General features: G+C 50.0%; 2 protein-coding genes across 2 annotated transcripts; one reads left to right on the top strand and one right to left on the bottom strand.

Moving 5' to 3' along the window:
- Positions 1–15,727: 15,727 nt before the first annotated feature.
- LOC144730279 (cAMP-dependent protein kinase type I-alpha regulatory subunit) lies at positions 15,728–117,920 on the bottom strand. The gene is made up of 11 exons (XM_078610963.1): positions 117,671–117,920; positions 108,245–108,437; positions 106,943–107,113; positions 102,261–102,352; positions 83,151–83,212; positions 82,625–82,671; positions 67,591–67,749; positions 61,540–61,600; positions 43,429–43,550; positions 18,802–18,883; positions 15,728–16,015 (listed from the first exon to the last, which is right to left on the bottom strand). The coding sequence occupies exons 2-11, from the start codon at positions 108,416–108,418 to the stop codon at positions 15,843–15,845; spliced, it is 1,143 nt and encodes a 380-aa protein (XP_078467089.1). The 5' UTR covers positions 108,419–108,437; positions 117,671–117,920; the 3' UTR covers positions 15,728–15,842.
- Positions 117,921–121,019: 3,099 nt separating this feature from the next.
- On the top strand, positions 121,020–128,743 carry B9D1 (B9 domain containing 1). The gene is made up of 7 exons (XM_078610955.1): positions 121,020–121,131; positions 122,212–122,280; positions 123,381–123,492; positions 125,546–125,642; positions 126,416–126,478; positions 126,783–126,850; positions 127,798–128,743. Exons 1-7 carry the CDS (start codon positions 121,072–121,074, stop codon positions 127,929–127,931), a joined length of 603 nt encoding a protein of 200 aa, XP_078467081.1. The 5' UTR covers positions 121,020–121,071; the 3' UTR covers positions 127,932–128,743.
- Positions 128,744–131,716: the final 2,973 nt, after the last annotated feature.

Here is a 131,716-nt window from a genome sequence, read left to right as displayed (position 1 = left end):
CCTTAAATGAGTACCCGGTGCGAGGTACATGTCGCCACTGGGTAGGGGAAGGCGGCCTGGCGTGGTGCTGAACCCCCCCCACCCCATGCCGGCCTTCATAGACGCCGCTCAACCTAATCAGCACTTGCCCCAACAGTATTGTGGCCGTGTCTGGGGGATCTTTGTCTTTGGTGGCGATGTCGGCGGGTGGCGGCGTCGCTGCAGGTGACACCCACGTGTTCGCTCCACTTCGGGATTCGGCGCCACGTGGAGAGGCTCGTGATGCAACAGCGGCGAGGCACGGGTTACACGCGAGCGAGCGTGCGTCTGTTTCATCTCTCCGTTGTTGTCCTGCGCTAGATCGGCCTCACCGAGACCGACTCTGTACGCCCATCTCACCACCACCACCAGCAGCACCACCGGCACCACCGGCACCATCACCACCCCCCTCCGCCTCTCTTCCAAGACGTTGGCGATTGTCTTTGCAGGTGTCCCTACTGATCTGCCGTGTGGCTTCATCTCAATGCCGCTCGCATTCAGCAGCCGCCGCCCGTAATTCAACTCGTGGCCTGATCAAAGGGGCAGGAGAGAAAGCCCCCCCCACCCCCCACGCCCGCCCGCCCGCCCGCGTGTTTCTCCCATCTTTATTAAAACCTTCTTGGCAAAAAAGGAGACTTCAAAAGCACGACGCCGCTGCTTGGCCAAACATCACTGGGAGCCAGCGTAGGGGAGAGAATTACTCAAAGCATGGACTGCGTGAGTTGCGTGCGCACGGTGGGTGAGCGGGGCGGGTGAGCGGGCGGGTGAGCGTGGCGGGTGAGCAGGGTGGGTGAGCGAGGTGGGTGAGCGGGGCGGGTGAGCGGGGTGGGTGAGCGGGGTGGGTGAGCGGGGTGGCTGAGCGGCTGGGTGAGTGGGGTGGCTGAGCGGGGCGGGTGAGCGTGGCGGGTGAGCGGGGCGGGGTGGGTGAGCGGGGTGGGTGAGCGGGGTGGGTGAGCGGGGTGGGTGAGCGGGGCGGGTGAGCGGGGCGGGTGAGCGGGTGGGTGAGCGTGGCGGGTGAGCGGGGTGGGTGAGCGGGGCGGGTGAGCGGGGCGGGTGAGCGGGTGGGTGAGCGGGGCGGCTGAGCGGGGTGGGTGAGCGGGGCGGGTGAGCGGGATGGGTGAGCGGGATGGGTGAGCGAGGGGGGTGAGCGGGGTGGCTGAGCGGGGCGGGTGAGCGGGGCGGGTGAGCTGGGTGGGTGAGCGAGGTGGGTGAGCGGGGTGGGTGAGCGAGGGGGGTGAGCGGGGTGGGTGAGCGAGGTGGGTGAGCGTGGCGGGTGAGCGGGGCGGGTGAGCTGGGTGGGTGAGCGAGGTGGGTGAGCGGGGCGGATGAGCGTGGCGGGTGAGCGGGGTGTGTGAGCGGGGTGGGTGAGCGGGATGGGTGAGCGGGGTGGGTGAGCGGGGCGGGTGAGCGGAGCGGGTGAGCGGGATGGGTGAGCGGGATGGGTGAGCGGGGCGGCTGAGCGAGGTGGGTGAGCGGGGCGGGTGAGCGAGGTGGGTGAGCGGGGTGGGTGAGTGGGGTGGGTGAGCGGGGCGGGTGAGCGAGGTGGGTGAGCGGGGTGGGTGAGCGGGGCGGGTGAGCGGGATGGGTGAGCGGGGTGGGTGAGCGGGGTGAGTGAGTGTGGCGGGTGAGCGGCGTGGGTGAGCGGGGTGAGTGAGCGTGGCGGGTGAGTCAGCGGGCGAGCGAGGGACCTGGGTGAGCGGAGTAACGAGGTAACGGTCGTGTCGGAGACTCTGACGTGGTACCGTCGAGATCCGCCTCGTGTACATCGAAGGACTTCAGGCAATGTCTGTGCCCCCCCCTCCGCCCCCCCCCCCCCCGCCCAAGATGTGAAATTAGCATCTTCCAATTAATGTCATGCCAAAAATCCCAACCCCAACCCCCCCCCCGACCCAAATTCTCCTGCATGAATCGTTGGGTGACGCACAATCACCAAATACCTTCAACGCTACGTGGACACGACTCGCGCGGTCGCCGCTGCGAGAATTCACATCCCGCTGTGATCAATCGGGCGCAGGCCGGCCGGCCGGCCTGGACGCTGTCGAACTGCGCCGCGACTATTCACCACGTGACTGACGCGAGAGACCACACCGGCGATCCGCACCGGCGATCCGAACCGGGCCTCACGCCGTGTTGCGGTGGTGACCTCCAAAAGCACGAGGTTCACCATTTTTCCACGTCCTCCGAGAGCGATCCGCGGCGGACACGACAGGGTTGTCACCTGTGAGCGACATTAAAGGTGTAGCGGGGGGGGAGGCGAGGGGAAGGAAGAGACTGGGAATGGGCGATGGAGAAGAGGCGAGGCTTTAAGAGAGGGACGGAAGGAGGTTAGAGAAAGGGACTGCCTTAATGGACGGGCAGTGCTGAGTCTATGGGCAGTGTTGAGTCTATGGGCAGTGCTGAGTCTATGGGCAGTGCTGAGTCTATGGGCAGTGTTGAGTCTATGGCAGTGTTGAGTCTAATGGGCAGTGTTGAGTCTATGGGCAGTGTTGAGTCTAATGGGCAGTGTTGAGTCTAATGGCAGTGTTGAATCTATGGGCAGGGTTGAGTCTATGGGCAGTGATGAGTCAATGGGCAGTGTTGAGTCAATGGCAGTGTTGAGACTATGGGCAGTGATGAGTCTATGCGTTGAGTCTATGGGCAGTGTTGAGTCTAATGGAAGGGTTGAGTCTATGGGCAGTGTTGAGTCTAATGGCAGGGTTGAGTCTGTGGGCAGTGTTGAGTCTATGGGCAGTGTTGAGTCTATGGGCAGTGTTGAGTCTAATGGCAGGGTTGAGGCTATGGGCAGTGATGAGTCTATGGGCAGTGTTGAGTCTATGGGCAGTGTTGAGTCTAATGGCAGGGTTGAGTCTATGGGCAGTGTTGAGTCTAATGGCAGGGTTGAGTCTATGAGCAGTGTTGAGTCTATGGGCAGTGTTGAGTCTATGGGCAGTGTTGAGTCTAATGGCAGGGTTGAGTCTATGGGCAGTGTTGAGTCTATGGGCAGTGTTGAGTCTATGGGCAGTGTTGAGTCTAATGGCAGGGTTGAGTCTATGGGCAGTGATGAGTCAATGGGCAGCGTTGAGTCTATGGGTTAGTGTGAGTCTATGGCAGTGTTGAGTCTAATGGCAGTGTTGCGTCTATGGTGCAGTGCTGCTCAATGTACAAGGCAAGTTGATTCCAGTGTAGGGGGTGCTAGAGGGGAGAGGGACCGACACAACGGAGACTGGGCACAGAGAGGAGGAACAGAGAGAGCAAGGCAGAGAGGAGAGATTGGGACACGAAGAGGACGAGAGGAGGGGGGACATGGAAGGAGATGAGAGAGGCGAGATGGGGTGGCGTCAAGCCCACGGAGAGTTTCAAAGACTCGAGTCAGGTATTTGAAATGATAGCGGGGAGGCAGAAGCAGCAGCAGCAGCAGTAGAAGCAGCCTGCAGTTGCGACCCCATCTTGTTTCAACAAAGTTTATTTTTTTTCTGCGTTTTGCATTCGTCGCATCGGTGACTCCCACTCAGAGGTCGCAAACGGGTTTTGATTCCTTACCGTACCCGTTCCCGGCCGCACCAGGGTCGCAAACGGGTACCCGTACCCGGCCGTACCCGTACCCTACCCATACCCGGCCGGGTACGGGTAGGGTACGGGTATCGGGTACCTGATTGCGACCTCTGGGATGAAGGCATGTTGCAGGCGCGGGTGGGTTGATTCTAGGAACTTGAATTGTGAGAAGAGACAAGACGTTGGGAAATGAGTGACAAACTGTGACTCACCAGTGACTCACGGCCTACCCGTACCCGTACCCAGCCGGGTACGGGTAGCCGGGTATCGGGTAGGGTACGGGTATCGGGTACCCGATTGCGACCTCTGCTCCCACTGCAGCTTCGTTCCTCGCTAAACGAGACGCACCCCGCTCGCTTGAGTCCTCCCCAACGACACATAAACTTGGGACTCTTTAATCAGCGAGCGCTCGATCTAGTCTCAACACTGTGCGTCAATCTCATTTCTCAACGAGCACGACATTTAGTATCAACATCTGCGGAGCAAGTCTCCCGCAATGCATTTCAAACACGGCTATACACCAGCACCAGATCTCGGTAACCAAATGAAATCCCCGCTAGCCTGAACGCAGATGACGCCAATTCCCAGGGACTTGTCCGGGTCAAAATCCGGACAGGTGGCAACTGGAAAACCCCGGCACGCGGAGCGAAGACGTCCGGTCATCACGCCCCAGCACTCGCACAACGATGGGTGTCGCGTTTCTAAACAGTGCCACGGATGAATCTTCTTGGTTATTTCGGTAAAGTCACGTAGAATGGAAATAATAAAATAATTAAAATAAAACATAATAAAATAATTCTCACGACGTGTCGGCCACAACGCAAGCAGCCGTCCTCAGGTGAAGAACAGGTCTGTCGAGAAGACGGAGTCTGAATGACACACTCCAGGCTTGGAGCGACTATTTAAGCTGGGATGGAGGGGGGAAGGGCGCATTGACAAAATAATTTGCATATCAAGAGGAATTTAGCATATTTATGGGAAATGCAGATATGCGATTAGTACTACTTGTGAAATGCGTAGGAGGTTTGGATACACATGGGACGATCTACCGAGGGCAAAGACCACCCACCCCTCGCCCCACCCCAGTATGGCCTTCGCGTACTTTTTCGTGACAAGGGCACTGGGCCCCCCCCCCTACCCGGCGTGGTGGGTGGAGCGAGTCAGCGGCAGAGTAATTTCACGGCCCATTGCGCACTGCGTTGTCTGCGTGAAGGCATGAAAGTGAAGCTTGCCGCGGGCTCCAGAGCATCGCTCTCTCCCTTGCGGTGAATTTGGGTGTTCAGTAGCTACCGAGGAGGGGAGGGGGCAGGGTGGCTGAATTTTGCTGTGACCCCGAGTCACGAAACAGTTCAGGCACGCTGCGGGCAAATCAACAGCGCAAGGGATAGCGATACGGGGGGGGGGGCAGGGTTGGACAGGGCGTAACGATTGGTTTATGATGAAATGTATCGTCAAATTGGTTTACATTTGGTGCACATACACAGTCCACTGCTGGACGGTGGACGCTGACCTCCGTAAGCTGTGCGGATTGATAGGGGGGGGGGGGGTTTGTTTGACCATACTTCACCGCGCTGGTCAGTGCCAGGTTAGGCGAAGGTGAGAGTCGCGCACGGACACTGGAGCAGAGCGCTGCGGTGTCAATGCATTCTTGCCGTGACTGCCCTCTGCATCATCAACAACAGCAGCAGCGGCAGCAGTAGTGCATAGCGGCCCGTGTCACGCGCGGCGTGCGGCCAATCAAAAGACGCCCATGTCCAGGCGCTCAAGAGACCCCCCGCTTAGCTTTCGATCCGGCCAACCAAACCAATACGATGAGCAACAACGACGATGGTGGGATAATAAAACAATGGACCGTGGGCACGGCGAGTGACACCCATCCCGCGCGCGTGTCCTGTGGCCACACAAAACAATATTCTTAGTTTTTTTCCGGTAAAGTCACGTAGGTAAAAAGTAAAATAAAAAAATAAAAATCACGACGTTTCGGAGGCAACACAAGCTTCCGTCTTCAGGTGGAACAGTTACAGCACAATTGCACAGCACGATAGCTGTGACTGTTCCACCTAAAGACGGAAGCTTGTGTTGCCTCCGAAACGTCGTGATTTTTATTTTTTATTTTACTTTTATTAATTTTAAATTTTTACCTACGTGACTTTACCGGAAAAAAACCTAAGAATATGAATCCTTGCAGTCACGAAAGCTTCAAATCTAGAATCCACACGAAACAAGTTGGGGTGGGGGTGAACCAATCGCGGATCGTCGAGAAAACGAGATCGACGCTGACCACGCAGAGTTGTGTGCGGGCAGCGTGCAGAGCCGCGGTCACGTCAATGGACTGTAGTGATGGCAAGGTTTACTGACTACAAGTTACTGGCCGTGCTACTGCTTAGAGGGGTTTGCGGCAGCGCTGTACAGCTCCCCACGCCCCCCCCCCCCCCCGGGTTTGATTCCGGTATTCAACTTGTATCGGGTTGGTGGTGCGGCGAGGGAGGATGGGGGTGGGGGGCACAGGCTGCAGCATGGATACCGTGCGGGAGAATATATGGAATGCGCGACAAAGCAACGGCAAAACATACACAGCACGAAGCAAATGCCGCGCTAAGACCGCACTGACTGCGCGAGGCGTGGGGAGGCTCGGGGTGGTGGGGGTGGTTGGGATGGTGGAGGGGATTTGGGCCATACCAAAAACGAGAGGTTTTTCAGTTCAATTCCTGGTTAGGGGGGGAAGGGAATGATCCGTCCTGTGAGTTCCCGCTGGGGTCAATAAGATGACTATCACCGTTGTGTGTGTGTGCGGAAGCTGTTGTTGTCGTGAGACAATGGCACTGGCCACTTGGAATGTGGGATGTTTGCTGCAAATGGCACCACCGCTGGATAAGAGCGCGGGTCCGTGGGCCAATTAAGGATTGACAATACTCTTAGTTCTTTCGGTAAAGTCACGTAGGTAAAAAATTAAATTAAAATTAATAAAAAAAATTAAAACAATAAAATCACGACGTTTCGGAGGCAACACAAGCTTCCGTCTTCAGGTGAAACTGTCACAGCAAAAAAATCTGTATCAAGCAGTCACGAAAGCTTCAAATCTAGAAGGATTGACAATTGCCCCCCAGGTGTGGTGAGTGAGCAAGCGGCGAGTGGCTTCAGAGATTACATCCAGAATTGTCACTGGAGTTGAAACCTACAACAACAAAAACCGTACGAAACGAAACTATTTGTAGATTATTACCATCACAAATGATGATAGCTCAACAACGAAGTGGCTCATCGTGTGGACATTTATAGCAGCCAAATACAACTCTGAGCGCGTGATGTTGATTCGAAACGTGGAGGGGGAAAACCGGAGGACCCGGAGAAAAATCCAGAGAGACACTGCAACACTGCAAACTCCAAATATACAGCAGCAGGCGTCAGGGTAGGATTGGATCCACGACCTCCTGTATACCAGGCGAGGTAGTTAACATCTCCTAGCCACCGTGATGATGATGAGAGAGAGACACGCAAACTCCAAATATACAGCAGCAGGCGTCAGGGTAGGATTGGATCCACGACCTCCTGTATACCAGGCGAGGTAGTTAACATCTCCTAGCCACCGTGATGATGATGAGAGAGAGACACGCAAACTCCAAATATACAGCAGCAGGCGTCAGGGTAGGATTGGATCCACGACCTCCTGTATACCAGGCGAGGTAGTTAACATCTCCTAGCCACCGTGATGATGATGAGAGAGAGACACGCAAACTCCAAATATACAGCAGCAGGCGTCAGGGTAGGATTGGATCCACGACCTCCTGTATACCAGGCGAGGTAGTTAACATCTCGCCACCCGTGACAACCTTCGTCGTGATAAAGGCGCAGCCCTGGAAGCGCTCGCTCACGCCACTTGTGGCAGAAGGGAGAGGGTGCTTTGCCTACTCTTCAACGCTGCACGGAAATGTTTATTGCAACAGGTGGCGAGTACCCACGCTTTACCCCACCGCACGCGAGCTGTCGTTCGACTGTGCTGAAGCCATCCGTGGTGCTGGGTGGACAGAGGCGGTGTGAAGGGAGTGGAGGGGGGGGGGTGACGACACGGTGGTGTTGCAGTGGTAACACGTGCGCCTCGCAGCAAGAATGTAGCTGGGTTCGATTCCAGACTCGGGTGCCTTTGAGTTTGTATGTCTCTCCCAATGTTCTGGGTGGGGGGTTTCCTTCCGGGGTCTCAAGTTCTCTCAGATTTGCTCCGATAGCTAAAAAAAACCTCATACATTCTAACCAGAGGGCAAAAATATCCCAATGTAAAAAAATATACGTGAAAATTTACGCAATTGGGATCACCGCAGCAGCAGTAACATCATCCTCTATTGCGAAAACTTGTCAGGACCCTCCTGAGACTTGTTTTTTTTTCTTATGTTGGTAAAACAAAGGGAAAACTAATTTTGAGAATCACCCGCTCATCCGCACACTCACCCACCCGCACACTCACCCACCCGCCTGCTCACCCACCCGCCAGCACACTCACCCACCCGCCCGCTCACCCACTCGCCCGCACACTCACCCACCCGCCCGCTCACCCGCACACTCACCCACTCGCTCGCTCACCCGCCCGCTCATCCGCACACTCACCCACCCGCCCGCTCACCCACACACTCACCCACCCGCCCGCTCACCCACCCGCACACTCCCCCACCCGCCCGCTCACCCGCACAATCACCCACCCGCCCGCTCACCCACCCGCACACTCACCCACCCACCCGCTCACCCGCACACTCAGCCACCCGCCCGCTCACCCACCCGCACACTCACCCACCCGCGCCGTTGTTTTAACTGCCGCGCCGGGAATAAGGAATCGTTCTGGAATTGCGAGTGCAGTGCGAGGCTGCTCAACCGTTCGCACGCTGGCGCTGCTGGCGGTGGTGGTGGTGGCGGCGGCGGTGGTGGTGGCGGTGGCACACGGCGCGGGCTGTTGGTGCAAGCGAGGGGTGACTTCATTAAGCCGCGTAAACCGAACCGCGCAAAAAAAAAACGCGTGTCCGGCTCTTTATGGGAGGAGGCATGTTTGGCAGTTCATTTCTTTAAAAAAAACATAGCGTGTGTATATTAAAAAAATAATTAAATGTACCCACGCTAAGAAACATTTCCCAGACAATCACATCTGCTGTTTAGGCTGCCATACAGGGCTCTGGGGTCCAAATGCTCACCCGGTTACTAAGACGACCATATGTTAGAATAACGTCGGGAAAGGGCGGGGAGGGGGGGGTTGCTTGTTTCATGTCTCGGTTCGATGAACCAGGATTTAGGAGTTTTTTTTGGGGGGGGGGGTAGGGAGAATCGGGGGGGGGGGGCGGGGGGAGGAAAACAAAAAAATCTCGCATTCCGGGAACAGGCGGAATGTGATCCGAAGGGGACAGCTGGAGCGCGTTCACACGGAGAGGGTCGAGTAGAGAGTGAGTGAGTAGAGAGTGAGTCGAGAGAGTGGGAGTCCAGTGAGTGAGTTGAGAGTGAGTCGAGTGAGTGAGTTGAGTTGAGAGTGAGTCGAGTGAGTGGGAGTCCAGTGTGCGAGTTGAGAGTGAGTCGAGTGAGTGAGTTGAGTTGAGAGTGAGTCGAGAGAGTGGGAGTCCAGTGAGTGAGTTGAGAGTGAGTCGAGTGAGTGAGTTGAGTTGAGAGTGAGTCGAGTGAGTGGGAGTCCAGTGTGCGAGTTGAGAGTGAGTCCAGTGAGTGAGTTGAGTTGAGAGTGAGTCGAGAGAGTGGGAGTCCAGTGAGTGAGTTGAGAGTGAGTCGAGTGAGTGAGTTGAGTTGAGAGTGAGTCGAGTGAGTGGGAGTCCAGTGTGCGAGTTGAGAGTGAGTCCAGTGAGTGAGTTGAGTTGAGAGTGAGTCGAGAGAGTGGGAGTCCAGTGAGTGAGTTGAGTTGAGAGTCGAGTGAGCCCAGTGAGTGACAGTCGAGTAAAAGTCGAGTGAGCGAGAGTCGAGTGAGTGAGTCGAGTTGAGAGTGAGTCGAGTGAGTGACAGTCGGGTGTCAGTCGAGTTGGTGAGTCGATCCAATCTCAATCGGGCATAAATCACGCTCACCCCCCCCCCCCACCGCAGACACGAGCAAGGACAGACGTTCCGCTCCCGAGCCTGATTCATAACACCCGAGGTGCTGATGCCTTCCCTGCGCCCCGTATGGTTTTGTCTGTAGTTCGAACGTCTTTTGCACCGTGCGTAGCCATCCATACCAACACGCCAGCGAGTGCATGCGTTGTGGTGTGTCATCAAGTTCACTCGCAAGTCTTTTGTAACCCTTTTATTTTTCTTCGTGGTACGGTTTATATTTGTTTATATATACACAGCGTACACACACACACTCGCTCGCTCGCTCGCGCACAGCGAGCGAGCAAACTCAACCAAGCGCGTTAGACTTTGCGACATCAGCCAGAGTTTCAAAACAGAGGGTCCCAATTATTGACGAGCGGCCAAGGAGGGGCAGGGCAGGAGAAGAATAAGAAAAGCAACGGCGCGCCCCACGGCAATACTTCGTTCTGTGCGGGTAGAGGCTCTGGACTCGCGCGAAAACCGCACAATTTAAAAAAAGAAATATCGCCTGGTCCCCCACGTGTCCTCATGTTTCACCCGAAACCCCCTCCCCCTCCCCTCTGCCCCTCTTCTTGTCATTATATATCGTTAGATTTTCTTAAAAAAATCATCATTAACCACTTACACCGCTCCTTACCACTTACTAGCGCACGCTTACTAGCGTTTTCATCACCCCCACGCCCCCCGCACACATCCGCCAGTAAGCACGATGCACACACGCGCCAGTAAAGCACGATGCACACACGCGATACAAAGAGGACGTCTCGCGAATAGGGGACGAAGGTTCCACCGCCCCCCCCCCATCCACACTTTTACGCCGGATAAACTATCGGGAAGGCAATGGGGGGGGGGGGGGGGGGCGGGCGGTTAACGAGTAGATATCAATTAAAAAGCCAGGCACAGCACTAATGGGTGACGAGGGCTGCATTGCGCGGTTCTATCACGTAGTCGGGCTGCCGCGACCAATATGATTCGCAAGAGGTTCTTTTGGGGAGGATTAGATCGCGTAAGTATAGATGCGTCATTAAACCCGACACCACCACCCGACACTGCCCAATCGGCAAGGTTCGTCACCGTAAGCAAAATGTGCAAATTCGCGACTAGTTCAGCACACAGGTTGGGTGTTGGCTGTCGCCTGATGATGCTGGTTGTTGCGATTACCGGCGAAACGTCACAGTACTCGGACTGTAAATGCTGCAGTGGGTTTAACTCTCCAACACACCGCTGTGCCGAACTAGAAACCGATTGCCACGTTTTGTTTACGCGACAAACCTTACTGGTCGGCTGTGTCGGGTGGTGGCGGCGGCGGGTTCAACGACACGACATTTATATTTACGCGTCCGCGCTCGCGCCGATTTGCACCGGGTAGTCAACTCGTGTTTCAGGCCGAGTTGACCTGAACGAGAGCCAGGCCCAGGGCCAGGTCAGGGCAGGTCAGGTTCCAACTCGTCGATTGCCGCTGGATGTTGCGGGACAGCGCCCGGTCTGTAGCGACACACGTCGCTGCAATCGACACCGCGCACCGTCGCTTGCCATAAAGCACGCACGCACACACGCACGCACGCACACACGCACGCACGCACACACGCACACACACGCACGCACGCGCACGCACGCACGCGCACGCACGCACGCACGCGCGCACACGCACGCACACACACACACACGCACACACGCACGCACGCACGCACGCACGCACACACGCACGCACACACACGCACACACGCACGCACACGCACGCACACACGCACGCACACGCACGCACGCACACGCACGCACACACGCACACATACACGCACACCCACATTGACAAGGATTACGCGTCAATAAACAGGTCATACAAACGCAACGCATTCGTCAATTATAAACACACTACCTCTCGTCGTACAATAAACACGCGCGCACCAGCTCATGGTCATACAGGCACAAAGATCCCCCCCCGTGTATAGCCTTTAACAGACTTTGTGGGGCCACCCCCCACGCCGCCTTTGTCTCCCCAGTGGCGATATTTACACACCGCACCAGGTACTCATTTGAGGCCGAGTCGACCTAGGGGATGCCCATGTCCGGTTCGATATTTGTCACTGGTGTTGGCCGTGAGCCGGGAATCCAACTCGGGCAGCCGGATCCGAAGCGCAGCGCGCTCACTGCAACACTACCGCTCGCCACCGAAGCGCACGCACACACACACACACACAGACGCGCTCACACGCACACACACACGCACACACACGCACGCTCACACACACACACACACGCACGCTCACACACACGCGCGCTCACACACACACACACAGACGCGCTCACACGCACGCTCACACACACACACACGCACGCTCACACACACACACACACGCTCACACACACACACACACACGCGCGTTCACACACGCACGCTCACACACACACACACGCGCTCACGCACACATGCACGCTCACACACACGCACGCTCACACACACGCACGCTCACACACACACGCGCTCACACACACACACGCTCTTACGCACACACACACACAGACGCGCTCTTAAGCACACACACGCACAGGACACTGCATGCACAACCAAAAGGAGAGAGCTCCAAAGGCGCACGGGATGAAGGGATTCGCTCCAAAGGCGGCGAAATCTGCCTTCTTGCCGTGCAAAGGCCAAAAGGGGGAGTTAGTTTAAAACCTTCAGCGCCGGCTCACTTGTGAAACGCGCGCGCGCCCCGCCACACGTGAACCCAGGTGGCACACCCGGGGGGGCCATCAGTTGCGCAACAACGCATCGCCTACGTTGCCACCGTCTGCGCCGACCGGGTTGAACGCGCGGCGAGGGAGGCGCACGCCCCGGGCACGCGGCAAGATCCGCTCGGCTCGTGGCCGCGTGGCCTTGGTCACATTTGGGCCGCCGCCGCCACGATCGGTTGTCACGACCCTGAACGCGCACCGTGCAATTTCCCCTCTGCGCAACTACTACGCGCACGCACGTGGACAAAGCAGTCGCGGTGGGATTGTGACGACGGTAGAGTGAAGCGATTGCGTTGCGCGCGCGATCGATCGGTTGCTCGGGTAGAGGAGGCGATGCGCGCAAAGCGCACGAGAGCGGAGCTTCAATTGGGGGAGGGAGAAATAAGCAGCGACGCTGAATGATTATTATTATTACGTATTATCAATTAGCAACATACTTCGCGTACGAACCCGGACCTTATGGATTAATAGGAACGCAAATAAGTAGAACGCAAAAGCAACTTAAAACGAGCGCAATAAAACCGACGCGCCGGAGTATGTCGCTCGATGCAACGAGCGTCGGGATTCTTATTTTATAGAAGCGGGGGCGGTGGGGGGGGGCTTGGGGGGCGGAGGGGGGGGGGCTGGGAAACCACCACAAGACGCAGAGGAAAACTAAACAAACCGTAGGCTACGCACGTTTCCCGTGATCACGTGCATCTTGAGCGGAAAAAAAAATGAACGTGAGCCGCCAAGGTGGAATCTCACCGTGGGGGGGGGGGGGGGGTAACAGCGGCGTCACAATGGACCACGACGCAAGAAAATAATCGATCGTGCGCGAGAGAGGTTTGCGCGCGTCATTGCTGATAAAACTAATTCTTAGATTACCAGCTAAGGCAATGTGGGTCTTTATTGTTTTTAGAAGCGCCCTGGCTATCACAAATGACAGCTCAACAAAGTGGGTTTCATCATCGGTCGTGCGGGAATTCAAAGCAGTAGCGAAATTACTCTGAAGCGCGTGACGTCCATTTTTAAATGTGGAGGGGAAAAACCGGAGGACCGGGACGCAAAATTCACGCGGACACGGGGAGAGCGACGTGCAAAACTCCCAACACACAACAGGTGCCAGGGTCAGGATCGAACCCACGACCCTCATGCGTACCAGGCGAGGTAGTCGGCACCTGGCCACTGCGAGGCCCAACTAGCGATGTCGACGGCTCTTACGCCTCCTCCTGCCTGGTGTGTGGGGAGCAAAAACACACGCGCTTGCTCATCGACGGCTCGGACCTGTCTTTTATGACTTCATGGGCGAACAACATGCTACACCCCCCACCCGCCGAGAGGTGAGGGTGTTAAAACAAATTTGGGGTAAGAAAATGTCATGTGAGCAAGGTCAATGGGGGCACACGCGCACTCCCGCAGAAGCCTGAGAGTCCCAACAGTGAGCCCCGAGGGAGCTTCGGGTTCCGCGCGCAGGGCGTGCGTGAAGTACGGTACGACGGTGTGCGTGTCGAACGCCCCCCCCCCCCATCTCTCTCTCCACGCGAAGAGATGGGGGGGGGGGAGCGACACGCTAGCGTGCAAGCGGGGAAGCGCTAAACAACAACAAAAAAACTGCCCCAAGACCGGCGAATGGCAACAGACTGCCAAAGTCGGCTTCGCTATCGCGAAGCGTGGTTCAGATTGAGAACACGGATTATTGTGGTAAGGGTTAGCGACCTTAACCCCAGCTTTACCCTTCAGATTACGGCCCAATAATTGCAAAGACACGTTGTGTTCACTTTAAATGCAAGCACGCCCACGCACCCCCCCCCGTTCCTCACCACCCCCGCCCAAAAAATAAATGCCCTTTCCTTCGCTCCGTGTCCTGCGCTCCGTGCTACTAATGGCACGCGCACGCACGTGAAAAATTCTTGGGAACTCTGTCAAAACCCCTTCGCCTGTGAAGCCCGGCCAGCCAGAACTACGAGGAGTGGCAGAGGTGCGGATCGGATCACCGTCAGGTGTGGCCACACTTCACCTCGAGTGACACTCGCCAGAGATGGGTTTTAACCCTGAAGCCATCGGCACCGCAGCTTGCATGCGAAGATGGTCAAGAGCGCAAAGTTGATTTGATAGCCGCGGCCCAATAAAGCCCTTTTATCGCCAGAGCAAGCACAATAGCCCACACGAGGTATGGCAGGGCATGACGCTCCGTGTCAGTAAAAAGCATTGTAAAACTGATTCAGATACCTTTGGTAATGTGCGCAATATCTCTGTGCAGGTGGTTTCTGCTCCGTGAGATTAGATCTCCCAGTGTACCCGGAACTCCGGAGGAGTCATCACGCCAACAGCTGGCATCTTTGCTTAGACAAAAAAAAAAATGCGAGGAACAAGTTCCTATTTTTTTTAAGAATGTAAAAAAAAATTAAGAGATAGATCATATTGGAGAGCGTCATAGGCCCTCGCAATACGTGCGAGCGATGCAGCTGAATGAAATTAAAAAGTTTAGCCAGAGGGTGGGGGGTGAATTTCCAGTGTATGGGTAAATTTCCAGGACGTGGGGAGTGAATTTCCAGAGCGTGTGGGGATGAAACGATGGAGCTGGGATGGTGTGGCGATGAGTCGCGTAGATCGGTGGAGAGTCATCATCCAGTTAACAATCGATTCTCACGCTCAAATTAAAACGCTTTGAACGGCGAGCGGAAGAATCCATTGTTTACCTGCGCAACGAAAACAACCGTCAAATGTTTGACTCTCAGGATAGGGGGAACAAAATGTGAGAAAAAAAAACATCGAAAGCGGACGGCACAAAAACGGAGCCAGCGACAAAGGCGACGGTGCAAGACGGACAGCGCCGACGACACGAGAGAATGAGGCACAGACAGCAGCGGGGGGAGACGACACGTACGACGGGACGAGGCCAGTGGGACAGAAACGCCTGCACCGCGGGGACACGGTTGCAAGCGCGGCGGAGATTACGGACAGCGCAACGTGTCAATCGTAGAAAGGACGCGGGAGGTACGACAAACACAAACGATACAATCCTTGTCGCCGTCGCCCAATTCACGGCAAAATCATCCTGAGACGCCCAACAGAACCGAACACGAGACCAACGGAACAAACGAGAGAAAGGAATCACGAGCCGGGCGGTACAGACGAGACGGATAACACAAACGAGTCACGGGGCGGCGATCGGTGGGGGGGAGGGGAGGGGAGGGGGTGGCGGTCAGCGGTTGACAAATCGCCACGACGCCTAAATCCCCCCGCGCCGCATGCGACTACCGTCGTGCACCAACAGTCGGCGTCCACCCCCCCCCACCCCCCACCCCCGTGCCAACAGCGCCTGTGTCAGCAACTCGTGGGCAAGCTTTGGCGTCGGACGGCTTCCGTTCGATCGCCCCGCCGCCATCGGAAGGGGGGGCCGGGGGGGGGGGGGGGGAGAGGCCAGGGGGGGCAGGGGCAGGAGGTGGCGGCGGCGGGGGGTTGAAAGGAGCAACGGGGTCCACCACCACCAGCAGCGCCGGCGGCGGCGGCAGCAGCAGCTCGACGTCTCAGACGGAGAGCGACACGAAGCTGTTGTACTGCTGGATGTTGCGCTTGAGGATGTCCGAGCAGGGCCCCAGGACGCGCTCGAAGCGCGGCCGGTCCAGCTTGACGCACTTGAGCGGCCCCCGCGAGACCACCGTGGCGGCGCGCGGCCGGTCGAGCAGCAGCGCGATCTCGCCTGCGCCCCCACGGAGACAACGGCACACGGAGAGAGAGACTTTCCTCCCACTCGCCCCGCCATGGCCTCGCACAAGGGACGAGTAATCGTCGATCGGGTTTAAAAAAAAAATAACGTTTAGGGTTTCGACGGACAGTTTACTTTTCAATGTTTTAATTTTCTTATTCTCCTCGGGCGGTTCTCATTTTGCGCCGACGAGTAACAACCGTCGGCACGTCGAACGCCTCGCGCGCGCGAAACGCTGTTGATGGGGAAAGTGGGGAAGTGACGTCGCGTTCGTGACGTCACGTCCAGTGTCTGGATCAATAAAAATACAAAAACGAGGATAATGTTTGGATCATCCCAAATGTCAATGCTTGGCCTAGTTTTCGAATCAATCCGAAAATCTGGAGCAGACTGCTGGTGCGAGTGCTGTTGCCGTACTCTCCGGCAAGATTCACCACAAACCTGTACCCGGTGTTCAATAAAGTGACACAAATCTAGTCACACACACACACACATCCTGTACCACCAACTGACCACACCATAAGGCTACTCGGCAACTCCCAACTGTTGCTTTAAAGGAAAGCGAAGTAAATGTTTTAATATAATACAAATAATAGTGGCGTGGCCAGCACCAGGCCGCCTCTGCCTCCCCTGCCCCGCGATAACGCGAGCAATAGGCCTCGCCACGCGCGCTGTTCTGCTGCTACGCAATATGGGCTCGGAGCTTCGACCCTTCCCCCTACAACTCCTGGGTCTTGTTTCTCCGTCTCGCCGCTCGTACGTAATCCCCACAGCCGCACGGGGAAGTTCGACACCGCTCGCTGCCCCCGGCTTCGAGGCTGCACTGTCTCACCGCCCTCCTCGACACAAAACTCCCCAGCGCACCACCATCGCACGCACGCACGCACGCAACGCAAACACCTCCTCCCGTTTCGATTTAAAGCTTTCGTGACTGCAGGGATTCATCTTCTTGGTTCTTTCGGTAAAGTCACGTAGAAGGGAAATTATAAAATTAGAAAAATAAATATAAAACGTTTAATTATTTCCCTTCTACGTGACTTCACCGAAAGAACCAAGAAGATGACCTCCTCCCCGTTCCCTATTGAGACCCTCCATCTGTTACTTTCATCGCCTGTTGTCTAGGAACACAAGCGACTCGCTCCTCTATGGCCTGCACACATCCCTCTGCCCCCCCCTCACCTCCAAACCCCCTAATGATCCGGAACGAGACCCGTCCATGAGACCGTATCAAGTCCTCGGCTCACCTCCGCCGGTCTCTCCGAGTCCGTTCGCCGAGAGGGACTGCGACGTGAACTTGACGTCACCAACCCCCTGCCATTGCACCCCCCCCCCCCAACCAATCTAATCCCCCTTCATGCGCCCACTACCCGCTCCGCCGAGCGTGCCCCTTCCGTCAACACCCCCGCCGCCGCCGGTTGACCTCTGCTCAATGGGAGGGCCACGGTGCTTTTATTCCCACTGCTCCTCACGTTTGCTGGACCTCCCACCGACTGGACGCGTCTGCACTGTTGACTCCAGCACCGCCCCCCCCCCCCCGCCAATAGCCCCCCCCAACCACCCCACACCTTCCTATTCTTCTTTGTGCGCGTTTCTATCAATCGCTACCTGCCAACGTGACGTTGGGGACTCGACGGCGGCGGCGGCGACGACGACGTGCACGGGAGGGTGCCGTGGTTTAGAGACGACACGACCGCGTGGACGTTTACAAATGCAGGCCGTGACGCTGCGGACGCGTGAATCAACACGCTCGTCCGGCATGCTCTGCCCTTCCCCACCACTACCCCCCCCCCCACCCCACCCCATACATCTCTATTTTCTCAGATTATCAACTTGAACATCATTAGGGAGCATTTGCAGAAGCTCCTGTATAGCTCGCCTGGTATGCAAGAGGTCGTGGGTTCAATCCCGACCCTGACGCCTGCTGCTGTATATTTGGAGTTTGCGTGTCTCTCTCTCTCTCTCCCCGTAGAGATGTTAACTACCTCGCCTGGTATGCAGGAGGTCGTGGGTTCAATCCCGACCCTGACGCCTGCTGCTGTATATTTGGAGTTTGCGTGTCTCTCTCTCTCTCTCCCCGTGGTCGTGTGGATATTTCTGCGGGTCCTCCGGTTTTTTCCCTCCACATTTAAAATCCAACGCACGTTTATAGAGTGTTTGACTGCTATACATTTCCACGTTGACGGTGAGCCAACTTTCCTTGAGCTGTCGTTTATGATGGCCAGGTCGCTTGTGAAAAAGAGCTCAGTGTGCCTTACCTGGGTAGAATAAAAAATAATTGTTTAATAGTTAAGTTTACAATGACCGGACTGCGGCTGTGAAAGTTGTTGGCGTGGCCCGGCGGAAGAGCGTTTGTGCGCTCATTTCATTGTAGAGGTTCGCAGTTCGAATCAGGAAGGCAGACCTGGTTAATACTGCGGGTGAATTAACCCTCAGATACTCTGCGCCGTCCGCATCAAAGGAGGGACACGTTAAAGATCTGGTGACGCCGTTGGAACATAGTAGGCCATTGCGAGCGTCATGGTCCCAAGTATTGCCAGATTTGAACAGTTGCCCACAAAACAGTAAATTCGGAATACACGTAGCAAACTTCGTCCGCCGCTACTTGCCAAACTACCGCAGACCGTGCCTGTGACACGTAGCGCCATCGCGATACAGCCATGCGCGTACCAGAATGGCGCAACACCAAATGTGCGAGTGAAACTCTGAGATCGGTGGACGGGAACTCGGCGATCGGTGGACAGAAACTCGGCGAATCTGCGTGCCAGCGAGTCGCCTCTCACCAAAGTAGTCGGACGGCCCGAGTCTTCCCACCTCGACGAACTCTTCGTTCTCCGAGCGACGCTGCAGCACCGCGGCCGAGCCCTGCGACGTCATGCGCCAAAAGCGGCGACGGGGGGGGCGGGGCGGCAAAGCGGAGGGAGACATGGTCAGCCCGATGGCGCACGCTCCAACGCACTCAACAGCACACACGGCACAGGGAGAGGCGCGACTCACATCGTGGCGGCCTTGCATGGAGGGGGGGAGGGTCACGTGACCGTTAATTAATTATATTGTTCTGCTGCGATAAATGTCCACGTGATACGTCACTTTGTTGAGCTATTATCATTTGTGGCCAGGTCGCTTCTGAAAAAATAAGCTTTAACAGCTCAGCAGGCTTTACTGGTAAGATGAAAATAGCTTGGTTTTCTTTGTAGATTTTAAGTGATTTGTTTACTTTTCCTATACTTGGCACTCGTATTGTGTTTTTGTATTGTATGTCGTTGTGACGTTCTGACCCTGTGCCCCTCCTGAGACATCCGTGAAGAAGAGCTTCATAGCTCATCGGATTCCTCGAGCGTGATTAATAAATACTCTTTGGTTCTTTGGGTAAAGTCACGTAGGTAGAAAAAATAACAGATCACGACGTTTCGATCGCAACAACAAGCGACCGTCTTCAGGCGAGGTAATAAATATTCTGATTCTGACCATCACCACTGCCGCGCACAAAGCCCTCGGCCTTGTCCGATAAGACGTTAAGATACAACCTTGCAGTAAACCAACTCTAACACTCGCTGTAAACGATGACGAACTCACGTGGCAGAAGAAAAGTCATCGCGGGTGTTAAACAAACTAGTACAAACACTGTACAAGTACACAACATGATTTCTGGACAGGAAAAAGGTGCTGCGATTTGCAACTTCCGATAATAGGAAGCCACTGGAGATCCGTGCAATTTTAAATCTGGATCGAAAACTCATTTCTTGAGAACCGCTTTCTGTGTTTAGTTTGTCATCTTTCCCCCGCACCTCCGATTAGCGCGGCTGGCGAACATACGGTGCGCGGAAGAAGTTGAACATACATATACATTTGCATGACATTTCGGGTTGGAACGTACCACGCACTTCACTGGCTTTTAGCTCGGCCATCGAACAAAGACGGTTATACCGCATCGCGTACTTTTGGATGCCCTTCTGCGGCCGTCTAGAACGCTCTTCCTGCCAATGTTAGGAAGCCACTGGAAGCTATGTACTTTTAAATGTAGATTGAAAACTCATTTCTTTAGAACCGCTTTCTGTGCTTAGTTTGTTGTCCTTCCCCCGCACCTCCGATTAGCGCGGCTGGCTAATGTACGGTGCAAAAGAAGTTCAACATACATACATGGCACGCCAGGCATATCGGAATGAACGACCTTGGAACGCCCGTCTTGAATTGCCCAAGAGTGTTCTTGCAGGCGATGAATTTTGGAGTCAGCGGCACTAAGATGCTGGGAGCAAATCTGGAGTTCGGCTGCTCACGATAAAAGTGCATTCTCAAGCAGAGGAGAGAAAACGTGTGCTCTTTAGCCCCGGTTACTGAAGGAGAGCACAACAACCAATTGGCGAGACGTTAGCTACCTTTCCTGGTGCACAAGATGTTGTGGGTTCGATCCCGACCCTGACGCCTGTAAAATCTGTGTGTGTATGTCGCTCTCCCCGTGGTTATGTGGATTTTTCTCCTGGTCCTCCGGTTTTCCCCTCCACATTTAGAATAAATGTGCGTTTAGAGTATTTGGCTGCTATAAATTTCCACAATCCACTTCGTTGAGCAATCATTAGTGGCCAGCTTGCTTCTGAAAAAAAGTTATAAATAGCTCAGTGGGCGTTACCTGGTTAAATAAAATGATTAGTTCATAGTTCATTTGAACTGTGGGGGCTTTGTGGTTTGGTCGCTTTGTGCCGGACTCATTCGTTTCGTGTTGTTGCCGGAAAATATATTTTGTATTATTATTTCGTGCAAAGGATCTCATCACCGCGGCAGCGTTATTATTACTTTGCGCGAGCGTTTCGCAGCCCTTTTTACGAGAAGGTTGTTGCACAAGTCGAATTTGTAAAGCGCGGCCGAGGCAGGCTGCTGCGGCGCATTCCGTCAGCCCCCCGCCACCGCAACGACCACGCACGTCAAAAGAGAACATTTACTTCGAACGCCGCGCTTCCACGTTCGTGCCGTCGCATTCAACAGCGCCGCACGACAACGGGTGTGTAAGGGCCGTCGACAGCACGGTCGGCTACGTACGGTGCGAAAGAGGTTCAACAGACGTACAGAATCTGTCAGAGTGGAGGAGGAATCCAATGAAGCTACGGAGCTCTTTTTCGCCGACGGTCCAGTAGGGGCGCGGGGTCAACGAGTTACATCGACAAAACAATACAACGAAAACGCTACGGGGGCACGATGAAGTACAGAAGTACAAATTGCACGAGTACATGGATTGCTGGCGATGTGCCGTACACCAAATGCAAGCTTGGGGCAAGGCAGCAAAACAACAACAGCAGCAAAAGTCCCTGACCACACCAAGACAACAACTCTGGCTCAATGGTGGCTAAATAAGTTGAAATTCTCTCGCGCCGTATGCAGCCGAACCGTGGGGAGGTGCGGGCGTCGAGAACGCTGCGCTGAATTTTCTTCATTCGACGCAACGTGACACGGCTGGGCATCTCTGCCGGTGGTGTCCACAATAAAAAAAAAACGTCAACGCGCTGGGCCGGAACGAGGAGGCGAGAGACGCACATCGCGTAATCAAATGAGACGTCCGCTAACTGCCTCTGGAAACACTTTAAGCAACCCCCCCCCTCGATTGTCACCGCCCCCCCCCGGCCCCCCCACCCCCAAATCCTCGCTCTACCCCCCCCCCCGGCCCCCAACGCTCGCTCTCCCCAACTCCCACAGAGGCATCAATTCCTTGCCACAACACTTATTGACTTAAAACTGTTTGCCGGGTTAAAACACACACACGCGCACGAGAGAGAGAGAGAGCAGAGGCAGGTGTCAGAATTCGAGCAAATAAGTCGGTCTCTCTCTCTCTCTCCTGCAGATGCAACTGCTGGATGGAGGAGGAGCAGGCAGTTTTGCCGAGGTTTAAACTTTACCACATGAGGCCCACTGAGCTGCACATCTCTTTTGCAGGCGCGACCTGGCCACACATGATAGTTCAACGAAGTGGCTTAGCACGTGGAAAATGATAGCGGCCAAACACTCCAAACGCGCGTTTCTAAATGTGGAGCGGAAAACCCAGAGGACTCGAAGAAAAGTCCACGCGACCACGGGGCGAGAGGCACGCAAACTCCAAATATTTCAGGAGGCATTGTCAGGGTCGGGAACGAACCCACGACCTTCGGTATACCAGGCGGGGCGGTGAACATCTCGCCACCGTGGCGCCGAGGTGACAAAAGCCACTTGCCGGTGCAGCTGCTGCTGTTGCCGATCTACCCAGGCTGCCATCGCATGCAGGTGTTTCCAATGCAAGCGGTGGATTTTATGAATGCATATATAAAAAGGACTCTGCCACATGAACCTGTCAGAGCTTCATCAATCACGGCACATGAAAAGAAGGGGGAGGAGTTGGTCTGAGGACACACGGGGGGGGGGAGGAGGGGAGAGAAAACAAACCGCAATGAAAGAACTCACAAAAAGGGAAAGCGATCCTGTTACTGTAAACTGTTAAAAACACAATAACACGAATGTGCACTTACCTACGTTATTTATCCAACGCGCAAATTTGTTTTATACACGTACGTTCAGCCACGTCCGTCAGCGCCACCTACTTTACTCTCCCGCTACACCGCTGGAGGCTTTATCTCGCCGATACGATCTGGCGAGCGGTGGAAGGCGGCTGCGTGCAGGGCATAAAATCAACAAGAACGAGCCGCAGACGCCGTCATGTCCCACGGCTCACCGGCTCACCTGCGCACCGCCCGGCCCTTTGTTGGCGCACGCTGTCCCGCCGGACGGCCTAGCCTGGCGCGGCGGCGGCGCCTCGCACGGCCGCGCGCGCGACAACCCCGCGCTTGGAAAACCGTGGCCCAATGAGCCGAGCGTTGAAACGTGCGGCCTCACGGGAGTGAAGACGATTTGCTCCTCGCAATCTCCGCAAACCTACGCTTTCCATCGATCGATGGAATAATCGATGGATGGATCGGTCGTGACGAGATTTTGATTCGTTCCAAGAAAATATTTTTTCGCGTCGACCTTGTTTTTGCCGTCGTTTCGGCCTCATGCGAGACGTGAGGCCAAGCATGGAAGAGTAGACCAAAATACCCCCCACAGAAGGATAGTTATTTTGTCAAGCCATTACAGGGCTGCACCTTAACTTCTTGTGCCTCCGCTGTACATTGTGCACAGTTTGTAACCAAATAAGGTACAAATGTAAGGCTTTCCGTCAACTAACTGCTTGATGAAAGCCTTCCACATATTATGTTGGTCATGTGAGTTGTCTGACCGTACTTCACCACGCTGGTCAGTACGGGTTGCTGAAGGGAAGGAAGCCGACCCCGGCCGGCGGTTCAGCTATCACTCGCCATTGATGTCGGATATCAAACACAGGTCACCGGGTTGACAGCAAAGTGCGCTAACCACACGCACCCGCTAACCGCAAACCGCTAACCACTGCGCCGCCTCTCCACCCCCGTCACATTCGTACTCATTGTGTTCTTGGTACTGCCGTCTGTATTGCTCATCTCATTTGTCCGAGGTCTACCGCCTTGTCTTTCCACATTGGGTCTCAGGTGCATTGTCCGACTTGCTCGTGGAGTCTGGCTTGTCCGTTGCGCCCGCCTAAGTTTGCTCTGCCCCGTGTGTTCCCCCACCAATCTATTAACCTCTTGTTTTTGTTTCACCCATCAGCTAAAGGGAGCGATAACGTGGATAAACCAACTCCCTCCACCGCTGTCGCTCCTTCACCACCTTCGTTGCCTCGGTCTTACTCGCACCCTTCGGTTCGATATCATTTCTTCCGACGTAAACTTTCTGAAAATACTCCTAAAACTCGACTAGAAACTAAGCCTTTTATTTGACCAGGTGAGGCCCACTGAGCTATATCGCTCTATTTCAGAAGCGACCTGGCCACGAATGACGATGCGCGCTTGGCGTTGAGAGCGTGCGAGCAACAAGAAAAAAAAAGGACCAACGGAAAAATTAAAAAAATTAAAACCTCCCGAGCCTTGTTGCGTTTATCAGATTAACGAGATAAAACTGTCAGATGTGGCGGACAGAATAAAAAGTGGGAGATTATGTTTCCGCTCGCACCTGCAGCGAAATTGGTGTCACCGCAAGCGGCGTTCGCTCCGACGATTCGGGGGCGCAGCGCGGGGCATTACGCAACGGCGCGCACGCTTGCACGTGGAGAGATGCGGCGCTAAAACGGTGGGTGGGGGTGGGGGGCCGGGCAAGGGGGGGGGGACAGCTCGGGCGCATTCTACAGGAGGCAAGCCCGTGCCAGACATTCATCTGGAAATGCCTAATGCAATACGAGCATTATTAATAAATTATGCCGGTAATGCTCCCGTAAAGCCGGCTCCAGATTTTTGAAGTTGTGTGTAAATATGTGGCCGATTTTATTTCGAAGATGAAGGCGGAATGGGTGCGGGGGAGGGCCAGGGGGGGGGGTGGAATGAACAATCACGCAGCACACTTTTCAAAACACAATGCTTAAGTCTTTGATGTCTAGAAATGGTTATTTCTTTAAAGTGATTACAGCTAAACAGATATGTAGGTTTCGAGTTTCTGGCAGCCAGAATAGTAACAAACAGTGCATTCCAACGGGAAAGTTTAAATGTGTTAATGCCGAGCAATTTTTTTTTTGCCTGTCGCGATCCAGGAAGGTAATAGGTCCGCTTGCAGGATTTGTGAGTGATGAGTGGCGAGCGTCTCCGAATGATAGGCGAAGAGTGAAATCTAAATTCACGATGGAATTACCGCCCATCTCATTGTTGGTTTCTGGGATCCTGATCGCATGAGTAAGGTGTGTCGTGCACCCTCCTCCACCTGATACAGCCAAACAATTAAAGCCGTCACGTGAACCAACTGTGCCACAATTCGTCACTGTGTCGGGACGCGCCAGCATCGTGGAGGAAGAGCGATCCACGCATCTTGAACAATTAGGTACGACAATTCGCTGGCATCTATGACCGGCATCAAATTCAAGTTTCAGCTGCCCGTGCTTATATCAGGTTCTCAAGTGTAGCGAGTTGATGAGCGTGCCAGAGTCACGAATGATTGCCCAAAAATATTAATGTTCATTTAAGATTTTAACGAATGAGCGTGGATAAAAGACCCATTGAAGGTAATTCCAGAAGTAGTTTTACGAAGTCATCACTCAGGGCCCGTACTCCGACAGAGGGTTGTTAGTTACTCGTTGCAAGAGTTCACAACCGATACTTTCACCTCGCGACAACATGACACACCAACGGCGCAATTTTAATTTCGATTTGAAAAAATCTATAGCGGTAGAACGGAAAATTTATTTTATAAGTCTCAAAAGACTTTTGTGTGAGGCTGCATTCAGAACCCAATACAGTCATCGTTCCCGCTGAACGAAGGACTTCCCCCCCAATTCGTCGCCATCCCACACCGACCTCGATGTGACAATCCATCGGACTCCTGGACACGAGCCGATCTCACCACTCCAGTTCTCTGCGGTAAGTCATCCTGGCGGCATGTGGCTCCCGTTCTCGTCACCGGTCTCAACCATCGGCCATCAATCCCCTTCTCGCCAAGACACACCCTGCCCAAAGCTCGCTCACTTTAAAACTAAAACGAAGCAATTTTTATTCAAACTATTCAACTATTTTTGTATTTAACTAGGTAAGGTCCACTGAGCAATGTAGTTCTTTTTCAGACTCGACTTGGCCACAAATGGTAGCCCAATGAAGTGACTCATCGTGTGGAAATTTAGAGCAGCCAAATACTGTAAATGCACGTTTCTGAATGTGGAGAGAAAAACCTAAGGACGTGGAGAAAAATCCACCCCACCACGAGGAAAGAGAACAACGCAAACTCGAAAAGTACAGGCGTCAGGGTCAGGATCGAGCCCCACGACCATCTGTGTACCAGGCAAGGTAGTTAACATCTCGCCACCGTGACGCACGCGCTCAATACGACGTCTCTAATCGGTGTTCGTTTCCTCCGTGCGTGTCTCTCAGTGAGAATTCCCAAGCACGGCATCATCCCTCCAAGGCTTTCTCCGCGTCATTTTTCGCATCCCGTCCAGATCCCTTTAGCGGTGTCCCGCATTTGCGATCCAGGAAATAACGCGCCGACCGCGAACATTATTCTCCTCTCCGCAAATTGGAACGCTTCCATCCACGGGGCGCTCGCTTCCATCCTGCTCTCGTTAGCCGCTTTGATTTCGTCGTTTTGATCCCGATCCACCTTCGCTAATTTGCCCCCGGCTGCGTATGACGTCGACTTTCGGCTTTCCCAGTCCTGTTTTTCAGTCGCGTCTGATGTGTGCCCAGCTAATAAACATCTTCACCTTGCACTGTTTGAGGGTTGGCCAAAACAATTTCAAATAAACAGCCTCAAAAGAACGCGTACAGAGAGAGACGCACAAATGTGTTTTTGCTTTGAGACGTCGCAAGACATGAAAAGCGCTGCTTTTGGAGACCGCTCGTTCGTGGAGGCAACTCGGCAGGACCACCTGCAAGGTCTACGACAGACGCAATATTAAATATTTGTACGCCACAATGTGGCGAGAAGTGAACTGCCTCGCCGAGTAAACACAGGAGGTGGTGGGTTCGATCCCAACCCTGACGCCCGCTGTATATTTGTACTTTGCAAGTTCCTTTCTCTCTCTCTCTCCCCGTGGTCGTGTGGATTTTTCTCCGGGTCCTCCGCTTTTTCCCTCCAGAGTATTCGGCTGCTATAAATTTTCACAAGATAAGCCGCTTCGCTGAGCTATAATTTGTGGCCAGGTCGCTTCTGAAAAAGAGCTTAATGGGCCTTCCCCTGGCAAAATAAGCAAGCGCTGCGTCATATTCGCAACCTCCGATCAGCACGGTTGGTGGCTACGTACGGTGCGAACGAAGTTCAACATACATAAATACACGTGAGATGACCGGAAAAACAGACCACTTACTTGACATGGTACACGTGCAGACCGACAGTGAGGAAGTGTGTCAAAGGTCTCTGATTGGTGCAGGGAGGCCTCAAAGAGGATTGGCTAAGAACAGAACATTTTAATGATTGGGAGAGAAATTCAAACGTAAAATGTGGGAAACGAGGGTTGACTGTCAGGGTAAACGGTTGACAACCGCTGGAGGAGGAGGAGGACGAGGATTGGCCGAGGGAAATAGGGTGAGCGAACCTTCCGGAAAGGGGGGCTTGAGGGATATAAAAGGGGATCAGCACGAGGGGAGGGGACGCTTGGAGAGAAGACGAACATCGAGCCTCAAGAACCGAAGTCCGGGCCTAGGAATCGTGTTGTGTCCGAATAAAGGCTCTTGGTAAAAGAAGAAACCACGTGTGTCGGTCGTTATTACACACGCATACGCACATAGACTCGGGAAAATCATTCACATCCAACGCTTCCTGTGAATCACGAGAAAGCCCATCACAGGAGGGCAATGCGTGCAGGCTGGAAGACAAAGACGGACAACAGCGCACAACCAGGCCAAGATTAAGGTTATGTGGAGGCCTAATAGGAGGGAAGGGCCTAAGTACAGCGATAACTTGACTTTCGTCAACTTGACTTTCGTCAACTTGGCTTTCGTCAACTTGACTTTCGTCAACTTGACTTTCGTCAACTTGACTTTCGTCGCTTGGCTCTTTCGGCCAATTTGCAACAATAACCACATTTCAAATTCCGTCCACGCGGCTTTCCTCCTTGGTCCGATTTCATCCCAAGACTTCTGCGACGTTGGCGCCACGCGCCGTCTTTGAATAGAAGTCGTTCGGTGAGCATCTCTTAAATTTGTGTTTATTCCCACATTATTAATACTGTACTTATCACCAATATATTCATCGTCCACTTACGCAAGAATACAAATGTTTGAAGGTATAAATGTGTTTATTTATTTAGTTTTGTTCATTTATTTCGTTTTGATTATTTATTCTAATGCTGGTTTTTCTTTTATTTCTATTTATTTAGGTTTCACACGCATGTGTTATATAGTTACCGTAGTTATTTACATGTACGTTTTCATATTTACTGTAGTTATTTGCACGTACGTTTTTCGCCGGCCAAAATAAATGTGCAAGCTAAATAAAGCAACTGCTTTGACATTCGTTCATTTTTGACATTCGTTCATGCTCCGGTCCCTAACCAGACGAAAGTGCACGGTATTCCTTTATGTATTTACATTTTGGAAATTTTTTATTAAGTCATCAAGCATATTCATTAATTTACCGATGTCAAAATTAACACATCTATTCGTCTCCAGGTGAATTAATCAAACGCAAATCAATCACTCCCCACACCAATTTCTTCAAACAAACAAAAACCTTTTTTTTGCCAGCTCTAGCCGCTGTGAATGATGTCATCGTAATTCAAAGACGAGAAAAAAACATTCCTATGGACTTACTACCAGTCGCTCAGCTGACTGCAAAACATTCTTCTCCTCTCTGCAAATTGGAACGCCTTCATCCACGAGCACTCACTCCAGCCTGCTCTCGTTAGCCTCTTTGATCTCATCGTTTTGATCCACCGTAAAATAATAAAATAATTTCCCTGGCTGCGTGCGCCTTCGACTTTAGCTTTCCCGGCCTTCGGCGAGGGCCGCGATAATCTGGCCACGCGTACAACAAGGTGTGCTGCTCACAGACACGGCATCAGCCACGGCTCACGTGCTACGTGGTGGTCACGTGACATGCACGCAAAGCATGATGGGAGCCCTTGCCTTCTCGCCGTCGGTGAACACACCTTTCCCCAAGAGAATACTTACTGGGCACACGCAGATTTGACGATTCGTTTGAATAGTTCCGGTTGACGATGTACGGCAAAAGGAAAGGACCGTATTGGACAATGTTAGGCAGAGACTTTAATAAATGTTATATAAGGGCGCCGCGGTGGCGAGATGTTAACTCCCTTGCCTGGAATTCAGGAGGTCGTGGGTTTTAACCTGACCCTGACGTCTGTATATTTGGAGTTTGCATATTCGCCCTGTGGTCGCGTGGAATTTTCACCGGGTCCTCCGGTTTTTCCCTCCACATTTAGAATCAACACGCGTTTAGAGAATTTGGCTGAGATACATTAGCGCGTGATAGCCACTTCGTTGAGCTATTATTTGTGGCCAGGTCACTTCTTAAAAAGAGCTGTGTACAGCTCAGTGGGCCTTACCTGGTTAAATAAAAAATAGTTTCATAGTATAGTTTGTCATTCACTCTGCCTTCTAATAGAGACACGAACAGCAAGCCAACGTTTTACAGGAGGTGGCCCTACTTCAGAGGAGAGAGACGGAATGAGGAATTTAATGCCCTTATAGTTGGAGATCGTACTTCGCACGGCTAATGCCTTAAAAACGTTGGAGACTTACGTGTGAACAGCTAAGAACTGTTTATATATGACCCCCACAGAACGAGCTCTGAATAGGCCCTTTATCCACACGCGAGGCCACCACACCTTTCGCGCCTCCTGGAGAGAGGAGTAAATTGCGTGGCAAACCAACGCAATTTTTTGTCTCACCACTAAATTATGCCAAAGTGGAAACGTTCAAAAGTCCCGTAGATGACGAAAAAAACCATTCACGACATTGGGATCATGCAAACGGCGCTCCCAGAGGCATCGTGGCAGCGGCGTACACTCGTGACTGGACTGTACCCATGGGTTGTGGCCAGAGAATTGGCGGTCTAAAACGCCAAGGCGGGCACATGTTCAGCTCTTTTGAGCTGGTGGTCTGGATTTGGTTTGCGAGAGAGCTTCCGTGCGTGCAACGCTGCCCTCCTTTGCGCGAGGTTTTAAATCTAAAGTGAACAGCGACAAACTTCACGCAATTTTATTTCGTGCGATTATTGGTGACCGTGCTGAGACCATCAGCTTCGTTACGTTTGAGAACCCGGCTTCATCTCAGCCGGTGGCTGGAACCCGGATTCGAACCCAGGCAACTCAGAGGTGCTGACTCGGCATGGCATGAGTTCCTTCCGAGCCACCTGGCTACAACACAAGTACAATAACATTAAAATAGAAAATATATAAGAATGATATATAAAAACAACTGAAAATTACGTAACGCGTTCCAAAGTGCGCTTGTCCTTGAAGTAATCTAATTAACGGTACGGAAGCTGGCGGCTAGCGGCCGGGCCCACACGCGTTAACGGGTGTGCAAATACACTCTCATTTGTGTCTTCCCAAGCGTTAAGCAAGCCTTTGATCGAATTGGCCAGATTCCAATGGGGAAAGTCCCAAAGAGCAACAACGCAACGTCGTCGTGCGAGAGAGTTCCGTTCGCACGAGAGCAATGTTTAGGAATGGTATAAGTCCCACAACCCCCCCCCCCCCCCCCCATTTAGTGTATGTGGCTGCGGTACATTTCCACGTGATAAGCCACTTCGCTGAGCTATCACTTGCGAGCTCAGTGGGCTAAATTTCGATTTAAAGCTTTCGTGACTGCAGGGATTCATCTTCTTGGTTCTTTTGGTAAAGTCACGTAGAAGGGAAGTAATAAAATAATACAAATAAAACATAATAAAATAATTCTCACGACGTTTCGGCCACAACACAAGCAGCCGTCCTCAGGTGAAGAACAGGTCTGTCGGGGAGACAGCGTCTGTCAGGGAGACAGCGTCTGAAATTCAGACGCTGTCGCCTCGACAGACCTGGTCTTCACCTGAGGACGGCTGCTTGTGTTGTGGCCGAAACGTCATGAGAATTATCTTAATATGTTCTAATTTTATTATTTTATTACTTCCCTTCTACGTGACTTTACCAAAAGAACCAAGAAGATGAGCTCAGTGGGCCTTACCTGGTGAGAAAATAATAATAAAAAATTCAACCCATAGTTGGTTACTATTACAGGCTAACCACTTAACCGCAACGATCGCCGGTGAAACCGAACACTGCACAAGTCGGGGGGGGCAGGGGGAGGGATGCCTTCTATCCAGCGCACTCTGCAAAACACGGACACGGCTACGGCAAGACGCACGCCTGCCCGGTGCGCAGAGCGGGGAGAAACGTACGCCCCGGCGGCGATGGGTTCGTTACCGCGCGGGGGTTACTGCGTGGTTCTGGTTAAACTTCAGTTAATAATATTGCGGGGGGCGGGTGGGCGGGCTTATGCCCATAATAAACACCTGTAAAGCGTTAGGGCAGGGCGGCTCTGCCCGACGTTAGCGCTTACGGGGGGCTCTTCCCATCGTTTGCGGGGATGAAGAGCAGCTGTGCATCTTCCCGCGAGATCAAATGGCAGGCCTGCGCTCTCCGTCCATCCGTTGCCGCGCCTCGGGCGAGGGAAGAAGTTTTGAACTGTGGGCACGGTGGGTAAACGTAGCTCGGCTGCACCCCGTATCTAACGGCGGCGGGGGGGGGCGGGGCCTTTGCCGATAAACATCTGGCAGTTCACCAGTGCTGGTTCAAGTAAAGTAAAGCCTCATTAAATTTCGATTTAAAGCTTTCGTGACTGCAGGGATTCATCTTCTTGGTTCTTTCGGTAAAGTCACGTAGAAGGGAAGTAATAAAATAATAAAAATAAAACATATTAAAATACAATTCTCACGACGTTTCGGCCACAACGCAAGCAGCCGTCCACAGGTGAAGAACAGGGCTGTCGGAAAGACGCTGGTCTGTCGGAAAGACGCTGGGGTGCAGCCGAGCTACGTTGACCCACGCTGTCTTTCCGACAGACCTGTTCTTCACCCGAGGACGGCTGCTTGCGTTGTGGCCGAAACGTCGTGAGAATTATTTTATTATGTTTAATTTTTATTATTTTATTATTTCCCTTCTACGTGACTTGACCGAAAGAACCAAGAAGATAAAGCCTCATTCTGGCGATGAGACTCTGAATGTTGAAACCGGTCCCGCGCTTTTCTTCGTGTTGGACCAATGCTGCTGCAAGGATGAGCTCCCTCCAGAAGGCCGTGTGGGCTGGTGAGAGACGTAGAGTAAACAGGAAAGAAATCCTTTGATTTATTGAGTGGAGGGACGGATATGTGAAGGAGGCGTATGGGCCTGCTAAGTTATTTGTATGCTTCTGGTGTCAATTAAGTGAGTGCCACTGTGTGGGAAATCGGCAGTGGATGGCTGATGGAGTGACTGGAATATGGAATTTTAATCGCTGGCCTGTGGCAGTAATCGACGTGAACACTACCCCACATGCTTGTTTGAGCGGGGAAACACATTGACATTTCTTACGACACGAGTACAAACGACACTCCATGGGTTGTCTGTCCATCAGCCTACAAGCCTCGACGCACAGTACCAGAAAAGACACTGCATTTGTTTACCCGATAATACAAATACGAGTGGGCAGCCCTATCGTCGTCGCCGTAGGCATGGGGTGACGTGACACTCGCAATGTCACTCACCAGACCCCCAAGACATTCACCACCGAGCCGATACTCACCACCCCACGTGACCCTCACCACTCACGAGAGTTTACAAGGCACTGAGAAACTCGTCCGAGGCTCAACAGACACACCCTTATGAGGTCCACGATTTTAAAACGTGCTTTGCATTTCGTGCCAAGCCATTGCAAATGGTGCAGCGGATAAAGCAATGCAAAGGCCGAATCTTATGAATTATCGGGATATAGGTATTAAAATTTATTTTAATTTTTACCCGTTAGCATGACCATTACCGGCTTTAAAACGACTCCTAATTCATTGCAATTGGTGCAGAAGTCAAGGCGGAGTTCTGCAGAAGAAACTAAAATGTAGATACAGAGATTGAGCGAGACAGATGAGTCCACCTGTTATATAGATAGACCACCATTAGAACCCAGGGAACCCCCCCCCCCCCAACTCCACCCCCCCCCCCAGATGGAACGGCGGGCACGTGACGCTCGGCCGATGATGCCAATGCACACATGGGTGCAGATAAAGAATCTATCCCCACCCCCATCCCCCCCCCGCCAAATCAATTCCATGCCATCTGATTAGCCGGCGATGCGAGTACCTTGTATAAAGGCCGCCTTATAAATGTAATGCACTGTTATTTTGAGTCGAGTAAAGCAAACAAGCAATATAAGTTACAATGGATATTGATTATCGGTTGGGTGATATGCATAGAGAAATATGCATTGCCCGATGAATAATGATATGCACAGATTAACCCCTGCCCCCCCCTTTCCCCCTCTGGTATTCGCACCCGATTGACTCACAGGTGACGACATCACATTTATCCCTCCGATATTTAAGACCGACACAGCAGGAGGATTGATTCCACATCTCTGGCTGTCGCCTGATGCCGCTGGTTGTTGTAATTACCGGCGAAACTTCACGCTACTCGAATTGTAAATGTCGTCGTGGGTTCATTCTCCAACACACAACCGGTTGTGTTGAACGAGGAAAGAATTTGTTTACGCGACAAACCTTACTGATTCGGCCTTGTCGGGCGGTGGCGGGTTTAACGACACATTTATACATTTACGCGATCTAACCCCAAAAAACCTCTATTACGGATAATATTGGTGTTAAACTGATTCGGTCATACAATACAAAGCCAAAACCTGAATCCACATGTTTCTTACAAAGTTTTGTAAAAATATGCGTTGGCTGAAACTGAAAGGGCTTTTAGGGGGGGGGGGAGGCGGGGGGGGGGCTGCCTCACTCCACTACCTTGGCCTGTGACTACACAGCTGAGCCTGCGTAGGAGGTACATTTGCGATTGCTGAACACATGGCAGCGAGTGGTACTTGCCCCGCCGTGATACATCGTAACGCTCAAGGATGCCGCAATTTTCTCCGGGTTATGGTGTACGGGGAAAAAAGAAAAAAAAGATCCTCCATCGCTCGTTGGCTTCCTCCGGTGTGGATAAATATTCTCATCAAGGGTCCCAATGAGGGCTCGCACAGAGGCGAACGTTTCGTTTCGTGAAAGAAAAGGAGGAGGGAGTTAGGGAGGGAGAGAGGGAGGGGTGGGGGAGGAGGACCCTACCATACCGTGAAATATTCAGCGTGATCCATTTATAGACACCCCACCGAGTTTTCACGACCCCTTCCTCTTTACTCTCTTCTCAACGGGGAGAACTGAACGCCGTGTTGCTAAAGCGATGCCTCCCGTAATCTTACACGGGAGGAGAGAGTTCAAATAACTAGATTTTTTTTCGTATAAGTCTATTGGGATTAGTGGGAAAGGCACACAGGCTTGGTAATAAAAATGGTAGTTTTCCCATACAGCATCTCCCCGTTATTTGAATGAGGTATCTATAAATGGATCACGCAGTGTGTTATTGAAGGACGTCTTTTGCAGATGGCCCACACAGGGTGCTGTGGGATTCGTGTTCGGCTACGTGTCAAAAATCGACCGCGCTATCGCGACGTTGGCTGGTGCGGCAAAACAAAACCCCTGCTCGCGTCAAGTGAAGCAAGTTCATGTTAATTTCAACTCGAGTTCGAAATTCACCATGGGCAATCCCTCACACCTGGCAGCGCCGGTCTTGCGAAATAAGAAAAAGTTGGGGCGACCTGCCCTATTTGGCACGAGCCCGCTCCCGGAACACTCTTACAAACGCTTTGAAATTTGTCGCTCAAAGTTTTAAGACCGATCACCAAGTTATTCGCTCGGCTCCCCCCCCCCACCAACACCCCCCCACCCCTCCTAGCAAAGCACCCGCGGGGGAGAACTCGCGCTTTTTTTCTTTCATATATACCAAATTCAAAAAAGATGCACGGCTGTGACCGGCTGAGGTGTGCGACGGGGAATCTTTAAAGACACGCGTTAAATCACGAGGGGATATTTTTTTTTTAAGTGCCGTGCGCTTTCATGTTATTTATAGCCGCGTGCCAAAAAACATAAACGCAGTCACATGCACGGCACAGCATAGCGCACAAACCTCGAGCACCACCACCACCACCCCCCCCTCTGCCAAACCCGCCAACCCAGGGGTCATAAGGCGTTGTTGCTCATTAACCAAGGGCCGTCGTGATGCCGGCAGCGCAACCTTTTCCTGCCCGGGGAAATTCAATTACGAGTAGACCGCGGCCGTCGCGCGAAGTACGAGAGACTGGCGCTTCACCCGCGGGATTTTCTCAGTGGGAAGCGACGCTGCTTTGCGTCGTTTTTTTCCCCCACGTTAAATCCTTTGCGGGCAAATGATCAAAGTTTCCAAATTGGGACCCAGGACGTCCCGACCCCCCACCACCCCCACCGGCACGCGTGGCCCTGCCCTTGACGTCCACCGTGAAGGAAAAGGGCGCGGATTTATTGGTTAAATCACCCAGGGCATTAACCAGGGTTTCTAGCGAGATTCGAACCGCAAACATCTGTGCGCGTTCTCTCCGAACGAGGACGATAGAAGACGCCTTGTACGCACCCCTCTCGGTACCAAGGGCAGGCGTGTGTGCGTGTGCGCGCGTGTCAGAAGTTGCCCTTTGCCTTCAACCCCACCAGTGTCATTTGAGGATGTGCTGCTTACGTGAGAACTGTGCTATCATGATCAGCCACGGTTAATCCGCTGCTAGACAAAAGCCTAGCCAACGCTCCCGCCAGCTACCACCCTCTCACGATCTAGCGCGAGGTGAATTCCGTCGCTCCGTCTCCGCGGCGGAGGTCCCCGATTCCTCGGCTCCGCACTGCGCCCCATTATTCTTCGACAGCGTCCGCCACCCCCTCTAGCAGTCACGCGTAGCCTGCCGAAGCCCACTCACTGTTCCGAACGTGCTTATATAAGGGTGTGCTTATATCCGGCTTACGCTGTAATACGTCAGGCAGCGTTCACGAGGACCAGCTGCTCCCGAGGTCTGTGATTTGATTGCACCGCGTTAATACCCACAGCAGCGCATTAACCCCCGCACGCAGACACAGCCGGGCGTCACCACGCCGCCGTGGGATTCTTACACGCGTGGCGAAACCAACAGAATTGTTGGCTCACAATCAGAATGTTTAATGATACTGGAGGAGGAATCCGATGAGCTACAGAGCTCGTTCAGTAGGGGCGGGTAAGAATGTTACAACAACAAACTGTACATAAACACGACAGTAGTGCAAAAGACAAGAAAAGTAAGAAATATAATCCAAACTCATACAAATAAAACTAAACCATCTTCATTCTACCAGGCAAGGCCCAGTGGTATTAACCTGTTTTTCAGAAGCGACCTGGCCACAAATGATAGCCCAACAAAGTGGCCCATCATTTGGACATTAAGACCACCACATTCCTCTAAATAATCTCAAGGCATGTCTCTCTAAATGTGGAGGGGGGGGGGTGAAACCGGAGGACCCGGAGAAAAAAATCCACGTGACCACGGGGAGAACATGCAAACTCCAAATATACAGGCGTCAAACAGTTATTTTTATATATATACCGATGTCGTAATAAATAATACGTGGGCCAAGAAGGGGCCCAAAAAAACCAACGAGGAATCGATTCGTGAATTGAACTCTGGGGCCGGAATCGCCCGACGTAGTGTTTAATGTTGTCGCTTCTCTTATCTGTTTTCAAATGAAAGGGTATCTAAGCTGCCTCGATTCTTCCGTGGGTTTGAACAAGTGGAGCGTCACGTCGTCGTCGCGAGGGCACTGATTATATTTGCGTTTGAAGCCAGTCGTGTGATGAATGGCTTTACGAAACCACTCAAGCGAGAACCATTTACTGCGGGTCAAGATTATTGTGGCATTTGTTCCGGCTGTTTGCCTACTTTTAAACAAATATTTTAACTTTTTTTTTCTTGTTGCAAATCTCTTTCCTCCTTTGCATATATGCTTTGCAAGTAGTCGGCGGACCCACGCGGCCATGTGGTCAGCCTACCGAGTTTCAAACACGTGACTGGGTGATGCTGCTGCTGCGTTGGGAGTGGTGCACAAGCGCAAGACAACAAAACTCACACTCGTCAACACCCAGTAACAGTTGACTTATGGCACACGTGCTGTGAAGAAGGGTCATTCCCTGAAACGTCGTCTGTTATATACTCTCAATGCCGTTGGCAAATATACCGAGTTCAGCAATGTAAGTAATGCTGATGACAAAAGCTGTCCTCTTCTAGAGCAGCCCATCATCCCAATGGGGGGGGGGGGGGGTCAATAAAATTCATACAACTTTATCACCATCTCTCAACCTCTCTTTCACCTTTTTCCAGAAACTATCAGTAAACCCGGCCAATATCAGTAACCCTGACTACAGCTAAAACTTTGCTACCAGACCTGGCCAGGTGGCTCATCGTTAGAGCGAGCGGCCCGCGATCTAGAGGTCGAGGGTTCAAATCCTGGTTGGGGGATGACCCAGCCCATCATTCCTCCGGGGTCGATAAAACGGGCAGAATTTTGCTGGGAAGAGTGGTTTTGCCTATGGACAGACTCATCTCCACCAGATGAATGTGGAATTTCCACTGTAAGCAGGAAATGAGCGCCGTCCAATGCTCTTTTGAGCAGAAAATCACTCTTGACTTTTTCAATTCCGTTCAACAAAAAGGTTTCTACTGGACGAAAACGGAAGGGTCCGGAAAGACATCTTCCCCGTTACAATTGTGCTATCGGTATCGTGGGTCGAACCAGATACACGACACGTTGGGAACTCCTGCAGCGGGTAGTATAACATCACCTTGCAGGACAGAATGGTCCCGGAAGATGCTGTCAAAGAACTACTTGAGAAGCCAGTCGTTTGTTTATGATCCACAATAGGGTGGTGGTGCACAGTTTGTTGCATGCACTGCACACAACTGATCCTCGCGCCTGGCAACCAATCTATTATTGTTATACCGAGACCTGGAATCGGCGACGTTAAATGACAAAACCGAGTTTGATTGCCGGCTCCGGCTCACAACAGTGGCGATTGATATCGAAACCGGTTCTGAGGCTCACCACTCACCTCCACCAGCCCGCGAGAGAGACCTTCATTGAGCAGTGGATTGATGATGATGATAATAGAGAAAAAACAACTCAAACAGCATGGGTTTTTGCTGCGAGGCGTTTGGACAAAAGGGCTGCGACTGTCAACTCTGTACCGTCTGAGGATCTGGCTGAACCCCAGACTCAAACCCAGGCTCTTATTGGTACCGGCTCAGTGCACCCCCGACACAGAACTTGCACCCCGAGGCACCTGGCCTCCTCCTAATAATGTGTTTTGTTTAAAATGCCGACACTAGGCAAATCAGATATAAAATACAACTGCCGCTCAATAGCCCTCGTCTTGGGGAATGTTAATAATGAGCCACAGATCTCTCCATAGCCACTTAATGGGAGCCCAGGAATGGCCTAGGTTGGCCAGAGGCTGCTGCTTAACTGGCGGGGGTGGGGGAGGTGAGGGCTATTCACAGCACGCCATATAACTTATGGTGCAGCTATGGTGTTTTGTTTATTATCCCTGCACCTCAGAGGGCATTTGGGTGCAAAAACAATTGCGCCTAACTGCAACCACAGCGATGCCCACGCAGGAGGACGACCCCAGGCTCTGTTCCAGGTCACGGAATTCCGCCAGGGCGAACGCGGTTTTGCCTTGTCGAACAAATCGGGATGGCTTTCGCGATTCCCAAATAAATGTTTTTAATATTTTTTTTTAAACCGAACAACGGCCTTGTCGTTTGCTCGTTTCACAGGCCACGAGGTGCGTCGCGTTTCTCCTCAGGTTTCTCAGGCCACCGGCTAGGTTTGGCTGTGCTCAAACGTGCCGCTTTGTCGAGATAAGCCGCTGATCATCGAACCGAGCATGATCGAACCGGCGCCACTGCTTTGCACCGATTCTCGCTTCCCTTGGTGTAGAATTGCGCCGCTCCCCTGGGTAGAAAACGTGCCGCTGTAATGAAGGTAAAGGGGCGAGCCCTGCAATTCCTTGCTTGCACCGCTGCTGGCGGAACGATCCTTTCTCGACCCGAGAGCCCCTCTTCTACATCGGCCGGACGTCTCGAAAGGAGTGAGAAGTACCCACACTTTACCCCACCACACGCAACCCAAACTAAAAGAAAAGTTATCTTAGCAGTTAAGGACCACTGAGCTATACGGCTATTTTACAGAGGCAACCAGGCCACAAATGACAGCCCAACGAAGTGGCTTATCACGTGGAAATGTACAGCAGTCGAATATTATAAACGCATGTCGATTCTAAATGTGGAATCTGGAGGGAAAGTTTGAAGGGCCCAGAGAGAAATCCACGCGACCACAGAGAGAAACATGCAAACTCGAAATAAACAACAGGCATCAGGGTCGAACCCACAACCTCCTGTATACTAGGCGAGGTAGTTAACATCTCTCCGTCGCGGCGATCGACCGACCGTGACGTACGCACCGCGATAATTTCTTCCTTCGCTGTCACCAGGAAGTGGATTCTTCGCACAGCGCAGTTATTTATTTATCTGTTTCAAAATAAGGAACTTTGATCAGCGCACACATTTTGTAACTTCTGTGTACACACCAGGCGTGTTCGTATTTCGCAAAAGCAAACGTCTGCTGCGCAGGTCCGCGTCGGGTGTCAAATGCACGTTTCCGTGCTTACAGATTGGACCTGGAAACTGCTGATGTCACAAAACCTCTTTTGAATAATAATAATAATAGAGCTGAGACCTTGTACTCTGGCAACTGCGGACGCAACGTTCAAGCTCTTTAATCCAAGCCTCCAAACCCTCCTCCTCACCTTCGCCCCCTCCCCTCCCACCCCCCTCCTGCCCCGTGAAATTGTCCCAATTCTCCATTGAAGGTGTTGGTGCATTACGTGCGGACGACATCCATTGAGCGAAAAACAAACACGCGCAACGTTCACCCCGCCCCGGCGGTTAATGAAAAAATGTAAAAAATATTTTACTAAAAATATTTTTAAAATCCCTCGGTGGCGTCACACGACGGAGCAAGTCCGCATTTTCGTTCGCCAAATGATGAAATGGCGTCGACGCACCACGGGAGGCCACGGTGATCGGGCGGCGTGTGCGAGGGCGCAGTGACGAAACCAACTTGCGAACGTTCTCATTGAGACAAATCGTGGACTCTCACGAAGGCCGCTAACCGACGGCGCTCGTGACGCACGGGCCTGCGCCATGAATTCTACGAATCAACCGGCCAATGAAAGCTGGCGATGAGGAGGTCGGGGTGAGGACGAGTTTGCAATGGCTCGGGGCTTCTACTTGGCAATGAGTACCACGAAGAGGTTGCCCATGGAAACAACGGACACCGACACACGGGTGGATAGGGGAAAGAGGAAGACCTAGGACAGCAGGTTCCAACACATGGGTTCAGCCCAGAGGTCGCAACCGGGTACCCGATACCCGTACCCTACCCGATACCCGGCTACCCTGGTGCGGCCGGGTACGGGTACGGGTAGGCCGTGAGTCACTGGTGAGTAAACGTTTGTCACTCATTTCCCAACGTCTTGTCTCTTCTCACAATTCAAGTTCCTACAATCAACCCACCCGCGCCTGCAATATGGCTTCATCCCTTAGGTCGCAACAAAGGGTACCCGATACCCGTACCCTACCCGATACATGGCCGGGTACGGGTAGCCGTGTATCGGGTAGGGTACGGGTGCCGTTTGCGACCCTGGTGCAGCCGGGTACGGGTAAGGAATCAAAACCCGTTTGCGACCTCTGGTTCAGCCTCTCAGGGAGGGGCACAGGCTGCCCTGGCATGGATACCGTGCAGAAGTTTGGAATGTGCGCGGAGAACTTGAACGCCACACGCTGCGGTGGCAAAAGGCACAGATACACAAGGTGCAGCAAATGCCTTACTAACAAAAGCCACGCTCAATACATAATATTAAACAATTGCCGTACCAACACCAAACCAAGTGAGACGCAAGGTCAAACAAGTGCCTTACTAACACCGTGTTGACGAATTGAGGCACGGTCATGTGATCTCTCTGTATCGTGGCCTGGGTAGCCTTCGTTGTGTTTGTGGGGCTTAGGGAGTTTGGGGAAGGGGGGGGGGGGGCAGCGGTGGGGTGGTGGGGCGCAAGCCACAGGGACCAGTGGTCTTCAACTAGGGGGGGGGAGAGGGTGGTGGGGGGGAAGGAGGGGGGGCATCATAGCAAAAGAAAAAGTTTGAGAACAACTGACCTAGGAGCAGACGGGGAAGAGAGAGCAGACAGGGACTTGGCACAATGGGAATCTAACAATAACAACGGCAGCGACTGCGGCTGGAGATCGGAAGAGGTGGAGGGAGCTCGTGATGACAGCCCGTGCGGAAGCGCATTATAACGCGGCGGGATGATGAATTGAATCAACGACGCTTACAAAAACCCGCCCGCCCGCTAGGATGACGACGACGACAACAACGAGCGGTGGAAAACATCGTTTCGGCGGCGTCGCTCGTCTCGCCACGGGGGCTCCGCAGGTCACACGGCACGGACGTAAAAAAACAAAAAACGCGCCGTCGTTATTTTACAATACATATATATAGCTGACGCAAGGCACCGCTTTCCCGCGGACACAATCGCCGAACGCAAACAATAACGCGAAAAGGTCACATCTATCTCTCTATCAAGATACCCATCTATTTATCTGACGGCCTATCTCGACGCGTATCTCTTTATCTAGGCGAAAAACAAAACTTTGAAAACCTTTGCCCTGAGGACATGCGGGATAGCGTCCCCCTCCCATCGTCACCTGTTGACCTCCGCGCCAACCACCAGCCGCGTAATCAGGTGGTGGGCACACACCTGCAACCGGCCGCCTCCCCTACCCCCCCCCAACCACCGTCGCGCAGTTTGTAAGGCGAAGGGGGTTTTGGTTGACTGCAACGGAGATGGTCGTTGATTGCGCAGAGGCCGCGTGTGTGGCCGGTAGGCGGTGGTGCACCCAGGTGGTTGCTGACGGCTTTTTGAACGCTTTCGCCTACCACCTCGTGGATCAGGAAAGCCTCTGGTGTGTTCCCACAACCTAACACACCGATACCATCGGTGGCCAAGGCCAAGCCATTGCTGGGTGAAGAAGGCCGACCACCCCAAGCCGTCACCACCTCTCACGATCCTGCGATGTAACAATCTCCACCTTATAGCACCTGCACATTATAACTTATTTCATCACTCCACCCTTGGACACCTTCCATTCGTTGGCTGCCGCTCCGTTGATACGGGGACTCCACTACTTACGAATGAGATCGATTCCAGAGGTTTCTGTTTGCAAGTCGATTTGTTCGTAAGTCCAACTTTACTCCTGTCGATTTCAAACATGTTGTACGGCGTGCCCACTAAACATGGGGAATGACTTCAATAGTTGTATAATCTCCTGTAGATGCAGATGTCACTGGTTCTTCATACTCTTTGGGTCTTTCGGTAAAGTCACGTAGATAGAAAAAAATCAAAAAAATCACGACGTTTCGATCGCAACGCAAGCAATCGTCTTCAGGTGAAAAAATACAGCAGGCGGACTGCTCAGACAGGAAGAAATATAGCAAGAGAGCTACTGCAGCCAGAGGTTATATAGGTTGGAGATGGTTCTTCATGTTCTGCAGATGTTCTTCATGTTCTGCAGATGTAGATGCCACCACCGCCATCTATTTGTGCGGCAGTTGAACTTACGACTCTCGGTCCGAACAGGCAACTGGACATAGGGACAGGTTTGTTTGTATCTCTGAAAGTTCACAAGTCGAATGCTCGTAAGTAAGAGAAGCCCCTGTACTCAGCAGTTAACTCCCGTCTAGCGACGTGTCCCGCCCAAGCCCACTCGTATGACGTAACTAATCTACGCAAAAAAGAACCTGGGATGCAGGATGGTTCACGGGACAAGGTTCTTGAGACCCAGGAAGGCCTTCACGGAAACTGCCAACGCAGTCCCGTAAAAGTTTCATGAAAGTACGCAGATCAGAGTGTGAGGAGGTTGTCAGAGTTGACGATGGAATTGTGAGACCACGGAGGAATTTAATGGAGTTTATTTTGACGGAAGTTTGCGAATTCAAATACTAGTTTTGGGGGGGGGGGGGGGGCGAGGGTTGACTCAGCCGATGATCTCTCTCCGGGGTCGATAAAATAGCATTACTTTGTGGGGAATTCAACGGCGATTGTCCTATGGATAAGCTCACCCCCACCATAAGAATGGGGAGTCTCCACCGCTAACTCGATGCTCATCGAGCAGGAAATCGCTTTGGACTTTGACAATGTTCCTGAAAGCAAAACTGCGACTCTGCTTTCTTTTCATATTGAACAGCCTGGGCCCTGGGAGTTGTGGCTGCAGGGGCCCGCTGCAAGTTAATTTCATATATTTGCTTTCATTTGACGTGTCCATTTTTGGCTGTGTCAACACTGCGGCATGTAGACCATATCTGGTAAAAAAAATGTGCCGTGCTTGCAAGTGTGGCTTCGCATGCATTAACGTGAACATTTTTTTTTTAGGCGCAATCGTGAAATTCGGAAAATAAACGGTACTCCATCCACGTGAGAAAACACACTTCCCGTAAAAATAGATTTGGAACCAACGCAAATGTGAGCCACTCCGATATCACGCGCGGCCAGAGCATCGCAAGTGCGGCGTGTATGTCCGCCGGTTGAACTCCTCTGGCACCGCGATAATCGGAGGTGCGGGCTGAAGGACAGCAAACTTTTCCTACGGCCGATCGCGAAACTTTGAGCCATCTTCAAATCTCAAAGCCGCCGACGCACGCCACTGTCGCCTCACCTCGGTGATGATGAAGAAGTCATCTCCCGGCTCTCCTTGCACCACGATCTTTTGGCCGTCCTCAAACTGCACAGGCTCCAGGGAATCGGCCACAGTCAGACGCTCCCATTTGTCCAAAGACTCTGTTGGAGGGCGACATAAAAAAAATATATATATATGAATGTCCGTTCCCACGCTAAGCACAGACACATGGACGTGCGTGTGTGTGTGTATGTGTTTGTGTTTGGGTGTATGTCGGGCGTGGTGCTGGCCACCCAACCCCCTCGTGTGCCGTGCCGGCCTTCAAAGGTGCTCGCTAACAGCACTTGTCTCAACAGTCTGTTAAAGGCTATACGGGGGATCTTTGTCTCTTGTATTTGTATGTATGGGGAGCGGTCGTGTAGCGGTTGGCACGCTGCACTACGAACCCGGCGATCCGAGTTCAATACCGGCTCATAGCAAACACCAGTGACAATTATCTAAACTGGTCCTGGACCTCTCCTCGGTCGACTCAGCCTCAAATGAGTACCTGGTGCGGTGTGTAAACATCGCCACTGCGGAGTCAAAAGCGGCCGGGCGTCGAGCTGGCCACCCACCCCCTTGTACACCGTGCCGGCCTTCATAGGTGCTACTCGCTAACAGCAACCGATACAAGGAATAGCTCAAGGGGACCCAAAATCATGAAAAATAGAAGTGCAAAACAAGTTAATTAACGTGTAGTTAATACAAATTTAATATATTTCAGGTGTGCATCTCTTTCTCTTATTATTCCGTCTTTGCTGGAAACATCTCTTACGTCATCTCAGTCAGGGTCCCCCCCCCCCCTAGTTGGCCAGCACCAACGCTAGGGACAGCAAAGGTCAAGAGGTCATCACGCCCAACGCCACCGATGCCGCCACACACACACACCTCGCCATCGCTTCTTTCTCTCTGCTAGATGCCCCCTCCAGCCGTTGCTCAAATGCGGACCGACCTCCGAGGTCCAATCTCACAGTTCATCGCCAGCATCTGGCTTTGACTTCAAGAGAACCGTAAAAACGTCGTATCAAAAGGGCCGCGGCCGTCAGCAATCTTTGTGACTGAAGTCAAAGCGTCTCTGATGAAACGCGCGCAAAGTGCGTCCCCCGGCACTCCTATCAACGGTGGAAAATGATATTCTAAGGTTTTCGTTAAAATCACGTAGGTAAAAAAAATAAAATTAATAAAAGTAAAATAAAAATATTGTAATTTTTTACCTACGTGACTTTACCGAAAACCTTCGAATATGAATCCTTGCAGTCACGAAAGCTTCAAATCTAGGTGGACAATGACCCCGGCGGTGAGAGCGCCACGTTCCCGCGGCGGAGGCCAGCGGCGGGCGGACCCGCGGGGAGCGGCGATTCTTCTCTGGAATTCAAACTTTTTCGCTCCGTGGATTTGCGTGCTCCGACCACGGCGCCGGGCCGGGAATATTGCAGGTTGCTTAAGAGGCCGGCGGGGGAAAGAGTCACGTAGGCAATGTGAAACGTTTGGATGCAACTGGGGGGGGGGGGGGGGGGCTATCTAATGTAAATTTCTTGACTATATATCAATGAAAATAAATAATAAAAATAATAGAAATAATAATAGAAATAAAATAATAAATCACGACGTTTCGGAGGGAACACAAGTCTCCGTCATCAGGTGGGACCGTCACAGCTCAAATTTACTGTATCACTTGCTACAGTAAAATTTAGCACTTGATACAGTCAATTTTAGCTGTGACGGTCCCACCTGATGACAGAGACTTGTGTTGCCTCCGAAACGTCGTGATTTTTTATTTTATTTCTATAATTTTTATTAATGATTTTTTTTTTTTTTACCTACGTGACTTTACCGAAAAAAAAAAACCTAAGAGTATGAATCCTTGCAGTCACGAAAGCTTCAAATCTAGAAATATATATCAATGAGTTTTAAATCAATATTGACACCTCATTTCTTTGCACGTTTAGTTTGTTGTATTTCCCCGAAACTCGGGTCGCCGGGTTCACAGCGCAGCGCGCTAACCGCTACACTACCGCTCCCCACATACATAAACACATACACAGACAGAGCTGAATGAAAGGAATATCACGCTCGCCGACTTCTTTTGAGAGAGGAGGATGTGGCAACACAGAGAGAGAGAGACAGAGAGCCCCACTGTAAAACTCGACAATCAGAAAGAAAAACAGACAGCACAATGCCAGAAACGCGGCATTGACAGACGGTGCTGGAGCGTCGCCCTCGCCACATCGTCGCCTTCCCGGGCGCAACAGCACGTGCACAACATCAATAACGCGCGCGTACAATGCAACTTTTAAACTCCCGCCCCATTGTTCGTACATTTCCAAAAATATGCACAAGTTGCACGACGATAATAATCACAGTGATAAAAAAAAAATGAAATCCGCTAAGACTCTTGCGAGATTCCGCGTCAAACAAAAAAATCCGTTGTTGAAAATCTCACGCGACGTGAAAGACGAGGAAAGAAACGCGGAGGGGGCTGTTGTGTTTTTGTAGTTTAGCTAGCGGCCGTTCTGTTTCGCCCCCTCTCCCTGCGAAATGAAAAAAGAAACACACACACACACGGCCAAGCGAAAGGGGGCAAAGAAGCAACCCGACCCAACAGAGAAGCGGACCGCGGAGGGCGCCGCTCTGCTTTGAGTCGCTAATTGCAAACACTCTCTCAATAATAGGGAGCGTATTGAATGAATGAACGAAAAAAAAAACCTCCCGCGTTCCCTTCCACAGAATCGGTGCGGTGCGTCGAGAGCGCTTTGTTTTGACACGACCGTGCAGCTTTGGCGGGGGCGGCGGAGGACGTGGAGAGGCGGAGATTACGGCGGCCGTACGAGGGACGTGCATTGCAATCCCCCCCTCCCCCCGCACGTAATTAAGCGCTCTCCGCTAAGCCCCACAGCTGCCATGAGGGCCTTGCTGTAACGGCAGCAGCAGCGGCGGCAGCAGCAGCAGCAGCAACAGCAGCAGTAACAGTAATAGTAGCAGCAGTAACAATAGCAGCAGAACAGCATTAACAGCAGAAACAGCAACAGTAATAGTAGCAGCAGCAACAGCAGCAGTAGCAGCAATAGTAGCAGCAACAGTAGCAACAACAGCAGCAACAGCAGCAGTAACAATAGCAGCAGCAACAGCAGAACAGCAGAAACAGCAGCAGCAACAGTAATACTAGCAGTAGCAGTAACAACAGCAGCAGCAATAGCAGCAGCAACAGCAGCAACAGCAACAGCAGCCCCCCCCCCCCCCCCGGTCAAACACTCAGGCACGAATCATTTTTGAAGTGTGGATGGAGACGGATGCGAGAGAGAGGGGGGGGGGAAGGGAAATGAAGCAAAACGTTTCGTCGAAATTAAAAAGTCAGAGGCGATTTCTTGCTCCAATGAGCATTGATGAGGTGCCCGTGATTCGACAGCAGAGGAGAAAACATTTATTGCACCTGCTACGCGTTGCAGTGGCTGGCCAAGTGACTCAGCCGTAGAGCAAGCGGCTCGCAGGAGGAAGGTTTGCGAGTTCGCATCCTCGTCGGGGGTTTGACTCGGCACATCGTCCCCTCCAGGGTCTGTCCTATGGCTGCCCTATGGAAGTACTCGCCCCCGCCATAGGAACGTGGAATTTCCACCACTGGCTCAAGGCCATGCGCAGAAGATGAGCGCCGCCTGAATGCTCATTTAAGCAGGAAATCACTCTGCCTTTGACTTCTTGATTTAACATTTAGTAGACGGAAGGAAAAACCAAGTGATGGAATAATTTCCAGAGATCGTCACAACCAATGGTGTTAAAAAGTGCCGCGCATAGCCCTCACTTCCTTCCTTGTGCTAGGTTCTTCAGTTTGTGTAAACCTGCCACTTTGCATTCTACATCTGCCCCTCATGGCCTCATGATCGCCACTGTCTGGCTTTTAACTTTTCCCACCTGACCTCTGACCTCACTTGGATGCCTGCGACGGTGAACCACCCTCCCCCCTCTCTCATCCCCGTACACCTGTCCCACCCCCACTGCGACCTCCCCTCCTCTCCCCGATCGCATCGACACCACTTTCTTGGCACGTTACAACTTAATTGCAACTTCAAAGTTCGTGGGAGAGAGAGAGCGAGAGAGCGGGAGAGAGCGAGAGGGAGCGAGAGGGAGCGAGAGGGAGCGAGAGAGAGCGAGCGTTCCGGTCAGATTGCAGTCTCTTCGACCTCCACGCGAGTACATCGACGAAGGAATTAATGAATGATTGCCAAACGAATGAAAGAAGATCATCACCCCTCCTGTGAAGGATCCCTGGCTTGCGTGAGAAATTGGGATTATTCTCTGGGATGCAAATGAGTGGACTCATTGCTGTTGTGACAACGCAAAAAAATATTCATGTATATATACACCTTTTTGCTTTCGTGTCATTTCTTGATAGTTCACTATTGTTTTATTTTCGGAGGGTTTTCATTTCCTTAATAATTTCCGAAAAGTAGTATGTATCCCCTTATATATGAATTGTACAGCACCGTGAAATGCAATTAGCACGACGCTATACGGAATGAAATTTGTTATTATTATTCAGCGAACAGAGATGAAACAAGCGTAGAGAGAAGCTGAAAACAAAGACAGGTAAATAGGGCCTCGATAAAGAGGGCAAATCGAAGTGTCAGGAAGAATGATAAGCAAAAGAGCATTCCGATGAACACACACAGAGACACTTGTAGGCAAGACGGGACAACTCGCAGAGGAATGCGCCACCAAAAAATTCACGTGACCCCCCCCCCGCCCCCCCCGCCCCCCCCCCCCCTGCAGAACGCACGAAAAAAAACAGACCGCTGTTTATTTAGCTGTGACCTTGGCTAAAGAATTTATACTGGGGTGGGAAAAACCACGGCCTTCTTCACCTGTGCAATTTCGCACTAATAACATCAACAGTTATAAAGTGATTTCGAAGGCCCAGGGTGCCGTTCTTTTTTTTGCAGTTTCGCAAGTGAACAACCCACACAAAATTTGCATAGGATGACCGGAAACCAATGCTGACCAGAATCCTAAGTGCGGTTTAATGGTTAGCACGCGTGGACTTTAAATCCAAAAAGGGTGAAGGTTGAATTTGATCTCCCGGCTCGGCAGCCGAGGTGACGGTGCTAAGCTCCCTAAACTCGCGCAGCCAAAGGTCGTCCACCCAGCGGTTTGAATGGGCGACACCACGGTTAGGTCGATCGGCAGCCGCGTGCGGTGGGTTAACTACCGTCTCTTTCAAGAGGCGTCTTGGGACAAGTGTGGAAGAATGGGGCATAATTGCCCCCCCCCCCACTACGTGAGTCTGCAGGTCTGTGCGAGTCTGCAGGTCTGTGCGAGTCTGCAGGTCTGTCCGAGTCTGCAGGTCTGTGTGAGTCTGCGGGTCTGTGTGAGTCTGCAGGTCTGTGTGAGTCTGCGGGTCTGTGTGAGTCTGCGGGTCTGTGTGAGTCTGTGGGTCTGTGTGAGTCTGCGGGTCTGTGTGAGTCTGCGGGTCTGTGTGAGTCTGCAGGTCTGTGTGAGTCTGCAGGTCTGTGTGAGTCTGCAGGTCTGTGTGAGTCTGCAGGTCTGTGTGAGTCTGCGGGTCTGTGTGAGTCTGCAGGTCTGTGTGACTCTGCAGGTCTGTGTGAGTCTGCGGGTCTGTGTGAGTCTGCGGGTCTGTGTGAGTCTGCGGGTCTGTGTGAGTCTGCGGGTCTGTGTGAGTCTGCGGGTCTGTGTGACTCTGCGGGTCTGTGTGAGTCTGCGGGTCTGTGTGAGTCTGCGGGTCTGTGTGAGTCTGCGGGTCTGTGTGAGTCTGCAGGTCTGTGTGAGTCTGCGGGTCTGTGTGAGTCTGCAGGTCTGTGTGAGTCTGCGGGTCTGTGTGAGTCTGCGGGTCTGTGTGAGTCTGCAGGTCTGTGTGAGTCTGCAGGTCTGTGTGAGTCTGCGGGTCTGTGTGAGTCTGCAGGTCTGTGTGAGTCTGCGGGTCTGTGTGAGTCTGCAGGTCTGTGCGAGTCTGCGGGTCTGTGTGAGTCTGCGGGTCTGTGTGAGTCTGCAGGTCTGTGTGAGTCTGCAGGTCTGTGTGAGTCTGCGGGTCTGTGTGAGTCTGCAGGTCTGTGTGAGTCTGCAGGTCTGTGTGAGTCTGCGGGTCTGTGTGAGTCTGCAGGTCTGTGTGAGTCTGCGGGTCTGTGTGAGTCTGCAGGTCTGTGCGAGTCTGCGGGTCTGTGTGAGTCTGCGGGTCTGTGTGAGTCTGCAGGTCTGTGTGAGTCTGCAGGTCTGTGCGAGTCTGCGGGTCTGTGTGAGTCTGCGGGTCTGTGTGAGTCTGCGGGTCTGTGTGAGTCTGCAGGTCTGTGTGAGTCTGCGGGTCTGTGTGAGTCTGCAGGTCTGTGTGAGTCTGCAGGTCTGTGTGAGTCTGCAGGTCTGTGTGAGTCTGTGGGTCTGTGTGAGTCTGCAGGTCTGTGTGAGTCTGCAGGTCTGTGTGAGTCTGCAGGTCTGTGTGAGTCTGCAGGTCTGTGTGAGTCTGCGGGTCTGTGTGAGTCTGCAGGTCTGTGTGAGTCTGCAGGTCTGTGTGAGTCTGCGGGTCTGTGTGAGTCTGCGGGTCTGTGTGAGTCTGCAGGTCTGTATGAGTCTGCAGGTCTGTGTGAGTCTGCAGGTCTGTGTGAGTCTGCGGGTCTGTGTGAGTCTGCGGGTCTGTATGAGTCTGCAGGTCTGTGTGAGTCTGCAGGTCTGTGTGAGTCTGCGGGTCTGTGTGAGTCTGCGGGTCTGTATGAGTCTGCAGGTCTGTGTGAGTCTGCGGGTCTCTGTGTAAGTCTGAAGGTCTGTGTGGGTCTGCAGGTCTGTGCGAGTCTGCTGGTCTGTGTGGTTATGCAGGTCTCTCTGCGCGTCTGTGGGTCTCTCTGTGTGCGTCTGTGGCTCTCCGGTAACTGAAACTTCCTCCTCTCATCTCAACGACTACCCAAACCCTCTTCGAGTTTCGCCTCCACAACCATCTCAAGAGCATCCCTCCAAAGGGACACACCACGAGACGGCCTCACCGCTCACACCATTCCCAGACGCCCGTCTGTTTCGATTTAAAGCTTTCGTGACTGCAGGGATTCATCTTCTTGGTTCTTTCGGTAAAGTCACGCAGAAGGGAAATAATAAAATAAAAGGAATTTTTATCTTATTTTATTATAATAAAATAATAAAAATAAAACATGTTTTTCACCTGAGGACGGCTGCTTGCGTTGTGGCCGAAACGTCGTGAGAATAATTTTATTATGTTTTATTTTTGTTATTTTATCATTTCCCTTCTACGTAACTTTACCGAAAGAACCAAGAAGATGATGCCCGTCTGTTTGTAAACGCGCACGCTTCCGCGTGCATGCGGAAAACGCGCGCGCGGAAGCCCGCCGTTTTAATGCGCGCGCCTACGAGCGGCCGGCAAAAGTTCACGCAATTTAATTTGCAGAGGACAACTAAAGCCCCCCCAGCAGCCTAGCTTAATCCGAAGCTTGACCTCCTGACGGGGTGGTGGAAGGGATTACACGCTGGAAGAAGGGTTCTGCGCTCCATCATTAACGGTACTTTGTGAGGAATTGCTAGGGGATGGCTGTGGGCGACGGTGGTGGTTTTTGGGGGGGGGGGGTGGGCAGGCAGGCAGGCAGGCCGGCGGGCGGGCGGCAGGGGATGGGAGGGGGGGCTATGCAGCGCGGCGAACGAGGGGAGGAGGCGGTGGACGTGCCGTGCCGTGCCGAGAGGGGCTCTGCGCACTACGAGGACCTAGCAAATCGCCGGTTGGCTTAAGCCGTCCCGCGGTTATAGGGCAAGAGGATGGATAATGGCAGCACAAATCCAGCCTCTTGCTTTTACAGAGCCATTCACTCCGGCTGCCGAGGTGCGCAACAAAAATGCTTCGGTTGCTGAAAATAAACGGAAGGTTTGTGGTTGTCGTTGTTGCAACAGTCACGCTCTCCTCCAGGGTGTTTCAGAAATGTATGCAGGGATGTTAAACTTCTTTTGCACCGTACGTAGGTGCTGAGCAAGGACAACAAACGAAATCAAAAAAGCAGTTCTAAAGAAATTCGTGTTCAATCTAGATTTAAATGTGCATGGCTCCAGTGGCTTCCTAATATGGGAAGGAAGATCATTCCAGACGGCCGCAGAAGCGCACCTGAAAACGCGCGATGCGGTGTGACTGCCTTTGTTCGATGGCCAAGCCAAAAGCCGCTGCGAGGATGACCGGAGTTCGCGTGATGATCAGCAAGGTATTGTGGTTAATTTGTCATGTGTAACGAGCGCGAAATGCAACAAGGGTGCCGAGGTGTTGGCCGCACTGGTTGACGGCCACAGCAATCATGGGACCCCACACGTTTAACCTTCGACGGTGCAACTTCAACTCCGACGATGACGATGAGGCTCGGAGAGCAGAAATGGGAGTTCACAAGAAATCGCAATCAAACACCCCGTCCTCCTCGTGAAAGACCCGACGTGCAAAGATCCCCCGTGGGTGCCGCAACCCTCAACCGCATCGGCACACAAACCATGGCAGCAGCCAGATGTGGATACATGACGACGACGATCATGATGCACAAGTGGAAAGTTAAAAAAGTTTCTGCTGAGTGTGCGGCTGTGGTGAGTAATATCATCATTATATAACGTAAACTATGAACAATTTTTCTTATATTTTAGCAGGTAAGGCCCCACTAAGCAATGTAGCTCTTTCTCAGAAGCGACCGAGCTATCACAAATGATAGCTCAACGAAGCGGCTTTTCAACACGTGGACATTTACAGCGGACAAATACTCGAGACGTACGTTTCCTGAAGAAGCTCCCGGCACGAGGAGCAAAACGTCGGACATTGTGCCCAAAATAGCACGCGCCACGCTGCAGCGCGACCGCTCACAACCTACATCCCCCTCTCTGGTGGCCCCCCGAGCCAGAAAAGGACATTCCACATTCCTATGACGGGGGCTCTCTCAAAACCATCGGACAACCACTCTCGATCATAATGAGCCGGAGATGGGTCGCGTTTTGTTTCAATGATACGAGAGGTCACAAACGCATTGGGTGTCTCAATAAAGGGGTGCAAAAAAAAAAGTGTGTCAGTGACCTCTCTACTGTCAAACAGCCCAATGAAAATTCCACTTTCCTATGGCCGGGGCCGAGACTATCCAAAGAAAAAAAAATGTTGTTGACTACCCCCCCCCCCCCCCCACAAAGTGGTATTCGTTTTTATCGACCCCGCAGGGATGATGGGGTTAGTCCCCCCCCCACCCCCAAACCAGGAGTTGAGGTTTTTGATTGCGAGCCGCTTGCTCTATCGCTGAGCTACGTGGTCGGGGGGAGGGGGGTGGGGATCTCTCAATCAGTGTGCGGTAACGTGGTTGTCCTCTGCAAACAGGAGGCACACCAAAATGTGTCGCGCAGTAGAGGTCGCCGGACAATTTCATAAGCGATCTATTTTGGATCCAACAATGACCGAACGTGAAATAAACTGTGAGCTCATTTCGTCTTAAAATAGAGCGCTCGCCTAGGAAACGTCAGCCACTAAAAATGACCGTCTTGCATTGGCGCAGCCGGGAGCCACGCGAAACAACTCCAAACACAAAAACCTTACTTTAAATGGACACGACGAAAATGTATTCTCGGTTATTGAGCGGATTTACTGCCAACATACCACAACGGCAACGCAGCGCTGTAAACGCTGAATATCTGCAGTAAGATAATTAACAGAATTTACAGCCTTGCTTGTCAATCCGCTTCTGGATGGCGAAGGCCTCCCCCGACCGCCTCCCCCGACCACCGCCCCCCCGCCCCCCCATGCCGTGTCGGTCGTGAGGTTTGTTTGACCATACTTCACCACTCTGGTCGGTGCGGGTTGGTGAACAACAGGTGGAGGGAGGGAGTCACGGGGGGGGGGGGGGGGAGTGTACGAAGGACCGGTTTAGATCCCACTCGCACACCCATGTTAATCTGCGGCCAGGAATCTAACTCGGGTTGCCGTTACAAATTTTATTTACGAACGAATGAAATGATCTAAAACAGTCGTCTCCTCGTTGCCACCGCTGCTGCCTTAACTCACATGTCTCAAACAAGGCCGCATGGCGATGTCACGTGACATGCAAGGTCTGACGGGAGGCCTGATCCGATGGTCACAATCATGCCTTTGGCCATCTAGAGATCACGTCTTGCATGTACAACGACTGTGGTGTTACACTCGACGTTATATCTTTTCTGCTCATGGCAATGTGGTTCATGAGCTAAAAGCCAATATCGAGGCCTGCTGCTGCTGCTGCCAGCCACGATGAGAGGGCTTCAGGAGAGAATGTCATTTTTGCTGTTGCTCCCGCTCCGTTGAAGGAACGCAAACTACATTGGTTTGCTGCTATACGACCCTAGTTTGGGGTGCATGGCCACCATCACGCATCCGTGGTTCGTATATTCTCCGTATTAACGAGGGGGGGAGAGGAAGAATGCAGTGAACAAACCGCGTCAAACCATCGCTTGTCGAAAGGTGCAATGACTGTGGCCCACTCGGGCCTACACCACGTCTTGCGGTCGAGTAGCCGATGGCTTGGAATACGCGCCAGACCTCGCCGCCTCTATGAAATGCGTGCGCAAGACTGCTGCCGTGTCTGCTGCTGCGTCTGCTGCGGTTAGTTCACACAAGAATTTGAAGACGGTGGTCAGGCTTGCCTGCTGTTTGGAATGCAGCAAGAGATAGACGGGAGGAAAGGGGAGGGAGGGAGGAGGGAGGGAACCAGACCGAACAGCCCAGGTGGGATGCGTGTGGCTTATGAAGTAATGCCGGGTGTCAGTTCACCGAGCTACGCCTAGCAAGGGCTATTGCCGCAGATATTTCGGACAGCGCAGTTCAAAGGCTGGTTGCCACGCTAACAATCTGGTGCCATGGAAAAAAAAACGAAAAAAAACACACAAGGCTCTTCTGAGAAATGCAAGAATGTGAGCTCTTGGGGGGGGGGGGGCGGGAAACACGAAAAAGAATTCAACATCTCCAACTATCACTGAAACAAGGCACAAAATACTGCCATTAAGATGGGAACAACGTTCACATTGAGATGCAGATGTGTATGTATATGCGTGTAGCAAAGCAGCAATGTTTGTTGATATGTAAACTGACACTCTCGGGCTAATGATGCAGGTGACTAAGATACTGAAACTAATAAACTATTTTTTTAACCAGGTAAGACCCATTGAGCTTTATAGCTTCATTTCAGAAGCGACCTGGCCACAAATGATAGATCAATGAAGTGGCTTTATCATCATGTGCCAATGTATTGCCGCCAAATACTCTGAACGCATGTTTCTAAATGCAAATTCCGCATATACAACAGGCCTGAGGGTCAGGATTGAACCCACGACCTCCTGTATACCAGGCGAGGTAGTCAACACCTCGCTACCGTGGTGCCCAATCTCGCCACCACGGCATGTAGTGATTCTCCTACTCACATGCGCATTGAGGAATTGGTAAACATCTCCTGTTTACAGCACTGTGGCAGTGGTGGAGATTCTACAGTCCACTGTTGACTTCGCTGCAAAGTGGCACTCATCTTACAAAACCCTGCATCGATGATGATGGGCTGAATCAACCCCCTAACCACGATTTGAACTCAACCTTATCGCTGCAAGCCGCCAACTCTGCCACCGAGCCGCGTGGCCGGATATTCAGGTGAGATCAAAGTTCACGTGGAGGTATTCACAAATGCACATTCATACTTGAAAAAAAAACAACTGTGTGCGTTAATACATAACTAAAGCTCGCTCGGCCTGCTGATGATGGTTACGCCCATCTATGTCAGGGCGTAAACACAAGACGGTCTGCAACAAACAGGGGTGTAATTGCGATTTAAAGCTTTCGTGACTGCAGGGATTCATCTTCTTGGTTCTTTCGGTAAAGTCACGTAGAAGGGAAATATTTACCGAAAGAACCAAGAAGAGGGGTGTAATTGTCAGTGCACTGAACCGGTAATCCAGAGGTGGTTGGTCCAATTATGCAATTTCACTTAAATACTTTCTTTATTTCTATATATGTTGAGCGACTTACTTACCTTTTCTCGATTTAACTTGCTGACCCGCCCCTAATGGGCATCTGTGAAAAAGAGCTTCCTTCATAGCTCATCGGATTCCTCCAATCTCAGTGAAGATTTCGATTCCGAATTCCTCATTCCGGTGAAGCAGTTGAAACGACGGGTGCAAGCTTCGTGAATCCACTCCCTCACCGCCTCTGTCAACCCAGCGGCATGATGTCTGTACGGATGTCGAACATCTTTCGCACCGTACGTAGCCAACCGTGCTAATTCGGGGGTGCGCAGGTGGGGCGGGCGGGCGGGGGGGGTGAGGACAACAAACTAACATGCAAAAAGCAATTTGAAAGGAAATGAGTGTTCAATTGCAACGGGTTGCACAACAGTGTTCGTGTCGACCGGCGGCTTGCGAGCGGATGGAGGGGCAAAAAGTCTGGCAGGTACAGCACGAGCACTCTCGACGCGGAGGAGCAGACCAAACACAACTCGTGCGGGTTCGAAAGAGGAGGCCATTCCGCCAGCAATTGGCGCGAGAGCGTGCGGGGGCGGGGGGGGGGGCGGCTGCTGCTTTTTTTTTTACGAAACGCGAGTTGCACCGCGAGGGACTTAAAGCGGGACCGCCGGAACTCTGAAGCCCCGGACTTAAAGCGCCGACACCGCACAACAGCGCGCGCGGTGCACGGGCGCTTGTGGCTGCCGTGACGTCGGCGTACGGCCCGTTTCGCTTGCTCGAAAAAATATATGTTCCTCTGTGTAGTGATCCTCCTAACTCACATGCGCATTGAGGAATTGGTAAACATCTCCTGTTTACAGCACTGTGCTAGTGGTGGAGGTTATACATTCCTATGGTGGGGGGGGGGGGTAAGGCTATCTACAAGACAACCACTGTTGACTTCGCTGCAAAGTGGTACTCGTTTTATAGAAGCCAGCATGGATGATGGGCAGAGTCAACCCTCTAACCAGAATTTGAACTCGGCATTATCATTGCAGACCGTCAGCTCTGCTGCCGAGCCGCGTGGTTGGATATTAAGGTGAGATCAAAGTTCACATTCAGGTATTCACCAATTTGGGGGGGGGGGGTGGTGGTGAATTGTGGGTCTGCGAACGCGTTGCAGTGGGAAAAGATGAAACAAGTGAGACGAAATGACGCGCGGGCCAAAAAACCAGCACTGCGTCGTAAACAAGCCATCCGCCCAGCCAAAAAAATCCACACCATTGGGTTAAAGTTAGCAACGTCGAAGCGAACTTTGGAAATGATAGTTACCGATTTGACAAAAAATGAAATTCCGCACGAATTTCTCTCTCGTGCGACCGGACTTTTTTGCGGGTGATGGCAACGAGCCCGAGGTCACAAACATTTCAGTTTCCCCGTAGAATCCTCCTCGCCTTGTGTAGACAGTACATTCTCCTAAGGGTCTCATTTCCACACCCCACCGCCCGTTCGCCCGACCCCCCAAAACACGACGACACACACTGTACAAGTACGCGTCTAAGTTTCTCCAGGGGAATTGCGGATTACATACCATGCAATTCACAAACGGGCACGTCCAAAAAATCTGACCGGCAGACTTCAGATCGTTAAGCGAGCCAACGAACGGAACAAGCTCGCTCTCAAAGTTGACTTTGCTCTAAATAATTAATGTATCGCTGTGCTCGGCTGCATCACGATTAAAAAATGTCTAGCACCCCCCCCCCTCCCGCTCCCACCCTCCACCCCCCTTCTGCGGTACATTCGTCCCGGAAAGCGGAATAATTCCCGGGGTCTGATCTCACACAGACACACACGCCCCCCTCCCCCCCCCACCAAATCTCCTCTCTCCGCCGTTGTTCATCGCTGCTAATGAGACAGCAGCGGAGAGAGAGAGATCGCAAATCCTCGTGGCCGACTTGAGTTTGTTTTGTAACGCCCACTCATTGTGCCAACGGACGGAGTACAGCTCAACTCTCGATTGTAGCAGGCAGGGGTGTCTCGGATAAAACGAAAACGCACACACACACGTAAATAACGCAAAACACAAGTTGATTAGGCTAGCGATTGTTATTGATTACCGACGTATAAGGGGTGGGGGGGGAGGGTGACAATGTAGGATAGGATGTCACCTGTTTTTTTTGTATCTTAAAAGTGATTGGGTTAGGTGCTGACGACATTGCGTCAAGGAATGGCCCCCCGAGAGGGTTAGAGGTCACGTGACTACGATCAGCGAGGACCCTTCAATAGTCAGTTGGGCCAGATCAATTCTGCCAGATCAGTTAGTTGGGCCAGATCAACTGCTTCACGATTCGATGCATTGCTTTGACATCAATCGATTCGTCTGTTTGATAAGGGGGATGTTGGCTATCAACAACAAGGCAACTCCTATGGCTAATTGGGAATGGGACGCAAGCGTAGGATTGATCACCCTGTCGCTGGCCGCCTTTGGGGAGGGTGTATAGTATGAAAGGCCGAAACACCCTAGGAACCAAAGGTTCACTACTGACGATGCGCTCCCCAAATTTCACCAGGCTCACTGTTCTTGAACTCTTGGAAGTGCTTGCACAAAGGATAGTAACATCTCATCCTGTGTTCTTGGAATCGGGCGATTCGATTTTTGTCATCAAACAGCGTTTGTTTTTTGTTTCGATTACGAGCAACGAACGGGAGACAATTTTTAATCATTTTCTCTCGGACCGTTTAACGACGCTATTAATCACAGCTGAGGGACAATACTAAATGAACTCATTGCCCATAAATCCTGCTTGCGAGGACAATAGAACTGACCAAAAAGGTAGCCCTCTGACCTCAATGCATTGTGGGTTGGAACGCTCACACCGTGGATGTCAGGATTCGAGCGACAATGCCGTCGCCACTCGCTGGGCCATTTCCAAGGACTTTAAGAGCCGTAGCGTTTCAAAAACAACAAAAACCTCTTCAACTCTTCACGGCACCTCGTCTAGATCGTGGGGCGCCGCGGAGATGTTAACTCCCTCGCCCGGTACGCAGGAGATGGTCGGGGGTTCGATCCTAAACTCTGACGCTTGCTGCATATTTGGTAGTTTGCATGTTCCGTCTCCCGTGGTCGCCGTGGTCCACCGGTTCCCGCCCCCCCCCCCCACATTTAGAATCAACGTCACACGTTTAGAGTATTTGGCCGCTTCAAATTTCCACACGACGATGAGCCACTTCGTTGAGCTATCAATGCCGTCGCCACTCGCTGGGCCAAATCCAAGGACTTAAAAGAGCCGTAGCGTTTCAAAAACAACAAAAACCTCTTCAACTCTTCACGGCACCTCGTCTAGATCGTGGGGCGCCGCGGAGATGTTAACTCCCTCGCCCGGTACGCAGGAGATGGTCGTGGGTTCGATCCTAAACCCCGACGCCTGCTGCATATTTGGTAGTTTGCATGCTCCGTCTCCTGTGGTCGCCGTGGTCCACCGGTTCCCGCCCCCCCCCCCCACATTTAGAATCAACGTCACACGTTCAGAGTATTTGGCCGCTTCAAATTTCCACACGACGATGAGCCACTTCGTTGAGCTCTCATTTGCGACTGCCAGGTTCGCTTCTGACAAAGAGCTCAGTGGGGCCTTACCCGGTAAAAATAAAAAAACAGTTCAGTTTAGTTGTAGAATATGGCCCGAGCACATGCACCGAATGTTTCTACAATGTTTCGTTTGTACCTTTGTCTTGTGTGCACTGGTCTCGTCTGTCCCGTACAGGTATTTTTTTGCAGTCTTTCACACCGCCCGTTTTTAAGGGGACCGCGCCGATCCGGGTATTAAAATCCAAGCAGCGGCATCGTTACCAAGCGCATTTTTACGCAATTTGCTTATTTAACTTTTTTTGTTTCAATCTCGGCGAAGCAATGATGACGACGTAAGAGATTTGTGGCAGAAAGATGTGGCACCACTTGAGCGTATTGGCACAAGACAGAGAGGAGTGTGGAAACAAATGACGAAATGTGAAGTGGACACCTACGGAGTTGATTTGTGTGTGCCAACAGCGGAGTGACCAAGCTGAGACCATTTAACATGTTACTCATCGGAAGCCAAAAACCCACAGTGTTACAGGGCCACCTCCCACGGAACACTCTTATAACTTTCGATTTCAAGCTTTCGTGACTGCAGGGATTCATATTCTTGGTTCTTTCGGTAAAGTCACGTAGAAGGGAAATCGAAACGTCGTGAGAATTAATTTATTTTATTTTATTATTTCCCTTCTACGTGACTCTTATAACTGTTTACATTGGGAAATCCGACAAGAGAACCACCGTCCAACTTCTATTTGCACAGCCACGATTTGATTCCAGGAATTAATGTCCGAGTCTGTAGGAAAACGTCCGTCTGGGATGGCATTGCAAATTCAGACGATACAGGATGGGAGGAGATGGCGAAGGAGGGAGGAACATGGGAGGGAGGTGGGGTGAAGGAGATGGTGGAACGTGCGGTGGCACGGGAATACCTCCTCCGACCTCACGCGCTCGTGCGATGAAGCGACCGCACAAGAATGGCCGTGTTTCATTAGCGCTCAGCTCGCCGAGGACTGCGTGTGTGTGTGTGTGCGCGTGCGCACGTCTGGGCAAGCCCAACGTTGGGAGTGGTCGCCGAAAAAAGGGAACGCCCAAGAGGACGTTCACCGCGGAGACGGAGTGATGAAACCGTGCGACAGTGCGTGTGGCCGCTAAATGGATTCCTACATCGCAGAACTGTGGGAGATGGTGCCGGCTGAAATATCTTCCTGCTCAAGTACCCGTCACAGTCCTAAGCCAAGTGTAAATTCCACATTCCCATGCTGGGGGTAAAATTTTACGTATAGAAATAATTCGGGAAAAATACATGGCTCCACAGAGTAATGATGATTAACTTCTCACAAAGTCGAACTTTTTATTTTTAACGACTCCCACAAGCATGCCAGACCAAGGTTTCAGGTGCTCTGCCCCCCGCAGCCACGGGAATAAACCCCAATAGGCAAAGAGGCAGCGTGATACATTCTTCATTACTCTGACAAAAGCCAGTTGCTCCCAAGAACATTAAAGTACTAGCCTTTTGCCCGTCCAAGAACGGGTGTATTGCAGTAAATCTGAAGCTTGCGAGCGAAAAGCAGACCACGACGTGATATATTCATTGCATCAATTCGCGTGCAATTTGTAAGGGCGCGGTGACACAGACCCATTTCATTTAAAGGGTTATAATCCCTTGTTCATCATGACGTCCTTTTTACTTTGATGTCTCAGTAGCGTGACGGAGATCGCGTGACGTGAGGGTTCTGCCTTTGTGGTGAGGGTTGTGAGTTGACGCTGGGGAGGGGGGAGGAGGCGCCTCGCCCCCCCCATGTGGAAAGACGTCACCCGCTAATTAATATTAATGGCGGGGGGGGGTGTGCATTTGGAGGACGTCACCTTATAATGATTGTTAATGAGGAGGGCTGTTTGATGTGGAGTGACGTCACTTGCTCATGATTATTAGTGAGGGGCGGGGGGGGGGAGTACTCCATATTGAGTGATGTCACCCGCTCATGAATATTAATGAGGGGGGATGGTCGATGTGGAGTGACGTCACGAGCGTTAAGGACATTCCTGGGTGATCATGGTTGGTATTATTATTTAATCGCACGACTTCTTGCGCAAATCAAGGGGCCGTCACACCACGCGTGTGTGTAGCTCCGCGTCCCAAGTCAGCCCTGGTTAGTTTGCGCGCGCGTCTGGACGCCCGGCGCTGCGAGAGCGGGAGAGCTTCTAAATGTTTAGTCTCGAGCACAAGTCACTTTGGGCTTCACGTCAAAACACATTCGCCGGTCCAAGATGACGCGTGCCAAAAGTGTCACGAGTTGAAATTACACGCGCGGGAGACAAGATTCCTGTTCCGATTCGCCCCGACAGCGGCAGTTGTATTCTTAGCGGCGGCACGGCCCCGGAGTTGGTGTCTCTAACGCGGCTCGGCACATGCCTTGAGCCGCTCGGCCGTGGCGTGCTGCCCAAGGCTCAGCTCGCGAGAAATCCTGAGCGCAGCTCGGTACAACGCCCTGAGCCGGCTCCAGTTAAGCGAGCGACTTTTTGAGCCGGCTCGTTTGAAACAGAACCGAGGCCAAGCCCGGTGTTGAATTAGTGACGCCAGACGTGACAAACGGCGGCCGCCGAGAGGGGGGGGGGGGTGTTGGTATGAAACTCACCGAGGATGGAGACCTTGCTGAGGAACTCTTCGTACATCTTCCTCTTCCTCAGCGTGCTGCCCTGTGGGCCGGCAAAGCCAAGCGCGCGGGGGGTTACTCACGGGACACACACACACACACACGAGTCAGCGAGCGTGCTTGTTCGAGACGCAAAAGCAGCAAGTCTGGTGCTTGTGCCCGGTTAGGAGCACCATGAGGCCATGTGAAGTGTCGAAGGCTCGCTGCTCCTCCCAGGTCACGGGACAGATCCAGGTGCCATGTGTTGGCTAAGACGACCAGCAGATGCACCACCTGTGTTCCCCCCAATGTGCCAATTTGCTGCCTTTTCGCTCCTCTGCCCTCCGTTGTTGATGGAGGACAATTGCCCTCAACTGCCCAGTAGCGTTGTTCACGAACCTCCTCCCCCAGAGGACACCACTGGGACCAGCTTTCGGTAAATCCACTTCCACTTCCACAGTCCATCTCTTCACCAGCCCATGCCGCGGCCGTTTTGTCCCCTCTATCCCGCCAAACAAAAGCTGCTTGGGCATGCGGTGGATGGGCATGCAGGCTACATGACCCAGTCAACGTAGTCTTGACTGCAAGAGAAGCTCACTGATGGGATTGTATCCAGATCTTTCAAGGATTTGTGAGCTCCTCACTCAATCTAGTCTGGTTAAACCCAGGATGGAGCATAGGTAAGCCAGACACACACACACAGAGGAAGGTATGCACAACAGAAGCCACCAGTGTGAAGACACCTACAGAAGTAGGTGTACAAGCGTTCAGATGCATATGGATACACACTTACACATGCACACGCGTCCACGTATGCATTGACACGCGCAAGTACACACCTCGTAAAAATTTGTCCACAATCTTGCAAATAGATTCCCCGTATCACCCTAACAGACCGTTTGGGCAAGTGCCATTTAGCGAGCAACTATGCAGGCCTGAACGGCACATGAGGGGGGGGGGGTGGGTGGCCAGCACCACGCCCGGTCGCCTTTGTCTCCCCAGTGGCGATATATACACATAGCATCAGGTACTCATTTGAGGCTGAGTCGACCTAGGGGAGGCCCAGGACCGGTTCAAATAATTCGTCACTGGTGTTGGCCGTGAGCGGGAAATGAACTCGGGTCGCCGGGTTCATAGCGTAGCACGCCAACCGCTACACCACCGCTCCCCACAATTGCGCACACGCACACACACGAAGGCACATGTGCATGCACATGTGACACGGGGAAGTACAAGCCACACCAACCACCAACTATGCACATGTACAAAGGTCCCCCGTGTAGCCCAACAGGCTGTTGGGGCAAGTGCTATTTTCGAGAACCAATAAAGGCCGTCACGGCATTTAAAGGTGGCGGTGTGTGACCAGTACCACGTCCAGCCATCTTTATCTCCCCAGTTCGCAGCGCAGCGCGCTCACCAATGTGCCACCACTCACACAACAAAGATCCCCCGTACAGCCTAAACAGACGTTTTGGGGCAAGTGCTGTAAGCGAGCACCTATGAAGGTCTGCCACGGTACACGAGGGGGTGGGTGGCCAAGCAAGACGCCCGGCCACCTTTGTCTACTTAGTGGCGATGTTTACACACCGCAAAAGGTACTCAATTGAGTCTGAATAGACCTAGGGGAGGCCCAGGACCGGTTCAAATATTCGTCACTGGTGTTGACCGTGAGCGGGAAATGAACCCGCAGCATCGCTGGGTTCGTAGTGCAGTACACCAACTGCTATACTACCACTCCCCACACTCGCACAACTCGCACACACACACCACTCGCGCACACACGAAGCGCACACACACAAACACAACAGAGGAGAGAGGAACAAAAGTGACACAGGGATGAACAGACGCACCACACACACACACGTATACGCTATTAGCCACCAATGACCAAACCATTTGTTTTCCCAGGTCCACAGTGCCATGTTTACATACACTGGAGGCCACTAATGGGTTTCCTATACCACAGTGCTGCCAAATTCCACAGCTCGTGCAACCCACGACAGGTTACGGGGCAGGAGTCAAGTCAAATCCCGCAAGAAACTGCAGCCTCAGTCGACGCTTGCTCGGGTTTTTTTTCCTTTCCGGGGGATGAAAAGCAGCTCTCCTGCCCATTATTTATTTTAGTTAAGTGTGTTAGTGTTTGTCATCTAATACCGGTGATTATTCCAAAGAAAACAACGTTTTCTGGTTACATGCAGCAAAGGCGGCCGTTCCGCAAAAAAAAGAAAACGTCCACGGGCTCAGGTTGGCTGGGGTCTGAGCCGGCTGGGATTCCACCAAAGGGGCACCACGGTGGTGAGATGTTAACTACCTCGCCTGGTATACGGCAGGTCGTGCGTTCGATCCCGACCCTGAAGCCTGTTGAATATTTGGAGTTTACGGTGTCTCTCTCCCCGTGGTCGCGTGGATTTTTCTCCGGGTCCTCCGGTTTTTCCCGCCACATTTAGAATCAACGGGCGTTTGGAGTTGGTATAAATTTCGACGTGATAAGCCACTACGTTGAGCTATGATTTGTGGCGAAGTTGCTTCTGAAAAAGAGCTAAAAAAAATTGTTTTAGTGTAAGTAAAAAAAAATAAGTAACTCTCTCTCTGAACCGCCACATCGGGACTGGGCCAACAGGCCAGGCGGCCTCCCGTGTGAAAACCAAAACTTTAGCGAGCGCTCGTTGCGGGAGAAGAGCGCGTACGGTCAGGTTTTCGGTGGCGCTATCCGGTGGGGATAGCGCGTCGCTCTGCGAACCCGGCAACGTGGGTTCCAATCCCACGCCACGGCTAACATCGGTGGCTACCCCTGTAATCGTCCCCGCCATTCTATTCACCACGTGTCTTAGTACTGCGGATGACACCTTCAGAATGCATGTGAACCCTCCTGCCTATGGTGGCTGGGCATGGTCGGTTCGATGCAGGCAGGGTTGGTGGACCACGCAAAGCACGCAAGTCTCACTCATGTGAAGTGAGTGCACCAATGCAAGAGATGCCATGGCAGCACGTGGGGTTCATGGCCTGTCCGGAGATATTTTACTAAACCCTGGAGGAATGGGGGATCGGATAGAAGGGGTGGTCTCTGACAAGCGAGAAAAACGGAGGACGCCAATCCGCGGAGATGGAGCGATGAAATCTGCTCGTCTGCAGGAGGTGCTCGGCGGTTTGTTACATCACAGGAGAAGATGGCGGCGGTGGCTTGGAGAGGCCTTTGACCAGAACCGTTAAGATCAATCGTGGATCTTGATGCTTATTCATGGCTGGTGATTTTGTGGAATGAAGAACGAAACTTGACATGAGCCACAGGAGCTGAATCCACAACCTCACAAAGGTGAGCCCCAATTCGCTAGTAACTGAGCGGTGAGTGAGCCAAGTAAAGTGTGAAGTGTGGCAACGGGATCATGGGATTTATTTACAACGACCAACAATAACCGGCCATAACCGCACCTGCTGTGGGAGACTTTTAAAGCCCTGTTTGTTCGTGGCTTTGCTGGCACTGATTGGAGCCCTGGGATATCCTCGAAAGGCTATAAAGAGTATACAAATGGCTCAGCAGAAATCTGGCCCATGCACTGCAGATAAACCCATAAAGTGGTAACATTCCGATCTATCTGGTGAGCCCTTCTGCCCGATAGGCAGCTTGCTACAGCAGGTGACAGCCAGAGTTTAATAAGTGGACAAATACCATTACAGCTCTAAATCTTCACCGGAGTATGTTTTAGCCGGGCAAATATTTTTCCTGCAATCTGCGAAAAACTGTCAATAGGCAGGAGCAGGGGAGGGGTGGCGGGTGGTGGTGGTGGTGAGATTATGGCCGTGCGTGCGTGTGCATTGCGTACACACACACAGGAGAATGTGTCAAGCAAACTGAGAAAGTTTCGGGCGACTTTTTAATTTTCAGGAAATATCGGATGTACTTCGTAAGCCCCCCGCCGCCCGCCCCCTCTGCTTTAAGCGAACATCGCACTGCCAAACTTCTGCCGATGGACGGCCGTTTGGGCTTGATGGTGGTGGCAGTGGCTTACAAACCAACAGCTCGAGGCGAGATTATGTAACCAGCTCCTTCTGCACAGAGCTCACGGTTTGACGGCTCACGTCTTAATCCTTTTCATTTTTTTTTTCCCCCTCGAAATTTTTCGTCAAATTGCCCTGTCGGTGTTCTGGCACGAGATGAATATTTGTCGAAGCAGATTCTTACACGCCACAAAAAAAACATTCAAAAAATGTTTCATGTGGACAGAGAGATATATAAAGTTGACATTGCCTGCTTATCAATTTTGTTATTTTCTCCACAATGACGCTAATGATTTGTCTTGTCTCGTCTCACAGAGCATGTGGTTATATCCTAGAACTACTTTCGAGATGTCTTCAAGTGATCCGTCACCCTACGCTCGGGGCAGTAGCACTTTCCACAAGCCACACGAGAGACAAAATCAACTCACGTGACAGCAAAACTAACATCTGTGGTTTTGCGTCGCTCCGAAGATTCTTCCAAATTAAAAGCGAAAAAACAAAACCCATTTATCACCGTTGGTGATTAGGCCATCCTCTATCAACTCGCTACACTTGAGAACACAATCTGTGGTCGAAACCCAGAACTGAATCAAGGCGGTGCGGTGGTGGGGGGGACTCAATTGATGTAAACTTGGACCCGCCCCTACTGGACATCTGTGAAAACTAGCTTTACCGATCACGGGATTCCTCCTGCAGTATGAACAAAATATTCCGATTCTTCGGATGCCGACTCTGACCTCCAGGCCACCCGGTCACACACCTTAATCTCATCCTGCGAGCCAATGCAGAACACGGCTCAAGGCATGCGCTGTAGCCGTGAATGCGTTTGCCGCAAGCCCGGCAGGGGAGTGGCGTGATACAGGAGCCCATTATGCAGTTGGGTAACACAAGCAGGCTGTGCGGCGGTGGAAGAAGAGGTCGTAGAAGCGGAGCGGAGGGGGTTTGGGGGGGGTGGGGTGCGTGAGAGGCTGGCTGGCTTACGGAGGCGATGGCCAGGATCATTTATGAAAGGGTTGCGCGTGCGTGCGCACAAGGGGGGCACGCTTCGTCGTGAGAGACGGCCGACGAACGGATGCCACCACCGCCGCCGCCGGTGGCGCAACGCGCACACACGTGCGTTAGCAGCGCACGCAAAAACAGGAAGGGTTTATTTGTTTTGGGAAGGGAGGTGGCGATTTGTGGTGAATGCAAGCTTTCTACCCGCTGACCCCTGCCCCCCCTCCTCCGTCATATATTCAGAAGAGGCATCATCGCGCGGCGTTAATATGAGCACGTACGGCGAGGTGGCGGCTAAGTGGTGCGCGATCCATACGTGCATATGCCAGTGATGCAGAGCTATGGGAAGCGAGACAAAGGTGGCACATCGAGGCAAATGCCGATGATGCAAACCACTCCAGGCCGACGTGAGATGGCGGCACAGCAAGTGGGATTGTGAACCCATCCGTGGGGACCCTCTGAAGCGCCATCTCCTTGTGTGGGGAGCGCGCTTCTCTGGATGATCCCGTTGTCACCCTCACGATGCAAAATGCTCATTAAAATGGAAAGCCTTCAAACATCCCAATGCAGGACTTTCTTGAAAATAGTCTTGAGACTCATCGACACTTTCTTTGGTACTTGCTTAAATACCTCACAATTATTATCGCACCCAATGCAAAGCTGCCCGGCATGAAGGGCGAGGGTGGCGACATGGCAAGGCACTGCCAGGAGTGTAAAAAAAAAACTCAATCCACATGGAGCGTTTTTTACGGGGCGACTGGCACTCATCATTGCCACCTGAATGAACCAGCGGTTCCCTAAGATCGCCGGCCAAAGCTTCTTAGCGAGCCAACCAGAAGCAACGGAGGCAAAAGCGAATCGCGATGTCTTTCCCGCATTGTCCCTTCCAATGATATCACTGTGGCCCTAGTGAATTGGATCATAAGGCTGTGCACAATGGCATCGCCCTCTCACCGGGCCTCTCGCCTGCCCACTCGCCAGGCCTCTCGCCAGGCCACTCAAGGGCCCGATCACCGGCCCTCAAACCAGGCTAATCACCAGGTCTCCCATCAGGCCTCTTACCATGAGGATGCGGCGATAGCTGTCGCGGTCAATGCCCCACAGCTTGAGGTCAGTCTTGGCCTTGACGGTGGCGGCGCGGGGCGTGCCGTAGATGAGCGCCAGCTCGCCGAAGCTGCCGCCCTCGCCGATGCTCGTCACCAGCTCGGCATTCACGTACACCTGTCGGGGAACCGGTGGTGAACGAGAGGGGAGATGAGAGAGAGAGAGAGGGGGGGAGAGAGGCAGTGATAGGATGATGAGAAGATGGAGGATGAGGAGGGGAATGAGGAAGAAAAGGAGGAGGGAGAGGGAAAGGAAGAGAATGAGCAGTAGGAGGGAATGGAGGAAGAGAATGAAAATGAGAAGGGGCAGAGGTAAGGAGTGGCGGAAGATGAATCGAAGGAAGGGACGAAGGGACGAAGAGGAGCAGGATGATGACGAGGAAGAAGAAGCAATGAGCACCACTGATTCACTTCAACCTCAGAAACGCAGACAGTATTTACTGAAATGTATCAGACATAATAACATAATAATGCTCTCTATATTTAAAAAGGTGTGACATCTGGAACTTCCTACACTTTCCGTGAAAAATGGTTTTTATTCCTGGGATACGTACCTTTTTGGTGATACAGAGACATGCCTAACATTCCTACCACTAATTCTCACATTCTCTCCCTAACATGAGTTATGATTCCATCTTTCTGGCCTAGGATAATATTTGTGAAATACCAATCATCCAACCCCCCCATTATGCTACTTTTATGCTTCCATCATCGCTTGTTCTGACATCTTAAACCATCTTTCGTGCTTTGACAATTTCACTTCTCAAAGCTTTTCAAAATCGTCTCACAGCATTCTGTGGATTCTACCTTTTGTGTGACATTCATAGCCGGGCGATGGTGGCGGCGGCTATGCACGTGGCCTGTAATCCAGCACTTGTGGAGGGAGCGAGGGTTGTTGGTTGATCACAGAAACACTCTCAAATTCCCTTCCCGTGGGCATTGAGGGGGTTGCTTGTCCCGTCGTTTGCGTGAGCTTTCACCGGGCACTCCGCTTTCCTCCCACGTGTAAAACACATTCGCATTTATTTGCCGGTCACATCCCCAATGTACAGAGGACCGCGGAGCTTGAGACAATTGCTAGCGCCGGCTCATCGCGTGGCTGCCCCCCCCCTTCCCCCGCTTGCCTGCGGTTCCCCACGCCTCTCGCTTCGAGAGTGAACAAATACTATGCGGCGCGATGCAAGTGGATATTCTGATTCAATATTATTATTTTCATCACTTTCATTATCTCTCCTCTTGATTTAGTTTTTTTTTCATTCACGTAAAAATTCCAGCTCTGAGAATTGACTGCATTAGTCTGACTGCCATGCAGCGAAATATTATCTGTGCAGGGGACGTGGTAAATTACAATGTCCGCTAAAAGGTGGTGAAAACTTCGATTTAAAGCTTTCGTGACTGCAGGGATTCATCTTCTTGGTTCTTTCGGTAAAGTCACGTAGAAGGGAAGTAATAAAATAATAAAAATAAAATAATATATGCATATTATTTTTGTCAAGGCGCCCTTTTCCCCCCTTCCAACCCAGCTTATATATATGCTCCAAGCACGTGTGCTGTTTCATTCAGACGCTGTCGCCCCGACAGACCTGGTCTTCACCTGAGGACGGCTGCTTGCGTTGTGGCCGAAACGTCGTGAGAATTGTTTTATTATGTTTTATTTTCATCATTTTATTACTTTCCTTCTACGTGACTTTACCGAAAGAACCAAGAAGTTGGTGAAAACTTTTCGGATCTCAGACGCAGTTCCGTGACACCACATTCCACGGGACGTTCTCGAACGGGCGACTGCTCCGCTGTTCGAGCGCGAGCTCCAAGCGGGACATGTTTCTTCCCCCGTGACGTTGCGACACCGACGGTGTCGATTTGAGCAACAAAAAACGGAGGGGGGAAAAACGGGACTCCTTAAAAAAGTTGCGTGTGAAGAAAGCACGGGTTGCGCGCCTTCTAATAAATTATTGATTCACACACCTTCACGTTTTTCCTCCGAAGCACGAGCCGTATGGGCCCTATTGACTTAACCTCTGAAGGCACTTATTAACAAGAGTGTGGTCTTTGGAGCTGTATCAGCATTTAAATAAGGGAACTCACCGAGTTGAACGAAAGTACACTTTAAACCGAAAGAAACCGCTGGATCACTCAAGCATGACTTAATTCATTCCACTTGCATTATACTCTATCATCATCACCATCATCTTCAATTTCACTAGCTTTGGTAAATCCACTGCTGGATGAGGGCCTAAACCCAAGCCGCCACAACCTCTCAACAATCCTGCGATGAAACAATCCACACACAGTCTTCAAATGAAATGATGTTGGTGATGCTGCTGCATTGACAAGCACAGCGAACCAAAAAAGAAAACACATTCGTTGATAACACTGTGGCTTGAAAAGGAAAAACATATATCAGAGGTGACGTTCCAGCCAATGGTTCTGTTTTATAGCACCATGAATAAGGGTCGTTGCCCGAAACATCGCCTGTTAAATATTTTTTTCCTTTCAATCCCACGGTGGTATTGACGAATGTGCTGGGTGCACAGTACTCAAGCGATCAGTGGCAAATAAGAGGAAAGAATGCGCCCGCGAGGATGACGACCAAGCCTAGCGGTCGATTGGCGACATCAATCCGTGCGCACGAGGAGCGAGGCGGCTCGCGCCGGCGCAAGGAACGCGAGCGACGGACGTCAGCGTTTGGGAGGCCTTCATCCAGCAGTGGACAAAGTCAGATGACGACGGTGACGATAACGACCAAGTTACTCGCAGAGCGGTGGTGGTGGTGGTGGTGCCCGGCCACATCCGAAAGGCTCGGTGGTGGGGTTGTTGGATGACGGAAAGATGGAGATCATCAATTGCATGCAACACACAGCCGCGTGGCAGTGGAGTAACAAGGTTGTCGAGTGACCTGCCACGAGTATTTTTCCACCGAAATTATATAAAAAAAAATTCCTTTCTCTGGGCACTCAGCTTTCTCTTACACAACACAAAATGAGGACTAAAAAAAACCACGCGCGCACGGATCACGACGTAACGCTTTCTGGCGCGTGTCCTTTCTTCGAAAGGAGTACATTGTGGCGGCGGCGCGGGAGACGATGCCGGCAGCCTTTTGCCCTGTTCTGTGTCTCGAAGAATTTGGAAAAAGTGAGAACATTTGTTCTTACGCACTTTTACCAGTCCAGTCCATCACGAATGTGCATTGATCCCACATTGATCACACACTGATCGCACATTGATCACACATTGATCGCACATTGATCGCACATTGATCCCACATTGATCCCACATTTATCCCACATTTATCCCACATTGATCACACATTGATCCCACATTGATCACACATTGATCACACATTGAAGTAGGCTCTCTGAAACAACGGGCTCAGGCTCAGGGATGGATCCCCAAGCGTAAGCCGGTACCACGCCTTTGTTCAATTCGATTTGGCCGGGTTTTCGAGAGGGAAAGTTCCTCGTTCAGCATGGTAACTTTATACTAAAGTTTTCTTCAAATTGGATTGTCTTTACGAGAGTTAGCGGGGCTTCCACCCCCCGACGATCCTGTCCACCCACCACAAACCCCCTCTCATCGCCACCCCACCCCACTACCAAAAACCGTTAGGGATGGATGGACAGAGTGCTTTCAACTTTGGATTGAAAAACATTAAATACGAGATGGTGGCCACACAAATCCAGACATGGTGGGTGTAATTGAAATTCGTGCGTCGATTATAAAAAATACAAGCTTAAGCACTGTTACACGATATAGCTGCAGGGCATAAGAAGTACTATCTGCACCACTTGGATGGCAATTATAGATGGCATCTGGTATATCCAAAATAATTGAGGGATTACACAGCTTTAAAACGTTTAAGACACACCTGCAGAAACAACACTTGCCCGTAATTATTAACGTGGATCGCAGCAAAAAAAAAAGACGAGAAATAACTGCGGATGACTGAGAAAAGGGACAGGATTAACCTTTCACATAGTTCGTAAAGGATAAAACGAGAGAGTACAAGACTTCCAGTTTGGGGAGGAGAAGGGGGAAGGGGGGGGGGAGAGACAAGGCTGGACCGTTTCAAAGGTTTATGGATAATAATATCTTTAATCCCATAAAAGTTACAACGATCCTCCGAGGCAGCCAAATATGTAAGGATTTCTTGGCTCGGCAAGACGGAGTCACTGCAGGTTCGTTTTATTGCAGGGGGGCTGGGCGCAACAAAAGAGGACGATTTGAAATGTTGATGAAAAAGATTTACGGTTGTTTAAAAAATTCTGTGTGGCCGGACGGCGGCGTTGGCAAGGGGGCGGCACTTGAATTGCAATCGGAAGGTCAAGAATTCAAATCCATCATCCCTTCTGGAGTCGATAATAAAATGAGAACAGTGCGTAACTCTTCATGGGAATTCAACGGTAGCTCGCACCAGAAAGGAGCCAGCCCTTACCATAGGAATGTGGAATTTCCACTGTTGGCTCTCAGGGTTGCCAAACAGGATGCTGGCCACTTCGTAGCTTGTATGAGCACGGAAATACCAACTGTCTTCATGGAAATAATGAGCAGTTGTGGGGGGGGTGGAGGGTGATTTGTTACATAAACTGATATACTGGGGCAACCGCGCCCTTGAATTAGCCTGTACTTTCGAAGCAAAGCCTAAACTTACGCGAAAACCCCCGTTATAAATCGGCGGGATAACTGAACGTCCTGCTAGCGGTGTGAAATGACGAAGGTCAGGCACAGATATGGCAAATGGTGTCGTTCGTTAAAACCCGGCGGGTTTAACAAAACTAGAGAGAGGTCACAGAAGCCCGAATGAAAAAGAGATTTAAAGAGATGTCGGTTTCTCCGTCCGCAAAACTCAGTTCATAACGTGCCCCTAAAAATCCACGTACGAAACCTGGAGCGTGATTAAGGCTCATCCGGTGCACGTTGAAAAACACTCGCGGCAGATGCCATTTTCAACTTAGAAGGTATATTAAACCTAAAGGATAACGCTTATCTGACCGCCGCAAAAATTAATTAGTTGGACAATGAAATGTTAGGACTCCTGAAAAAATCTTTCAGGACGTAAAGAAAGACATCTCCTCTGTTTGCGCGTGTACGCATAAGCAGTGGCGTAGTGGGGAGCGGTAGCGCAGTGATGAGCGTTGAGACTATTTAGATTATTTTGCTGCTATAAATGTCCAAATGATAAGTAACTTTGTTGAGCTGTCATTTGTGGCTAGGTCGCATTTTGAAAAATAAGTTGATACCTCAGTGGGCTTTGTCTGGCAGGATGGGGATGGTTTCGTTTTATTTGTATGTGTGAGTGAGTGATTTGTTTACCTTTCTTGTACTTTACACTCCCTGTGAAAAAGAGCTTCATAGCTCATCGGATTCCTCCTCCAGCATAAATAAATATTCTGATTCTGCACAACAAACCCGATGACCCAAGTTCACTTCCTGCTCACGACCAACATGGGTGACAAATACCTGAATTGGTCCTGGTCCTCCCAACATCGCCACTGGGGAGACAGCCGCGGCCACCCACCCCCTCGTGTGCCATGCTGACCATCATCGGTGCTACTCGCTAACAGCACTTGCTCCAATAGTCAGCTGAGGCTATGGGGGGGGGGAGTAGGGGGCACGGTGCTTGCCGCACAAGAGTGGTACTCCAAGCCATGCACATCATTGGCAATTTGCATCTTCCGATCGTTGTGTACCTCTCCTAGGTCAGCTCAACATTAAAACGAGTACACGGCGTGGTGTGTACAACAGCCCACTGGTGAAGAGAAAGGCAAACGGTGTGTGTGTGGCAGGCCGCACACCTTTGCACAGCGATTAAAGAGTCGGTCACAGAGCTTGTTTCACCTGTCCGTATCTGGCACGGTGGGGGAAAAAAAATCCTTCTTCTTCCGTCGTGGTGGGACTGCTTGAGGCTCTACAGGCGTCGTAAATATCCACGCATACGCGTACGCGCGCGCGAACAACGCGAAAAAAAAACCTTGGCATTTCTTAAAACCCAGCCATTGCCTAGAAGTGTCTATTACTGAATTATGGACCCACACAGCCTCTGGGAAAAACATTGTAAAGCACCCCCAACATGCCGGGCAGACGCAAAGGTGGTCAATTTTACAAGCAGTCGTTTTTAAACATGGGGTTTGTTGGCGGTCACGGGCAGAGTAGGGGGGGGGGGCGGAGGATGAGGAGGGGGGGGGCGGCGGCGGTTAGGAGATAATGACGGAGGGGTCGAACAAAATCCTCCGCAAACTCTACGTCGATAAACGAGGCTGGGAGCAAAGCGACGAGGGAGGCGTCGGCCAGGTGCGCTGCGACGTAGCCTCTCCCTCCCGCTCGCTCGCTCTCACATCTCACATCTCATCCACGGCGAAAATAGACGCTGCGGAGAGACAGGCCTCGCGTCGTGACAAGATAAGTCTAATAATGTCACGATGGATATGTAAGGGTATAAGCCAGCCTGACGGGGCGCGGGGGGGGGGCGGAGGATGGGGCAGGGAGTAAAGAAATCTCACGCAACTTTTGTGGGAAGAAATAACAGCAGGCGTTTAAGCGAGGTGAACGACATTGAAAGAGGATGCTGTTATTTGCGTCGGTTTGACAAACGATTTGTCGTTTCAGTGTCTTATTGTGTAGGGATGAGAAGAGGGGCAAGACGGTTGTGCGTGCGCAGTAAACCAAAGTATATAAAAAGGGGTTAAGTGAAATGAAAAATGTAAGGGGCCGTTACGGCTGAATGCCAATACTGTATCGTGGGGAGTTTTACATTCAGATTAAACGAGGCATTCGCATAGCAATCGGACACAAACACAGATTACGTTACAGCCGGCAGTCCTACTTTGTGTCGGAATGCAGACCAGTTGGTGCGCTTTTAAGGTAGATGAGTTAAAAAAAAGTCTGAGTTTTAAAAAAGAAAACCCACGTGATGTCCAATAAACAGATTCATCAACAAGCCTGCGTCACATAATGTAACGGGACGTGAAAAAACACTCGCCAATGATGACAAATGAGTTTGCACCGCCACCCGGGCAAATTGAACGTGAACGTGAAGATGAACGGCAGTCACGTCGGCGTTACGTAAACACCATTTATTTGTAATCCTCGTTTAATCCGCGGGTCATGTGACAATACCGCTGCTGCTGCTGTTGTTTTATTGCGTTTCCTCTCGGCACGCCGCGCGGAGCCTCTGGTGCCCCAGGAGTTGTGGGGGGGGGGCCTCTTTCATACCGAAGGCCTCGCAAAGGCAAAGGCGCAGCCCTGGAGGACCTCCTCCCCCCCCCCCCCGAAATTCCAGAGAACTCGAGGGCATAATTTGGTCTACTCTTCCGCAGTACGCGTGCGGGAGCGAGAGTTGAGTCGAGAGCAGCACCGGGCCGTGTCGGATGGCAATGGCGTAGGGAGGCCTTCATCCAGCAGTGAGTGGACAATGGCTGTTGATGATGACGATGATGAAATTTAAAAAAACTGCTTACCTGTTACAAACTCAACCGGAATAACATTTCGGTGTGGTACAATTGCGATTGGATGAACGGCCATGGTGCTGGCTCACGATTGCATTCACACCTAAATATGTTTTCATATTTAAGAGAACACAGCGCGCCTTAATTGCTGCGGAGTTTACGACAACAAAACTAGACGGCGTATCAACGAAAATCAGTCGCGCGCTCAATCCAGTGCCGGACGAAGACCTTGCCAAACCGACGCCAACCCCCAAACCAAACGGTCCCGCGACACAACAATCCCGTCCAGGACCCGCCACGAGAACCGATTTTTCCGCTCCGTCTCCCCGCTGGACGAGGCGCCACCTCTCTCGGAGGCGTTTCCACCCCATGGCCGTAACACAAACTCGTCGGCGATATCCGATTCCGGCCGAGGGTAAACGCCGATCCTGCCCCGCGCATCGTCACGTGGCCGGCCGACGACTCGCGCAACATTCTCGCCGAAAACCAACGTTGACGGGAGACGCTCAGAGCTGACATCTGTTGCGTTTCACTCGAGACCGTCCCAACGAAAATACTCTGAAGCGCGCGCGCACACACTTCACATTCAATCGCACGTGTGTCACAGGCTCTTTAAAGTCTTAGGCGCAAGCCGCATCTATATTGCGCAGGTATTTGTACAAAAGCCTCCCTTTAGATACTTTTAAGTCAAGCCACATTCCGGCAAAATGCTTTTGTAGATTTCAACTTAAAAGGGCAGATTTCGTTGGATTTAAGTGGCATTAGTCCAAAGCAGTCACGCATAAAAATTCAGCTGAAAACCAAAAAAAAATGTCGTGGGGAATTTCTTTTTTTAAGGGACCGCCGCTGGCCGTTGTGTACAAGCGCGAATAACGAACAAACTCCCCACCGTTGTTTTCTTTAAACACTTTCTCACGAGGTGGCCGGTGGGGGCGCAGGGATCAGGGGTGCTGAGATCCTGGGATCGAATCCAGGTTTCAGGCTGCCTTTGATTAAACCGGCTTCTTAAGTGCATTCGAGCTGATGGGTCCCTTGGCCCAGAGACCAGGAGGTAAAACTAACAACAACAAAATCACATCTGTTTAGATTCGGCACTAAATTTTGGTGAAATTTCGGGGTCTGAAAAATACAAAACGTCGGTGTGACCGACCGTCGTACGACGATGCTCATAAGAACCGGATCTGGAAATTTTTTATTAAAAAAAAATAACTATAACAATAAATGGACTGCTAAGGCATGGCCTACTTGCAAAAGAGCTTTGACACTCAAGAAAGGCGTGAATGACATTGCTATAATTAAGAGCTGAAACGATTCTATAAGGTGATTAATCAACTACAATTTTAAAATAAATACTTTTTCGTGGTCAATAACTCTGACCCCTTCAAAAATGGTGACCGCCTCCCAACATCCTACCTCTCCAAGGCAAGAAACCCCCCCAGATGATGCCGATGACGTCACCAAAACTTTCCCATCACCTCCCATCCAGCAGCGCACGTGTGCCACCAGGTCAGACTTTTATTTTTTCTCAAACTCATTTCACAACATCTGATCAGTCGGGTAATCGCACCGATAAATTGGTGAAGTCGATCAGTTAAATGATCGGACAGAAAGAGTTTGGGGTGCTACTGATAATTATAATCCACTAAGTGTGTGCGACCACGTTAGTATAGCTTTGTTGATTACAGTTTGGGGTGCGCCTTAAATGTTGTAATCTTAAGAATATGGGAACAGCACTCGCCCCCATCAGTCTATGACGTCGAAGAATGTGCTTCCGATTGTTGTATTAATCCCAAAAGAAAATCTTAAAACTAGGCATAGATATGAAATCTGAATAATGGAAACTTTGCTGTCGTCCGTTTCGAATCGATTGGGGAGAACCGGAATCGGCGTCAGAAACGCGAAATCACTTCACCGCTTTTCCCTCCGAAGATGGGCATCACCGCGGAATTGTGGCGACGTCACCGCGGTTGGCACCGAAGGCAACCGACAGACACCCGTACGGAACACCACCCGATCCGAAAACCGGCAGAGCGCGGCAACGTGAACGACGGGGGGGGGCGGGGGGAGAGCGACCCACGGCGTAAACGAGCACGCAAAGACCAAATCTGTGCATTTTTCCACGGCTCGACGGTAGCAATGGCTCGAGGCTTTAAGAGCCATTCATCGCGCGAAATCCCAAACAACCTCCCCCTCTCGTCGCGACACTTAGACCTGCCAGGCGTGGGGGAAACCGAACCGCGGGCGCCGTGTGATTTCACTCACACGGCGCAGTGACCCAAGGATTCCCAGAAGTCGGTCATAGTTTAAACATTCTTTATGCGCTGTGAAATTACACAGTTCAATTTAAAGAAAGGGGGCAGGGTGGGGGGGGGAAAAAGCCTCTTTCTAATTTTCCCACCACCCACAACCCTCACCCCCCATCACCCCCCCGCGTACCATGAAACGTAAAACAAATCCGGCCAAAAAGTATGGAGACTTCGCAAATGATGTGGGGCGAATGGTTGCGTTTTAGACACATGCCAAACCTATAACATTTCACGGGCCGCACCCGGCTGATGAAACTCAAGGGAAGTCAAAACCGGTCCAAAGCATTCCGCTTAAATAAATGCTACCGTAAAAATAAGGGTGTTTGTGAACACTTACTTTGAGGGTGTTAGTGAAAGAATATTTTATTTTGGTGATGAAGAGACCTTTCCCTGTTTGTGTTGTTATTTATATATTTGCCGATGCATAAAACAAGGCCGAGAAGAGATCCACCGGGTGGGATAAATCAATTACAGCTGTCAATGTGCAGGTGCTAGGTAGGATTAATACGTCGCAAGATCTTGGTCGGTGGTTGCGGAGGCTTGGGTGGGGGGTAGGAGCGGTGAAGGCAAGGCCTTCATCCAGCAGTGGATCAATCATGGCTGATGATTGTATTTACACATTTCTTCCAGAAGACGTTCTTTTGGTGGAACGCATCGTTGCAAAGCATTCGACGATAAACGCTCGGAAGCAACCAATTTCGACCCGAAATAAGTTTTAAAATGGAGCTACCGTAGGGCCAATACAGAGAATCCAAACCAAAAGCAACCGTAACACTCGATTCCTACTTTGTTTCGATTTAAAGCTTTTGTGACTGCAGGGATTCATATTCTTGGTTCTTTCAGTAAAGTCACGTAGAAGGGAAATGAAAAAAGTGGCATTTTTTTCAAAAAAATTCTTGTTGTGGTTTTCACACCTGATGATGATTGCTTGTGTTGCAATCGAAACGTCGTGACCATTTGATTGTCTTATTTTTATTATTTTATTATTTCCCTTCTACGTGACTTTACCGAAAGAACCAAGCATATCCTACTTTGTTGTTTCGCACATCATTCGTCTCGTACAGAAGAGGTTGCTCCACCCTGAGCTGATGCGCACGCAGCAGCAGCAGCAGCAGCCGCAGCAGCAGCAGCCGCAGCAGCAGCAGCCGCAGCAGCAGCAGCAGCCGCAGCAGCAGCAGCAGCCGCAGCAGCAGCAGCCGCAGCAGCAGCAGCAGCCGCAGCAGCCGCAGCAGCAGCAGCAGCCGCCTCCGCCCGCCGCTGCTCCCTGCTCCCGTCACAAACGTTTTCTTGCCAAAGTCCCAAACTCCACAAGTGAGCATCGGGGAGGAATGCGAATTATTTTAATGACAAATTAACCGAGCAGAACTTTTGCAAGCGGAGAGAGACGCTTCGGGGGTGGGGTAGACAGCTAATTAAAATCCTTTTTTCCAGCACGCGGAGAGGGGCCCCACCACAGCCATGTGCGTGCGTGCGCAGTGACAGGTGTGAGCCGGGTTTTGGAGGGAAAAGAAGGGGGGGGTAAGGGATGGGAGGCACGGAGTCGAGCGACCTCCTGTTCGCTGGAGACAAGCGGCGCTGGCCGCCCTCCAAGCTTGGCCTCGTGCCCGAACCTCCGCCGGGGCCGGCTTTACACAATGCGCCCCATCGCCCGAATCGAGCACCGGGGGGAGAGAGGGGCTAGCTGAACAAAGCCACCCTTCCTCCAACACTTGGAAACCCAAAACATCAGGCAAGCCTCTCTCGCTCTCTCCCCTATATAGTATTATTACTGTGATTTTTTTTATCTTCTCCTTTTATCCACACGAAGACAAGGTTTCATTCTGAACTGACAAACATTCGGTGGGAGTGAGTGATTTGACCGCAGCTGTTACGTAGCACGGATTTAAAAGACCCCTGCAGCTCAACGATCGCTGAACTGCGTTAAATCTCAACGTAACGAGCAGGGGGGGATGAGGAGGGAGGATGAGGGAGGAGGGAGGATGAGGGAGGAGGAGGAGAGGAAAAAAAATACCGCTTGAAAGCCCCATTTCTTACATGTCCCTTTGTAGCCACCGCAATTAATAGCAGGTATATAAATGACGGATGTTTACACAGGTGGCACAAATGTCTTTTTTTTTTGGGGGGGCACGCGTGTTCGTCTTGTCGCAGCGACGACGACGTAAAAAAAACCTCCTCGCACGAGTCAACGTAATGAGAGAATTGTATAGATTTCAGCCTACGGCAATGTTTTATTGATATCACGTGTTTACATAAAGCTCGCGAGAGTACAGTCCAGCGTGTGTCCTATTAGTTCTACTGGTATGCCATACCCAGCTGCTGTGAAATCGCCCCCCACCCGCCCCCTCCTTCATGCTATAACCCCCTCCACTCGCCCCTCCCCCCGCACCCCACACTCCATAATAAAGACAAAGTTCCCCCGTATAGCTTTAACAGACTGTTGGGGCAAGTACTCTTCGCAAATGGCTATGAAGGCCGGCACGGCACACGAGGGGGCGGGTGGCCAGCACCACGCCCGGCCGCCTTTGTCTCCGTAGTGGCGATGTTGACACATCGCACCAGGTACTCATTTGAGGCCGAGTCGACCTAGGGGAGGCCCAGGACCGGTTCCAATGTTCGTCACTGGTGTTGGCCGTGCATGGTAATCGAACCCCGCATCGCCGGGTTCGTAGCGCAGTGCGCTAACCTCTGCGCTACCACTCGCCACTCTGCATACCCACAGACCCACACACACCCACGCCCCCTCGCCCCTATAGCCACTACCCCACCTAAAAATATATATATACGAAAATACAAAAACAGCCTTCCCTGCTGCTATGGAAATTAATCTATTGTTCGAGTAGATTAATTTTTTTATCAAGAAACCTTAACCGACAGACGGCTTATTGAGAATGCGCATGTTTTAATCAAGCGTGTTTTCGTGGAATCGGCCATGCGTCGCGAGTGTGGCCAATGCCTTACACTCGCACACACACACACAACTGGGCACTCCAGACTCAACTCCGTGCAAAGCGCCCGCACACATTCACAACGTGAGCGCCAGGTGCAATGTGCTGCGGACACCAGCGCTGGAGAGACAAAGGTGATCAGGCTGTGGTCGAGGTCATACCGCCCGTCTGGCGTGCGGTGGCAGCCTTCATAAGCGCTCGCCTACGACACCTGCCCCCTACGACCGGTGCCGTATTTCAAGATAAAGATGTCATCGCATCGCAACCATAACCGTTTGATGCAAACTACGCCACCCCCTCACCCCCCCTGTCAGATTTGCACAGCTGCTGCACAGAAGACACGCAAGCGGCCTATCCATGATCTGCCCTCTAACAGAATCCCACCACCTGGTCGAAGGGCTTCTTCTTAGTGGAGACCATTCCAAAGCCTCTGTCGGTAGCCGGTCCTCTCCCATGCTGGGCACGTTCTATCCAGCACCACCTTTTTGTTTATTTACCTAATCCTATCTACAACGTATTACCGGCCACGTTCTCTTCCAGACTTTGGAGTTGCTTTTCCTCGTCTTTCCATGAGGTTCATCGGATTCCGTTTCGGATGCCCGTCTTCATACAACACGTGGCACACGAACCAGCAGCATTCCTTGTGTCTGACTCCTTGTCTCTCCGTGTTTGTGTGTCCCTCTCATCTCTCTCCGTGCCTGTCTTTGGGACACATTTTTCACCTGTCTGCAGACAGCCTCACAGTGTTGAGATGACTTAGGTTTTGGTCCTTGGGAGAATCTGTCTGTGTGTGTGTGTGCGTGCAGTGCGCCCGCCACTATACGACCGTTGCCCACTAGACTAAGATTCCTTGCACAGCCTTAACAGACTGTTGAGGCAAGTGATGTTAAGCGAGCACCTACGAAAGCCGACAAGGCACACGAGGGGGTGGGTAGCCGGCACTACGCCCGGCCACCTTCGTCTCCCCACAGTGGCGATGTTTACAAACCGCACCGGATACTCATTTGAGGCTGATTCGAGCTAGTGGAGACCAAGGACCAGTTCAGATAATCATCGCCGGTGTTGGCCGTGAGCAGGAATCGAACTCCGTTCACCGGGTTCGTAGCGCAGCGGCACAAACCGCTGCGCCACGCACACACACGCAAACAGACAAAACAACGCAATGCTGGCAGTACCAATTTCGACCGCAATTAGACACACTCTTAAGATTTGTTTCTTTTCACCTTCGCCACTCAGGATGGATTTCGGATTGGTTTAAACCGTAATTGTGGGCAACGCTCGTTCGGGAGATTAAAGAGAAAATGCCGCACCACCGCTGAGAAGAAGAAGAAGAGCCAACGCTTTCAACTTTCCAGCCCTTTGAACTTCCTTGGGCTTTTTAACAAGGAAGTGGGACATCCCTCTGAAAGGAGATGGACGTTAAGGCGCACAAAGGCGTACCCACGGGCTCGCAGGGGCGCACACCGCACGCGCACACACCCACGGGCAGCGCGATGCCCAGCTGAGAACCCCCCCCCCCCCCCAGAAACCGTAAAGTAAAAAAGGTGCTGGCGTAGTCAAAGCCAGCTTCATTAGCGGAGACAAAAAAAAATACAAGTGAACCACCCCCGCCCCCCACTACCGCCCTCCACTAACCCCCCCGCACACCCCACCATCACGGCAGCCGTGAAGCCGAATGCATAAGTGACTTGGCCATTAAACCATGAAGGAACTTCCAGTGGGGTTCACGGCTGAGTGCCGGGACCGGCAGTCATCTCGCAGTGGGGTCCGGGCAGCAACGAGTGGCGGAGGAAACGTACCCCCCCCCTTCCGCCACCCCCAAACGACCATGCTTTACTGAGAAATGTGGGACTGACATCACCTTAGGAAATATCTGCCCCACTTCCAAGAAAATTAACAGAGCATAAGAAAAAAAAACACACACACTGGGGTAGAGATGAAAGTCTGAATAGTTTGTGGAATTCTTTTTTTTTGGCAAAGGTTTCTTTCAGTCACTGTACCCCAAGTGGGTTGGAGCTTACCAAAACAATCCCGCCTATCCATATCAAACAAATACTTTTTGCAAGAATGATGCCAAATAATAATATAAGAAGAAATGAGGCCACAGGAATCAATGCATCGCAGTGTGTCTTGCTGAATGATTCAAAGGCCACGTAAAAAAAAATATTTACAAAAAATATAAAAGTGGACATTGACGCTCCTTTAAATGTGTTTTGTCTGGTGCTGAAAACTGGCCCGGAACACCGTATGCGCTGACTGCGGAATCAACAGGTGATCTGTGTTGCAAGCTTGGGACTTACGTCAACTTCTCCCTGGTCTATAACGTAGAAGTTATCTCCCTCATCACCTGCGGGAGGGAAGAAAAAAAAACACACCAGGTTCAATTTTAATGCCGCGTCCGCGACGGTGTCAAAACGAACGTCAACAACTCGGTTTGGGTGCGGTTAGCGCACTCGGCCCTTTCTAAGCCGCACGAGCGACGGGGAAATGTCATTAAGCGCATGTACAATGGGGCAAGTGTCTTCCATCCGCTGTGGCGAGCGAGGCCATATTCCTAACCTTTTCTGCGTGCCAAGTAAGCATCGGCCAGTGGAATGGACACAGCGCTGTTCGCAGTTTAAATGCGCGCTGTTATGTTACGGCTTCTGAATCGATGGCGTAAAAAATAAAAAGTCAAATGCCGCAGTAGGTTGCAAACGGAGGACTATTTAAGGTCAAACTCAGCGAACTAAAAATACAGCGCCATCAGGACCGAAGCATTTCCAGCTAAGGGAAAGGGTACGGTTTTTTGGAAAGGCTGACGGTTAATAAAAAAAAAATAATTACCTTGCTGAATGACCGTTTCATCAGCGATGTGGGTGACGGGAAACATCGCGTCGAAGATGTCGCTGAAACGCAAAAAAGAGCAGCAAATTGAGAACACGAACGAAAAACGTCCGTTCACAATGACTGATGGGCAGCGCCACACTGATGCCACTATGCCATCGCTTCCTTCCTTCAGCCAAACATCCACGGCAGTCTGAGGTCAACAAAATCCGCTCTCATCGTCCCGTCGTCGTCATCATCACCATGTGGCTCTCGGTGGCGAGATGTTAACTCCCTCGCCTGGTATACAGGAGATCGTGGGTTTAATCCCGACCCCGACGCCTGTATATCTGGAGTTTGCATGTTTCTCTCGCCACGGTCGCGTAGATTTTTCTCTGGGTCCTCGGGATTTTTCCCTCCACATTTAGAATCAAAGTGCATTTAGAGCATTTGGCTGCAATAAATTTCCACGTGACAAGTCACTTCATTGGGTTGTCATTTGTGGTCAGGTCACTTCTGAAAAAGAGCAACATAGCTCAGTGGGCCTTACTTGGTAAAATAAAAATAGTTTAGTTCATAGTTCCTGCTTGGTTGCCCACCTCGGCATCCGTTTCAGTAACCTGCCCCTCCCTCCATCCCTGCACATGTGCCTCACCCATCGCGCGCAACTTTCTCATTAAGTCCACATTACACGCGAAGTGCTTGCCACAAATTAACCACAATACCTTGCTGATCTCGTTAAGGGGCACAATTATCACGCGAACTGCGGTCATCCTCGCAGCATCGGCAGCTTTTGTCCGACCATCGAACAGAGCGGTGGTCACCGCATCGCGCGGCGCTTTCGGATGCACTTCTTCGGCCGTCTGGAACGCTCTTCCTTCCGATATTAGGAAGCCACTGGAGCTATGCACTTTTAAATCTAGATTGACAACTCATTTCTTTAGAACTGCTTTTTGTGTGTAGTTTGTTGTCTATCCCCCACACCTCTGATTAGCACCATTGGCTACGTACGGTGAAAAAGAGCCTTATGGCTCATTATACATATTCTGGAAAAAAGCATACACATTTGCTCGCCACGGTTGATTCCAAACTGCACTATTCCTTACTCTCCCATTCCACGATATTCCTAGCATCCTGCACATGCATCTTCTGTCTTCAAAGCCAGAAGCTTGTTTTACAGTTGACTGGAGTTAATGTCCAGCTTTCACATCCATGAAATCAAACATTACTCATGCATTAAACGCCTGCTTCAACACCTATTACTAAAAAAATCACAAGAACATGTTCAAGAACGAGATATATAGATTTAACACAGAACTCTATTAACCTACTGGCCTAACGGACCGATGTTTCTCGGCACGATGTGCTGGCATACCCTGCATCTACTTGCCGAGTCTCATCGGCGGGGTGTGGGGCCCATTAAAGAGATGCTGCCGAGTTGATTTGGTGTTAATACCGAAAGCCCTCTGGTAAAACCATGGGCCTGATTCACCACGGTACAACAAAAGTGCGTTTACTTTTGTGTATTGTCTCAGTGGATTGCGGGACAATCAACAAAGGGGTCCCATTCACAACTGAACAATGTAAGTTGTGCCCAGAAGGCCCAACAGTTTGACAGATAAAATATCATCTCATCCACCCATCCACAAAGATGCTCACAATACATTTTGTACGATCTTGTTTTGCGTCATCGTTTTTGTTGTTGTTGTTGTTGTCATTCAATCAGATCTCGCGAGATCAGTGCAACCCTTCATGTTAGAGAATGGCCCACAGAGGCAGATAGCACAGAGCTACCTCTGAGATTCCTTCAAGTGACCTCTTTCCCTTCTACACTCTGCACGAGGGCAATATTCCTCGCACGACAATCGAGCCAATATTTTAATGCTCACAAGATCTAATTCGGCCAAATCAAACGCGCAATCAAATTTCAGATGCTCGGGGTTTTTTTGTTGTTGTTGTGCCGTCATTGATGACCGGGTGGAGACCGTCAACTCGATCAACTCACGGCACTCGAAAACCGAGTTCAATCACAGGTGGCCGCCCAGATGTGGAACCAATGATCTCAGCGGCGGCAGCCTCTCAGCACTCTGACCGTCTGAGCCACAAGGCCACCATCTCATTTTACACGAATCCCAGCGACGACGAAGCCAACCGACCGCTCCACTCTTCCAAAGTCAGTTGTTAGTTCTCAAAACCGCTAACAGCGAGGGGGGTTCCAAAAAAACAGGGCTACAATTTTGAAGGCAAGTTATTTTTTTTTTCAAAGCCCACTTATTGTGGGCACCCCACCACCACCCACCAAAAGAAAAATGTTAGAAAGCGCATTTGAACGTGGTTAGGGAAACATTCTTGCAGAGGAGCCCCGTACTGCGTTCCACGGACAGTGTGCGCCGCTGAATTATGGCACTCCGCACCGCTCCGCATACCTCCACCCATTTAGAACGTGCAAAATCTTGGCACCCACTACAGAGGCCAACACATGAGAGCTTGAAGACTGCGGCGGGCTTTGAAGCGAACATTAAACATCGCCCATTCCGAACACCTGGACAGGCTCCCCCATCACTGCCCCCCCCCCTCCACCAACTCCATCACTCCACGCCCTCTCGTCCCTCTGCTTTGGATAGACTCTGCACTTTCGCTCGCTCGTACAGTGCGGTGCGAGGGTCTTGTCTCTAAGCCCGCAAAAGGGCCTCAATCATTCTCATAGCCCCTCTAAACTGGGATAAACTGTAAATGAGAAACATGTGGGGAGTGGGGGGAGGGGGTAAAGGTTAATTCATAAAGGACCTGTTTTGTCGGCATTAAGATTCCGCGCACCTGCGGCGGCAGATTTATCATAAAATAACGCCAAATCATTCAATCGCGTAAATCGTTCCACGTGTATCGTGTATCTGTTAATATTTACGCCGCATACATTTTTTTTTTCTCGTCTTCGACCTCGCCATGACCCGAGTATCTGAGAAGTGTTCACCGGCTACACTGAACGGGAGGGGGGGAAACTGCTGCAAGTGTAACTCTGTACAAGGGGACTCCTATACTCACAAACATTCGACTTACGGAACTTTCAAGAGACAGGAACAAACCTGTCCGTATGTCCAGTTGTCTGTTCGGACCGAAAGTCGTATTCAACCACTGGCGGTGGTTGTTTGGTGTCATTACCCATAATTCCCAGCATTTATGCCAGGGCCACCGCCATTCTTTGTTGATGTGCTGTCACCGTGCGGTTCACTACGAAGTTCTCTCTGCTTTTCACGAACATCGTCAACCCCCATCGTGTCTCAGAAGCGCAAGAGTGGTGAAAGTGTCGAGGGTGGTAGTAAGAAGAAGCAGTGGCATCTACATCTACATGAGATGGTACAACTTTGAAAGCCATTCCCCGTGTTTTAGCTTACATGCCGAACAACATGTTTGGAATCAACAGGAGTAAAGTTGGACTTATGAACAAATCAACTTACGGACAGACCTCTGCAACCTAACTCGTTCGTAAGTCGAGGTGTCACCAGATCACATTTTGTGATTCTGCCACGAGAGGGTTGGAAGTGTTGCACGCAGCACTGTGACCCGATCGCCGGGATCGCTCCTGGTCTCGTCAGATCTTGCAAGCTGAGCAGGGGGATTGAGGCTGGATAGTGCTCGGATGGGCTAACTAAATGCACAAAAACAGGTGTTTGTAGGCTGATGCGGTGTTACACGGTGGGCAGCAGAGGGCAGCAGCGCAGCAACATGCGTTGTTGTAGTGTACTCTGGTCCCACATCTATGTTTTGATAAAAACAGCTGTACAAAGTCAAAGATCCCCCCGTATAGCCTTAACAGACTGTTGAGGCAAGTGCTGTTAGTGAGCACCGATGAAGGCCGGCAGGGCACGCGAGGGTGTGAGTGGCCAACACCACACCAGTAACTCATTTGAGGCTGAGTGGACCTAAGGGAGGCCCAGGACCGGTTAAAATTATCGTCACTGGTGGTGGCCGTGAGAGTGGGAATCGAACCCGGGTCGCCGGGTTCGTAGCGCAGCGGCGCTAACCGCCACACCACCACTCCCCCATCACACACGCGGGCGCATTGACGAAGGCGGCATTTCTGGCGCGTGCCGTTGCCAACGCGGTCCCGTATTTACGTTTGAGATGACGGGGAAATTGTTTTACGGCATTCGGAGACAAAAAAAAAATCGCACGCCCGCTACGAGCGAGCGGGATCGCGACATGACGTAAGCGTAACAAGTTTAGTTCAACTGCGACGACAAATAAATAAACACGGGGGGGGTGGGGGGAGTGGGAACAGGTGCGGCACCTGATTAATCGCGCAAGAATGCCGGTGCGGCAAAATAAAAGCCGAGCCGCACACGGCACGACGACGGCGTAAGAGAGAGCAGCGACAAGCCGGGCGTAGAAAGTAACAAGCCGGTCGCAGCGGTGACTCATCGCCGTCCCCGGCCACCCCCGCTATGTCTGCGCTCCGCTATCGCGAACGGTCGCCTGGTAGTAGCGCCGTCTCCAAACCGAGCCGGCGGCAGCCGCTGACACCGCCGGCGTCCCACGCGGTCCAGTCTGGGGGGGGGGGGGGGGGTGTGGTGGCCTCCACGGCGAGGCCGAGTAAACCCGGAATGCCCGGGAATGTCTGGGCCCGGCAGGGGCGGTTGTCACCGGCACAAAGGCGGGAGCACGACGAGACTAATTACCGAGCGGGGCGAGGAGCCGGTGGGAACGTCCCTCTCCTCCTGGTGGGGGGGGGGGAGGGGGGCGAGGGGGTGTTCCCGGCCGCGCCAACTCCAAAACTGGCATCATAGCGAAAGCCCACCACAATGGCTCGGGGGCATCAATTAGCCGGCTCCCGGTCACGGCTACTGAACCGCTTAGTGGCTTTCTCACTCGAGACGTGGGGAGGTGAAGGGGGGGGGGGTGTGGCGTGGTGGGCGGAGGAGGGGGGGCAAATCGGTCGCTGAAAAGATCATCGCTATTTGTCTTTTCTCGTGTTTCACCCTTCCGGTCACCTGCCGCCGAGGCTCCGCAGGTGGTCCCGTAAACGTGCCGATGCCACTCGCGCGCCCACCCGCCCGCCCGTGTAAACCTGCGAGCAACCTACGTTCAGAACGTTCCGCTGACGACGACGCCGCCTCGGGCGCGCGCGGCCACGGAAAGCGGCCGTGGGGAAGGACGGCTCCCGTTAGCTTCCGTGGCGCGCAGCCGTCGTTACTTTTTTTTCCTTAATTTCACAGGCGAAGCCCCCACCCCAGGCCAACCACCCCACCTCTCGCCACCCGATCACCCACCCCCGCCCCCCCCCCCCAACAACTGCAAAAGAAAGCTGTGAAAAATTTGTACGCACGTTTATCTAACGCGCGGCGTTAATCTTTCCATTCAGCCCGCATAACATCTCGACCGTCATCAAAACAATGGAAGTCGTGTTTGAGTAAAACGTATATAACGTGCGCACAATAACCTCGAACAAACGTAACACTTCACGTGCGGTGCACAGTCTCGTGCATTGTGTATCCGCACGTCGCGCGGCCTATCAACACAAAGGGGCTGCAGGTACCCGCCTGCTCGATAGGGATCTACGAAGCGCGCCAGATGACGCCGACGACGCGACCGTCACAAAATTCGACCGTGACGGAGAAAATAAAAAAATGGAACTAATGTTTGTCTACAAAGAGAAATGTACGGGGGGGGGGGGGGTTAAAAAAGATTTAAAAACTGGAATTCCGCCAAGCCAAAATAATCTTGTCTTGTCTCTTTGAGCAATGGCGCCACTCGCGCTCCGTGTGCCGTAGCGCGGCTGTGATAACGCCCGCTGGGTGAGCGCGGGGGTTAAAGAGGGCTGCTGCTGTTTCAATGATAAAGGTTTTTTTTTTCTCCTTTGGGGTTAGATCGCGCAGATATAAACGCGTCGTTCAACCCGCCACCACCCGACGCGGCCAATCAATAAGGTTTGTCACGTAAACAAAAACGTACCAATTAGTTACTGCTTCAGCGTACCGATTTGTGTTGGGGAGTAAACCGATGACATGTGGCCAACGGCGCGATGACGCTGGTTGTAATCAGCAGCGAATTGTCGTAATATTGGTCGCGGAAGCCGACGAGTCAAATCGAGGGCCTGCTTATTCATTTTGTTACTCGTATTGTCAAAAACGACGCGAATTACTCCTTTGTGTGGTGCATTGTATAGTTTTGCGTCAAACTAATACCCATATCTAGCAGAGGGAGGGAGGGGCGGGGACAAATCCCTTGCTTGTCAACATCTGGCAGCTCGCCAGGAATCGGTTTGTGTAAACCAGTCCAGAGTTTTGCTGCTGAAATGACGCACTCCCAAAAGGCAGCGATGGCTCACGGGATGTGCAACAAAAATCATTCACGGAGAGAGACAGATAAGCGAAGGAGGCGTACGGCAGTCTGTTCGTGTTTTAATAAGTGACCATCTCTGTGGGTGTCAACTATCAGTGACGTGACGGCATCCCTGCCGTTTTACGAGTCTCTGGTTGCATGACGCATCTTCTGCCTAACTGGGGCTGGTCACATGGCCTCGTCGTGGTGGCACGGTCGCAGCCTGTTGCCGAGGTTCACGGTCAGAATCCAAGCGGCCGCCCTAGTTAATACCGCTGGTGCGTTTATTAACCATAAAAATACTACGTGCCGTCTGCTTCCCTCACGGCGGACGCTTAAAGATCCCGTGACATCGCTCGCAAGGGTAGGCCATCGTGTGACCTGCGTCATAAGTCTAAACTTTCCAAAAGTAAAAAAAAATGTACACCGCTAATTACTCAATTGGGATTATACAGCAGCGATTATCGCACCCCCACCCCACTGAAAAAAGAATTGGCAAGATCCTTATGAAAAAGGCATGACACTCGTTGAGGATTTCTTCGGTAAACAAGAATCATAATAACATAATACTGGTTGGAACCTCCTGGTTACACCAGCCCACAGGGGATTATTGTGTCCGTCCGTCCGTCGTACAGGGAGGGGCTGGGTGGGGAGGGAGGGGCTGGGTGGGTGGGGAGGGTGGGGAGGGGCTGGGTGGGTAGGGTGGGGCTAGGTGGGGAGGGTGGGGAGGGGCTGGGTGGGGAGGGTGGGGCTGGGTGGGGGGTGGGAGGGGTGGGGCTGGGTGGGGAGGGGCTGGTCACCCCGTGGTGCCCTTATAAAACTCAACGTTTAACCTGCTCACGCCGGCTTGTGCCCGCCCTCACAGTCGGGCATATTTGCGGAATACACCACGCCACCGTTGACCCTGGCCATTGACCGAGCAACCCAACGTTCCTACCAGCTCCCTCCGCAGGAATGTGTTAATCATGTATGTATGTTGGACTTCTTTCGCACCGTACGTAATCGGAGGTGTGGGTAGAAGGACAAACGAAACACAAAAATCAGTTTAAAAAAAATTAGTTTTCAATCAAGACACTTTAAAAGTGCACACCTCCAGTGGCTTCCTAATATCGGAAGAAAAAGCGTTCCAGACGGCCGCAGAAGAGCATCTGAGAGCGCGATACAGTCACCATTCAGAGTTATCATAAGAGCTGTTTTTTGCCTGCAAACCTTGTACAACTTGGAATAATGAAAAAAACTAAAACATTTCAGTGACAATTTCAGTGCCTCCTCACTCAAACAAGCTTCGTATGGCGATCATGCCAGTTGGCAGCCTCGGTGGGAATTCCACATTCTTACAGAGTGGTAAAAGCAGAACGTCGCACATCCGACCTACATACCAATTAACCGCCCATGCACACGGTGACGTCATTTTCTACAGGCGTTCACTCTACTTAGCCTTGGACACATTCGCTTACTATTAAATTCCAATGAAGCGTATTTATTCCCATGTTTAAGCCTGTGCTTTAATTAAGTAACTGTGTGCTTACACAACGGTGTACCTGTAATTTTCCATAGACGCTCGCATATCCAACCCTCGGTCCCCAGCAGGTTAGATACGCGACGTTGTAACGCGTTATAAAAAAAAATACTGTGGCAATTCACGAACAAAGGGGAGTTCATCCAAAAGTGGTCACAAATTCCTCCCCATCATCCGCGATTATACAATGGGTGTCCACGTGGATACGATATCCATATTATCCATCGTGGATCTGGGACCCAAGTGGAATTTGAACTTTCAACCTTCTGATTAATCTGGTTATTTTGCCTCACGGAAAGAACTGTGCTGGAAAGTGTCCGGTGCCGTGGCAAAGACTAATTGTAGTGCTTTCTGAAATACTGAATAAACATTTTTGCTGGTAACATGCGTTAAGATAACGGTCCCATTGGCAAGCATAACAAAGGAAAAGATGCATAAACGTCAAGCCATGCAAACACACGGGTCAGTGAAGAAATTAAGTTTGTTTCAAGGATACACTTTACAGCGGCAGGCAGAGGTGGTGCAAGTATGTATGCATGTTGAACTTCTTTCGCGCCGTACGCAGCCAACCGTTTTAATGGGATGTGCAAACCTGGATCGTAGCACTTACAAGCCAAAGGGTGGGTGAATCACGAAGATTTAGGAATTTCAAAATATGCTGGGCTGTGAGGTGCTCAGGAGATGTCCGCACAGAAACAAAGGGTTGCCTGAAACCATCTGTGCGCACCTGTAAGCCTTATCTCCAGATATATAAAAGGCAAAGTTGTGAATATGTGTGTCTGTTAAAAATGCTTAGCGTACTTCCCGACATGCAACAAACTTGAAATGTGCCATGTGGGTACTTTCCAGACTGTACGCCATGCACAAATTATAAAAATAGACTTTTGTATTTTTTTTTGTGGGGGGGAGGGGGGGGCGCAATAATGCATATATTTTGCACGGCAAGTGAGCTGTGATGTCACATCTGTCATGTGACCCGTATGTGGAAGCGTAACGGAGTGTGCCTGCTGATGTTACCCCTCCCCCCAACCCTCCGCGAGTAAAGTGCCATACATATGTGTTGCAGGTCTAAGGCGTTCTTCGTGCAGCATTGCTGCTTTATTATTTGAGTCGTTTACTGCCGTACGTACCCTGAAAGTTGTGTGTGTCTGCAGCAAGCGCGTGTATGTGTACCTATGGACGCGCGCGTGTGTGTGTGTGTGGGGGGGAGCGGTAGTGTAGTGGTTAGCATGCTGCACTACGAACCCGGCGACCCGAGTTCGATTCCCGCTCACGGCCACCACCGGTGACGATTATTTGAACCGGCCCTGGGCCTCCCCTAGGTCGACTCAGCCTCAAACGAGTAACTGTTGCGGTGTGTGAACATTGCCACTGGGGAGACAAAGGCGGCCGGGCGTGGTTACTCCAAGCCCCGGGCGAAGCCAGATAGGAAAGCTAGTCCCTTCATATAGCAATGCCACCGTGATGGAATGGTTAGCAACACTGGACTTGCAACCCACAGGTCACTGGTTTGATTCTATGCCTCAATGCGGAAGTTGAAAATAAGTATAACCCGTAAAAACAAAGTTTATCACGATAAATCCTTTATATGCGTGGCGGCTAGAGTCCTCTCGTCCTCTGGCTTGAGATGGCTGCCACCTATGGGTCAGATGATTGCATTGCACCATTAAGCAATTGGTAATTAAATATAATATTTTTGTCCTAAAAAGTGTAACATTTTGGAAAAAAACATTAATTGTCACGCACAACGAGTCTGTGTGGAAAATGTCAGCTCGATTGGATCACGGGAAGTGGGTTAAAAAACGACCGAAAGATTTGCACGGTCCTAAGCAAGCAAGCGAACTTAATATAAAGGATTTAAAAACAGGCAAATTTTTTTCAATCACCCAGCTCTGTCCGCCCAGCGGTATGAATGGGTACGCCAGTTAATCGGCCAGCGGTTCACATGCGGTGGGGTGAAGTGTGGGCCCTCCAACCTCGACATAGATGTCAGGACGGCGTGGTAGATGAGGCCTAGTACAATGGAGAGAGGCTCTACGGAGCTCTCCCCCTTGAGGAGGCCTTTCTCGTGAGAAGTGACGTGAGCGAGTAATTGCAGGGCTGCGCCTTTAACGTCTACCACTTTACGCCGGTTTCTTCCCGCAAGTAAAAACACTCCTTAAAAAGGAATTGGCCAAAACTCCCAAAGCATGACCCCTCCTCCCTCCCACCCCCCAGCCCCCATTCGTGAAAATGTCTTAAGCTGACAACAGTAAATGAGAACATTAATTGAAACGGCACTTTAAATAACTCTATTCTGGCACAGCCAATGAAACATTAAACATACGAGGAATTTGCGAAAGTTGAACAGAAAGGAAACATTATACTCCAAGTGAGCATGCGCAAATTCTTTGTATTTTTTCCGCCCCTCTCTAACGTTTAAGCTTGCATGCGAAGTCCTGAGGCGCAGGCCGTCCTCATAATTAAGCGGAAAGAAAGTAGTGACAGAAAGTATTCCACAGTAAAACACACAAAAGGTGAGCTGCACGCTGTACAATCCATCACAGCAGGGCTATCTGATCTGCCGATATCTCACACATCTTGACAATCGGCCACCCGCCGTCGCAACAAAGCGGCAACTTTTAAAGTTTAATATTTCAGCGGTCGGGATGGGGTGGAGGGGGGGGGGGCGACGTTATTTGTACACGATACCTCCGTCGCCTAAAGGCTATCTGGCGGCCGCGGCGCTGGAGGCTCCGCGCTTATCCGCTGCGGCGGCGTGGTCGGAGCGCCAAAGTGGCGAGCCACGTGCCGCGTGCCGCGTGCCGCGTGCCGAGCCATGTGCCGCACCAAGTGGACGACGTCCCTGACACGGCTGGGTGGCTCGGGTGGGTGGGCGAGGGGGGGGTCCGGTGGGGTGTGGGGTGCGGGTAAGGTGGAGCACTCAAATCATTGGGCCAAGCGCCACTGAGATTTCAGGTTTGGAATCCAGGCAGCCACTGCTTAGGGTTTTTGTTTTTTTACAAGGGCACCAAGTGGATGATGATCTCAGTGCCGGTCACCATCGAATGCAAACAATACCCACCCCCACACCCCCATCCGTTATTCAACGAAAATCGTTTCCCTTAATTTGCCTAAGAATTCAGCTCTGAGAATTATTCAACGAAAATCTTTCCCTTAATTTGCCTAAGAATCCAGCTCTGAGAATTCATAAAAGACCAAATATGCGTTTGGTTTATACTGCAATGTGCAAAAAAAACATCTCGTATGGCACGTCACGTGGAAAAGTGCAGCGCCCCCTTCTATTGTGGATAGGCAAAACGACTTGGCACGTTCGTTCAACAGCAGTGGCTTAAAAATAAAATAGATAATAGACATTCTAGATTTGAAGCTTTCGTGACTGCAAGGATTCATACTCTTTGTTTTTTTCAGGTAAAGTCACGTAGGTAAAAAATAACATGAAAGAAATGAAAACAACTAAATTAAATCACGACATTTCGGAGGCATACACAAGCTTCCGTCTTCCGGTGGAACCGTTACAGCCAAAGTCGCTGTATCGAAACGTTGTGATTTAATTTAGTTGTTTTCATTTATTTCGTTTAATTTTTTACCTACGTGACTTTACCGAAAAAAACAAAGAGTATAGATAATAGACAGTTACTTATTTAAAACGCGATTGTTTAAAAAGCTCAATTTATATTACTATTATCTGAGGATATGCGAGTTTCGATCGTGTTCAGAATTTCTACCACTTGCAAAAGACCCATGAGGAAATTGGACTAATATCACAATACAGGACCATGTTGCAAACGAGTCATGGGACTCTTCATTGGAATGAAAAGCAGAAGACGATTACTGATTATTGTAAGATCCGATGTAGGTGTATCATAAAAGCAATGGAACTACAGTTTGAGGCTTTTTCATCGTTTAAAAATAAAAAAGTTTGCGCATGGCTTAAAAACTTTGAAACAAACCCAAAGTGCATCGTTCCCCCCTGCTCAGGGACAGATTACACGTTGGCCTCACGCTCCCAGCAGGAGAAGCATATTTACAAGCGCAATTTAATCTGCAAAACTGCAAAAAAGGAGGTTAAAGTCGCATTTTTCTTTCAGGCAGTGATTCGCTTTTTTTATGTTTTCAGCCAGCCAACATAAGCATTGGAATGGCATCCGTCTGAGCTACTCTGGCCAAATAACCAGAATCAAGATAGCAAATGTTTGCCCCCGTAAATAAGAGCTACAAAGTTTGGCTTGCCCCCGGATGACCCCAATTTATTCCCTTCTCAACGATTCGAGATTTGATATTATCAGTGACAATCCATGCCCGCCCACCCGCCCGCACCCCCTCTCCCCACCCCCCCTCCTCCTCCTTGTGTAATTGCCGCACCGCAAACCAAAGATTATTGCGGAGGTTTACAAATAACTGCATCGACTGTGGAGCTGCATGTCTAGACCGGCTGCCCCTAAGAGAGCTGATAGCGAATCAAAATATTTACCACGTGACATTGAAAACTTTGGACGTGAGGGGTGGGGGCCCATTAATCAGGGTTTTGTTGACTCGCTCAACCTCAACGCCACCCTGAACTCTCCATCACCTCCGCTGACCCTTAACTGTGGAATAAAAGTACGACCAGGGGGGTGGACGGGGGACAAGGGGACAATGGGACAATTGTGACTCAAACACCCGATGGCATGAATGTCGCCCACCACCTCCTCCTCCCCTCCCCCCCCCAACGCAGCTTCGGCCCACGCACAAAAATGGGACGAGCAATAAAATATAAAACGCGCTCTCTCTCTCTCTGCCCTCTCTCTGTCTCCGCCAGAGAAGTCTGATTGCGTCCTTTTGTCTCGCGGAGGGAGAAAAAAACCCACTAGGCATTCAGACACGTATTAATTCGCCATCTCAAATGCACACAGTGGTCATGGCGAAGGTCGGCAGGAGGGCCTGCTGGCGACAAAGGCGCGAGTGTTCGTCGGGATATTTCCAGCCTTCATCCCCCCCCCCCATGCCTTCGCATTTTGTGTCGACACAGAAGGGCAATTAAAGGGCTTCAAAGATGTCAATGAGAGGCCTCAAGATCGCGTTGAACAGAGGATTACTTGTGGTACTCCTAATAGCGTCACGCGACTTCCTGTTCAAAGGGGGCATCAGCAACTTGTTCCATCGTCCACTCATCGGTCTACCCTGCGAGTGCGGTGGTGGAATTTCCATGTTTCCATGGCATGGACCAGTTTACCCCCAACAGAACGACCAAACAACACCGGTGGCTAAACAGTCAAAAAGAAGTCAAAAGTTACTTCCCCGCTCAATGAGCGCGGTGGGGGCAGGCAAGCACTTGGATCTCCCATTCACCACCGTGAGCCAGTGGTGACGCTTACAAATGTTCTCGGTGCCGTCCGCGTTTCTGTCGACGCTTTTTCCTGAACATGGCGCGTTATAAATCCTGGACCGACTCTTGACTATGGCGGGGGGCAGGGCTATCCGTAGGACAACCACTGTTCAGTTGCAACAATGTGGTACTCAGTTCGTATGCATGCTGAACTTCTTTCGCACCGTACGTAGTCAACCGTGCTCATGCGGAGGCTGCGGGGCGAAGGACAACAAACTAAACACAAAAAAGCAGTTCTAAATAAATTAGTTTTCAATCTAGTCGATTTAAAAGTATATACCTCCAGGAGCTTCCCAATATCGGAAGGAAGACCATTCATCCAGACGGCCGCAGAAGCGCCACCCGAAAGCGTGCGATGCGGTTTGACCGTCTTTGTTCGGAGTGGCGAATTCCTGCGATGCCTCCTCCTTCGTGTTTGCGAATCGGGGCACCGAGTCGTTTTTACGCCCCACGGTTCCATTCCGGGCGATGACCACGGTCGCGCCGCGCACTGCCGCAGACGGAGTTTTGAATAATTTTTGTCCGTTTGTGCATCGTCAAGTATATAATCAGCGCGGCAGATGCCTGCGCAGCGCGACTCACGACCTCCCCTTGATACCAAGATCCAGGATGGTCATGTCTATGCGCCGCTTCTCGGTGGCAGCCCCAACAGTCTGGAACGCCGTCATCCCTCTGCACATTCGCAGCATCACCTCAATCGCCTCCTTCAAGAGAGACTTAAAAACTCACCTCTATAACCACGCTTTTGAGCGACCCTGAGCTTGGCTCCGCACCTCTGAGTTGCGGCCGTTACGTCCGCAAATTTGCGCGCGTAATAAATTGCATTATTATTATCTGCCGCAATTCTGCGTGTGGATGCGGTTGCGAGTTGTGGGCGCATAAGCGTCGCGGGAGATCGAAGCCACGGAGGGGGGGGGGGGTGGAGGGGTGGAATCCTCCTGCGCCGGGTCGCGTGAAGCGTCCGACGAGACGGGATCGGAGTTGTACTCTGCGGCGATTTAATCACGAGGGCGAAAAAGTGTCGCGCACGACAGGTAGGCGACTTAAATTTAGATTTAAAGCTTTCGTGACTGCAGGGATTCATCTTCTTATTAATGCTACCCCTATCCCCTCCCTTTGATGCTGCTAATCCTGCATAATGCACGGGCATAAGTAGTACTAATCACATAACTGCATTTCCCATAAATATGCTAAATTCCTCTTGATATGCAAATTATTTTGTCAAGGCGCCCTTCCCCCCCTTCCAACCCAGCTTAAATATACGCTCCAAGCGTGGTGGTGTTTCATTCAGACGCTGTCTCCCCGACAGACCTGGTCTTCACCTGAGGACGGCTGCTTGCGTTGTGGCCGAAACGTCGTGAGAAATATCTTATTATGTTTTATTTTATTATTTTATTATTTCCCTTCTACGTGACTTTACCGAAAGAACCAAGAAGAAGGTAGGAGACTGTTCGTTTTTATTCGCGGCTCTTGAATAACAACCGCCGATTATTACGAGTGGTTCAATCCGACGTTTTGTACGCTTAACGGCGAAGGCGAGGTTGCCCATTAGCCGCTCCGTTATGAGGGGAAAAGAAAAAAAAACCCAAACCACACCTAGAAACGGCGCTACTTCTGTGCTAAAACCATGACGTGCCACACGAATCCCGCGCGACTGCTCATCGCAGCGAGAAAAGGGGGAGGGTGGGGCGATGGAAAATCTGAAGCGGCAGCATTAAACTACATTTTTGTCCTGACAAGCTTCCTTGTACAGCGCGCGCACACACACAGTGTTACACAGACCACCTACATCCGAGTCCTGATGGGTCTCAGTATGCTTTTCAGCGTAAGCTGAGAGTGGCCAAGTTTAAGAAATGGTAAAAATTTACAACTTGTAACGGGAGCAGTTTTCGTTCACTATCAGACTGAGAGAGAGAGAGAGAATGATTCAGAGGTTCAGCAAACCACAAACAAGTGGAAGGGTGGCCAGAACCGGCACTAACAATTACCCGACTTCTGTGCTCCTACATTGGGATGCTCGGCCAAATGCAAAGTGGGGTGGAAATTATAATTTTTACGGCGGTTTCTGTAAAAAAAAAAAAGTAAAATTTAATTGCAATGACAACAGATTCAACTGCACAAGTTGTACAAGACTTTGTCAATCCACTGCTGGAAGAAGGGCTCCCCTCATGTTGTGCAGGTCGTGGAGGGTCGTTTGGCAGCTATACTTCACCATGTTAGTCAGTGCGAGTTAGCGAAGGCCAGCAGCCTAAATGTGGGAACGCAGAAGCAGAGTTTTTACAATGGATTTTGCGGCAACTGCCCTCTCTCTCTCTGGCAGTCCCCCACGCAGGTTCCCAGGTCCAGGGGACGATGATCTACAACGACCGTCATGTGAGGAGGTGGCCTAGGATCGACCACGCGTATCTCGCGAGATCCAACGATGAGATCGGGCGCATTCCGGATGATTCGGTCAGAGGCTTGCCATTTAACTATTACATTTAAAAACGTAAAAGCGGTTTCCCCCACTCGAATGGGTGTGCGGGTGGTGCGTTGCTAAAGTTTGCAGCCCAGGGTTGACGGTGGAAAATTCCACATTCCTTTTCGGAAAAGAGAGTTTTGTCCTTGGGACGACCACAACGAATGAAGGGTGAGTAACTCCCCCAACCAGGATTTGAACTCGCAACCTTCCCGATTGCACCTCGGCGTGCTCCGACCACTGGCCAGATAACGAATTAAAACCACCAAAGAAAGAAAATAAAACTTCACCTCGAAAAGTAAATGTCTCGAGCAAAGTGGTGTGGGTTTTTTTTTTTTACCTGCTGCAATAACTGTGGGGGCGTTTGAGACATTTTTCTCTGCTCAAAAACACCGTGTTGGTGACACTGATAACAACAAGCCTGCAATAACCGCGGACAGGCCACGCTTAAAACGATCAGTACTTTCCCTTTCAATCAAGCTTCAGAACTGGACAGGAAAGCTGTATTTTACTGCATCTTCAAAAAAGTTCACTGCGCAGAAATTCCTGCTGTCATTGGCCACGTTCTGAGCGCGGTTAAAGTAGCTCAATGTCTTGAAGAAAGTGGCACTTTCTTGTCTCCGCTAAGGAAGGAGGAGTGCAATAAATAAAAATGTAATGCTTTAAAATGATATCCGAGACTTTGGTCTCTTTTGAAAAGTCAATCAGCGCACCATGACAAATGCAAGGGCTCAAGTCAAATTAGTATGGTACTCGACAGCTGAAAGAGGTTGGGAAAAATCGTAACCGCCATCTGGCGAAAATAGCAATCCACTTTAATTACACTGCAAAGCGTTCGATGCCGAATACTGTTAAATTCTGCAAAGAGCCAATTTCAATTTCGTTTGACCAAATTTGTAATTTCTAGCCCGTAAAAAAATATATTGTTTTAAAACATCCAGTGGAATGTTCATGAAGTGCAACTGTGGCTATAGCACAAGTGCAAAACAACTGTTGGCATTGTTGCCAGACAAAGCGAAACATTGTACAAGCGCTGATTACTCAACGAGTATAAAAGGTACACCGTCACGCTCGGTAATTGCATCCACGCGGGCGCTGGAGTTGACAAATTTTATGGCCGCGTGATGCTCTCCCAAAACGGCACGGCCTCGCGAAAACAAAAGGAGGAGCGCGCGGGCCAGAGGGTTGGAAGGGCGGGGGGGGGCTGCGAGTGTTAGCCTTCACTCAGTGGCGGCCACTCAAGTCAATGATAAGGCAGTTAAAATCCACTATTTGCCCACTTCCTGATTCATTGTAACAAACACGAGGCTGGGGAAAAAGTCTGGCAGCGGAGGACAAGCAGCACAATAAAGCTGTGACAGGTGCAGGAGGGATGAGGCGAGCAGAGCAAACAGACCGACACAAAGCCGAGCCTTCTCTTTCTCCCTGCCGCCCCTCGGCAGCGTGGTCCCCCTCGCCCGCCCCCTGCCAAAAGAGCTCACCACCTCTCCCAGCCCATTCCAAAAACACCTACGACCTTCCTACCAAGGGTCACGGAGATAATCAATCCAACGACTCTCGTCAGATTTAAATAGCGGGGAGCGGCGGCGTGCTCGCGACAGGAGCTCCATTTCGATTTAAAGCTTTCGTGACTGCAGGGATTCAATATGATAATATGACTTTGAAACCCCCCCCCACCTCCTACGCATTCCACAAGTAGTGACTAATCCCATATCTGCATTTCCCATAAATATGCTAAATTCCTCTTGATATGCAAATTCCTTTGTCAAGGCGCCCCTTCCCCCCTCCAACCCAGCTTAAATATACGCTGCCAAGCCTGGTGGTGCCCATTCAGACGCTGTCTTTCCGACAGACCTGTTCTTCACCTGAGGACGGCTGCTTGCGTTGTGGCCGAAACGTCGTGAGAATTATTTTATCGTTTTATTTTTATTATTTTATTATTTCCCTTCTACGTGACTTTACCGAAAGAACCAAGAAGAGGAGCTCCATTGTTGCACGGGAAACGTGTGGGATTAACGGAAAGGTTTTTACGACTGTCCCCGTCAAAAAGAGATTTATTCTTTTTCTGATGCTAAAATCAAAGGCGAGACACTGACGCAAACGAGCCAGGAAAAATGTAAAATCGTGCATACGGACGGATCGTGTAACGCTTCCCAACACGCGTTTGTCTTTGGAAGCGTTTAATCACGCAGAGCGTCAGCTGCAATGGTGAAACGCGTTTGTACATTTGCAAATGGTTATTTTTTTTTTTTGGTCTGTAAGTGTTGTGTAATGCTTAGATCAATTCAACCGGCTTTCTCCAGGGTTAAGTCCCAAATAGCAGCAGAACTTTGAACTAAAGTTTTGTCCAAATTGGATTGCGTTTCTAAGAGTTATATAAGAGTTAAAGTGACCCCTCCCCCATAAGTGGATGGACAGACAGAGCTTACGCATAAACATTTTTGACCCGAGTTGTGGAGCATAAAAATATACTGATGGCTGATATTAAATTTTCTTAAGAAATACAACATAAATTAATTGGAGCGTGGTAGTTCCTTTAAATGCTCTGCTGCAAACACCAAATCAACGATTTACATCTGAAACCCAATTTAATCACCTGATTGCTTGTGTTGCAGTCGAAACGTCGTGAGAATTGTATTATTTAATATTTTTTATTTAATTATTTCCCTTCTACGTGACTTTACCGAAAGAACCAAGAATATGTATTTATGCTTTGATTTGCGTCGTTCGTTAATTGAAAAAGAGGCAACTTAGAGACGAACCATAGCAAATAAAAAGTTAAATGGTACCCATATCAGATGGCTGGGACGTGTTATAAGAAGGAAGAAAAACCGCATTGAACGAAAGGCAAACACCAAGGCAGGAACTGAGAGGTAGGCCTAGAAAGAGGTGGTTCCTAAGTGAAAAGATCAGAACGTCCACGAGCATGTAGTGGACATGGGGAGATGACAGCCAAGGAAAGGAAATGGATGGGGGAAAAAGAGGACATGAGTGAGATACATGCCAGGGAGTAGAAGAAGAAGCAAAACTGTGAGCTTATTCGTCGCCAGGTGGTGATGGCTACGCACCGCCTGCAATCAAGCGCAATCCTGGCTTGAAATTACTATTATTTTTATTAAACTAAATTAAACTTTTTCTTTTACCAGGTAAGGCTCACTCGTTTTTATAAGTGACCTGGCCACAAATGATAGCTCAACAAAGTGACTCATTACATGGACATTCACAGCAGCTAAATACTCTAAAAGCACGTTTCTAAATGCGGAGGGAAAAACCGGAGGACCCGGAGAAAAATCCACACGACCACGGGCAGAACATGCAAACGTCACAAATACAGGCGTCAGGGTCGGGATCAAACCTACGACCTCCTGCATACCAGGGGAGGTAGTTAACATCTCGCCACCATCATCGTTAGTCACATATCACGAGTAATTGGAAGCAACAAGAATTTTGGTCATGAAGCTAACTCACCTGCGCTCATTATCGTCCAGGTGGGAGAACAGCACGTTTCTTTGGATGGCTTTGGAGAGTGCAGCCATGGTCTTGTAATCTTTCGGTATCACCTGTGTGCAACGGAGAACAATGAACACGCGCACACACACGCGCGCACTCTTACCGAACACATGGCAATTCACACGCATCAAATTCACTATGGCCTGGGACATGGCAAGCTCTTAACTAAACCGACACACGACACCACAAAGTATTTCTATCTTTGAACAAAACGGTACTCAGCGGTTCAACACCTAGTAGGCTTCCGCGATCAATATTATCCACCAGAAGCATAAATATAAATGTGTCATTAAACCCACCACCACCCGACATGGCCAATTAGTAAGAATTTGTCACGCAAACAAAATGTGTCAATTGGTTCCTCTTTGAACACACCGCTGTGTTGGAGAGTAAGACGATAACGTTTACAATTTGAGTACGACGTTTAGCCGATAATTACAACCAGCCTCATCAGGCGACAGCCACAATTGTGGAGAAATCCCCCTATTTCGGTCGTAAAAACAGTGCTGCATAATCTGGTACATTTCAATCGTTCAACATGAAAACGGGAACCCCCTTCAGATCACGCGAGATAACTGTGTCAACACGTTTACGCACCTCCAGAAGTGGTGGCGCACACCTGTAATCCTGCACACTTTGGAAGCAACGACTGATGGATCATACAGATTTGCGCAAATCTCTGAAAACTCAATGGGCTGTGCCCCACAGATGGCAGTAAATGAAATGGATTGTTGAATCCCTTCGTGCTACATTCCCCTGGCACGTGTTGATTTTCTCCGAGTACGCTAGTCTCCTCTGACACGAAAACACGAAATAAAGAAGGAATTGGCCAATCATCCTAGGAAAGGACCTCTTGAAATTTGCAATAATAATAAAAGAGCTTTTATGTCGCAGCATCCTTAACGTGACTGCATCACACAACCGTGTACAATCCGCAAAACACGGATGCGCAAATATGTTGGGATGTGTTCGGCCAATTGATTGTTCATACATGTGGGAGGAAACCCACGCGTACGAGGGGGCAACGCTCTATCCCATATAGCAAGGACAAATCACGTGTCCACATTTGCCTGACCGGATCCTCCTGCCGAGCCCAGGCATGGGACCTCGATGCCACCTGCTGGTGGATCGGTGTCACAATTCAACTTGGTGAACACCTTTCGGAGCCGAAGGAATGTTGCAACTCGAAATGCCGTGATTCAGAGTCATCACTAGAATCAGTAACCCATTCTTTAGCCCACGTTCAATTGTTCACGCACATAAGGTAATCCTACAGGGGTCATTTCCCTGGATACCTGCATGGGAAAATAACTTCCCCGGGGTCCAACTCTACAGGAAGCAACCAAGCCAACCTTCCCCCGACAAGCTTAGCAATAATAAGAAAAAATATTTTAAAATACTCTTTTTAAAAACACGCTTTAATGAAATGTACTGTCCGAGCTGCCCCTCCCCCTGCCCCCTACCCCATCGCCCCTCCTTCCACACCTCCCGCCCAGGGAGCGTGGCTCTCCGAGGCTTGCCGTGACGTAAGGGACCACGTGGTGATTTACAGGCAACGTGAGTTGAGCGTCGACAATTAGAGCCGTAAACGTGGACAATTAGAGCCGAAAAAAAGATTGTTTAAAAATATATATTTTAAATTTTCAATGATAGAATATAGTATTGTCATCAGTATGAAACACCTATACCAAGTTTGCAGTCGATATGACATTGGGAAGCCGGTTGAAATTGAGTTACAAGATTTTAGGATACGACAACACACAGAGTAAGAGAAATAAAAGCATGTAAAATGTAAAAAAATATATGTTTTGTATTTTTTTATGATAGAATATAGTATTGTCATCAGTATGACATAGGTATTTCAAGTTTGCAGTCGATAGCACATTGGGAAGTGGGTAAAAATTGAGTTACAAGATTTGTTTTTTGAGGATACAACAGTTAAATAAAAGCGTGAAAGAACAGCGAACAAGGAAAGACATCAAAGTTCGCTGCGTATTTGCGCTTCCGTGTGTGAAAGGCATCCAGTAGAGGGGTAGCGCTATCTTTACGCTCGTTTTCTCACGTTGTACGTCGCCGGGAGGCAAACGAGGCAAGCTTCTCAAGCAACGCGGCAAACCTAATCTGTCCTCGACTGCATCTAATACGGGGAGGCGGCGTTGCGTTGTTAAGCAAAACGCTCTTTCAACGGCGTCACTAACGCACACCGACGACAAATTCTGACCGCTCAAAGTCATTTTCGTTGGCGGGCATGCGTGCAGAGCAGAGGTCGCAAACGGGTTTTGATTCCTTACCCGTACCCGGCCGCACCAGGGTCGCAAACGGGTACCCGTACCCGTACCCGGCTGCACCAGGGTCGCAAACGGGTACCCGTACCCGGCCGGGTACGGGTAGCCGGGTATCGGGTAGGGTACGGGTATCGGGTACCCGGTTGGGACCTCTGGCGCAGACGCACGGCACGCGGTGCTGCGTTGACATCTACCGGGCAGCTACATCAATTACATGAGACAAGGATACGGACGGGGCCCGTGCTACCACGTGGAGGACAGCAGGGGGCAGTGCAGCAAAGTCCATTGCGCTGCCGTTCTATCATCATCACAACCCATGGGAAAGATAGTCGAGACCAGAGGTGTCCCCCCCCCACCGCACATGATTCCGTCTCATGCAAATGTGGTCAAATAGTGCCACGTCTTATTCTCTCGGCAACGATCTCTCGTGTCGTCGTCAAGACATTCCCTGTGAGGTCTTCCTCTCTTTTCTGCTCCGAACAACGCACTTTTTCCCAACGCGCTTTTAATTTTCCTGTTGCTGTATATCCTACACGTGTGTCCAAATAGTGGAAGTTTCTATGCGCACGCGAATAAACGCGAATAATGGCGAATCTTTAATGATGGCGACGGTGCTCTCGTGGCGATCGTGTACAATAAGTACCGTGATTATGATTATGATCGTCATTATGTACACGCGCATTGATTATGACGTCATTATGTACACATACATTATGACGTCATTATGTACACATACATTATGACGTCATTATGTACACATACATTATGACGTCATTATGTACACACACATTGATTATGACGGCATTATGTACACACATTGATTATGACGTCATTATATACACATACATTATGATCGTCATTATGTACACGCGTATTGATTATGACGGCATTATGTACACATACATTGATTATGACGTCATTATGTACACACACACTGATTATGACGTCATTATGTACACATACATTATGACGTCATTATGTACACACACATTGATTATGATCGTCATTATGTACACACACATTGATTATGATCGCCATTATCGTACACACACATTGATTATGACGTCATTATGTACACACACATTTATTACTTTCAAACAACAATAATTGAATACATTGGGCAAAGATGTTGCGTTTTAGAGCACAGGGCAATCGCGAAGTTGGATCTACTCTTCCAGTAGGGGGGGGGGGGGGGCGACGCTGCTGCGTGGGTTTGACCCATAGAAGTAAGGATAATTACAACTATTTGGCCTTGTTGCGCAAGCGATAAGTCAAGCAACATATCAAGTTTGTGCTCTCCGGTTGACTGGGTGAAAAAGTTGGGGCCGTGCCCTTTGCCCAATCCTCGCCGGCTAGCTCAAAAAAACTCAACAAATAAAATTTGAACCGTGACGGAGGCGCGCATGGCCCACCCTTTTTCGAATAACAATACGGGATCTTTAACGGCCAGTGTGCGTACATTTTGGTCCAATACAATGGCAGTATTGATGCGCGAGGTGGAGACGCGAAGAGAGGCGCCTTGAATCATCCGAGGCTACTTAAGCAAGGCCTGATAAACGCAGAAATTAGAATCGGAATATTAACACTGGAAAAATCCGATGGACTTTTAAGCTCTTTTTCACAGATGTCCAGTGGGGGCGAGTAAGAATGTTACAACAACAAACAGTATAAAAACACGATGGTAATGATGATGGCAATGATGATGGGGTGCTACGGTGGTGGGTTCGATCCAAACCCTGACGATGCGTTGCATATTTGGAGTTTGGATATTCTCCGAGTGGTCGCGTGGATTTTTCCGGTTTTTCCCTCCACATTTTAAGAATCAACGTGCGCTCAGGAGTATTTGGCTGCTATAACTTTCCACGTGACGATAAGCCACTATCGTTGAGCTATAATTCGTGGCAGCCAGGGTCGCTTCCGAAAAAGAGCTCAATTGGGCCTTACCCGGTAAAATAAAAAGTTTCGTCGTTCAGTTTTGAATATCTTCTTGGTTCTTTCGGTAAAGTCACGTAGAATGGAAATAATAAAATATTTTTAAAAAACATAATAAAATAATTCTTACGACGTTTCGGCCACAACGCAAGCAGCCGTCCTCAGGTGAAGAACAGGTGAAGAACAGGTCTGTTCTTCACCTGTTCTTCACCTGAGGACGGCTGCTTGAGTTGTGGCCGAAACGTCGTGAGAATTATTTTATAATGTTTTATTGTATTATTTTATTATTTCCATTCTACGTGACTTTACCGAAAGAACCAAGAAGATGAATCCCTGCAGTCACGAAAGCTTTAAATCGAAATTCAGTTTTGAATAGTTCACGGAGTGACGCTCTCCGCCCCGCGTGAGCGAGCAGGCACCCACCTTGCGCACGTAGGACGCGGCGTCCTCCTCCGTGTACACCTCGGCGCTGAACGCCATGCGGCGGCTGCGCCCCTTCACCACGGGGTTCGGCGGCGGCGGGGAGATTTCCTCCTCCCACGAGTCGGACAGCGAGTTGGACATGCGCCGCGACAGGAACTGCTTCGCCTCCTCCTGGCGAGGGCGGCACGGGCGACGCACGGCGAGCGCGATCGTCATAACGTCCGCGTATTAATGGGGCGCCACGATGCGCGAGATGTTAACAACCTCGCCTGATATGCAGGAGCTTATTCACGAAAGATTACAAGGCCATGGCTGCAGTCTTCAAAGCCAAAGAAACGTGCTGTTCTCCCACCTGGATGAGAATGAGCGGAGGTGAGTTACCTTCGCAAGCAATATTCTTGTCACGTGCAATTACTCATTGTATGCGACTAATGATGATGGTGGCGAGATGTTAACTAGCTCGCCTGGTACTCAGGAGGTAGTGGGTTCGATCCCAAATATTGATGCATGTTGCTTATTTTTGGGTTTGCATGTTTCTCTCCCCGTGGTCACGTGGATTTTTCTCCGGGTCCTCCGGTTTTTCCCTCCACAATTAGAATCAACATGCGTTTAGAGCATTTGGCTGCTATGAATTTCCACACGATAAGCCACTTCGTTCAGCTATCATTTGTGATAGCGCGGTCGCTTCTGAAAAAGAGCCGTATGTAAAAATGTGACCAACAAATAATGCTATTTGAATGTAAATTACATTATTCTCCTACAGTTAATACACCTTGACAGTAATAACCAGGGCGACCTGCCAGATTCGAACTGCGAACAAGATGGCCAACGCTCACCCCGGCCTGCCGTCGTCACGGCCCCACAGCTACGCGGCACAGCGACAGAAGAGGGGGAATAACAAAATAAACCCGTAAAAACTAAGTTTTTCACTATAAATCCTTTATATGCGTGGCGGCTAGAGTCCTCTCGTCCTCTGGCTTGAGATGGCTGCCACCTATGGGTCAGATGATCGCATGCCACCATTAAGCAATTGGTAATTAAATATAATATTTTTGTCCTAAACAGTGTAAAATTTTGGAAAAAAAATTTTCACGAAAATTAATTGTCACGCACAACGAGTCTGTGTGCAAAATGTCAGCTCGATTGGATCACGGGAAGTGGTTTAAAAAACGACCGAAAGATTTGCACGGTCGTAAGCGCGCAAGCAAAGCAAGCAAGTGAACTTAATATAAAGGATTTAAAAACAACCAACCCCTACAAAGCAGTAGGAAGCAGACGTAGACTTGCAAAAAGAAACCTCACCTTTTCGAGGCGCTCAAAGTGCTCCCGCAGGAACTGCATCGGTCGCTCGGGGCGTGCGATGCACAGCTGCACGATGCACTGCTTGAGCACGGCCTGGATGCCGTGCAGCTGCACGTACTGCTCGCACTCGCGCAGGCTGCGCTCCTCTTGCTCCATGTTGCCGCTCGACGCCATGGTCGGACTGCCCCGGCGTCTGTCCGCGAGCGGGCGACAAGACCACGGTGGCGAGATGTTAACTAGCTCGCCTGGTGTACAGGAGGTCGTGGGTTCGTTCGATCCCGACCGTGATGTCTGCTCTATGTTTGGAGTTTGCGTGTCTCTCTCTCTCCCCGTGGTCGCGTTCATTTTTCTCCGGGTCCTCTGGTTTTTCCATCCGCATATAGAATCAACACGCATTTAGAGTATTTGGCTGCTATACATTTCCACGTGATAAGCCACTTCCGTTGAGCTATCATTTGCGATAGCCAGGTTGCTTCTCATAAAAGAGCAATATAGCTCAGTGTGACTTGCCTGGGAATTTTTTTTTAAATATCTTCGTTTTAGTTTAGTAATTCGGGGTCACGCTGGGGTCTGGCCGCTGGGCGAGCAATGACGATTGAGGTTTCAAGTTCAATTCGTTCAGCCACAAACTAACACGAGGACCAGGATAGTCTAATCTTTAAGAGTGACCCGCGATCACCAAACATTGTAAAAAGTCAAAGAAATCAAATAAAGTAGAGCAATGAAGCAAATCGAAAAATCTGAGCAAAAACAGCCGTGTCAAATGAGAGATGGAAAACTACACAAAAGTGCGGTGGTTGAACACAGTGTGGGTGAGACTAAACTGTCCGTCTGATAGACCGATCCTCTCAACATGGGTGAAGGAATCATCTTGGGAACATCAACCATGGTAGTCGCAGCAGTGGCAGTAGTTATAGAAGAGTGATAAGGAGGCGATTGACTGCAGGTGACAAGAGGCAGGCGAATTCAACCCGGGGACAAAACGGATAACGGGAGGGTCACTGGGCAAGTGATGATGATGATGATTCACAATTCAACGAACTGGGATAATTTGGGAGGTAACGATTAGATTGAGTTTAATGAACCAGCCCCCTTTGTCATTCCACTCCTCTGGGGAAGGACAACCCCCCACACACACAGTGTCGGTTGCGTTGGTTGCTTGCCTGTACTTCACTATGCTGTAATAATAGTTTTTTTTACCCCTTTTTCTGGCAACAAAACGGACACCTTTTTTTCAAGGAGTCATGTTTGCATTAACCACAATACCTGCGGTCAGAATGCAAACAAAAAACAACTCTGATAATGTGTGCATTGTCCTTGAAATTTATTGGTCCACACCAGAAACAGCTTTTCTTGAAAAAAGGTGTCAGTTTTGTTGCCAGAAAAAATGGTAAAAAAAAACTATTAATATATTTCGCTATGCTGCTTAGCGCGGATGGTTGGTCAAACGAGGGGTGGGAGTGGGTACAAACACCGGCTCAGACAACTGTCCATCTGTTTTGTATTTACAGGGAACGGGTTCATCTTGTCTGCCTTCAATGCACTGTGTATCACTGACGTCATTAGCACAAACTACAAACTCGAGGCATCACTTTAACTCGCTGTTACTGGTAGGAACGAAGTGAACCAGCCTACAATAGATTATATCGTCCGTCCGATGTCCGATTAGGTGTAGCAACATCGCCCCCTACTGCAAACACTTGGCAGGACCCTACAAAAACCTTTAGACTCAGTGAGGCTTTCCTGGCTAAACAAGTGTAACATTCCCTTATAATTCCCTGAGATAGTTTTTAATTAAAACATTAAAATTAAAAATTAACTCACAGCGGCCTAAAGCCTACAGCTAGGCCTAAAGCCTAGAACTAGGCCTCAAACTCTCCCTTCGTATCGTACCCCCGCCATTTCATTTTATTATAGCCATTCATTTGTTCGTTCCTACCAGCCCACCCCGCAGGGACCTGTTATTAAAAGCAGCTCGTTGTGACTTTGAAACTGAAGGAATAACTTTATTGTTTCGCATGACCGCGCGATATAATTAAGTGAACCATCTTGGTCAAATATTGGTTCTGTAGGTGACATAATTTGGGGGAGGAGGGTGGTGGGACGTGCATCATTATTGCATCGTATATCTCTCTCTTGATACAGGGACTCCTCTACTTACGAACATTCTCCTTACGAACTTTCAGAGACACGAAACAAACCTGGTCCGTATGTCCAGTTGCCTGTTCAGACCGAGAGTAGTAAGTTCAATCGCCACGCAATAGATGGCGGTGGTGGCATCTACATCTGCTAGAGAACACATTCCTGCAGAGGGAGCTGGTAGGAACGTTGGGTTGCTCGGTCAATGGCCAGGGTCAACGGCGGCGTGGTGTATTCTGCAAATATGCCCCACTGTGAGGGTGGGCACAAGCCGGCGTGAGTAGGTTAAACATTGAGTTTTATAAGGGCACCACGGGGTGACCAGCCCCACCCTCCCCACCCAGCCCCTCCCCACCCAGCCCCTCCCCACCCAGCCCCTCCCCACCGAGCCCCACCCTGCCCTCTCTCTCTTAAGAGCTCTTCAAAATATATATTTCTCATAAGCTTAAGCAGCCGAGTGTGGCCTTTTTTTAAGTTACCTGGGGGTCTTAAATCAACGTAACAAAACACACGTCCGTTGTACCAACATTAGGAGCCATCAACAAAGTACAGTCTTGCCGTATTACTGCCACAAGTGACGTTTAATCAATTACGTGAATAATAATGGCCACCCTTATGAAACGCCGTTTGCAACTACATTACATCAAGGCACTTTACCATCTTGACAGACAATAAAAATACAAAAACATCTTCTTGGTTCTTTCGGTAAAGTCACGTAGAAGGGAAGTAATAAAATAATAAAAATAAAACATAATAATTCTTTTATTACTTCCCTTCTACGTGACTTTACCGAAAGAACCAAGAAGATGAATCCCTGCAGTCACGAAAGCTTTAAATCGAAAAATACAAAAACATATCAAACAAAAAAGCAATCCCATTAAAAACTTGGAACCGTAAACACGTGGGGTGGGGGGAGGAAACGCGTCATTTATAAAAGGAACAAATACGCTTACAGAGAACTGCCCTCCTCACACAAAGTCTGTGGAAAAAAAAGAGACGTTTACGCAACGGCATAAGCTTGCAAACGTATTTCATATCAGCGCTCTGAAATTACACGGCTTTAACGGCGAGCAAATATACAGTGCTGTCTGTACTAATTTGGTTTAAGGGCAACGCAACCACCACAGTTTAAAAAAAAATGGAACGTGGAGTCACTGCCTTTCTTAGACAAACCGATGAAACGTGGAATTATACTGCATGAAGACGCCGTCACCAAAAACATCTCAACAATGCATCCCTTTAAAAGCAATGCAACTCACGGAGGACACACAAAACCCAGTTTGACAAGTCAGGCCAACCAAAGGGGCTTGGCAGGCGTCAACCTCAAGGCAAATAGGTACACATCTGCGCCGCTAAAATTACTCCAGTCCAGTCAAACTTGTCATCCTCTGCTGAATGAGAGGGGGGGGCCCTCTCTCTACGCCTGTGCAGGAGGCGAGGGTTATTTTAAACGCGCTTGAACACGCAACTCAGTGCGGGTAGGTAAAGCGCAGCATAGACGTGAAAGCATAGATGTACAGGATAATACTGGGTAGGAACTTCCTGGTTACACCAGCCCACAGGGGATTATTCTGTCCATCCGTCGTGCAGGGAGGGGCTGGGTGGGGAGGGAGGGGAGGGGTTGGGTGGGTGGGGAGGGTGGGGCTGGGTGGGGAGGGTGGGGAGGTTAGGGTGGGGAGGAAATGGGTGGGGAGGGTGGGGCTGGGTGGGGAGGGGAGGGTGGGGAGGGGCTGGGTGGGGAGGGTGGGGATGGGTGGGGAGGGTGGGGAGGGGCTGGGTGTGGAGGGTGTATTTGTGGAATACACCACGCCGCCGTTGACCCTGGCCATTGACCGAGCAACCCAACGTTCCTACCAGCTCCCTCCGCAGGAGGAATGTGTTACGTAACTGAACTTACTACACTGCCCTCAGCTGTCGACCACATAGCACCGCTGGCCCATGGAGAGCTGTCCGTGTGTGGTAATCACCCATGCAAACCTCACATTGAAATCTAGATTGAAATGTAATGTATTTGCAACTGATGTTTGTGTTTAGGCACCTACTATTCTCACGGTTGGCTACGTACGGTGCGAAAGAAGTTGAACATACGTTCGTCCCACTCTGCTTATATTGGGTGCATTCTGGGCAAATTGGGCATGCTCTCCATTGAAATTAATTAAGTATTGGATGTTGTAGAGTCATTAACAACCCTGAGCTAACGTTGCACATTCCATATTCTTATGGTGAGGCCAGTCTATCTATATAGAGCGGCCACTACTGGTACAGTATTGACACAAATAGTTTTGTGCACCTATGAAAACAAACGGTATGCTAAGAGGACACTTTAGGGCAATCGGACACGATTTCCCAAATGTACCGTTTATAAACGGCAAAAATATTAATCTGCAATACTTCCTTGAATGCAGAATGCATACACAATATTGTAAAAGTATGCTTGAACTATTAATGCCTTGTTTATTAAAGAAAATCCACTGTAAAAAAAACTGCAGTTTTCAGGAAGCCAGATTGAAATCTTAAGGAAGAAGCCAATATTCGAAGCCAACCTAACGTGTGTATTAATACACGTCATACCATACATAAATACAATATTGTACATTTTAAACACAGATGCATGTAATACTATATATTAATATTATCGATACTAGTTCATGAAGCCTGCCTTCGCCAGGTGAAAGCTTTCAATAAATATAATAATTAACCTATGATTTTTGTACAATTTATATCTACAATCAGACACTAACAACTAGTCTAAAAAGAAATCCCACGCATGAAACGAATATTGTTGATTTGATTCAACTTCTTACGTTTAAAGACATACCCATCGGAAACTGCTCAATTTAAAGATTCCGTTATTATTTTAGCAGAAAGAACAAAAATGAATGAATGTATAACTCTACGAGAAGAAGCTCTCCTATATTTTACCGTTTTCGAATTATTCCGATTTGAACATCATAAAATGTGTATTTTTCCCTTCAAAACCACTTGAATCAGAAATATCTAAAAAAACAATAAAAGATAGTACAATGATTCTCGCTTTAATTTTACATGCTGTCTAACGCTCTATCAAACGAAAAAAAACACAGTCTTATATTTTGAACGCTTTCTGAATGACACGCACACACATGTCTATGGGGCACTTAAAATCTAGATTTGGGGGCCTTAAAATGAAAAATCTCGGATTTTCAGCTTTTTCCTGTTGTTTGTGTCCTAAAATTTCAGCTTTCTACCTTGAGGTTTTTGAGACATACATAGTGATTAAGGTCTTTATTCATTTCTAAGATACTGTATTCCTTAACACAGATGAATAAATTTGTTACATTATTATCCATATATAAAGCATTCCTTTAAAGTTTAAATTGACTTTGAACATAGCTTTCGATGTGGTTATTTTGCTCTCAAAACAATTTGACCACACCTAACGCACAGTATTCAACATTACTCTGACAAGGGTAGAGAGCTAAGTGCTCTTGCCTTCGGGTATCGGGTTCTCTGGCATCAACTGAAGCCCAGCCCTGCCGCAATGCACTGTGGGAATGCCGTCCAACAAACTCTGCTGAACCAGATTAACGTGTGAAAATATAGAAATGTGACGATGACAACAGTTATTTGCATGAGTGGACAGTATTCAAAGAGGTTCTTCATGAAGAATATATTAATGATAATGCGCTTATTAGTGCCATATGAATTCTATTTTCTCTGTCATGTGAATGTGAAATTTCAACAACGGACTCAAGGCTGTAATGAGGAAACAAACAAGACTTGACTGTACACTCGCTTGAAACGGAAACCACTTATGAATGTTTCGCTTACGCACTTGGCTCCAAGACAAAATCTGTCTGTACGGCTACCCAAATTGCATTAACTATTGTTATGGCCTGGTAACCACACAATTACTTGGGTGTGGACCAATAAACTTCAAGGACAGTGCATACATTATCAGAGTTATGTTTTTTGTTTGCATTATGACTGCAGGTATTGTGGTCTATGCAAACATGACTCCTTGTAAAAAAGGTGTCAGTTTTGTTGCCAGATAAAAGGGTAATAAAACCAATTATCATGTTTTTTACTGGCAAATGAGGTTCCAATGGTGTAAATGCTTACCCGAGCTCTCATACTCTGATGGTGCATTGTCTTTGAGTTGTGCGCCTTTTGGCGTCATCTGGTCCAACACCATGTGAGACTAGGCTCTAAGGAAAGCTGTCTCGGATATAGACCAATCAACTTTAAGGACAGTGCATACATTATCATAGTTATGTTTTTTTTTGCATTATGACTGCAGGTATTGTGGTCTATGCAAACATGACTCCTTGTAAAAAAGGTGTCAGTTTTGTTGCCAGATAAAAGGGTAAAAAAAAACAATTATCAGTTCACACTTAATACGTAAGTTGAAATTCTTTCGCATTGTACGTAGTCAACTGTGCTCATTAGAGGTGCGGGGGTTGGACAACAAACTAAACACAAAAGCAGTTCTGAAGAAATGAGTTTTCAATCTAGATTTAAAAGTGCATAGCTTCCAGTGGCTTCTTAATATCGGAGGAGCGTTCCAGACGGCCGCAGAAACGCGTCTGAAAGCGCGCGATGCAGTGACCATCACGCACTCAAATACACCGCACACTTGAACACATGCTGTACTTTAAAAGATTAACGCAAATTAACACTTTCACTTCCGTGTTAAAACATACATTTACATACATTTGTACTCAGCGAAGGTTGCTGCAGGGAAGTACTTGGCAAAAGCATGGTAAATAAGTAATATATTTTTTAACTTTTTAAAAACACGCTTTTATGAAATGTACGAGTAATGGCAGAACTCCACGACTCCAAGAAGTGGCCCCGAAGCTTGCCATAACGTAAGGGACCGTGGTCAATTACAGCCAACGTCAGTTGACCGTGGACAATTAGACCCAAGCCGAAACATAACATATACTAAAGATTGCTAAAAAAAAAAAGTTATTTTTTATGATATAATATAGTATTGTCATCAGTATGACATAAGTATGCCAAGTTTGCAGTCGATACCACATTGGGAAGTGGGTTAAAATTGAGTTACAAGATTTGAGGATACAACAACGACAACAACAGACAGAGTGAGTTAAACGAAAGCGTGTAAAAATTATGATAGGTCAGAGGAGTATATAGATCGCTTTTGGAGCGATGTCAAAAACCCTCAGTGCATAATCTTCTTTCATGTGGCACATTAATATTGATCATTATGCATGAGTATTGGGGAAAGTCTCACAATGTATTACTCACAGCGGTGCCATGGCCGGACTTAACAGAGGCCAGGGAGGTTTTTAGCTGCTGAAATCTGAACGATTCGAATACATTAACCTCAATTTACAAGGTCTAAATCGTACCAAATGATAAACATTGATTTGGAAAATAATGTTACGTAGCATGGAATATTTCCATGCACTGTGCATTACATAAAGCATCCTATGGTCATTGCACATACAACGATGCAAAGCCAATTAAACTATGCAAAGTCGTGTAGACTTGTATGTAACATGATAATAGGTTTTTCCCCTTTTTTCTGGCAACAAAACAGGTGTTAAGACGTTAAAACACCAAACTGAAACCTTTAACAAGGAATCATGTCTGCATTAACCACAATGCTTGTGGTCAGAATGCAAACAGAAAAAAGGGGAGAAAACCTATTATCATATTTTGGTACTGGCAAAGGAGGTCCCATGATTTAGATGCTCACCCCGAGCTCTCATTACTCTGACAGTGCGTTGCCGTCTTTGGGTTGTACGCCTTTTGGCGTCCTCTGGTCTAACACCGTTTGAGACGAAGCTCAAAAGAAAGCTGTCTCTGGTGTGGACCAATCAGTTTCAAGGACAATGCATATGTTATAAGAGCATGTTTTTTGTTTGCATTCTGACCACAAGCATTCTGGTTAATGCAGACATGATTCCTTCTAAAAGGTTTCAGTTTGGTGTTTACATCTTAACACTTGTTTTGTTGGCAGAAAAAAGGGGAAAACCCTATTATCATATTTGGAACTGGCAAAGGAGGTCCCAGATGTTGTATGTAACATATTATAGAAAAATGTGGAAAGGAATTGTGATGTTAAACACGAAAACGTGGAGAATCCAATCAAGTTCTCTCTTTGGTACCTCAGGTTTTCCCACATGCAAAATACTCATTACAGAAGGAATGTGTCAAACATTGCTATCCTGAACCATCCTGATAAATGCTTTCCTGGAAAGGGGCATTATTTATATACTTATATTAGCTTAACCAGTTAGGCGCCCACTAAATGCATATTATATTTAATGAAACTTGGAATAGTGTAATATTGAAAAATATGATACAAATCTTAAAAGCATTGATGTACAATGACCAAAACATACAAAAGTTACAAATGAAGAGTAATAAAACAAATATTTTCCCCATACTCAAACAAACGTTTGGTCAGGAACATATTGATTGGCACCCATAAATATGTGGTGGGCAATTCCACATACCTACAGCTGGAGGAACATTCGAAAAATCCATCATGATCAACCTGATGAAGGCATCCCCAAAGCTACCTACAACTCCCCGGATCTGCACACGAGCTGATTTCATCGTTCCATCTCCTCATCAGAGAGCCTCTCAGGCATGTTGCTGCATTCCTTAGCTGCTCGTCCGTCATTATTCCTGACCACTATAATCATCCCTCCTTGCAACCTGCCTTGCCCGAGGCCACTTTCTTTCCTTAGCAGGTGTAATATCATCTCTCGAACTTGAATGCGTTCTGTATGTAATCCATGCGTGCCTTTTCCTAGCTCTAAAAGTAATTCGGCACTTTAAGTTGATATAAAAAACGTGTCAACGACCATATTCCTGAACCAAGTTATAACGATGTAAATGTATCAAAAAAACATTCCAGCAGCTTTGTCAAAATAATAATTTTTAAAAATGTGTTTAATTCGCATGTTTTAAAATCACACATAACTAATAATGAATAAAAACAAACGCTCCAGCGTATGAGAAAATGTCTAAGGTCAGAGAAAGGGCGCGTTTGAGGGACATTAAACATGTTTACAAAATGCCACTGTGGGCATGCTGCAACGTCACTAAAAACATCAACATTACAAACCAAAAAAAACCTTGCGGAAAAAATCCTCAAAACGATGGCTCAAACGAGTCTGGAGGTCGTTAAAATCCATCCGAAGCGGTCAAACATCTCAAAATTAAGTAAATTTTTGTTTAAAAACAAAAACAACCCAACCTCGTTCACACGAAGGCCACGAATTTGCCACTTTTCAAGCCCCCCCCCCTCTCTCGCCCCTCCCGTACCTGTTTCTTAGGGTTCACGGCTGAAACAGTACTTGACGACTGTTCGTCTCGCGACGGCAGGGTGGAAGGACACCTCGAGTCGTTGTTTTTTGTACTATTTATTGTTGTTATCGTCGTTGTTAAAATATATAAAAAATCGAGAGGGTTACGGACGCGTACGATGCGACGGACGGACGGACGGCGGCTGCGGCGGCGTTGGTAGTAGTGGCGAATCGCCTCCTGCACCACGTGATGCGGTGACGTCAATGGGAATCGATTCAAAGATGTTGAAATGTTCACCATAAGTCAACGCCGATTTTTGGATCGATTCCGGTATTTTTTTTAAATTATTTTTTTGTTAAAACTTTGGAATGAAAAGTAAAACAGCGCTGTGGCCCAAAGAAGGTCGTGTTTGAATCAGTGCCTCTTAGGGGCCGTCCATAAATGACGTCACGCACCTAGCGGGGGGGGTCAGACATTTGTGGCGATGTGTGACGAGGGGGGGGTGAGAAATGTGACGTCACATCAAAATGCGCAACTTTAAATAATTATAGACAACACGTTCAACTTAACTTAATAAAATAGACTTTTTACTAAATGTTTTCTCCTACAACATCATAGTGCAGCGCCACATTAAATACGCACTACAATGACAATAGTTTAAAGCGATTTGAAGCATGTTTTATTTTCAAAATGGAAAAATTGTTTTGGGGGGGGGGGGCAGAGCTTTGTGACGTCATATTTGAGGGGGGGTCTGACTTTTTGTGACGCCGTGTGACGAGGGGGGGGGGGTAAAAAATCGTCCAAAATCGCGTGACGTCATTTATGGACGGCCCCTAATCCAAAAAAACTATATTATGGATGATATTGCGACCACGGGCAGAGAGAGACACGCAAACTCCAAATATACAGCAGCAGCAGGCGTCAGGGTCGGGATCTAACCCACGACCTCTTGTATACCAGGCGACAGAGGTGGGACAAAGTCATTGTTATGCAAGTCCAAGTCGAGTCGCAAGTCATCAAATTCATGACTCGAGTCTGACTCGAGTCCAAGTCACATGACTCGAGTCCACATCTCATAGGTGGGACAAAGTCATTGTTATGCAAGTCCAAGTCGAGTCGCAAGTCATCAAATTCATGACTCGAGTCTGACTCGAGTCCAAGTCACATGACTCGAGTCCACACCTCTGCCAGGCGAGGTAGTTAACATCTCCTAGCCACCGTGATGATGACGAGAGAGAGACACGCAAACTCCAAATATACAGCAGCAGGCGTCAGGGTCGGGAACGAACCCACGACCTCCTACATACCAGGCGAGGTAGTTAACATATCCTAGCCACCACCGTTCTCACATTAGTCAACTTAAACAGATGCCAATCGAAATTTTCCGAAACGATTATGACAAAAAAATAGCAATTCTACACGGTACATTCTTCATTATTTTACAAACCATCTGGTCGGTGTAGAAAGAGTAGGTCAAATATCCTCGACAGTAATGGGTGTTGAACTTCTTTCGCACCGTACGTAGCCAATTGTGATAATCGCCACGGTGGCTACGAGATGTTAACTACCTCGCCTGGTATACAGGAGGTCGTGGGTTCGATCCCGACCCTGACGCCTGCTGCTGTATATTTGGAGTTTGCGTGTCTCTCTCTCTCCCCGTAGAGATGTTAACTACCTCGCCTGGTATACAGGAGGTCGTGGGTTCGATCCCGACCCTGACGCCTGCTGCTGCTGTATATTTGGAGTTTGCGTCTCTCTCTCATCATCATCACGGTGGCTATGAGATGTTAACGACCTCGCCTGGTATACAGGAGGTCGTGGGTTCGATCCCGACCCTGACGCCTGCTGCTGCTGTATATTTGGAGTTTGCGTCTCTCTCTCATCATCATCACGGTGGCTATGAGATGTTAACGACCTCGCCTGGTATACAGGAGGTCGTGGGTTCGATCCCGACCTTGACGCCTGCTGCTGCTGTATATTTGGAGTCTGCGCGTCTCTCTCTCCCCGTGGTCGCGTGGATTTTTCTCCGGGTCCTCCGGTTATTCTCTCCAACATTTATAATCAACAACATTACGCGTTTTAAGAGTTATTTGGCTGCTCAAAGGGTGCTTGGTTGAAAAAATAACGACATCGCTCAGCGAGCCTTATTTGGTAAAAAAAAAATATTGTTTAGTTTTCGTTTAGGGGCCGTCCATAAATGACGTCACGCATCTGGGGGGGGGGGGGGTCAGACATTTGTGACGATGTGTGACGAGGGGTGGGGGGTTTGAGAAATGTGACGTCACATCAAAATGCGCAACTTTAAATACATATAGACAACAGGTTCTACTTAATTAAATATACTTTTTCATAAATGTTTTCTCCTACAACATCAGAGTGCAGCGCCACATTAAATACGCACTACAATGACAATAGTTTAAAGCGATTTGAAGCATGTTTTATATTTTTTTGGGGTGGGGGGGGGGCAGAGCTTTGTGACGTCATATTTGACTTTTTGTGACGCCGTGTGACGATGGGGGGGAGGGTCAAAAATCATCCAAAATTGCGTGACGTCATTTATGGACGGCCCCTTTTGAGGGGAATTCCACAGTGGAGCAGTGCGAGGAAAGAAGCAGAGAGCGCAAACCGTTTGCATGTTTATACTTTAAATGGGCAGATAACGAGAGGAATCGGAATCGATTTTATTTTTAGTGGTCGATACCGCTCTTTAAATAAATAAAACTTTCCTTCCCTCCGTGACGTCAGCACGTTTAGTTCCCGTCACGCTGGGTTACGTCAGTGATAAGTCCGTCTGACGTCACCACGCAAAGCATTTGCCGCGGGTGACTTCGATTCTCGGACTTATGCAGATCAGCTCTCGGGACTGTGTAATGACGTCATTGCGGCGCGGTGACATTGCCCTCAGTCACCCATGTAGAATCCGTACACAACGCGGCTATATAATGACGTCGCCAATATGACGTAATAACGTCAACAATATGACGTCGTGAGAATTGTATTTTATTATGTTTTATTTTTGTTATTTTATTATTTCCCTTCTACGTGACTTTACCGAAAGAACCAAGAAGATGAATCCCTGCAGTCACGAAAGCTTTAAATCGAAATATGACGTTATGACGTCAACAATGTTCCGCCGTAGGAACGTCATTACGTCGCGATCAGTCGACGCTCTGATTTGTTTAGGACTACGTGGTGACGTCATCACGCCGTCAAGACGGAACGCACTGACTGGACGGGCCAATCTGGTGACGTCATTACGCCGCCGAGACCTGAGGCACCAAACTTGACGCCTACGTGGTGACGTCATTACGCCGCCAAGACCTCGCGCAACCGAGTTTGCCGGGTCTACGTGATGACGTCATTACGCCGCGGCGCGGTGACGTCCTCCGTCTCCAGGGGTAACGAGGCGAGTAACAACGATGGCGTCCAACCCGTCTGTGTTTCTCGTGATGGCGAGCGGGCAGATAGAAGGCGGCGAGGTGAGGCGATGTCTATTCTTGCAATGCAGACACGCGAGCACGCATACACACCCCCCATTGATGTGTTCAACCACAGCTCAAAACAAAGCCCACCCGCTCACCCACTCACCCACATCACAGAGTCACCCACCCAGTCACTCACCCACCCACTCATTCACTCAAAGACAAAGATCCCCCGTATAGCCTCAGCAAACTGTTGGGGCAAGTGCCGTTAGCGAGCACCTATGAAGGCCGGCACGGCACACGAGGGGGTGGGTGGCCAACACCACGCCCGGTCGCCTTTGTCTCCCCTGTGGCGATGTTTACTACACATCGGACCAGGTACTCATTTGAGGCTGAGTCGACCTAGCGGAGGCCTAGGACCGGTTTAGATAATCGTCACTGGTGGTGGCCGTGAGCGGGAATCGAAACCGAGTCGCCAGGTTCGAAACGAAGCGCGCTAACCGCTACACCACCACTCCCCTCAGTCACCCACACACAGTCACTCACCCACAGTCACTCACCCACACACTCAGTCACTCACCCACACACTCAGTCACTCACCCACACACTCACCACCCACCCACTCACCGGCTCACCCACCCAGGTACTCACCCACACAGTCACTCATCCACACACTGTCACTCATCCACACACTCAGTCACTTATCCACACACTCACAGTCACTCACCCACACACTCACAGTCACTCACCCACACACTCACTCACCCACACACTCAGTCACTCATCCACACACCTACCCACTCACCACCCACCCACTCACCGGCTCGCCCACCCAGTCACTCACCCACACACAGTCACTCACCCACACACAGTCACTCACCCACACAAAGTCATTCATCCACACACACACCCACCCACTCACCACCCACCCACTCAATGAAACGTCGGTGAGGTTTATTGATAAATAACATTGGCACGGTATAAATCATATCTTTGTAAACGTGACGATCTTGTCGGGTTGTTGAGGGTTAACGACAATAACTTTGCCATAAAACTACCACGTGGCGATCTAACCCAAAATTAATACCGAATGGAGTATTTGTTTTGCTGTAATTGTATTCTCGTTTGTTGGTTAAGTTCCCAGAGTTCGACGACCTCTACTGCAAGTACTGCTTTGTGTACGGCCACGACTGGGCACCGACCGCTGTGAGTACTTTCACATTCTAGATTTGAAGCTTTCGTGACTGCAAGGATTCAAACCCTTTGGTTTTTTCGGTAAAGTCACGTAGGTAAAAAAATCTAATAAAATAAATGAAAACAACTAAATTAAATCACGACGTTTCGGGCGCAGCACATGCGTCCTTCTTCAGGTGGGGATAACGTAGCGAAATCACAACAGCTTAAGTGTGTCTAAGAGAAGGCTGTGACGAGGAATTATATATATATGTGTGTCTAAGAGATGGCTGTGACGAGGATATTATATATATTAAGCGTTGTCCTCACCTGAAGAAGGACGCTTGTGTTGCGCCCGAAACGTCGTGATTTAATTTAGTTTTCATTTATTTTATTAGATTTTTTTACCTATGTAATTTTACCGAAAAAACCAGAGTACTTTCACATTCACAGCAGAATTCTCCATGCAACACTCCGTGAGCTAAACATTTTTTAAAATCCAGTGATGCAATAAGTTTAAAATTGAATTTGTGTATTCCTATGCGTGTGCTGATTTTGTTTACATGTTTTGCATTGGATGGTTTGGTGTGCTCGTTTATACTGTACCTAGATTTCCCGAGGCAAACGACACACGAGGTCAAAAGTCGTCATCTATCTACTATGCCCAATGTACAAATATTCCACCAGAGGCTCAGTCTGTCGGATATTACTGTCTTGAAACCCCCCATCATAGACCTGTCTCAGGCCTATTTTGTTTAGACACATTTACAGACCAGTCTCTCGGTCCATTGTCTGGAGACCCCCATCAGACTGGTCTGTCATGCAGTTGTCAAGATAGCCCATCGGAGACCAGTGCGTTAGTCTATTACGTGTCGAGATCTCATCAGACTGGTCTGTCGCCCTTTCATCTTGAGACACCATCATAGATCGGTTTGTCGCTTTTGTTACCTATGTATGTTGAACTTCTTTTGCACCATACGTAGCCAACCGTGCTAATCGGAGCTCTGGGAAGGGAGGGGTGAAGGATAACACACTAATAACCTTGAAGATCCCCATGTCCGGTCTCACTGGGGTTGTCATCGCTCTTGTTAACCGACGACGTGTACGTAACCACGTGCGTTACCGCTCCATAGGGCCTTGAGGAAGGCATCTCACAGATCACGTCCAAGAGCATGGACAGACGCCAAACCTTCGTGTGGAACTTCCCCCTGGACATCACCTTCAAGAGCACCAACCCCTTCGGCTGTAAGCAAACCCCAAGTGCCTAACACATCCCCGAGCGGTGCAGATTTGACCCATTGGGTGTACCGTATGTACGTTGAACTTTTTTCGCACCGTACGTAGCCAACTGTTGCTAATCGGAGGTGCGCGGGGGGGAGGGGGGAGACAACGAACCACAAAAAGCAGTTTTAAAGAAATTAGTTTTCAGTCTAGATTTAAAAGTACACAGCTCCATTGGCTCCCTAATATCGGAAGAGCATACCAGACGGCCGCAGAAGTGCATCCGAAAGCGTGCAATGCGGTGACCGTCTTTGTTCTATGGCTAGCCAAAAGCCACTGCGAGGATGACCGTAGTACGCGTGATGGTTTATGTTCCCTGACGAGATCAGCAGCAAGGTATTGCGGTGGTCATCTCAATTGGCAATCTGAACTGTGGAAAACACGTTCCTTCGGAGTGGGCAGGTAGGAACTTGGTTGGACAGCGCATTCGTGCACGACAGAAAGCTCGCGGTCATGTGACGCACTTCAACCAATCCGGGAGCATACATGTTTGGGAGGGGCTATGCACGACAGACAAATAATCCCTGGTGGGCAGTGTGGAACTGTTATTCCTACCTGTATTACGTTTTATATACCTACAAAATGCTACTCATTTTACTGATTCAGAAGACATGATGATGGTAATAATAATAATGGTGGGTTAAATCGACCCCCATACAGCTTCTTATCTGGGAAACCACTCGTGCATAAACCAGGTTCTCAACTGACTTCACGCAAAAAAATATACCATCATTGAAATTTTGGTTTGTGATTTAAGTCGGCCTATTACAGCTCTGAGGTTTTTTATTTTTTACTTTACATATGAGGAACACTTTGCAGGCCTTTAGTGGGGATAAAGATATAAAGAAACCGACTGAAGTGACTTCAAAAGTGGCTCTGTGACGTCAACTCCCAGGGTCATTCTCTAACAGTGTGGCACACTGCCGGCTGCAAGAGTTCCAAACATAATTTTCTTTCTTTCATGATATACGTATACATGTGTAGTGACTAACTCGGAGACGATAAGACTTGGAGGCACTTCTTTATTAACGAGCACCATCGGGATTAACACACTTTATATTTAGTCCGTCTATTATCGGCGACGCTACTCAGCCAGTACAGTTGGTAGGCTGCCTGACTAGCGGCGCCCCGAGATGGTAGAGACGACGACGAGAAGAATGGCGACGATGGACTTCACCAGCCCCGAGGTCCCCCACAGGGGCCCCTCTTATACTGTCAGCGTGACCTCGCTCCGCCCCGGCCACGCCCCCTTTTTGGAACCTACTAGCTGGTTCCTGGTGGACCCCTTCCGTGACCTTTCCCCGAGATCCCCCTCTCGTTTATATCCTGGCCTGCTGACGTCAGAACTGCCACACGCCGCAGTTCCCATTTTCTGCCAGCAGCCAGCGCTATGCCACTACACATGTTGAACTTCTTTCGCACCGTACGTAGCCAACTGTGCTAATCGGAGGTGCGGGATCATCATCAACCCTGATCAATATCGTGTCTTCACAAATATCACCGTCTCTCACAGGACTGTGATGGAGCACTGCCATCCAGCGCCTGCACACAAGTTCGATTTCATTGCTCGCTCTTCTTGGTCGCGACGCAAGGTCACGTTCAACTCGCGTTAGTGTTGACCTCAGATTGACGTGTCCTGCCCAACAATTTCAATATACTTGGGATTCTTCTTCTTTTTCGTATGGCTGATGTTGATGTAGAGCATCTAATTTTACATCGATACTCGGGATGGAACATTGTAACGTTGTGGCAAGGCCAGAGAAAACACGCGCATCTGTCAATGCAATGGAGCGGCGTCTGGGTCTGTCCCGTGACCTGCCAGCAGCGAGCTTTCGACACTTCACGTGGCCTTCGGGAGTGCACCTGGCCTGGCACGAACGCCGAGGTGAACTCACCGCCACTTAGTGGCGAATGGCGGCAGCTGTTGTTATTGTCGCTGCCGCCATGGCGTCCCGCCCACCTCACGCCTCCTGTTCTCTACGCCGTTGCCGTGCTGTGCCGTGCCCCACCGCACCAGGGCCGCAGTTGGTGCTGAGCGTCTACGGGCCCGACGTGTTTGGCAACGATGTGGTGCGTGGGTACGGAGCCGTGCACCTGCCCATCGCGCCGGGACGGTGAGGGGGAAGCCGCCGCTACTCGCATCGCATGTCTGCTCGCCCCCACTCACCGCAACCTCCGCGGCTGCCCAGTTATTAAATCCACTAATGCTTTCGTACCACGTTATAAGTCTCTACATCCACATTTTGCTTACCCAATGACGTTGATGCCATTGGACCTCCATCACCGCACCATCGCTTCTGTTAAGATTTCGTAGCTTTTGCAAAGTCGACACCAGTCCTCCCATGATCTGCTCTTATATTATCATCATCACCATCCTCACCGCGTGGATTTTGGTCATCTCTTTAGTCACCAGTGGGTGTCACTCCATTGGCCATGTCGTAACCTGCCCCGCTCATCGCAACCTCCTCAGCTGCTCGATATCATGTGTGGTGAGGTTGCCTCTGAAAAACAGCTAACAGCTCAGTGGGCTTTACGTGGCAAATAAATAAATCATCACTTGGCAAAACTTGGATACATAAAATTATAGATATATAAATATTATCTATAACAATAAGCTTCCCACCCTGCAGTGTCCCGTAACTGCTGCTTGGCTCAACGGGGCCTCACCGTCTCGAAGTCCAGGTCCGAGATGACATATGGATGTGCTCACAATTTGAAAAGTTATTGCACTTTGATTCACTCCTAACGACCGTGTTAAGAAATTGCTTCCACAAAAGCTTTGCCACCTGAGGTGGTAGCAATTCCTGCTCGTTTACTGCACGTTCGACTTCACCGACGGATGACCAAGTTGCTTTAAAAAAATCTCCTTTGTGTGTGTTTTTTTCAGGCACGAAATAACTATCCCAATGTTTGTTCCCGAGTCAAGCTCAAGACTCCAGCAGTTTATGAGGTACAATTTTGTAGAGCCAGTCTAAAAGTATTATCAATTATCTGGTGATGATGCTGCTGTTGGTGATGTTGGCAGCGGTGCACACAAACACAATTAACAACAAAAACACTCAACACATTCGTCAATGTATGTATGTTGAACTTGTTTCATCCCGTACATAGCCGTACTAATCGGATGTGCGGTGGAATGACAATCGGTGACGTCTCGAGCAATGCCCCTTCTTCAGAGCACGTAAATTATGTGTTAGGGTTTGGATTAGCGGGCCGTCAATGTGCGCGGGTGCTTGTGGTTTGTTGTACTCCAGCTGGCTGCGAGGCAGGCGACCAGAATACACGGACCCCAAGGTGGTGGCTCGAGGAGAGGGCAGGGAAGGTGAGCTACCAAGGACGTCTTTAAGTCATCTTCCCCTTGAATCTAAATACCGTGTACATCTGTCCTCGGAATAATGTTGAGCGAATTTACCGTGTTTTGCAAACAAAAACTTTAAACAGTTAAAACAATTTTTTATTTTACCAGGTAAGGCCCACCGAGCTATATCGCTCTTTTTTTCAGAAGCGATCTGCCCACAAATCGTAGCTGAACAAAGTGCCTTATCACGTTGAAATGTATAAGCAGCCAAATACTCTAAACGCACAGTTCTAAATGTGGTGGGAAAAAAACGGAGGACCCAGAGAAAAATCACGTGACCACGGGGAGAGAGACATGCAAACTCCAAATATACAGCAGGCGTCAGGGTCGGGATCGAACCCACGACCTCCTGTAAACCAGGCGAGGGAGATAACATCTCGGCACCGCGGCGCCCCTGAATTGAAGCTTGAGATCTCAGACTGTGTGGGGGAACACATGTTCCGTGTGGCCCAAACAGCCATAATAGCTTTGTGCATCACGTGGGTCGTGTTTAACAATCATCAGGCGCATGCAGCGTGGAACGAGTTAATTAGAATGGGGAGCAACTTGGCAAATGCTTAAGGACAGAGCATGGTGGGGGTCACAAGGACTGGAGTTTTTTGGAAACCCTTGGGTAGTGGAACAAAATCCATTGTTGCACTGTATTATGATCCAGCATCAATGCCCCCAGCCTGCACTGACGAGCGTGGTGATGTATGGTCAAGTATTCCCCACAACTCGCACGACACGAGGAGTCCGTCATCCAGCGGTGGATGGACAAAAGGGCCGTGCATAAAACGCTTTTTTGTACTTACCTTCGTAGTTAACATTTGCTTTATTTCGAATGAAAAATATTTGGGCGGATACTTAACCGCGGTCGTTTCACGCTCTCTCTCTCCTTCCCCGTCTGGTCCGTGCACATCACGCGGCAGTGACGCGCGTGCGATCGCAGGGATACATTCACGTCGTCTTCAACATCGTCACCAAGGACTTGCGGAAACTCGGCTACGAGACGGTGGCGGCATCGGCGTCGGACGTCCACCACGCCGCACGCTCGACGCCGTGACCACCGCCAAAGCTTAGGGGGCGCGATTGAAAGCGGAAACCGAGCTAACGGCAACCCCCACAGCAATCACCCCACTGGGCCTCCCCCAGATAAAGGGAACCCGCCCGTTTGCGACAGTGCGCACCACCCTCCTGCAGTTAAGTGCCAATCGGACGGATGTCAGGAGGTTCATCGTTCGCTCCGAAACGTACGGATGTCGTAGAGAGATGAGTTTCAAAAGCGACGTATTCTGATGCTGCGTAACCGCCACTTGCGGTGAGAAAAGAGCCGAAGTGATATCATACCGCTTCCTGCGACATGCGACAACATTTCCTGTGACGTCATGGGTATGTAGTCACTTCGTGTGGCGCGGTGTTTTTTTTCGTAATCCGTGACGATGTTTTATTTTTACAGATAGTCCAAAATTCCATATCTAGCCCCGATAATTGGAACTTTTGGGATTATTCCCAAAATCTTGAACACATTCCGACGATGCAGCCGTTCACCTTCTCGACCACGCGATGAAACGCGGAGAGATGCGGGCGTCATGATTAAAACGTATACTTTTTTACATCTATTTTTTTTTACATTCGTGGTGTGACAACATCTATAATCCTCAGTTCAATATCGACATATCAGTCGACGAGAACAGACTCTTTACACGCGTGGTTCGATCCACATATCGTGAACGTGATCATCGATTGTACATTCGGGGATCCTACGTTAATTTCTCTTCACACAATGTAAAAAATGTGTATCGCTTGATTTTCACAACAGTGCTACGTTTCAAGCCAATGTCATTTTTGTTAAATAAAACATTTGTACATTTTCAACGCCGCCGGAAGACCTCTCTTGCTCCTCACAAGTACACTTCCCACCTTTATTAATAAAAATTATAAAGGCACAAAAAACTCCAGCGGAAACACAATGTACACAACATGGCGACCACCTACCTTGTCCCCATCGCGACAATCAATCGCATTGCATTCTGAACACCAACTGCATTCAAGTGCCACAGTTAACAATGAAAACATTTCATGAAATACCGCCACACACAACAACATGTTGGTTGGTTCACAATGGGAGATGTAATTATTGTGATGGGAGGGGATGGTTGTTGGCCATTAGCCTAAAAAGACACTGGGTTTTGTCTCAAGCTGAGCAGTGCATCTTATCAAATATTACACTCTCAATAATTAAACAATACTTTACCGTGTCATATACCCATCGTACATTGTTAGAAGACTCGTGTGTTTTTCGCCATGACGCTCAATGATTGTGTAATGTACGATTATTATAGGAGTATGGTTCTGCGTCGGAACTCGGGACCCAATTCTACCTGAAAGGGCCCTTTCCTTTAAACATCGGGCAGTTCACCAGCATTGGATGAAGCAAGGGCTGACACTGCTGATGAGACACACAATGCCAAATGCCGGTTCACACTTTGCTTGCATTAAAATAATCCTGCTAGGAAGATGCACTCCCAGAATGCCGTGGGGCCGATGGCATGTGTAACAAAAAACACTTTGAATTTTAAACGACGAGAGAGACAAACATGGGAAGGAGGCGTTATGTCCAGCTTATTTATTAATTTTGTTGAAAGCAAAAGCGTGGCCAGAATCTCAACGGCCCACGATGGGGCGTTTTGAAGCTGGATCTGAACGGCGCCCCGAGAGTAAAATGTGAAATCGCGGCGGCTAAGGCTGACATCCTCCAAAGCTCCCGACGCGAACCACATTCACAACAAAGCAGCAGCAGCTCGGCGTTGCCACAAATTCACCGACGAGTGCCGTTTTAACGAACGCTGCCGATTTCCGTTCGCACAGACGGGCGTGCCGAAGAATAAAAAGAAAAAATTTCAGAGACAGAAAAACAATTACTTATAGGTACTGTACTAGCAAAAGTGCATCATTTCAAGTTGGATACAATTCACAACTTGACGACATTGTCAGCTAATCTGCAGTAAAAAAAAATCAACAATGATGCCCTCGTAAAGGTCTTCGTCGTCAGTTTGCCCACTATTCTCTCAGCCGTTGGCAAACGACCGCCCTGTACAGCTGTCGCTGCGATACCAACACGCAGTCCCACGCTACGCACAGCGATTATACACCAAACAACAAAACAAATTAACAGCCAACGCAAGCCACAACAGTGGATTAATGAAGATGATTGGGAAAAGCTTATCATCAACTTGTGCACGCGGTGCCCGGCAAACGTTAAGCCCAACAGCGGTTCCCAACCACTGTGTGTACAAGTGGCGAGGCAGGGTTTTTTTAAATCCTTTATATTAAGTTCGCTTGCTTGCTTGCGTGCTTGCGTGCTTGCTTGCTTACGACCGTGCAAATCTTTCGGTCGTTTTTTAACCCACTTCCCGTGATCCAATCGAGCTGACATTTTCCACACAGACTCGTTGTGCGTGACAATTTATTTTCGTGAAATTTTTTTTCCAAAATTTTACACTGTTTAGGGAAAAAAATGTAAATATTTAATTACCAATTGCTTAATGGTGGCAGGCAATCATCTGACCCATAGGTGACAGCCATCTCAAGCCAGAGGACGAGAGGACTCTAGCAGCCACACATATAAAGGATTTATAGTGAAAAACTTTGTTTTTACGGGTTAATTTTTTCTCCTTCGAAAAGTAGACGGCACCTCGTGTACAACACGCGCACGGATGAGGATTCCGAGTAGAAAGAGAACACTTGGGGTCGTGCCACGAGACATTTAGCGAACCGCCTCACTTTCGCCGACACGTGCCGAGGTCGAATTCGACGAGTATGACCAAAACTTTGAGATTTGGGGACGAGAAAGGCACGGGCACGCACGGTCAGAGGGTCCCGGAATGGATTCCAACGTGAAGCTCGCCTCCCCACCAGTGCCGGATGAAGCTAGTGCGGGGCCTGTAACATATGTTGTTATAAAGGGGCCCTAAATAAAAAAATAAAAAATATTTAAAAACACAAATTTTTTACTTGCATAGTAAAGTAATTGTAATTTTTACTCATTTGCTATACAGCCAGGTAATACGACACATCGCTAACCTTAAACACCCAAGTCGTTCATTAAAGTGTAAAATCACTGAACCGGAATTGATAGCTTGAAAGCATTTAGCGCGGGGCCCTTGAAAGTGTGGGGCCCTTGAAAATGTGGGGCCCTTGAAAGTGCGGGGCCCGTAGCTGCATATGCAGCTACTTGTGCTACTGGGATAATCCGGTACTGCTCCCCACCACCTCGTCACAAGGCCTCACAGCGAGATGACGTCACACGTGGGCGATGACGTCACAAATAACGACATCATCGCCTTGGCCTGGCAAGGGCAGAAACGTTAGTGGCGCGCTGGATGTTTTTGTTGTTCTTGTGCCGTCTAGTTTTAGGTAAACACAACCTTTGGGTATATTTTTTTTCATAAACTATATTTAGCGATTGCTGCACTGCTTCATTTGGCAGCAGTGCACAAAAGCAAAATACAACAACAAAAACTCAACACGGTCGTCAATAATTACAACACCGTGGGCTTAAAAATAAAACGATATACAATAGGCGACGTTTTGGGCACTGGCCCCTTCTTTGTAGCACGCGGAATAGAGAGAGGGCTTTTAAAAATGTTTTCCCAATGACCCAGTTTTATCAATTAGGCGCGTGCGCGTGAAGTTGGCTTTCGGTTGAAATTTGTCTCCGTTTTCTGAAGTGCAAGCCCCTAATAGCACTAAAATATGGCTTGCATCAGATCACCTTCACGAGAGAGCCGTCGCAGGCCTCCCCGTGACAGACAGACGTGCGGCAGATAGCCAGGAGACAGCTAATGC

The sequence above is a fragment of the Lampetra planeri genome, chromosome 35 (genome assembly GCF_965212315.1).
Source record: "Lampetra planeri chromosome 35, kcLamPlan1.2.h2, whole genome shotgun sequence".
NCBI lineage: Eukaryota > Metazoa > Chordata > Hyperoartia > Petromyzontiformes > Petromyzontidae > Lampetra > Lampetra planeri.
Note: the sequence above shows the minus strand (reverse complement) of the source record. Positions and strands in the feature narration are given on the sequence as shown.

Bases quoted from the DNA above. Each gene is read 5' to 3' on its own strand.
- LOC144730279 (XM_078610963.1), bottom strand. From the start codon at position 108,418: ATGGCGTCGAGCGGCAACATGGAGCAAGAGGAGCGCAGCCTGCGCGAG. The intron at 102,353-106,942 runs GTGGGTGCCTGC...CGTTGCACACAG, and splicing joins CCGCGTCCTACGTGCGCAAG to GTGATACCGAAAGATTACAA. The intron at 67,750-82,624 runs GTAAGTCCCAAG...GTTCCCCGACAG, and splicing joins TAGACCAGGGAGAAGTTGAC to GTGTACGTGAATGCCGAGCT.
- B9D1 (XM_078610955.1), top strand. From the start codon at position 121,072: ATGGCGTCCAACCCGTCTGTGTTTCTCGTGATGGCGAGCGGGCAGATA. The intron at 121,132-122,211 runs GTGAGGCGATGT...TTGTTGGTTAAG, and splicing joins GGCAGATAGAAGGCGGCGAG to TTCCCAGAGTTCGACGACCT. The intron at 126,851-127,797 runs GTGAGCTACCAA...ATCACGCGGCAG, and splicing joins TCGAGGAGAGGGCAGGGAAG to TGACGCGCGTGCGATCGCAG.